Below are 143147 nucleotides of genomic sequence, written 5' to 3'. Positions count from 1 at the left end.
CCTAAAGGAGGAGTAAATGAGTGTTTAGGCCATTAGTGCTACAAGGCAAAGACAGGCTCAGCATTACAGCACGGAAAGAGTTACATCATTGAAGAAGAATCCTCCTGCTGTGGTTTGCTAAGCAGGCATGGTTCTTTCTTTAAGCTGTTTTTCTGTTGCTTCTGTTGGCTGTGTAAATGGAAGAGGCGAGGAATAGTTTAGTAATCGGGTCCCTTCGTAAAACATCAGGAACATTTTTCATTGCCATTATAAATGTAGTTACGGTTCTAGCCCCTATCAAATCAAAGTCAGAGTACATTAATGTAACCAGTCACTTGTGTTTGTCCTCTACTTCCCCTCTCATGGCAGGAACAACAGAACGCGTTTGTCTTATTCAGGGTACAGTCGAAGCCCTCAATGGAGTCCACAACTTCATCGCAGAAAAAGTCCGTGAGATGCCCCAGAGTGCCCAGAAACCTGAACCAGTCAGCATACTGCAGCCACAGACCACTGTCAACCCTGACCGTGTCAAACAGGTGAGATACTGTACAACTGATAGATTGTAAGGGCGTGTGGTCACTATGTGGTAGGAACAGTTCATTTCCAGGACATCTTGTTTATTAGTCGACAGTCCTACTTGTTCTCTGGACCATGACCCAGAGACTGGTAGGGTCAGGAAAATGTGAGGGTGTGTGGTTATTTTTACCTCTTTCGTAGCTAGACAGAGTAGCAGCTGCAGCCTAAACCCATGGGATTACCAAATTGCTAAATGGGGACTGGTACAGTACTCTGACTCAGTGAGAGATATCCCTCTATCTATTGAACATTTATGCTAATAAATCTGTCTTTGATTTCCTTTTGCTGCTACTTCAACCTTTTTATTTTTCTACAGGCAAAATTGATCGTGCCCAATAGCACAGCTGGACTGATCATTGGCAAGGGTGGAGCGACAGTAAAAGCAGTGATGGAGCAGTCAGGGGCATGGGTACAGCTCTCCCAAAAGCCAGAGGGCATCAACTTGCAGGAGCGAGTAGTAACCATCAGTGGAGAGCCTGAACAGAACCGCAAGGCTGTGGAAATCATAGTGCAGAAAATCCAGGAGGACCCTCAGAGCAGCAGCTGCCTCAACATCAGTTATTCCAACGTCTCGGGGCCAGTGGCCAACTCCAATCCTACCGGGTCCCCCTACGCTAATACGGCTGAGGTGCTGCCTAATGCAGCTGCAGCAGCTGCCACTGCCTCCAGCCTTCTGGGTCAGGCCGGCTTGACAGGAATGGGAGCCTTTCCTGCTGGCATGTCCAGTTTTTCTGGCAATGATCTACTGGCTATCACCTCAGCCCTCAACACACTGGCCAGCTATGGCTACAACACTAACACCCTTGGCCTGGGCCTCAATCCTGCAGCTGCTTCTGGAGTCCTTGCTGCAGTAGCAGCTAGTGCTAACCCAGCAGCGGCTGCTGCAGCCAACCTGCTGGCCTCCTATGCTAGCGATGCCTCCAGCAGTGCGGGCCACCCTGCTACAGGCCTCGGTGGGTTCTCCCTGGGTTCTCTAGCAGCTGCTACGGGGGCTTCCAATGGTTATCTAAATGCTTCATCCCCACTGATGGCCTCCTCCCTATTGGCAACAGAGAAGCTGGCTGATGGGGCCAAAGACGTGGTTGAGATTGCTGTTCCTGAGAATCTGGTTGGGGCCATTTTGGGGAAAGGAGGGAAAACGCTGGTAGAGTACCAGGAGCTAACAGGAGCCCGCATCCAGATCTCCAAAAAGGGGGAGTTCATTCCTGGTACTCGGAACCGTAAAGTTACCATAACAGGGTCGCCAGCCGCTACGCAAGCAGCACAGTATCTGATCAGCCAGCGGATCACTTACGAGCAGGGCGTGCGCGCTACCAACCCACAAAAGGTGGGCTAAAAGGAAAAAGAAGAGGAAAGAAGGAAAGGATGAAGACAGAGATAGAAGGGAATTGAAAGGGGCATGATGAATAGAAAAAAGAAACGTCCAAATATCTGTTTAATATTTCAGTATCAAATGAGAGAATAACAAAGGAGGAGGTGGGGGAGACAACCAAGATAAGTGTGTGTGATATGTGAATGTGTTTTTAGGACTAATGTCCTGACGTTTTTTAAAAGTTTGTGTTGAGTCCTTTTGACGATGGTGATCAGAGTAAGCTGAACTGGTCCACTGCCAAGCTGCAGATTCAAGGGTGAGGCCACAGGGTTTCACCCTCCTCCAAAACCTCATAGCTCTTTTAGTTTCCTATTTTGTGTTTGATTTTATTAGTTTTAATTGCAGTTGCAAACCTCAGCTCCCGGTGAGTTGAGCATGTTCAGATGAAGTTTCAGCCAGCCATAGAGCTATTTTACAAACCTCTTGGTTTGTATACAATGCAGAAAGCATTGTTAACAGGGGATTGGTTTTTATGACAAGCACCTGAGGTCATCTCATATTATGGGGAAGCAATCTGAGTATAATTTCTTTAAACAAATCATATCTATTTTGACATATGTTAAATTCTGGCTCATATCATAATTGAAGTTTCTAAATTTGGGTAGTTTTTATTTTCATCCATTATTTATTGACATGTTCTCATTCAAACACAAATAGATTATTTAAACCTGTGAATGCAGGTTGATCTGAATGTAAAAACAATATTAGCCTATTGCTATTTTTTATTTACAGGGATCAAATATTGTGTTGCAGTGAAAGAAATGTATAATTCAAACCCAGTCTGAACTTCACTATTGCTGTCTGCAAGTATAGTTCAGGGGTTAAATAATCAATGTGAGAGGATAGAGGAGACACACAGGAATGTATAAAAATATTTTACATGAACACACATAGATGATGCTCCCACAAACGCACAAACACTGAAACATGTTTGCACATTCAGTCACAGTTACAAACAGAAATATGTTTTTGTTTAACCCTTTCTTGGTGCTATAGGTTTAGGTTTATATCTTTACCATGAAATCAGAATCTCTCTGGCGACTAATCTCTTTATTTGATTTAAAAATGCTGATGTGTCCAGCCATTAGTAGCCCAATGGATCTGACCCAACCTTTCACAGTGAAAAAGGATTGATTTCAGCATTTCATGATGAAAAGTAATTTAGTCTTAATATGTCCATCTTCATTCCCAGTGCAATTTCTTTTTTTCCAAAAAATGGCCATAAAATAGATTTTTAACTGACAATATTTTTGCCTTAGTCATACATTTGTAACTTTCAAGGATTTAATTTAAGCTCAGACTACCTTGAAGCAGTGTCTAACCAGTTCAGTTCACAAAGAGAATAAAGCACTACAAAAGCATTTTGATGAGAAAAGCAGTATGAACCATTATCTGTGAACAAAGAAACTTTTGCCTTTATATTAAGGGTACCAAATAGTCAAGAGACATACACTAATGAAAGGGCGGTAAACTGACACTTGAAAAAAAGGTTTGGACTCACTTTTCTGTGATCCATCCTTTCCAATTTGCATCAAGTCAAAAAAAATATCTGCAGTTCATTCAGGCAGCCTGTTATTGTTCCCAAAACACGTTAACGCTCACTAACTTTGGGTGAAGCACGTAATAAAACATAACAAAATGTTTTGGCATTATTGTCTTTTATGGGCAATTGTTTGTCTAATGCAGGGAGGCTAATTGTCTAGAAGCACTCGAAGATTATCTTGGCTTCCTTCTGTGCTGCTATCCATGGTGTTCATCCTGAGTACACTGGGTCTCTAAAGACTGCACTGTGAGACATTAAGAACACAATGTAAAGTGAGTCTGTCCCTGCTTGGGATGTGAGTATATTTTAATGTGCACATCTATGTCTCATACACAAGACCTACCAATACTGACAGAAGGGATAATTCTACAAGAGCATTTATACTCCAGCGTCTTTGATGTTTCTGTTTACTAGTACCAATGCACTGCACTTAAATTAGTGGACATTTTCTAATCAGCAAATCACAAATTATTCTCACTGCATTATACTATGTTGTATTCTCCAGTCCTATTATGTCTACTTCCCCACACTGAAGACATCTTTCAGTTGTTCCCATCAACCCAAGCTCTATGATCAGCTTCCTGAATACACGGCTGTGAGGGTTGGTGCTGTGTAGCATCCAAGAAAATCAGAAACCACCATCCTTTGGAAAACTTAGCAGATATCCTTTTCTCTTTACATTTTCATAATTCCTGTTTGAAGGTTAAAACAATTATTTGTGTCTGAACATCATGCATGGCAATTGTAACACTGAGTCTTTCTTCCTAAGTTAAATCTTTCTTTTCACTACGTGTCTGGAAGGCGTCACAGTCATCCATAACTATAATCTGGCCACTAGCAAAGTCATAGCATAAGAACCTTTTACTGCCCAAGATTTTAGCATATAATAAGATACAAGCACAAAACAAGGGGATGTTTTATCAATGCAACTGGACTGCTTGCCTGTGGAGAGCTCTCCTTCAAAGCTCTCTGATCAATAACATTGTGCCAAATACTAGTTCTCTCTGCCCCTCATTAACTTTCCTCTTTCTCTCAACATTTTATTGCCCTGCATGTTACTGCTTCTCACCATTCTGAAAATCCCTCCTGTGTCCTAATCCCTGTCTGTGCTTCTTCCTACACTGTGCTCTCCCCCTCTTTCTCCTTTCTCCTGTCTTGTCTTCTCATGGGTGGTGTATTGGGTGTGCTGGTGATGGGAGTCATGCACTATAGGTCAAAAGGGTATGAAAATGTTTTCATAGGCTGTAGTGTTCGCAAGGGTAAAAATGCGCAGAAAACACCTGCCACCAAAACTGTGACACCCACAAGACCAACCAGCAACGTTAGCTTAAAGTATCAAACTCCCTCTATAAGAAAAACAAGTAGGATTTAGAAGGGTTTAGACCTTTAACTGTGGTCTTAAAGGGAAGAGAAAGTGTTGTTTTTACTGAAAGAAGGCAAGTCTTGGTTGAATTAATATTATTATGTTGGCTGAATAAACTGAGCTCAAATTCCAGCCTCTAAACAAAGCATAGTAAGGACAGAATGCATAAGATAGTGACAACAAGGTGGGAACCTGTTTGTGACCTCAAGCCGAAACAATGACATCCTTTATGCATATCCTCTTATCTGAAAATGACTAGAATTCATTTCTGTGGAATACAATATGTCATGTCATATGATCTATATGTACTTTATTGTAGCTATTCTAGTTTGTAGTCCAAATGCAGTCCAGCGTTGTCGATAAAATGTGAACTATGTTATATTTGTGTGGATGATGAGAGTGCCAACTAAGCCTGATTAAGATTAGCTTCGCGATTTGTTTGTGCATTATGATGACTCATCATCGACCGGTGGTGTCCATATTTCTGTCATTGATGATTTAGTTTGACAGTAAGAAAATGTAAAGAATATTGGAAGCAATATAGTAGCATGTTGTCCTGTTTTGTGTTTTATGTCTGTTGTATGAACCTTTGAAATTACTAAGATTTTGAATGAATAGGTTTACATGTACTTTTTGTAAGTTATGAAAATGCTGCTATTTGATAAGTAAACTATACAAAATATTTTAGTTGAAAAGATGTCTGGTCTGTTGATTAGAGACATGCTCTAAAAAGCTGGAGCATAAAACGAGGTGTATAGAATACTATACAGTATTGGTAAGATAGTAAAAGTAATAATAGACTCCATAGTATACAACCTGTGCCAAACTAGACCTCCGCAGCTTCTGAAATTGTAGATGTGCGATCAAATGTTAGATATCAATAACTTGTTTAGAAGTGCTGATCAAGTGCCAATCAAACACTGTCTTTTAAGTTAAGAAAAGATAATCAAATACATTAGTTAAGAAAACAAAGGACAAAGAACTTTTGTGCATTGTTTTATCCCATAGGTACATAGAGTAAGAGTTAAAGATTGTGATTTTTATGGATCCATGTTGTTTTACACTCCATGCATCCCTTGTGTGTTTGTTTGACCTGTGGCTTACGTACTGCTGTTTTCTCACAAATGTCTCTATAGGCCAGCATGGACTAAGCATAACATGTTATAAGCATTCATGACATAGCCATTAACAATCAAAAATGTGTTTGTGGAGTTAGGTGTTATCTTTTTGCACGTCTTCTATTGCATGGTATCAAAATAAATTATGGAGGAAAAAAATTACAAAAATTTGCGAGGTGTCTCGCAGCATTCAAAGACATAACACTGCATGCAGTCAAATGTAAAGCACTTAAGTTTACTCGCCTCATGTTAAAAAAAAAGTTGTTTTTTTGTTGTGAGTTGGGAGGGAGCTCCATTATTGTCATGTTGGCCCCAAAAAAAGACACACACACACACACACACACACACACACACACACACACACACACATATACGTCATAGATTAAATTCAAGTTCATCTCTCGAGACATCATCAGACACAATATATTCATTTTTAGGTACAGTGAGGAGTATTAAAAATGTGAAACAAGCAAACGTGAAAATGTTATTCAGTGCATTGGCTCCTTGTGTTTTAGTTGTTTTCCTAGGATTTCAGGCACGCATTCTTTACAGGTTGAACCTCATATAACCTGTCCCATAATATTTTTTAATTTTTTTATGTCACAGCTTGAAAGCCCAGATCTAATCTATGAATGTACCCATTTACTCTTTTTTTTATATTTTTGTCGAATGTTATCAGTCTTTAATGTAAATTCAGGGCAGGAATGTCAAATACATGTAGAGTTAATATCTATGTCAATAACAGAGTTCAGCTATAGTCAGGTAGGCCTCACATGGCCATAGTCATGAACCAGATATGTTTTAACACAACCGATTCGCTGTCAACATTATCTTGTTTGTTTGGTGTTGCATAAATGCACTTTACTGATCAGTGGGTCATACTGGGTGTGAAAGGAAGCAAACCATGTTGGCTTTCAACAGTTGATCTTGTTTTATTGTTTTTATTGCCATTCTTTGCTGTTGTTCTGGTGTTACTTTATTTTATTTATTACCTGGTCCTGTTGGGTCTCATGAATGATGGAAAGGGCTGGAGTCTCAGATGAAATAGAAAAGTAGCACCTGTTTTCCCACTCAAAGGCTTTTCCTTCACATTCCCTTCAGCAGAGATTTGTGCTTTGTTTTTAACAAACATATGGAACCAGGTGGGATTTGTACACTTTTTGTCCTTTTTCCAGCCTCTTTTGCTTTACCTTACAAATTAAACAAATGCTTTTATTTCTCTGGAAAACTGGGATTTGGACACTGGGGTGAAGGTACTGAGGGATTCAAGCTTGAGGTCTGGCTGATTAAACAGTCAGATCGGACAGACATAATCGGCACCAGCAAAATGAAGATTGCCTCTGCCACCTCAACATTATGAAAATCTCAGAGGAAGCATATTAGACTTTGAAAGGCCTAGTTACATGAATGATGTTTCCCGTCACATTGTTTTATGTTACAAACCCCTGTTGCTGCATTTACTGCTTCACATTTGAATACCAAACAAACTACGGTATCATTCCAAAAGTTGCCATGTTTGTTTTTAGTTTCACTCCAAATGTATTGTGGAAAATGTATTGTGGACATTCATCTGCCCCAATGGAGCCCTTTCACAGAAAAGCTAGGACTGGTTTTAATTGCAACAAACTGGCTAAGGCTGCTTGCTCCTCTCTTAACACCTCTTCTACCTGAGTCTCACTCTCTCAGCCTACACAATATCACGATTTGTGTTTCATTGCACTCAGCATTTGCTACTGTGTCCACCCTTTAAACAGATCAGGGTTTTTCTGAGCCCTTTCATCTGAGAAAATACAGAATTCTTACCAGACATGAGGCCATTTTTGTTTTTTGACCCTCTGAACCTCTCATGAACTTATTTAACCTTCTCCATCCCCAAGAACTCATGTGTGTGTTGGATTTTACACCACTTTTACTGTTAAACTCTGTGAGACTGTTCTTTTGTTTTGTGTTTATCTGGACAATTCTGCAGGGTTGAACGCTTGCTTAAGTGATAACTGGAGAAAGCATGCCAGTACCTTGCAAACATTTTCATGTCATTGTGAATTTTCTTTTGGGGTTTGGTTTTACTTTGTTTAACCTCTGTTCTTTCCATTTCAGAAAAAATGGACTGACAGCATAAGATCATGTATTCCAACCTAGACAAAGTGATGTTTTGTTGATTGGGTATATTTCTCTTTGATATTAATGACAGTGATTCTGTCTTTCATTCGTGACAAGGAGAATCTGTGAAAGTTCACAGGGCTTTCTAGGACAGCATTTATATGTCTTTTAAAATAAAAAAGTCATCTGAATATGTTCAGAAATGAGAGGAAATGCCTTCATGTGCCATTTTAGAAAAAGTGTGAAAGCTTTTTATGGCAAATACTTGTCAGCAAGAGTGCCAAATAGTTCCATACTGAGCCAAAAGGCAGCCAGCCTACATAGTTAAATGTTAGCTCACAGGAACAGTTACATCCCATTTCCACTCCCCTTGAAAAACATCACCCTAATTGTACAACATTTGAACTCATATACCATTATTGTTATGCTGCCAGTCTGTTTTCTGCTTTTGTCAGAGAAACATCTCAGAAGCAGTATATTTTCTAAATGATACACTGTTGGTAAAAAGACAACAGCTACTATGGTGAGGGAATGAGAGGATTTTAAAAGTGTCATTGTTTTTATTAGTTAATTTGAACATTATTCATTAATAAATTTAACAGTAATGACTATTTAATGTAACTGTAGTACTGTGTTTGTAAAAGAAATTCAGTGAGTTGTGTTTTATGACTCGTGGACTACCAGTGAAGTCAGCATTTCAGTGTTAATAATTGAATTGTTTTTTAAAGATTATTTTTGCGACAGCAACAAAGAGTCATTATAAATGTTCATTTTAACATCACTTGTCTTCTGTTTCTTTTATTCCTCACCTTGTACTTCTTCTCTCTTACTTGAATTAAAGGTCAAGCATTATAAAATAAAATTGATAAAAGATTAAATTTAAGATAAAACTGCAATACACGTTCTACAAATAGATTGATGTCTGGAGTGCTGAATCTGAGCACATATTATATTCCAACAATTGCTATGTTTACATGGACACAATGCTCAGATAGTGAGGAATCGAGTTGAGATCCAACAATTATGTGTGAAAAGCAGCATAAACGTCACACCTGGTTTACATGGATTTATTTGGTAGCTGGGTTTGTTTAGTAAGGGCACAGTATAAGACAATGGATGCTGTATTCAGTACCTCATTATGTAGCTCTTAAAAAAAAGCTTGTTTTGTTGCTTTAGAGTGGCGGTGACTTTAGTTAGTGCCCATTTGCACACATGGGCATTTTGTTTAATTTAATTACGCATCAAAGGGATAGCTCAAATGTTTGTCTTCTCTGTGATCACAGTTTTAATATACAGTAGATGGTTTACAATAGAACTGAAAGATTACAGGGTTTTACAGGATGAGGCCAAGCCACTATTTTTGGGCTCCTATGCCCAGTACACCCACACAGGTGCTTTCAGTTAGTTTGGCTAATTAAAGGACTGGAGCTGTGCTAGGCATTACCTGGCTAAGTTAATAAGGCCTGGAAAGGAGTTGTTCCAACAAAGCTAACTGGAGTGTGTCTACACATATGCACATGCTGAAAGGAGGTTTAATCAGGCAACACCATGGGAGGACTGATATTCAAGTTACTTTGAATTCAGCAGTGCTTTGCTCTGAAAGCCAACATTAGCAAGGTGGCATACTGACAATGTGTACTGCATTTCCCATTCATCTCGTCTTAGGGTGTTTAGTAGAGCAAATATTTGCTCATTGGTACAGCTCAGATTGATCTAACTCATTACTTTTATGTATATATTTGGTCATAAACCAACACACAATAACACAATGAAATGAAATTTTGACAAGATTATAGTTATAGATGAAATATTGAGGAGGGCATGCAAAAACCAGTTTTCAAACTATCCCATGTAGTTATTTAAAACCACAAATGTCAGCATCATGACTCATAGAATTATAAGATCTATTCTCTGAGAGCCATGAACATCTGTACAATGTGCCAACCCATTCAGCATTCTGTAAGTTAAGATACTTTAATAAGTGAAAACTTTGCCTTGCTGGTAACCCTGGTGGAAAATTTAGTGGACAATCAAAGTTAGCACTCTTTTTCTGGGGATTCGATTCGATTCGATTCGATTCGTATAGCGCCAAATCACATTACAAATCATCTCAAGGCACTTTACAAAAACAAACCAAAAAAAATACCCCAACAAATCCCTTATGAGCAAGTACTTGGCGACAGTGGAGAGGAAAAACTCCCTTTAACGGAAGAAAAAACCTCCAGCAGAGCCAGGCTCAGTTTGGGCGGCCATTTGCCTTGACCGGTTGGGATGAGTGGATAGAGCAGAGAGAAAAGAACAACAACAATAAACAACAAATAGACACTGCAGGTTGGTGGGACCAGTAACTGCACATCAGCGATATACAGCTCCAGGACCAGGGACACCTGCAGAAGGTACAGAGAGATAACAGAGAGAGAGGGAGAGAGCACAAACTAGGGGATAGAGATATCTGTACAAACTCTCATGGTAGCTCATTGCCATCCACACTGCAATGCCAGACCATTAGATCATTATAGCACACTCTCAAACTCACCACTGAAGCTCTGCATGGTAATGACAGGGTTAAATTTCCTTGTGGTAGGGTGTTGCACTGCACTGTTCAAATCACAGCAACTCTGGGACTGATTATAGTTTTACTGTTTATCCATCCATCCATCCATTTTCTATACCCGCTTATTCTTATGTTTATACTCTCTTTTGGGTGGAAGGCAGTGGTACACACTGGAGAGGTCACCAGTCCATCACAGGGCCACATAGAGACACACAAAGACAAACAACCACACACTCACACTCACACTCACTCCTATGGGCAATTTAGAGTCACCAATCAACCTAACATGCACGTTTTTGGACTGTGGGAGGAAACCGGAGCACCTGGAGTAAACCCATGCAAGCACAGGGAGAACATGCAAACTCTACACAGAAAGGCCAGGTTGCGAACCTAGGATCTTCTTGCTGTGAAGCACAGACCTTGCCATTTCTGGCTACAATTCAAAGTTCTGCAACATGTCAGACTGTTATGACTTTTATGTAATAACATCCATGAGCCATCCAGCAGTCATTCCTTCTACACTATCTGACCTTGTTCTTCGCCCAGCAAATACATTCCTAATCTTCTGAGCTCAGCTACACATGGAAGGAAGGTGACATCACATATACCTGGCTCTAGCTATACTTAGATCGTGTCCACTGTAGTTTTTCTGGGAATTGGTGGTGTAACAACCTGAGATGCAGTTTATATTTTGCAATTGAAACAATAACAATGATGCTTTATAGGTTTATGTTTACATTTTTTACTCTTAGCAAGTCCCAATGTGACCTACTTAGACAAAAAAGATGAAAAAATAAAGGTATTCAATATTTTGAACATTCAAAGAAGAATATTATTTCTCACTGTGTTGCAGTGGGAGTGCTCTTGGACAATAGCCTGTTGACCAAAATTGCATATTAGTCATTCATGTCTGGTATCCACATCTGTTGGGAGTTACTATATTTTCACTTCTTTCTCTAAATTCTCTGGAGATTAAAATGTATTTCTTATTTGATATAGATACCTTTGGAAAGTCATTGAAGTCTTACCTGCATTTTTATGGATTTCAGTGAAAGAGACCGAACAACTGACAGGCCTGACTTGTGGAAAAGAAATGACTAACATGCAAATAGTCCCTGACAATTAGGCATATAGTGACTTTACTATGTCACTGGAAATAACCACCCTGAGCTCACATTTTGGAGAATTAAATGTTGTCAGTTTGAATTTCTGATTGTTTCTGTAGAATCATGTATAGTTTGATAGAATTTCCCCATGGGGGATGAATAAAGTATCTATCTATCTATCTAATTTATCCCTCCTAATGCCATAATAACAAATTAGAATGCTTAAAATCTGTCGTGTAGTTTAGTATTCCTATAAAAAAAGCAGCATTGTCAGTCCTACTTTTCTTAATATTATCTTTTAGTATCTGTCTTAATCATACTGTCCAACCTTTGCTTTGTCAAGGCCTTTAGATGAAAAAGCACCTTACTAACATTGTAATGGCAAGAAAATGATGTTACAATGTCCACTGTGCAGCAAAGAAAGGGTTGATAATCATGACTGAACATTTTCTGCACATCTCATTGACATCCACATGTCTCATTTTTACTTTGAATTGTGGTGTAAAAATATGCTACGGTATACATTTAAGGCACATTTGATTTCTGCTGTGAGATAAGGTGGCAATGGGCTTGAATGATAAAATTGTGTTGTCAAGGTAACAGGTTGCTCTGAAGACTGCAAATATGTCATACTGGGGATGTGCCTATAAAATATTTCAGCCTGCAGCATATGTAATGCCAAACTACAGAAATGCTGCATTCAAAGTTGAACAGATAATTACAAATATAATATGGATTGCATTTGGAATTCAGACATATTTAATAGCCGGCCTGTCTTCATTATTTTCATATTGAAATTACTCACTGCAAATGTCATTTGCAAAACCAAATCATTGTTGTCAGAAACCTCGAGGTGGCACAGCAATTTCTTTCAAATGATGAATGGGGAAAAAAGGTGGGGACTGCTAGAGAATAGAGATATACTGAGACATGGCTCCTGATGTAACCATGGATACCTCTATTTCATGGATGCAGTAATTTTTAGCTGGAGTGGGATCTGAAGGATAGATATCAGTGAACATTCTGCAGTGCACCTCATATATTCTCACGTCACATCTTAAATATCTGGTTACAGATATACTGAAACATGTGCATTCATAAGTCTCAGCTAATGTCATATTTTTCATATTCAGTATATGTCGTGATAATAAGAAGACACTTCTAAGTGTAATGCACTGCACAGTGCACTGTAGAACACATATTTGTGGTTTGTTTTTAGGAATCCAGGCAGGTACGGTATCCGTCATCATACTAATTTATAATTTAGCAACCTAATAAACTGTAGTTATGAATTTTAACCTCAAGTCTGAGGGTTTGCAGATTATATGCCATCAAATGAAAAACTTTCAATCTGACAAATTGAGGTTAGGAAACAAAATCAAAGCCATAACCACAATCCCTATAGCTACAGTACAGCTATAGTCATATATAGCTGTACTGTAGCTGTAGCTGTCCTGAGAAATGCTTACATTTCATTTTTGATTCCACATAAGGTTTTGAATCAATGTCTATAGACATGTTGTCATTGGATTTTTGTGTGTGTTGAGTGGTGCAGTACAAAGTCTTATCAGTTGCAGAGAGAACAAGCGAAGTGTTTGCAGTGTCAAGGCAACCACCATAGTGCTGGCCACAGGGGATTAAGAGGAGATGTAGCTATGATAAAAAGAAAGCAGCACTAACAGAAACTCAGCCAGTTTCCTGAAGTGAAAAAACAAGAGTGGATTGTGAAAGTGTCAGAATATAAGAACACTTGCCTGAATAACTACATTTTTCCACAATAAAAATTTATAGGTCTGAATAAAATGTAGCAATGCGGAGGTTAATATCAGTGATTAAACACAATGTCATCAGCCAGGAAAATGTGTTTATATTTTGATAATTATAGACAGATTTTTTTATGTCTGTTACGTCAAATGCTCTTTACTTCCACCTGCTGGTTTTAATCAGCAAGGTCTTCATGTCCAAACACCATCAGCTCCTTCAGGTTCAGTCCCATGTTGAGGCAATTAAACCTGGCAGGGTGCTGTGCTGTTTCTGACACTGCTGACCTGTGCAGCACTATGGCAGGAAAGGCACAAGAGTAGAACTGAATTTTGATCTTCATGATCAAATAATTGCTGTTCAACCATTTTCATAGTCAGAAATTTCAATAATATATTCCATAAGCGGAGAGAATACAACTTAGTAGAATAAATAAACTGTGGAGGCATTTGGCTTCTTTTTAAATATATTTAGGAGATAGAGAGTAGAATGATAACAGATTTGATAAGACAGGGAGATGGGAAACAACAAGCAAGGGTTGGACTTGAAATAGCAGTATTTATAGTCAGGGGTCAACTGCACAGATGAACTACAGTATTTGATATTCATTAACATTCATACTTAAGGCTTAGAAGAAGATCAGAGAATGGGATTTTGTCAAAATAAATGAAAACACAATTTTCTCTCCCTTCTCGTTAAGCTGTGTTTAATCATTAAACCTGGTATGCTCTCATTTTTAAACATGCCCCAGGTCAGAGGGATTGTTAAAAGTTTTTATGTGTACCAGGTACCACTGTGAAACCGTTCAACTGCCATGCATAATATTATTAACTATTAAAACTATTAACATGTCTATAGACATTGATTCAAAACCATATGCCATTTTTTTTAAATGGCAGCAAGTCCGATCAGCTCCTATGTTTTGTTTTTTTTTTTTCTTACACTGTACTGGCTCAAGTAGAGTAGTGTAGACTAGAGAGAACTGTTGGCCCTGTCGAAGATTGGACACGGAGTAACTCACCCAATCCCGACTATGCTGAGGAGACACTTTCGTGGCTGTAGAGCCGGGGCTAAGCTAAAGGCTAAGAGGAACAACACAAGGTGGAGATACAAGCCTGTCCTCTGTGCTCATGGGGAATGTTAACTCACTGCATAACAAGTGTGATGAGTCGGAGGTGCTTGTGAGGAACCAGTGGCTGTACAGGGTGTACAGTTTGATATGTTTTTCTGAGTCCTGGTTGAACGACAACATACAGGACTCATATATGGATGTACCTGGCTTCACAGCTATATGAGCGGACAGAGACCCACGGACGTGCGGAAGGACGAAAGGTGGGGGAGTTATCCTACTTTTCAATCAGAAATAGGTTAACCCCCGAAATGTGACTGTGAAAGAGAGGGTCTGCTGTCCGGACATTGAACTGGTCTCAGTTGGTTTCCGCCCATACTATGTGCCAAGGGAATTTACGTACGTAATCGCCATTGTTGTTTACTCTCTACCGAAGGCGGCGCCTGCAAAGACGTGTGACGTCATACATGATGCCGTTGCTAGGATACAGACCCAGCACCCTGGTGCATTCATTGCAATTACAGGGGATTTCAATCATGCCTCTCTATCCTCCTGCCTGACTGACTTTGTACAGTATGTGGACTGTCCAACACTTGGAGAAAAGACATTAGATCTGTTCTATGCTAACGTCAAAGAAGCCTAAAGGGCTGTACCTCTTCCACCACTGAGTAGATCTGATCACAACATGGTCTATCTTCAGCTCACATATAGACCTTGTGTGCAGAAGCTTCCTGTTACCACCATATCTTTCAACAAATGGTCACTAGAGACAAGGGATTCATTGAGAGAGTTTTGAGTGCACAAACTGGGATGTACTGATGGAGAGGCAGGAACTGGAGAATGACTTGGACAGGAGAGTCAACATCATCACTGACTACATTAATTTCTGTGGAGACACTGTACTCCCAGTTAGTACAGTACGGTGCTATCCTAACAATAAACTATGGATCACCAGTGACATTAAAGACCTCCTGAACCAGAAGACCTCCACCCCCACCTCTGCAGCTCCTTACTGTACCTTATCCTCTATGACTGCTACCTCCATTTCCACCTGTATGGCTGCTCCCTCTTCCTCCACCATCCCTCAGTTACAATCTGAACAGCTGCTTAAGTCTCTAACAGTGGAAGAGGTTGGAGACTTCGGCCAGAGAAGGCAGCTGGACCAGCTGGAGTATGTCGAAGGCTTCTGAAGGATTGTGCAAGGACAACTAACTGTTCCTCTTCAGAGGCTCTTTAATATGAGTCTTCAGCTGGAAAAAGTCCCGGTGCTATGGAAGACTTCTTTTCTAATACCAGTGCCCAAAACAGGGTGGCCGGTGGAGCTAAATGACTATACACCGGTGGCTTTGACATCCCATATCATGAAGACCTTGGAGCGGCTCCTTGTCCGTCACATGAGGCTGCAGGTTAAGGAGAATCTTGATCCCCTTTGTTTTTCAGAAACACATGGGAGTGGAAGATGCAGTGCTTTAAATGCTGCACCGGGCATATGCCTTTCTGGATATGCCTGGTTCATATGTGAGGATTATATTCTTTGACTTCTCCAGTGCTTTCAATACTATACGGCTTCCAATACTGAGAGACAAGCTTCTATGTATGGGGGTGGCCCCCTCCCTGACGTCATGGATTATGGACTATTTGACAGACCACAATATGTCAGGCTGGGGAGATGTGTTTCTGGGACACTGGAATGCAGCACTGGGGCTCCACATGGGACTGTTCTTGCTCCTTTTCTCAGACTCAGAGTCTTGCCACCGTTGTGGCATGTGTGCGTGGTGGACAGGTGGACGGGTGGACGGGAGGGGGAGTACAGGGACGTAGTGGAGGCCTTCACTAACTGGAGCAAAAAAAAAAACAATCTTTTCCTGAACACCACCAAGACTAAGGGGCTGGTAGTGGATTTTAAGAGATCAAAAGCCATGCCAGTCAATCTGCATTGATGGACAGGAGATAGAGACTGTACAGACCTTCAAGCACCTGGGAGTGGTACTGGACAAAAAACTGGAGTGGTCTGCCAATGTGAATGCAGTGTACAGAAAAGGGCAGAGCTGCCGCTTCTTCTTCTTCTGCAGTGACATGCTGTGCATGTTCTACCACACTGTCATGGAAAGTACACTGTTCTATGCTGCTGTCTGTTGGGGGAGTGGCATTATGGACAGAGACTGTAGGCGCCTGGACAAACTGGTGAAAAAGGCCAGTTCTGTGCTAGGCAGGGGGCTGGACCCTCTCAGAACTGGGGTGGAGCAGCAGATGTGGAGATGTGGAGCAGCTGCTCGGTATATTGAACAATAATAAACACCACCTCTATGATATACTGACTAAACAGAGTAGCAGCTGCAGTGGGAGGCTCATGTCACTGCGCTGCAGAACTGAGGGGTTGAGGAGATCCTTTGTCCCCACAGCCATTAGACTGTTTAATAGTAATTGTTGACATGTTAGTTATGCTATTTATGTTATATGTTATTATCTGTTAATTATATTTAAAATGTAATATTTTATAGTGAAATTTCTATGTAAAATTTAATATAAGAGCTGCAGGGCAATCTGAATTTCCCCCATGAGGGATGAATAAAGTATCTATCTATCTATCTATCTATCTATCTATCTATCTATCTATCTATCTATCTATCTATCTATCTATATTAATATACGTCTCAAAAAAATCGAAGTAGAAAAGTAAAATTCAATGATTTATGGTAAGGAAATATGGCAGGAAAGCTCCAGTGGAACCTCAACAATCACATGCAGCAAACTTGAGCCCTCCTGATTATTTGAAGAAGCTCCAGGAGACTCTCCTTCTTACAGCAGATCAATGTTATTGTCCTGTGGTAGCACTCCATATTGGTTGGTGGAATTTAACCCTTAATCGTTGACCCCTTTTGAAGATGGTTGCTAGTTGGAACACACTGGGCAGGCTCATAAAGTGAACTTTAATAATATTATTCAAGCATGATAACATTGCAGTCCTACAGATTTGCCCTCTTGTTTGTTTATTGGATGTCTGTTGAGTTAGCAGGGTACAGCTGTATACTAGACAGTAAGAATTTCATTCAATATACAACCAGAAATGTAGATACTTACTTTAGGCTTAGGTATGCAACAAACAAGGAATGACTTTTTCTCTGATATAAGTATCTCAAAACTGTTTTAACCTTTAAAATCATGAGGTTGTGCTTTTTCAAACTATGTATACCTTTCCATGTAGACTACTGTATGATGACAAAATATACACTGGTCATATGAATGTCACATATGACGATACGTCAGGAGACACTGATTAAATCTTTACTGATTTGCAAGGCAGTAGAGTGATGTATTTGTAGTCTCAACTTTAAGTTATTTTTTGATTTGTGCCATAAGATATCCTCATTTGTATATACGCATGGAAGTCAAAGTTGAAATTAAGTTGTCTAGGTGAAACTAAAAACAGATATCATCATAGCTGGATGATAAGTGTGATATTATGGTGTAGGCGTACATATCTTCTACAACCACTCTTCTGTGAGTTGATTAAACATAAAACAAGTCAAATGTTGCATGTTTTAGTACACAATGAAATGTTCTGTCAGGATTTAGAGCACATCATATTACAGAAACAGGACGCAAAACAGTCACCAACAATCCCGGAACACAGAGACTGCAATATGTGACTGGGAGCAAAGTAACAGCTTTAAAGTGGTTCCAATTTTATTTATCGGACAGATTTCATGTTCATGATGAACCTTCCACACACAAAAGTTATGGAGTTCCACAAAATTCTGTGCTAGGACCAATTCTCTTCACCTTATACATGCTTTCTTTAGGCAATGTTATTAGGAAGCACGGCATTAATTAGTATTACTATGCAGCTTACACTCAGGTGTATCTATTTATGAAACCTGATGACACAAACCAGATAACCAGACTTCATGCAGGTCTAAAGGACATGAAGGACTGGATGACCCCGAAATTATTGTATGTCCAGTAACTTGGGGTCACTCAGGCTGTCAACTGTAAGAGGGTGACTATTGACTATTGCCATGACTTTGTAAAACAAGGTGCGCAATGAAGCATCATTCAGCCTGCCTGATGAAAGGGCAATGATAGCACTAAGAACACTCCGTACAGTTTTTATTTGCAGCTCCCATACACCCCCTGCATGACTGGAATGGGGTGCATTCAAAACAAAGTCACACTGTTTATCTGCAAGAGAGGTAGTGAGCCTTTCTGGATTGAGTTCCGGCAGTGCTGAGTTCAGTTTGTTCTTTGCGCCTACGAAATTGATATCTTGGTTGCAAAAAGCAGACTGGGAGGCAGAGCCTTTAGTTAACAAGCTCCTCTCCTGTGGAACCAGGTCCCAGCCTGGGTTCAGGAGGCAGACACTCTCTGTACTTTTAAGACTAGACTTAAAACCTTCCTCTTTGACAAAGCATATAGTTAGGGCTGGCTTCAGGCAACCCTGAACCATTCCTTAGTTATGCTGCTATAGGCCTAGACTGCCCGAGGACCATCGGTGCACTGAGCTCCCTTACCCTATGTACCCTGGGGCTGTATATCGCTGATGTGCAGTTACTGGTCCCACCAACCTGCAGTGTCTATTTGTTGTTTATTGTTGCTGTTCTTTTCTCTCTGCTCTATCCACTCACCCCAACGGGTCGAGGCAGATGGCCGCCCAAACTGAGCCCAGTTCTGCTGGAGGTTTTTTCTTCCGTTAAAGGGAGTTTTTCCTCTCCACTGTCGCCAAGTGCTTGCTCATAAGGGTATTGTTGGGTTTTTAGTTTTAGTTTTTTTAAAGTGCCTTGAGATGATTTGTATTGTGATTTGGCGCTATACAAATAAAACTGAATGGAAGTGAATTGAATTGAATCTTATTTTCCGTACTGTACCTCGAATTGCAATAAAACATCTTAAACTGTTAGTAAAGCATCTGTGGACATATCTTCTAACATTTCTATATGAATAGCACTTGAACACAGGCATGTTAGAAGCAGACGGTGCCTTTTGTGGTGTTTTCTTCCTTCTTTAGTCACAAAAGGGCCAAAGCAGTACATACTGCAATACATAAATGTGGAGAAGACTCTACATGTTCTGAGGGAAGATCAGTCATCCTCTGGCCTTCAGCAGATCTTCTCAGTCTTCTACAAGTTACACAGTTACACACTCTATTCCAGGTACCCAATAGCCACACAATCTGATTTCATTAATTGTGAAACCTTTACCTTGATGCTTTACACTTTTATGACAGTGTGCAATTATCAGCTTTGTTGCATGATGCTCTTTAGAAAGGATCAGTGGATGCTTAATGATGTATATGTGTATGATGAGTGACCTAATCTACTTCCCACCTTGATCATACCATCCTTGCATGTAAAGGCATCCAAGTGATGACGTTTACTGTGACTTGGAAGTTGTTTTCCTTGACTCGACACATCAATCTCTTTCTGATACGTTTGCCTTTGTACTCCTTTTAGAATCAAACATTTAGCATCCTCTTATTCACTTGCTGAAGCCGGTACATTAGTTTTATCCTTCTTAATCCATTTCCGAAGGCATGCAATGGCTTTGATAGTTTTAGACCAAGCTGAGAACTGAGAACAAGATCTACAAGATTATTGGCTACAAAAGTGTAAAAATGGTGGCCATCATTATTTATGTAAGCCAAAACCACCTTTGAGTCGGTCCAAAAGAATTCTGACTGATACCACAGCTGTCGTCAACTCTAATCTCAGTATTGTAATAATCTTTGAAGTAGAGTAGTGCAATGAATGCCATCATTCTCATTTATCATTCTCAGATAAGGACACTGAGACTGCGCGGCTCCGCACCTTCGAACAAAAGCCAGCTAGCCTAGCCCCGTTAGCTGGTGTGGAGCCACCGAGCTCAGGGTGTGTTAGCGGTCCAAGGGCAGCTCCGGAGCAGCCCGGAAAATTAGCCTGGGCGACGGTCCGACGGAAACGTAACATTACTCCTAAGCAGAAGCCCACGGCTCATCACCTGCCTGTTCATGTTTCTAATAGATTTTCCCCGCTCAGCGACACACCCGCTGAGAAACCGACTCTGATAATTGGCGATTCCATAGTCAGGAACGTGAAGCTAGAGACACCAGCGACCATAGTCAAATGTTTCCTGGGGCCAGAGCGGGCGACATCGAGTCAAATCTGAAGCTGCTGGCTAAGGCTAATCGGAAATATGGGAAAATTGTTATTCACGTCGGCAGCAATGACACCCGATTACGCCAATCGGAGGTCACTAAAATTAATGTTGAGTCGGTGTGTAACTTTGCTAAATTAATGTCGGACTCCGTAGTTTTCTCTGGACCCCTCCCCAATCTGACCAGCGATGACATGTTTAGCCGCATGTCGTCGTTCCGTCGCTGGCTGTCTAGGTGGTGTCCAGCAAACGATGTGGGCTTCATAGACAATTGGGCCACTTTCTGGGGAAAACCCGGTCTGATAGCGAGAGACGGCATCCATCCCACTTTGAATGGTGCAGCTCTCATCTCTAGGAATTTGGCCGAGTTTCTTAGCCGACCTAAATCCAGGGTGGGGACCGGGATGCAGAGACTCAGTCTAAAACGCTTCTCTGCAGTTTCCTTAGAGCCGCCGCCCCCTTCAAACCACATAGAGACTGTGTCTGCCCCTCGAACATATAAATCAAACAAATCAGAAGTTAACAGAAGAGGAGTTATTCATAAAAACTTAATATAAATTAAGACCACTCCTCTTATTGAACAGAAAAACAGACCTGTCAAATGTGGATTATTAAATATTAGGTCCCTTTCTTCTAAATCTCTGTTAGTAAATGATTTGATAACTGATCACCAAATTGACCTACTTTATCTTACTGAAACCTGGTTACAGCAGGATGAATATGTCAGTCTGAATGAATCAACCCCCCTCAGTCATAAAAATTATCATGTTCCTCGAAGCACAGGTCGAGGTGGAGGAGTAGCTGCAATCTTCCAGTCAAACTTATTATTAAACTTTCATCCTCAGAACAGTTATAACTCATTTGAGAGCCTCACTCTTAGTCTCTCACATACAAACTGGAAAACACAAAAACCAGTTCTACTTGTCATTTTGTACCGTCCACCTGTTCCTTACTCAGAGTTTTTAACTGAATTCCCTGACTTCCTGTCTGATTTAGTGCTTAGATCAGATAAAGTCATTATAGTGGGAGATTTTAACATTCATGTAGATGTTGAAAATAACAGCCTCAGCATTGCATTTAATTCTATATTAGATTCAATTGGTTTCATTCAAAACGTTAATAAACCCACCCACTGTTTTAATCACACCCTTGATCTTGTTCTGACCTATGGCATCGAAATTGAACATCTAATAATTTTCCCCCCAAATCCTGTTTTGTCAGATCATTCTTTAATAACTTTCGAATTTAAAATGATGGATCATGCAGCGTCTGGAAGAAAATTCCACTACAGCAGATGTTTATCCGACAACGCTGTTAATAAATTTAAGAAAATGATTCCATCTTTATTTGCATCTATGCCAAGTATAAACATAATGGAGGGCAGCTGCCTTAATCCTACTCCCTACCAAATTGATCATGTTGTTGACAGCGCTGTAACCTCACTGCGTGAAACGCTTGATTCTGTAGCCCCTCTGAAAAAGAAGTTAGTGATTCAGAGAAGACTAGCCCCATGGTATAATTTACATGTTCGTACCTTAAAGCAGGCATCACGAAGGCTGGAAAGGAAGTGGCGTTCCACAAACTTAGAGGAAATTTTTCTAGCCTGGAAAAACAGTCTACTAACATATAAAAAAGCTCTCCGTAAAGCCAGAACTGCATACTATTCATCACTAATAGAGGAAAATAAGAACAATCCCAGGTTTCTTTTCAGCACTGTAGCCAGGCTGACAAAAAGTCACAGCTCCGTTGAGCCCAGTGTTCCCTTAGCTCTCAGCAGTGATGAATTTATGAGTTTCTTTACAAATAAAATCACAACTATTAGAGATAAAATTCAGCAGATGCTTCCTATACCTGCAATAAATGAATCTTTTACTACAGTAGCTCTTGAATCATCTGTAGGACCTCAGTTATGTTTAGACTGCTTCTCTCCTATAGATCTCTCTGAATTTACATCAGTAGTTGCTTCATCGAAATCATCAACGTGTCTCTTGGACCCCATCCCGACTAGACTGCTTAAAGGCACCCTGCCATTAATGAACTCATCTTTATTGGACTTGGTAAATTTATCTCTAGTATCAGGCTACGTACCACAGGCCTTTAAGACTGCAGTAATCAAACCTTTACTCAAAAAGCCTAGTCTTGATCCAGGTGTCCTGGCTAATTATAGACCAATATCCAACCTGCCATTTATTTCTAAAATCCTAGAAAAAGCTGTTGCTAAGCAGCTATCAGACCACTTACACAGGAATGAACTATTTGAAGATTTCCAATCAGGATTTAGAGCACATCATAGTACAGAAACAGCACTGTTGAAAGTTACCAACGATCTTCTCTTAGCCTCAGATAATGGACTTGTTTCGATACTTGTCCTCCTAGACCTTAGTGCAGCATTCGACACCATTGACCACAACATTTTATTACAGAGACTGGAGCATGTGATTGGTATCAGAGGAACAGCGTTAAAGTGGTTCCAATCCTATTTAATGATGCAGAAAAACTAGTCCATGCGTTTGTTTCCTCAAGGCTAGATTACTGTAACTCATTACTATCTGGATGTCCTAATATCTTAATAAAAAGCCTCCAATTAATCCAGAATGCCGCAGCCAGAGTCCTGACAGGAACTAGCAAGAGAGATCATATTTCTCCTATATTGGCTTCTCTTCATTGGCTCCCTGTAAAATATAGAATAGAATTTAAAATCCTTCTTCTCACATACAAATCCCTTCATAATCAAGCTCCTTCATACCTTAAAGACCTCATAGTACCATATTATCCCAATAGACCACTTCGCTCTCAGAGTGCAGGCCTACTTGTGGTTCCCAGAGTTCTCAAAAGCAGAATGGGAGGCAGAGCCTTTAGCTATCAAGCTCCTCTCCTGTGGAACCAGCTCTCAGCCTGGTTTCAGGAGGCAGACACTCTCTGTACTTTTAAGGCTAGACTTAAAACCTTCCTCTTTGACAAAGCATATAGTTAGGGCTGGCTTCAGGCAACCCTGAACCATCCCTTAGTTAGTTATGCTGCTATAGGCCTAGACTGCCCGAGGACCATCGGTGCACTGAGCTCCCCTACCCTAACCCCCCCCCCCCCCTCTTCTCTCCCACCTCATGTATATTCCACCATTGAATGTTACTAACCTTGTGCTCTCTCTCTCCCCTAGTTTGTGCTCTCTCCCTCCCCCTCTCTCTCTCTCTCTCTGTACCTTCTGCAGGTGTCCCTGGTCCTGGAGCTGTTTATCGCTGATGTGCAGTTACTGGCCCCACCAACTTGCAGTGTCTATTTGTTGTTTATTGTTGCTGTTCTTTTCTCTCTGCTCTATCCACTCACCCCAACCGGTCGAGGCAGATGGCCGCCCAAACTGAGCCCGGTTCTGCTGGAGGGTTTTTTTCTTCCGTTAAAGGGAGTTTTTTCCTCTCCACTGTCGCCAAGTGCTTGCTCATAAGGGAATTGTTGGGTTTTTAGTTTTAGTTTTTGTAAAGTGCCTTGAGATGATTTGTATTGTGATTTGGCGCTATACAAATAAAATTGAATTGAATTGAATTGAACTATCAAAAAAGTTACGTTAATGTCCCTTCGACACAAAAATGGGCATAGGTGCACCAAAGGGTTAAAGCAGTCACTCGGTATGTTCCAATGGATACCCACAGCTCTCTCAAGTAGCATTTCAATGAAGGTGAGATCTTTTGATTCAAAGTTTACAGCACGTTCTGATGCTGGGATAGTCTGGAAAACAATATTGTCATTTGATACGAACTTATGAAGTCGAAGACCACTCTTTGCACACAGCTCCCGTGCTTCTTCTGTCAACTGGATGGCCTTTTCTATCTATCATCGACATAAAAATCTCTAGTGATGATGATGAGGAGTGCTCATTGGCTAAACATTTTAGTCCATAGTTTGCGCACCCGGGCGAAGATACTGCACCGAACAGATGCACTTTCATTCGGTAATCTTGAAGCACTGAATTTGTGTCACCATCTTTCCACCATAAAAAGTGCAGATAATCATGATCCTTTTCTTGGATGTGGAACATTTTCTCAGTGTCACAAGTTACTGCTGTAGGATGCCTTCTGAACCTTACAAGGAACCCTGTGAGATTGTTTATCATGGTCTGGTCCTGTTAGTAAATGTTCATTGAGATTTGTACCTTTAAATTTTACTGAGCAATCAATAACAACTCGTAGCTTATCTGTCTTCTTTGGGTGGTAGATGCCATAATGTGGTACGTACCACTTTTCACCACTGGTTGTATCATCATTCACTGCTCACCTCTGTCAATGATGTCATTCATGTAAGTAATGTAGTCTGCCTTGCATTTCTCAATTTTACAGAACTTCTTGCAGTCTGACTACTGCAAGTTCTCTGTTGTCAGGCAAGTATGATCCCTGCTTAAATAGAAGAGGCATTTCATAATGTCATTGAGCATTATTCCTTATTCCTTCTTTGAGTTTGTCTAGGAACATGATATCCTCCTGTGAGACTGTCTTGTCATCTAATGTGACAGCCTTAAAGTTTGACTCGAGTATACGAACTGTTTCCACAGGTGTCAAAGCTGGTATCTCCTTGTAGCTATTCTGTGACAAAGACTAAATCCTATTGATTCATTGATACTTGGTGTGGAGCAGCCCACAGTACTCCACCCCAAGTCTGTTAGAATAGCATATGATTCCTCATCCTTATCTAGTATTGGGGGTAGTCGTGGCCTAATTGATAGGGAGTCAGACTTGTAAACTGAAAATTTGAGTCTCAGGTCCAGCAGGAATTGTTGGTGGCACAGAGTGAATAGCCAGCGCCCTGTCCACCTTCAATACCATGACTGAGGTGAGACCCTTGAGCAAGGCACCAAACCCCCAAACTGCTCCCACTTCTCCGGGTGTGTGTTCACTGCTGTGTGTGCACTTTGGGTTGTAATGGAATTTCCCCATTTGTGGGATTAATAAGGGTATCTTAATCTTAATCACTTGCCTAGGAGCTAGCACTCTGTTAGTTAGTAAACCTACTTCACAACTAAGAAGTGGTGTCATTTTGTCTGTGATTAGTGTCAGATGTCAGATGACTCCAGTTCTCTGCTGTACCCTGCGTTGGTATGTGATCACGATTGACAGGGATACACTCTTTGTGTAAACTGGAGGGAGACTGATATGTACTGATGAATTGTAACCTCTTACACAAAGATCAGATACTCTTTTACTCTTAATGATCACATTATCTCCTATCATGGTGGTTAGTTTGAGTTTCACTGGGTGACTGGCCACTTGCAGTGCATTTCTAATTTCTTTATTGATGAAAGAAGTGTCACTCTGCGTGTCTAGCAAACCATACACAAGCTGTTCATTGGATGGATTTTTAATTGATGACACCTACACAGGTATGATCATAGATGTAATGACTGACCTTCGCTCGTGATATTGAGTGACATGGCATTAGTAGTTTCACTTTCAAGTGCATGCACATTGCTTGCCATGGGCAGTGATTGTTCTCTGGTTCCATCCTTGTCATAACCATAATCATGAAGATCACGTGTCGACCCCAACAATCCTTAGCGCAGTGACCTGGTTTTAAACACCCGTAACAGAGTTTATCTTTGACATAGGCCCTTCTGTCCTTCAAAGACTTTTCCATGAATTTTCGGGCAGTTATGAAATTGTCATGTTGACACAACATGCACTGTGCTTTTAACTGTCCTTTATCTGTTGTTGATCTGTCTTTGTTTACACTTTGTCTTGAGGACAATTGCTTTGTTTCTTTTAGTTTCCTTTGAGATTCTTCTCTCTGGAGGTGACTCACGAGAATGAAGCGCATGTAAAGACGTGGTAGGACTACACATGATTTCTGCCTCTGTTGACATGAGATTATCATGAAAACTTGGAAACTCTTTTCCATCCATGAGGGCTGTTGTGACCTGGCGGTTCCATCTAGAAGCTCCCCAGTTGGGGAGTTTCTGTACCAGTTTTTGGCTTTGGTCGTTTAATATTTCCAGACCTTTAACATAAGGTATTGCTTGTGCACAGGCATTTAAGAAATCTGAAAATGTTCTCAGACCTTCTGCATCTTTGGACTGTATCTTAGGCCATGTAGACAGCTTTTCCTGAAACACTCTTTGAATGACAAAGGGCTGGCTGTATCTTTGGTTAAGCTTGTCCCAAGTGTCTTTGTAGGCTTCTTTATCATTTCGATAAAAGGTACCCTCTAGGTATTTATGTGCAGAGCCACTCACATACTTTTTTAAATAACAGAGTTTATCTGCTACTGGGATGCCCTTTTTATTTATTAATGACATAAATGATGCTTTCCAGTCTACAAACTAAATAGGGTTTCCATTGAACACTGTAGGCTAATGCAACCACAAGGGGGCACAATCCAGTGTCTTCATGTGCCAGTCCGGGTAAATGCAGAGGGTTGTGTCAGGGATCCGATGTAAAATTTAAGCCAGATCAAACATGCGAATCACAAATATGAGTTCCATACCAGTAGAATCGCAGCCCGGGTTAACAACGACCAATACCGGTGCTGTTGACCTACAGGGTGCCAAAAGGAAAAGAAGTTGAACACTGTAGGCTCAGTGGGTATGGGTAACCTGTTTACTCTGGCAACCTCCATTTCCTTTTCTCCCTGCAGCTATTCTAGTTCAAACCTTTGAGTTTCTAGCTCTCTTCTGAGTTGCTCTTCTAAGGTTCTTATTTTTTCCTTTTGTTGCCTTTTCCGTTTGCATCATCTTGTATTCAGCCTCTTTTTCAGCAACATCTGCAGGTTTACTTGCTGTACAAGAAGATCCGATATGGCTGCTGACACTCATTTTTGAAGCAGTAGAACTATATATAGAGCGAACATAACTGTGTGCTAAAAGTTCACATACTTTCTCTTTCTGCATCAAACTCATCATCTAAAGTTGTCATGATGTCATAATCAATTTTAACGATATCATTGGTCATACCTTCACATGCAACAATTTTATGTCTTAACTCAGCAGCAGGTGTAACATTCCCTTATGTCACTGAAGAGTTTCAGAATACAGTTCTTTTTGTCCTCAAGAGAGTCAGCAATTTCAGCTAGCTGCTTATTGGTAATGTCTGCATCTAACTTCCATTGCTCATAAAAAGTTGTTAACCTTTTTTCTTTCTTACAGCATTCATCTTTCTGATAAGGTAGCATTTTCTCCATAGGCATATGTGGATATTCTGAACATTGAGGGAGTTCTGTCTTGTACATGACACTAAAGTTCAGAAATATTTTTATCTTTACTTTTAACTACTCCTTCTACAGTATATCCTTTTCCTTTTCACCTTTTGCTTCAATCTGGAGCAGGCTTTCATATTCTTCTGTATCCATTGCAATCCATTTCGCATCATCACGTTGAAGCCGTCAGTCAGCACGTGCAGCGAGGATCTGAACCAGCAAAGGTTAGTTAGGTTAGATTTTGCTGTAGTAAGTGTAGTCTTTCCTTAAAAAATAGTCTTCCCCTAAAATTCAAGTTTAAAAAGCTAGAAAAAGGGATGGACTCATCTTGAAAAGACCCCAAATGCTTTTTCAGGTGTCCTTCATCTTCAGCACTAAAACAGTTGGCATTTATTTACAGGCTTCTAAAACACTAAAACCCCCATACCATGCATTCTTTAGCCCAACACATTTAAGTGATCCTTTGACCACCTGTTCCATGCTGTGTACAACAGCCACATTCCCCCCTTTTGACACACAGTGTCAACACATTGTGTCACTGTGGGTTTCCTGGGGCCCAATCCTTCACAATCAACTGTATTTCAGCAATATTTCATAATTCAGTTACAGCATATATGTCCATATCCTTCACAGGTGTAATACTGTACATCTATGTTAAGTTGTCCTCTTTGAAGCTGATTCTGCGAAAATCCTTGATTCCTATTATGTCTTCTTGTGCTGTTCTATCGAGATTTCAGGCCCCTTCTGTGAGGTTGTGTAGTTCCCTGCTGGTAGTACATCAATACAGGGTCTCCATCGTGGCGGTGAATTGTTGTGATCCCACTGTTGCCGTGGTTGACCATGTTGTGAGTCTGATGTTTGTCCACTGGAGTTTGAAGAAGCTGAGACACGCAGCTTCTACTTTCTTGCCCTACATTTCTGTTTGACCTTATTTTCCTCAACATCCTTTCGAACTTTACCATCTATCCTGCAGCAGATTTTTTTCTTTTACTTATGCCTCCCTCTCCCACTTTTTGTAAAAAGTGCCAATTTATTTTTTCCTTCTTTGCTTTCCTTTTATTTTTCACTTCTTCTTCTCTTTCTTGTAAGAATATTCTATAACCACACATTTACCGCATTTACCTGCCATTATTTTAACAGGGCCTGTGAGAGAGTCAGATAAGACTTCTAATTTCCCTGGTTTATTCCTCATGTTTCTAAACTCACTGGGGCTGGTGCTTCAACTTTCACTGGGCTTATAACATACACACAGTTCTCACTGATCTTTCCATCGCATGGTCAGATCTTATCACACAAACACTAACTTTGGATAACTTTCTTCCGCCAGGTAGTTTGTATGACACTTTCATTCTGAGCAACAAACCCCCTATTGTATACACGTAACCACAAAGCTTATGAAATTATTGCTTCATTCATATGTCCAATGTATTATGTGAGACACATTCTAACTTACTTCTAAAGCACAATATTAATTTTCATGTTTTCCTCATATGGGTCATTTCCTGATAAACCATATGGCTTTCCAAAGGAAGCCTTACGTTTGTAATTCTCAGCCAGTGGTGTTTCTTTTTTTCCTTTTCTTTTTTGTTTTTTGCTTTTTAGGTTTATTTTTTCATCATCTGGTGTCTGTCCCTCACAGACTCAATGGTCTCTCTACTATGAAGGGATTACAAAACTCATGTGACTACCTTATCTCTCAAGGTTAACATACCTAGAGTTTTCTTAATCAACACTTAACAGAAACATACCAAAGAAATGATTGTAGTCCCACTGTACTCACTCATCATATCAATGGAGCATCCACCGTTCTTCACCCATTTCCTGACCTCAGGCGGGATCCAAGCCCCCGTTTGTCAGAGTGGAACTTTTCCTTAATTTCTAAATGTACCACCCTCGGTCTAAAACAGTGGCATGTCCATCCCATCCTCATCGCCAAATTGTCGTGGAAATTACTTTAAGTTGTGAGAATTTCTAATTCTCAAGAACAAAACACGTGTGATGAATCATCTCAAATTAATTCATGTACATGGAGAGAAGACTTCAATAGAGTTTTCTCTATCTTCTTCCCCTAAAATTCAAGTTTATATACTGTAGCTAAAACAGTTGGCAGTTATTTACAGGCATCTAAAACACTAAAACACTAAAAGCCCCATACTATGCATTTTCTGGCCCAACACATTTAAGTGACCCTTTGGTCCTCCTCTCTCATCCACTCTCCTTTCCTTTCCTTTCCTTTCCTCCCCTCTCCCCTCCCCTCCTCTGCTGTATATTGCTGATGTGCAGTTACTGGCCCCAGGTTTTTTCTTCCGTTAAAGGGTGTGTTTCCTCTCCACTGTCAGCAAGTGCCTCTAATAAGAGATTTGTTGGGTTTTTATTTAAAGTGGCCTAAGGGTAAGTAAACACGGTGACTGTGACTCCATACCAAAAGGTGGCAATCTTTTCAGAAGTTCACACACCATGAAAAATAAATTAATAAACGGATAAATGAAAAAAACAGCGTCAATGGGGCACATACATCTTGACACTCCTACAGAAAGACAATTAAATGGTTTTTATTGCCAATAAAAAAATGACTGTGTATTTTCTGAAATTCAGTGTTTATGCGCTTTAGAAGACACTCCTTGAAGTGGTGGCAGTGCAACTAGACAGCAGGCCATGTAAACAGTGTAATTTAAGTGGCGTAGTGTTAATTCATCAGACCAGTAACCCGTTTTACTGACAGCCGAGGCGACGTCCTGTCACTTCCTGCTTCCGTCCGTAGGGTGTGTTCCTGCCTGCTGAAAGTCGTCTCAGCTCGGTCGAGGTTCCTACCACCAACTCTTGCAAGCCTTGGTACCCACGGTAATTATAGAATAAAGTTTTAGATGAGTTATCTTTGGACTCCGTGTATAACGTAGTCGCGGTTACTCTGAGTTTGGGTAGAAAGCATCGACCTGCTGTTAGCTAAACGCTAACGTAGGCTCAGCTAGCCCAGCGATCTAACGTTACCGCTAAAGTTAGATGTTTTCTGTGCTCCTGCCGGGTCTGCCAGGGCTTAGACCGAAGCTACTGCACGTCCCGACGATGTAGTGGTATAAAGCAGGCACAAATGAATAGCACGGTGAGTTAACTTGACGTGCTGTTGTAGCGTGATGTTTACACCGTGACGTTAGTTGGCGTTAGTTAAAGTAAGTTAGCTGCCGTAACTCCACCTTACTTCATGTACCCATTCTTAACTGAGATGTTGAAATAAAACATTTTGTTTACTAATCGGCGGTTCAAGTCTGCTGCTGTAGACATTCACGGTAATCTGGGTGCGGCGTTGGCGTTTTCCAGGAAATATTTCAACAGCGTTAACCCAACGTTAGCCAAGTTAGTGGGTGCGCCGCCAATAACTCCGCTGCATGACTAATCAAAATGCAAGTGTGATGTTGGTTGACCCAAAATAAGCCAACTGTCTAAGTCTTTCAGCTGGTTGTTGCATTTTGCATCCACAGTTCGTCGAAGATGTTTTCTGCCAGACAGATTATCGGCGGTTTAATTAATGTTATAAGGTAAGAATCTACACAATTCACCTATTCAAGCCAAATAAGTCGTTTGTTAAGTTGGGCTAACTTTCCTCTTGATTGTTTTCATAGTAACATTGACCCAGCCCAGTTTGTGCCTTCTAATCCTGTGAGTGACACAAAATTCATTAGCAGTCATATCTTTCCATCACTGTAAGTTTACCTGTGGCTGATCACAGAATTTGTAATGTTTGCTGTCCTGCAGCCTCCACCACGTAGGCCACTTGCATACGCAGAGCAGCATGAGAGTGATGAGGAGAAACAGTTTCGCAAAGTCTTCCAGCAGCTTGCTGGAGATGTGAGTACTATGCCTGCCTGTACTGCCAATTTTTTTGTTTTCTGCAGTATCCATACTGTTTTACTGTTCTAAGACATGATGTACATTACCATACAGATGTGGGGCTGTACATCTTTCTGCAAACTTTTAAATCTTTACACTCTTGACTGTTTGTCCTACAGGACATGGAAGTGAGTCCATCTGAGTTGATGAACATCCTAAATAGAATCATCACAAAGCGTAAGATTTGTTTGTAATTATCATAATTGATGTCTCTTAAGGTTTCTACATTATTTGTGTATGTATGTGAAGAGAGATACAACAATGCAAATGACTGTTTTATATTTCAGATGGAGACCTGAAGACAGATGGCTTCTCCATTGAGTCTTGTAGGAGCATGGTGGCAGTCATGGATGTATCCTCTTTGTTATTAGTAGGCATTTTTGTTGCATAATGCAGGTGACAGAATGAAGCTGACAGTGACAGTACAGAACAAATACACCACCAGCTGGCAATACCAGACACCAGACTGAATCACACTCACAGCTCAGTAAAAATGTGGACATAAAATGTCATTTCTTGAAAAGGGCCCTGATCACAGAGCTTCAGTCAGACTCAAATTTTCAGACCGTGCAACAGTTGGTTCTAGTAGGGTTCTAGTTTAGTTAGTGATCAATAGTAATTGCATACTTAGCTAGAAAATTGTGTAAAAGTAAGTAAGTGGAAGTTACATGCTCATTGTCATTTGTAGTGTAAATGAACAAGTCAGACAAAAGTTGACATTACAATCCCTGCCCGAGTGTTGCTCCACCTAACTGGGTGTAGGAATGTAAAAAATACACCTTGGGCAAATACAGAAGTAATGCAGCTATTTGTCTAAGTTGGAGTTAAAGAAGGTTGTTGTGTTTTGTCCTTAATGCTATTTCAGAGTGACAGCACTGGAAAACTTGGCTTTCATGAGTTCAAATACCTCTGGGACAACATAAAGAAATGGCAGGCAAGTGCTGTTGTAGTTGCTTCACTCATGTTTCTGAATTGCACAGCTACATTCCTGTGGTTTGTGTTAAGTACCTGCTGTAACGGTGAGCACAGAAGAAAATGCTGTGTAAAGCATCAACAGTATTATGGACCCAGAACAGTGACAGTTAAACGTTTGCACTGAAGAATAAAATCAGAACCGTAAAATAAAGTATTGGCATTGAAGGATTTGTACTACAAAACACTTTGGCATTGAAAAAAGAATACTGAAAAAAAAAAAAAAAACCCCAATCATCTCAGTTTTTGTTGATAGATGTTAATGCCAAAGTTTTTTTTTTTTTCTTTGACAATATTCTGATTCTGAATCTTCTGATCAGTGATGTTCGTCTATTAGGTACTTGTTGAATTAAACCTATAAATATTTCTCAAATAGATATACTTAGGTGTAATTTCACTTTCAATCTAAATGCTTAAAAAATCTTGTATTATTTAGGCCGTGTATAAGAACTATGATGCAGATCACTCTGGTGTCATTGATGCAAGTGAGCTGCCCGATGCTTTCAGAGCTGCAGGTGAGTTCCCCCATTGCTGTGTAAATATTTGCACTAGATGCCAGAATGATTTCAAAGGGGTTATTGTGTTTATTGTTTAACATGTATCATGCATCAATAACCTTAGTCTTTATCAAAGTGATAACGGGCTACATGGAGAATGTATATGCATTGCATAAATACATAGTCAAGCTTTACATAAATAAATGCACTTGGTTAAATGTTTGGCTTTTGAAGCTGGCTGTGTAATGGCACATAGCCTGATTACATCGCCAGTGTTTTATTCGTGACTCAGTAAAAACTACAGCAGAAACAACTCTGTCACAGGCAATTGTTGCATATTATTACCTCAGTACAGACTGTCCTGTTTGTGATCTACATCCAGGAGCTGCAACAGAAGAATGCACGCTAAACTACTACTTCCTTTAGCTGCAGTTAGGCTTATTTACAATTTTCTGAAAAGGGCAAGTTTTACAAAGATATACAGTGCCAGTCAAAAGTTTGGAGACACTTTCTCATTCAATTCCATGGTAAAGTGTGTCCAAACTTTTGACTAGTAGTCTACCTTCGTACTACCGCAGACACACAAGCAGTATGTTTAATAACTGTATGATGGTTTGACTGACAAAATCAGCTCTATGTGTGGGGAAAAACTGGGCCAGTCATGTTTAACAGACTTTGTGTGCTCCCATGGACCATAATCACTTTCTGGCACAACACCGGCATGAAGAAACGCTTGTTTGCCTATTACACTCTGGTCTTCAAATTGTTGATAAAGGAGTAGAAAGATTTAGTGTACCTTTAAATCAGCTCTGTCCCACTGACACAGTAACAGCAGCAGCAACACACTGCCACTTGGAATTGCTTGTTTTTATTAATGATCATCCTGCTGTGACCAAGAAATGTTTTCCACCTCTACCTCCCCTAGGAGTTTCTCCGTCTCAGCGCATGAGGAATTTAGTTTGTTTTTTTTTTTCTTATCTGATGTTCTGACTCATTGTAGCGACAGAACAGCTTCATGCCTGACTCATGAATATGCGTATTAGTATTCATGAAGTGCATGCATATGGTTTTATAATTCTGAATGTTTGACGTACACCAATTTTGGTTTATATTCATGTGCTAAGGATTCTATGCAGTTTTATAAATAAGACCCCAGAAACCTACATTATTCTATCAAATATGAAATTTACAAGATTAGGACATGCCAAACCTATGATTATGACCTATGATTAACATTAGGTAAATATAAACTCCTTGATAAGTGTTTCAACACATAGAGCCTTTATGTTAAATGCTGTTCAACTCTAAAATGACATTGGTTTTATCTGTTCAGGCTTCCCCCTCAGTGACCAGATATTCAAGATGATAATTCGCAGATACTGCGATGAAAATGGGAACATGGATTTTGACAACTACATTGGGTGCCTTGTGAGACTGGATGCCATGTGCCGTAAGTTTAAAATATCACTTTAATAGATTGTGTTTATTAGCTGACCAGCATTATCTGTGTGATGATAATGCGTAACTTGAAATCTAATCTGTTAAACTGTGTAAGTATAGTAGGCTTATCATCTGTTCTGATGTAGGTGCCTTCAATACCCTGGACAAGGATAAAAATGGGACTATCAAAGTCAATATTAAGGAGGTAGAGTGATCTCTGATGTTTTATTATTAGTGGCTTTTGGATGGAATTTACATTTCTTTAAAAGCACGCATTCAGATGCATTGATTAACCCTAACATTAGTGACAATTTAATCTCTTTTCACCAGCTTTTTTCTTCTCTTTTCAGTGGCTTCAGTTGACCATGTATTCTTGAGTCCAGGTGGCATCTCTCCTGCTTGTCACACAGAACCACTTTGTTTGTCTCGACAGTACAATTTTTTTACCATCTATCCCAACAACCTCCTATGTTATTCAGCAAATCCATTGTGTATGCAGGTTTATTTAGAATATTAGTGCAATGCAGTGAGTTCCCTAGATTTGATACTGTGCTACCAACCAAGAAAAGCATAAACCTGCATTCACAGTGGTACTCAGCTGAGGATCAAAAATGAATGCTACTGAACACATTGGACAATTATGTAGCAGCATTAACCATGTGTGTAAACATGATAGTATGTTGAGAAGGTGTCATTTGGTCAGCTTATTTGTCTTTGTCTGCTTTCACAAAACGCCTGTTTGCCACCTTAGTGCCAGTCTTATTTTCTAACATTCACACTTTCAGAGAAGTTATTGTCACCTGTTGACAAGACTAGGAAAACCTACTTAGGTCAGTCCTTTTCAGAACTGTGTGGGTGTGTATAAACTACATGTCTCTGCAGTTGGAGTGAGACAATATAGTGTATGCCTTTGGCATATTAGTACATGGAATTTAGTAAACTGGCAAATTCTTAGAAAAGCCCCACCTAACTTCAGGTTAAGTCAAGCACTCCATGAGTCAAGGACTCCTGCCATATGAAAGAATGTGCAGGGTTTTAGGAGTGTGTTAATTTATAGTATATTTTCAGTAAATAGGCTTAAGCACACTCTCAGGCCATGGCTGAGAAGACCTCTGCATGGGTTGATGTCAGGTGGAGATTTTGCATTGTAAGATTTACGTGAGGTCACTAAATCTCATGTACACATAAGAACTGTAAGTTGTCCCACCTTAGTTGCAGTTGCAACAGTAGTGTTGAAGAAATTGCCAGTCTGTACACAACCATGCAGCCTTGAGAGGAGGCACATCTTTGCAGAGACTTTCAGATGGTCAGGAGTAAGTCAGCTTTGTAAAACTTTATATACATGTCACACTTTACTATTAGACCACAGTCACCTTCAGTGTCTGTGAAGTCAGACCAAAGGCCACAATTATCTTTTATCATTAAAATTACATGCAGGAAAGCTAAATATTTTATTTAAAGTTAGGAAGGTGTATGAATTACGGGACTTGCATCATAGTCAATCATAAGCTCAAAAACAAACTCCATAATTCTACGTCAGAGCTATGCTGTTATTCTGTGTGCGTATCTACAGCCCACTAGGTCTAAACAATGACTGTATAATAAAACCCCATTAATGAGCTACCATTAATGACCATTAGTTAATGTATACTGTATGTTCAGTGTATCCAGCGATATATCTTTGTAGTAGAAATATACATTAACAGCACAACAGGCAGTATGATTGGGCAGGCTGATATTTTGCAATGTTAACGCTAATGTTGCAACTTGGCTGTAGTGTACTGTCTCAGCTTTTTGATCAGTCATTACTGGGCACCTATTCAAAATGCCTGCACCAGACAGTGCCAGCATAATGTTTGAATTGATAACTAATGCATGCAGCAAGATTCATTCTGAAGTGTTTTTAACCATTTAAGTTTAGTTATTACCATGAGGTTGACAGCCACCGTTATTATACTGTTTCAGAAAATACTTGGTAAAATAAATACCTGTGCCATATTTGGAAATAAAGGGTATCTTATCTATGCGAGTCTTGTTGATGCACTGGTGAGTTTTGTGATGGGCTCCTCTATTTTGTAATGAATTCTCAACTTCAAATATTTTTTCTTAATGCTGTGATGCTTCAGAGCTCCTAAATCATAATCTTCCTTAACTTTAAAGGGAAACATATTCATTTAAATAGAAATCCTTCACAGGCTATGAATTGATGGGTTTTACAGTGATACTAGTTGACCAAAATATATTTGGCGTCATATCTGTCGAAGAAAGCTAGTGTTGTGAATGTCTGACCCCGAGACAACAGTGCCCTCTCCTGACCCAAAAGTTGGCCCACTTAAACAAAAAAAGTACACACATGTATGTGTGTGTATGTGTATGTATGTGTGTGTATGTATATGTGTATGTATGTATGTATGTGTATATATATATATATATATATAAAAATAAGAATGTGTGTGATAGCTCATTTAATTTCCTCCGTAGTTGGGTCAGCGAGCACATAATACCGGACGTTAGTGTAGCCCTTCAAAATAAAACCACATAATGTTACAACGTGACATGTCTGAAGTAAAACTAGACATAAGTAATTGTTTTAGGTGACAGTGTAAAGTCGTAGAGTGATCACTGTCATACTAATATTGTGTTCGTCAATGTTTTATCTAACTACCGGTTTTAGTTAGCCAACGGTACGTAGGTATCGTTGACTGTTCACCGGATATTTTTGGTGTAGCCTTAGCGTCATACTGGCTAGCTTGACAAATAGCTATCTGGGCGATAAGGAAGTTTATCATCTCGCTTTTGGACCAAATCCCAAATTTTCTTTTCTCTAGGGGGTATGTTTGTCATCTCATTATCTATTTTTGGCATTAACGTAAGAGTTGTGAAGTGAGGGTACCTGAACTAAGTGCTTTAGTAGCTATTTCTGACTGTAACGTAGCATTAGCTAACGTCATGCTGCAAAGAAAGCTAACCTAACGTTAGTGTGTGCTATTGTGTAACATTAAAGCTAGCTAACTAGGGGTATGTAGCACTGTATAAAATACACACTAAGAAATGGTTAAAAAGGACAATCAGTGCAGTGGAGGTAAAAGTATCGTCTGACTGGAACAAGAGAAGGCACTAGACATAATCTAGCTAGCTAACCTGATTATTTCATGTGTAAAGTGACTACAGCATCGTCCATTGTTCATTCACTCTTTCAGTCCTAGACTTTTATTGTCACACTAAACGTGCATTGTTTCTCTGCCTGGTTGTGAGAACGTCGAGATCTATGGGCATAAGCACGTTACGGAAAAAAAATATATTTTTATTATCTGTTTAGTTTATTTAAAAATTAGCCCTACACAAATGGTCATTGCTAAGATGTTACATCATTAACGCTTGCTAAGTTTCAAAGATCACATGCAGAGTTTGGAATAAAAAACAAGCCCATACCATACATTAGTGACTAATGAGCAAATTCACACGCATTTTAACTTTGTTGCTCAGGTTTTTGAGCAGCTGACAGGCAGCTGGGGACGCAGAGCACGGCAGAGATTACAAAGCAGCTGGATTCCTGCTGATACTACCAGTGGAGGATGTCTTCACCAATATACTATAACCAAGACAGTGTTACACGCTTCAAGAAAAGAAAGGCTCGTTTCTCTTTCAGTGAAGTTCACATACTGTTGGATGAAGTGAGGAAGCATCGTATGGTGGTTGTGGGTATGTGTCTTCAACTAAATCCTTTCAGAAAAGAAGAGGTGGTGCATTACGGCGTTGTGTCTGGGTTCCCAGAAGGTGAATGAGTGATTACAGTGGAACAAAACAGTTTGGGCATACAGAGTATACAAACCCCATTTTGAATAATAAAAAGGTAAATGTTAAAATGTGACAAGGACACTGATACAAGGTGATTTTGTTTTTTCCCCTAAGGCAAATTCAATCGCGGTGTGCCAACTGACGTGAAGAAGCGCACATGGGCAGAGATTACTGCACGTGTCAATGAGATTGGGGAGTGCCAACGCGAAGTCATTGAAGTAATCAAGAAATGGTCTGATCTAAAGTGTGACACCAAGCGGAAAGTGGCTGCCATGCGGTCAGGGACTGTCCCTAACAGGGGTCTCAACTCACGTCTTTCCCGAGACCTTAATCAGACAGAGAAAATAGTGCTCCAAATTCTGGAAATGGATGAAGAAGACCAGTGCACTGGTGACTTTGGCCCACTCGGAGATGATGACGATGTGCCAGAGGAAGAAGAAGAAATGGAAGAGGAGGATATGATAGGAATGCAGGGTTCTCCAAACGGCGGGTTAGACATGACATCTATGCCCCCTGCAACCTCTTACACCATGGGTGGACTTACACAATCAGGTAGCAAAGAGGTTCAGTTTCCACCTAACTATTGTGGTGAGTAGTAGTAGTAATATGAATAGTTCACCAGGCTCACTTTCATCTGAACATCAGATGAACACTTTGCATCAATATGAGTCTGAGCATCACTAAAGTTGATATTCCTATAGGGCACTTTACAACTACATTATGTCATCCTTCTTTGTGGATGTGGGTGATCCGTATTTGAGCATTAAATAAACTGTTAATAGTGAAATTAACGTATTATTTAGGAGAAATTGGTTCTGGTTGTTTTTATTTTACATGCTTTAAACATTGCAGGGGATTCATCACAACCTGCTTTTGATGTGCAGTATGAAGTACCCCCTACAGAAGGTGAATTGTCAAGTGTGTCAGTGAAAAAAGACCTTGAATTTTTGTATTAATAAAACACTAATAACCTTTTTTCTTTGACTCAAGATACCGAAGCTACTTTTGGAGACTCAGATGATGACCAAAGAGATGACGCACTTTCTTCTGCTCAGACATCAAAACCAATGGACGATCATCAAGGAAACAATGGCATCCAGAAACAAGGACGACATCAGACATCCTCTGGAACATCAATGTCGACAGCTACGCTTCCGATGTCAGGTCAGCCCTCCCAGAACACGAGGGACAGCCTGCTACATAATGCGTCTCTAAGCCTTCAAGAGCAGCATGCCACCAACATCCTGCTGGAGACAGTTTCACGCTCGCTAGAGCTATTGTCTGAGTCTGTGCAGCAGCTGGCAGAGACTCAGCAGGAGTTTGTACGTGAATCGCTGCAACTCCAACGGGAGACAGTGCAGGTCCTCAGAGACTTCACAGGTGGAGCCATTGCACTCATGCATGACAAACTGAATGGACGTCCAGCATTATAGCAGCACAGCATCAGACAGTTGTTAAATTGTGTCACTGACATGATACAGGGCCTTCAGGCACAGGAGCTTTATAGTTCCTTTGGACTGTACTGCTGGTTGCTGTACTTTTAATAGTACCCCTCAGATTTTCCTTGGTTGTTTATTGAAAAACTGTTTGTAGAAACATTGATAAAATTGCTTTCTGTGTGGCACAAGAAAATGGATTGAAAAAATAACCAATGTTAGCCATATAGAAAGAAAATGTGGAGGGTGTCTTATTTGCTACTGAAACACCATATTGAAAGCCTTTACATTCTTTAATGTTGACATGCAAAGAGTCTTCGAAATGTCAGTCAAATTTGTTCATGTTTCCATGTATAAGTTGTAGCTTCCATTGTCTGGAATTGATCAAATGTACTGTAATGTTGAGTGAATTTCTGTACCTGACCATTATATGGTCCATATGAGCTAAACAAGATGTATTAGATACTTTGGAAATGCCTGTAACAGAATTATTTGTGATTGTTTTCCATTACAAACATGCACACTTGAAGGTTTTTAACATGGAATAAAGTCCTCATGTATTTAAACAAAGGATAGGTCATTTTCCTCGAAAGTGCTGTAGTGGATATAATTCAGTAATGTGTTGTAATAATTCAGATACTGAGTTATTAGAAAGTGTAAATCCATCTGGATTAGGGAGCTGGAATTTCCCATCTGGGGTTTTATTGTTATTGTTATTATTTTTTTAAATAAAGTTTATCCTGACATCTTTAGATTGGTCCTACTACAAATGCCGTTGATTAAAAATAAGTTAAATAAATATATAAATAATATTTGACTGAAGAATTGCACATACCAGTAATTAAATTTGAAAATATGACCTGTTTCACAAACATTCTTCAAATACACATAGGAGAATCCTTAAGTGGAAAAAAATGACACATAAACTGTAAATTATAAAGCTGATGGCATTCTGTTTTTTTCTTATAGTCAATGCAATCCATCTGAAGACCAAAGCTGGCGGTAGACAAAAATATTATTTATGGAGCTTGATATACATTCTTCTGTACTGTACAGCTCCACTATTGTCCTAAAGCCATTAAAATCACATCACTCTTAAGTTGTTATTCCTTTCTAACGATGAACATGGTAATTGTACTTTTATTTTAAACATATGCGCAGTTTTATTCCGTTTGAGTGACATTTTCCAAAAATTACAATGCCCAACTTATTTAGGAAATTATTAAGCCTTTATAAACTATACATATAGCACCCTTTTGTAATATTTGTATCTTAAGTAGGAATGAATGATTCAGGGCTTAGAGCCACAAGAAAGACGGGGAAGTCGAAGTTGAAAGGCAACACACTAACTTTCATCTTTTTATGAGATGTGTTCACAGTAACATTGACAGACTGGCAATCTGTCCAGGGTGCACCCTACCTCTCACCCAGTGTCAGTTGGGAACAGCTCCATCCCCTGGTGACTGAAAGGATAAGTGGTAGATGATGGATGGATGATGCTGACAGTAAGAAAACTCAGAAAGGCAATGGATTTGTATTTTAAGTATAGTCATTTATGAAGTTAGGTTATGCAGTGTTGCAGTATGTTTGATCATCTTTTATTTTTACACATAATAGCAGTTGTTAGGTGAGCCAGCGGTCTATGAGGCAGTAAATACGTCACTGCCAGTCTTGCAGGGTCATGGAATTTGCAATAGGGGGCTCACTGCACAATCTTTCTGAGAGCCTGACAGTCTGTCAAACTGTACTGACAGGCAGCTTATTCACAAGACAAAGCACTTCTCAGTGTGTTGTAAGACATCTCTACAAAGTCTTGTGCAGTGATAGAACATACAATCAAAACATGTCCTTTTGCAGTGGCATTGTAAGTTACTTTTATGGAATTCCCAGTTAATAGTATTCAGTAGTTCAATCACTTTCTTACACTATTACTATTACTAAACTACTCTAGTCTATAAGTGGCATGATTCATAGGTTTACCATCATTTCATTTAACAATATGCAGACACAACCAAACAGGACTACTGACAAACACAACCCTGCAAAAAGAAAAGACTGTTGTTGAACTTCTTCAAAAAGGAAGGTAAATAGTGAAACTGAAGAGAAACTGAGATGAGTTTTCATTATGCATAAGACAGAAAATTAATTTTGTAACTTTTAGCAATGACAGAGAAGTTTTTGTTTATAGGGATGGCATAGAGAGGGGCCCACAATTATTTTCAGCTATTTGTTGAAGAAACAGTTTATCTCCTATTATACATCATTTTTTTTCTATCTATATTGGCATCCTTAGTCCACCAGACACTCCTTGGACCCTTATAAAACAATCTCTAACCATAAATGTGCAACTAAGGATGTTAGGACTTTAGGATGCTGGCTACAACTCTGTTGAGCTTCATTCTTAATCATATACTGAAGTGAGCGCACACAGAAACAGACATACGTGCACGCGCACACACACACACACACACACACACACACACACACACACACACACACACACACACACACACACACACACACACACACACACAAACTCCACTGTTCCCCTCTCATTCTCATTTGGTTAAACAGCTGCCGGGGCTAGTCCAGTGTGCCACAGTGGGGAGAAAAGGAGGGCGGGATGCAGCAGGAGTTCAATAGCCTGCTGGGCTTCATCCATAGCTGGAAGGCAGAGGGCAGCATCAGTGTCTGGCTGGGGGATGGGGGTCCTAAAAAGGCAGCTGTATTCACATTGTGGCCTGGTCTTTTACCTTCAGCCCTTTACAGAGCCCTTAAACTTAAAGACTTAAGCCTTTCTGATAGGGCATTAATCACTTTTAGTGCCTATAAAATTGTATTCTGCTTAAACTCCCCCTGTCGCTTTAGAATAAAATACGTTTTTACCTGTTATACATGTGAAAACAGTTCCTGATTCAATCATTAAATTCCTTTATAGGCTGCATTTCTCTGTACTGTTCTGCTGTATATAAGGTATGGGTGAATCAATGCAACATTAGCAATAGCAAAAATAAATTCTAACTCAAGTAATATTCAGTATATTAAAAACAAATGGGCTAAAAACAAATGATATACTTGGCTATATGTACTTGACTAGATGGTGTTACAGATAATAAAACCACTTGACTGACAATATGTTTATGTATATTCTTCATTTTTCTCCAAAACCATAATCTATATAAAATGTTTGAGTTGCACATTAGTTGACATCTGGCAATTGAGCCATGGATTTTGAGAGGCACAATAAAAAGGGAAAAAATCTATCCATTGATCTATTCTTCTGCAAGTCCATATATGTTTCCTCCCCCATTCTACTGACCCCTTTGCCCTTTTTTTTTCGTTATGTGTAACCCCCACCTGTTCTCATTCCCTTGTTCTTCCCAGATCCCTCTTTTATCTCCCATCTGCCACTGAGACTGCAGGAGTCTGGGCTGGGCAGGAAAGGTAGGATTGACGGAGGGCAGATGTGTCTTTCAGCTTGGATGGAATTAAATAATTATCATGCCTGTTTTTATACTCCATCAGAAAAAAGTAATTATATATCTGGTGCAAAGCCATTCAGTTTTGTTTTATTTACCTGATTGTATCTGTTTTGGGGAGGATTTGTAATGGCATCTGTGACTCACAGAGGCAGATTTGTTTGTTCCATCTGCTCCAGCAGATCCCTGTGACCCTGGTTAGGAATAAGTGGGTATAGATGATGGATGGATGGATAATAAGCCAAGAAACTATAACAAAATAATGATAGGTCCATTATCTGAAGCTAAGAGAAGTTTGTTGGTGACTTTTAACAGTGCTGTTTCTGTACTATGATGTGCTCTAAATCCTGATTGAAAATCTTCAAATAGTTCATTCCTGTGTAAGTGGTCTGATAGCTGCTTAGGTAGGTTGGATATTGGTCTATAATAAGCCAAGACTCCTGGATCAAGACTATGTTTTTTGAGTAAGGGTTTGATTACTGCAGTCTTAAAAGCCTGTGGTACAATTTAACTAGTCTAACAGAGATGAGCCAATTAATGGCAGGGTGTTTTTAAGCAGTCTAGTCAGGATGGGGTCTAAGAGACAGGTTGATGGTTTAATGATAACACTATAAAAATGTGTGGAGGAGAGGAGAGAAGAGAAGAGAGGAGAGAAGAGAGGAGCATAGAGAAAAGGAGGTGAGAGGAGAGGAACTGAGAGGAGGTGAGTGAAGAGGGGAGTGGAGAGGAGCTTGGTGCATGATGGGAAGTCCTCAGGCAGTGTAGGCCTGGAGCAGCATAACTAAAAGAAGGTCCTGGTCCAATGAGGAGACTTCCGAGTGTGGCGAAAAGCTGTAGTTAGACTGCCTATTCACATAAGAGAAACAAATATAATGTAACAAATGTCCCCCTTAAGGGACATTAAGGAGAAGCACAGCAGTTGTCTGTAAATCAGTTGTCCTGCCAGTCTGAGGAAGGGCCTAAGAAAGTGTATTGCTAAAGTAAGTCCTTTATGGCCTAAAATATTTCAAACCACTGATTTCATGACCTGCAACCAAGGACAGCACAGAAAAGTCATAAGACACAGTATTTCTGTGCCTTATTGTCAGCCAGTGATTTGCCCAATAATGTACTCCTTTGACTCAGCCCATAAATTTGCTCATTTGGGGAGGTTGCAGGGCTGTGTGCAGTTTTTGGTACCAAGCAGTGCTTCAGCATGCAGCATCTTAATGAGACCAACCAATCAACCAAGTGGCATGCATACATTTGAGGTTACATATACACACTCACATCATAAAGACATCACAGCCCACCAGACACCCATTCTACACCTCCCATTGTCCTACAGTCAGACAGCAGGCTGGGACTGCAGAAGTGGCCATAACAGACCAACTTCTCCCCTGAGGGCCCACAGGAGTCAGATTTACAGCAGCTCCCCCTCTCCTTCTTCAAGCGTCCTTGGGGAAAAGGATCTCCAAGCTGCTGTGGGCTCTAGATGAGGCAGATGCCAACCACTCCAACTAATAGGAGGTCTGGGGGGATGACATGACTCCTCTTTGGTTACCATGCCCCATGGCATGCTCATGTCACACTCCTGCAAGTAATACAAATGACAACAGTTGAGGGGATGCACTGTCCATCTGCTCTCCTGACACAAAGGCACACATCCCCCTCAGTGGAGAGGTGCAGTCAGTACTAACGTTGCAGCAGATATATAGATGCACTGCATACATTTAAAATAAAAGGTTTCTCTCCCAAAGGAAGTAAAAATCACTTCAAACAGGAGGAAGTATGATGCATTCTACACCAAACTCATGATCAAGTACATTTTAGAGCTGAGAAGGGTGATCTTAAAAAAATTCTCAGATAACAAATACAACAAAATTAAAACGGTCTTCTCATTATGTGTTTGACTGCACACAGTAAATACAAGCCATTTTGCCATTAATAAGTACATTTTCTGCTCGTAAAATCGATCACATAGCCACATAACAGAGTAATAGTGAAACTTACACCTGTCATTCTTGCATGTTCTTCAACTTAGATTACTTGTAAAAACCTATTGAAATATAAACATGTCTTTTTTTTGTTAAACATTTCCTGGAAGTCTTTGCCACTGGTCTGTACCTGAGGCGTGACAGAAACATTTGCTGATGAAAAACTGCAAAACACTCCAGCCTCAGTTTTTCTTACTTTACATGAGACTGTTTCCTCCTCCTTGTCCTTATTGTCCTACAAGGAAGCGTGCCAGGATATACAGAGGCCACTTCAGGCACGCGTCCTTTTTCTCATTATAATAGCAATTGGTCCCCAGCCCCCACCCATCTACCACTAGCCTCCACATAACGCAGCACACATGCGTTTACAGTCTGAGATTCACAAACTGCTCTACTTTTTACACGGAAAAAACATTTCATGCCGTTACCATCTTAACATTATTTACTTTATGTTGATTTGTGTTCATATGTTGTTTCTTCTGCTGGAGTCATCTTCATGCACAGTCAGAGTCTGACAGTGATTATATGTTAAGCTAACACGCCCATGTAAGGGACCACCACTGGGATGTAGAAGTGGTTAAAGTCGCCTCGATGCGACGATCAACACGTCACTACAGTCAGTGAATGATTCATGTATTTAAGCGCTCTAAAAGCCTCATGTACCATCCACTTTGGAGCTGCTTATTGTTCTATTAACCCTGGACATGAAGGCTTACATCAGCCGTGATAGTTAGAGCTGCTGAACTGCGTAATTAAAAGTTCAGTTGTGTTTACCCTCGACCATATCCCTGCAAGCGACAGGTGCAGGAATCAATAAGGGCTTAGTGGTTGCGTGTGTGCGAGCTTTGGGGAAACAATAGCCGGGTTTGGAGCCCCACACGGTCAACCATGTGCCGTTGATTACCATACAGCTGTTCGCATGAGGTCTAGACAAAGGCAACATGATAGTTCAAACTTTGTCCCCCCTCCCACCAAAGTGAAATGTAGTGATCTGTTGATTCCGAAAAACGGTGTTAAAGTTAATCTAGTAGTGCGAGTTTGATTAAATGCAGTTGCGGCATGCTCATGTCCCATAAACTCCAACTCCAACTATTGAAAATCTTCAGTTACACATCACTAAAACCTGTATATAGCTAAACCTTTCTTAAATTGCTGTTTTTTGATATAAATGGATTTCTGTGACTATTTCTGACTACGACTTCAACTACCAATATAATTTTACACTGATATGGCTAATTTAGATTCATACAACAATGCTAATCATATCTGCCCCGTCACAGCTTCTTATGTAGATTCCTATTAAGAACTTTGTCCAGATGTAATGTGGGCTGTCTAAATCCTCAGGCAAGACTTGGTGCCCCGCTGTTCCCCTGGGGTCTTTTTCGGCTCCACCTCTTTGCCGTATGACGCGCTGCATGTAAGTATAAAATCCTCTGCGTCTTTACGCACCATAATCCAAATAAGTGGAGTCCACGTACAAGGACGTAAAAGGATTAAAGAGACACCGAAAGGATCACGTAATCCAGGGGGATGAAATGTTTGGAGAGTTGTTCCTTTACATCGCGTAGACAGTAACACTGTGAGCATCTTTTGGAATTATTATTGCACACGTTGAATGCGGACATCCATTTGAGGCTGAAACTGAAACTCAGAAAAAATGGCCCCTCTACACCTGAGATACCTCATGACTTTGGCCTTAGTGCAAACAGTAGGTTGCCGTCTGTTTGTGTTTAAATAACATGATCAAACTGTCGTGCAGTACGTCTAACAACTTTTCTTCACTTCAGGTACTGTCCTCCGGTGTGTTTGAGTTGAAGATTCATTCATTCCACACAGCCCAACGCATCTGCAGACGACACAGGGACTGTCATATATTTTTTAGAATTTGCCTAAAACACCCAGAGGATGTGATCTCTGCAGAGCCGCCTTGCACCTTTGGCACCGGACACACCAACGTCATTAGGGCTGATCACACCTCGATCTCCAGCAGCGCTCCCATCAGGGTGCCCTTCCACTTCAAGTGGCCGGTAAATGGAAAAACAACACAGAAACAATAAGAAAAGAGTTGTTAGAAGTGGTATAGGAGCGAACTACTGATTAAGAACTCCATAGTCACGTTTATCATGCCATGTTATAGTTTATCTACCATTTTTTTAATAATGTCCTTTTTCCCGTTGTAGGGAACATTTTCTTTGATCATTGAAGCCTGGAACGCCGAATCTCCAACCGAATACACAGGTAAACTCCTTCCTGCGGTCCTCTAATCGAATAATTTGATTAAATTAAATAAACTTTCTACCTGACATACAGATTTTAAAATCGCCCCTTCTCTTCGCAGACAACCAGAACAACCTTGTGAGCCGTCTGGCGACCAGGAGGAGACTTGCCATCGGAGAGGATTGGTCCCAGGACGTACACTTTGGCGAGCAGAGCGAGTTGCGGTACTCCTACCACATCTTCTGCGACGAGTACTATTTTGGAGACGGCTGCGCTGACTATTGCCGGCCGAGGGACGACACGCTGGGCCACTACTCCTGCGACGAGGAGGGCAACCGCATCTGCCTAGAGGGCTGGAAGGGAAACTACTGCTCTGAGCGTGAGTGTATATCAGCATTTACCGACATATTATAATTTACAGTGTAGTCTCTGAGCTGTTCAGGAAGCAAGTGAAAGTTTAGCTCCTTAAGAAAAAAATAAAACATTGGACTCATCTACTCATACAGTATCATATAAGTACACTAATACAGTGATGGTACTAGTAGTGTATTTACAGTAGAATTTCATGCTAATATTTCATATTATTTTGTGATCTTAAAAAAACAAAGCCAGACAGTGTTTTAAATGAGTATGAAACAAAATAACTACAAAGGATAATAACAGTAAAAATAAATGTTGTCCTGAGAACTAAGATGGCCAAGTCCCAACAACTAAACATATGTATTGCTACTTGAAGTGTAATCACAAAACAACAGAAACATCTGGGGACTGCAAGATGAAAAATATGCATCCTAAACCTTCCAATTTTCCATGAGCTGAAAAACCTTCAGGGCACAGTTAAAACTTGTTACCTTGCTGCTGGAGTGTTTATTTTATCTGAGTGATGTCCTGTTGTGTTCTGTTTTGCTCTTTTGTGAGACAGTCTATGGTGTCTGCCGTTTGTCCTCTGTTAGAGCTGTGGCCCCTCAGACACACATTCATTTTTCAACGTGATCTGGGTGTGTTTGTGTACTATGGCTGTGTTTGTGTACTATGGCTCTGTGTACTTGTATTTCTATCTTTGTGAGTACAATTTTGAGCATATTTCTATCAAAGTGAGGACAATTTGACAAAGTAAGGACATTTTTCCAGTCCTCACTTTTTCAGGTTTTAGTGTTTGGGTTAGAATTAGGGTTAGGCATTTAGCTGTGATTGTTAGGCTATGGTAAGGGTTTGGGTAATGCAATATGTCTATGACTGTCCTCACAAAGGTCAAAATACACTTATATGTGTGTGTGATAAGGAGGAGATAAAAAAGCATTTTTCTCCAGCAGTGTGCCTACCAGCTGCTTGGCTTAATACTTAACCAATAATGAAGTCTGGAACAGGGCTGGGGTCAGACGGGGGCCCTGTACATGTGTGTGTGTGAGATGTTGGAGAAGGCATGTCCATTGTAATCACACACCCTCCCCTCCCTCTATTTTCCAGCCATCTGCTCAGCGGACTGCAGTGAGAAGCATGGCTATTGTGAAGCCCCAGGGGGCTGTACATGTCGCATGGGCTGGCAGGGCCCCTCCTGTAACGAATGCGTCCGCTACCCAGGCTGCCTTCATGGAACGTGCAGTCAGCCGTGGCAGTGTAACTGTCAGGAGGGTTGGGGTGGCCTCTTCTGTGACCAGGATCTGAACTACTGCACGAACCACAAGCCCTGTGCCAATGGAGCGACCTGCACCAACACGGGCCAAGGCAGCTATACCTGCACCTGCCGGCCCGGCTTTGGAGGCACCAACTGTGAGCTTGAAACCAATGAGTGTGACAGCAACCCCTGCAAGAACGGAGGCAGCTGCAATGTGAGTACACAGTGGGGTAAGGTGCACCAATAGCAAAATAGTTGGTTTACAGGAAGAAGACCTGTAAACTAAGATAAGAAAGATTAGATAAATGTTATTATTCCCTTTCAGAAGTACATGAAGAGACAGACACATTTTCTGCATTAACATGTCTATGTTACATACAAATTAAGAAATAAATGAAAATGCTTAAAACTGTGCACCTCAACATAAATCAATCAGTTATATCTATTATACATTTGCATATTACGTTCACCATCCCTGTCAAACTTTACACTTTTAAACTGTTCCTACATATTTTCTCATAATGTGAAGGGTTTTCTTCCACCTTCTACAGGACCTGGAGAATGACTACTCATGCACCTGCCCACAGGGGTTCTATGGTAAGAACTGTGAGATTATTGCCATGACATGTGCAGATGGTCCCTGCTTCAATGGTGGCACCTGTGTGGGGACAATGACAGGAGGCTACACCTGCCGCTGCCCTGCAAGTTACACGGGCTCTAACTGTGAGAAGAAGCTGGACCGCTGCAGCAACAGGCCGTGTCTGAATGGTGAGTGGGCACAAGAGAGCCCCCTTCTGGCCACAGCTTATGGGTGAAGGGCAAATAAGGAATTTTTTTTGGCCACATATTAAACTGTTTTTGTGAATATGTTTTATTAACTATACCCAACACCACAGAGATGGTGTTAAATGTAATCCCATTAACAAGCATTCTTCATGTGGTTGTGCCCGATCACTTGAACGCTGAACTGAGTATTTCTCTCCTCTCCAGGTGGTGAGTGTCTGGACCTTGGCCAGACCATCTTGTGTCGCTGCCAGCCCGGCTTCACAGGTGCCAACTGTCAGATCAACATTGATGACTGTGCCTCAAACCCCTGTCAAAATGCAGGAACCTGCCAAGATGGTGTAAATGACTACACCTGCTCTTGCACCCTGGGATACACTGGCAAGAACTGCACTGTGCGCTCAGACGCCTGTGGCATTCGGCCCTGCCAGAACGGCGGAACTTGCTTCACCCATTTCACTGGGCCAGTATGCCAGTGCCCTAAGGGCTTTATGGGTCCAAGTTGTGAGTTCACACTCCAGCCCAGTTTCAAACCTGCTCTGCGCCAAACCTCTCAGGCCTCCTCCACCACCCTCACCATCTCGTGCATTCTGTCTGTGCTAGTGTTGGCTCTGATGGCTGTCATTATCTTTCTAAGGAGGAGGAGAAGAGGACTGCAGGGGAGGAAGCAGCTGAGTGACACTGCAATTTATAATGACTTGGAGGCGGTCAACAACCTGGGTGGAGGTGAGAGAGAAGCCTTTCTTGGTCCTAATGGCCTATTCAAGATCAGCAACAGCACAGCTCACCTCAGCCACTCTCTGTGCCCGGACGGCAGATCTGGGTACAGGCACAATCCTGTGGAGAGCAGCCTGGCAAGAGGTGAGCATCAGGACTTTATGTGGAGGGACGAGGCCAGCCTGGGCTCTGGAGCAGGACTGAGATGAGATTGGAGGAAAACATGGACCTTTAAACAGGGAAAGAAGCATATTAGCACTTGTTGCTCGTCTCTTTTCATTCACAGTGAGGGGATAAGCAAATACATGAGTTGAAAACAAGTACGCTCATACTGAAGATAAAATACTGTTAAATGTGTAAGGATAAGAAACATATACAGACAAATGAACTTCTCTGATAAAGATATATTATTGAAAAATGTACTGGGCAAAGCTCTTCCATGTTTAAGACCCAAAGAAACAAATAAAATGATCAGTGTTTCACAGGACCTACATCACAAACCAAATACAGGAAGTCACAACACTCCGACAAGCTTTGGAAAACGTGCCCAAAAATATGTTGTGTTGGGTTATTGTCTTTAATATGTTCCTTTGTTTCTTTTTTTATCATTATTTTAAATGCACACTTTTTGTTTTGTTTTGGTGTACTCAATCTTCCTTTGGTCATTACTTCCTTATTGTGCGTACCATCATTTTTATTCTTTATATTATTTATTTATTTGAAAACTTATGTTTATAGCTCTACTTAGATTCTCACAGATGTAGAGATTATTTATATGATGCTGAATGAAGACCGATGCTTGATGTTTTATGGGCTGTACTTGCTGTGTGTGAAATATCCCAAATATATTCAATGCAGGGATATAAGCACAATGTGCTTTTTCACACCAAGTCAGCCATTAATATAATATATATGTATATGTATAATGTATGTATAATATATATATATATGTTTTATAAACTGCTGATCACATTGCTCTTCTAGGTGCCATTTTAATTTCATGCCAAAGTTTGTGTTATGTTCCATGTTTTCTTTCATATTTAATTTCAACATGTTGTGGTTGTGATGCGGAATAAAAGATTGGCTTTGAAGTGATTCTGAATGTGTGTCTCTGTTCCACAGGGTTCAAGCCTGTGCCTTTAGTCATAGACTCAAACTGTGCTTTGTCAACACACAGTAAAACTGTAAAGTTTCTCCCTGAAACTCAAAGATATTCAATTTACATAACACAGAAAAGCAGGAACATCTTCACACTGAGAAGAAAGAACCACTGAATTGTTGCCAACTTCGACTTTATCAATGAGCAATTATATTATGTAAGATGCTGTAATTATGATGTGTTGTCTGTAGCGTCTAAGGGTACAAATGTGGACCTCAACTGTAATTGTGGTACTGATTCTAGCTGCTACAGAAATCTCTGTACTATAAAAGACATAAGCACACTCTAAATACAAACATAGCCTGAAACTTAAATAATAATTTCAATTTTTGATAGCTAGCATTTAAAGAATATTTTTTATAAGTCACATATAGTTATGAGAGCTCTGTCCAAAGTTATGACAACTGTTTTTCAATAAGGTGATATTAGGAAACCTTCTGATGACCTGGATTTAACATCTGGAAGGAGATTTGTTCATCCATGAACTGAGGTGTCCTACAGTATTTACCCTCTGAGCATGTGCTGATGTTCTGTAACAGAGCAATCAGCTGACACATCTGTTTAATCAGTACCATTTCCTGCCCTGACCTCTACAAACCGCAAAATTTGGAGAATTTCTAGCCTGTAATTCAAAACTAAACCTGTGCGGCCCACGCCAACGATTTTTGAGTGTGTGCAAGGTTTAAAGTAGAGTATTGAAGAGCTCTGTTAAGGTTTAGAGATAAGGCAGAAATGAGGATGTTGTCTAGGAACTGCTGATATGTAGTCAAGCCTGTAGTATCAAGCTGTTGTCAGATAAGAATGACATAGCTATGTAAAAAACGCGCTTTATGCCTTATCAAAACATTTGACTTAGACTGCTCCTTATTGGACTAAAGATCTGAACAGAGACAGATGCGCCGTCGCCTCCTCCCTCGCTGCTGCGTCCTCCTGTGAGGGAAGAGCAGAAATACCAGCCCAGAGCAGGAATGGCAGCCGAGCGGACTGCAGCCGCGCTGGAGGAAAACCATGAAGTTCAATCATCAGATTTGGGCTCGTTTGACAATGACGGATTTAGTATCCCGAAGAGACAGGTTCGGGTTACCGTGAAGTACAACAGGAAGGAGCTGAAGCGGCGTCTGGACGTGGAGAAGTGGATCGACGAGAGCCTGGACCGGCTCTACTCGGGTCAGGTGGGTGAGACAGGGCAAGGAAACTGCTTTGGATGGACTGCATTTTTATCTACTCAGAAATGTATGTAGATGTTTTTAAAGTGTAAATGATAAAGAAGAAAATTTTAAAAGCACAGTCAGATGGCATTGGCAGTCTTGAACCACAGCTGCTGATCTATGGAGGGGAGAGGAGAGGGGGGCAGCTGGGCTCTCCTTACAAGGACAAACCTCCTGCAGATGTGAGGGCCAAAGCTACTCCCTACTCTGAGATCTGTATCTTTCTGTGGGGTTTATGCCTTACATGGGCAGGGGGAACTGAGAGAGGGATGAATGATGGGAAAAGGAAGCTGAGAAGGTTATGCTGGTGGATGGAAAGCACTGTTGAATGTCCCTGGAGGAGGTAAACACTGTGATCTGGCTACTCAGGCAGCTCAAAGGAGATTGGGATCTCTCAGGAGGAGACATGGGGAAATGAGTGTATATTTGGACATAAAGTTCAGGAAAGCCAAGTATGTTAACCATAACAGAATTTAAATGACCACAGTGGTGAGCCAGCTCTGTGATGTATAAGGACAAACATGACCCAGCTTTAATAACCAGATTGTTTCCAAAGCCATGTATTCATGTGAAGCCCAGAACATTTGATGTTCAGCAAATGGTTCTTTTGAAACTTAGAGTAGGATTTCTTTGGTTTCACAGATCATTTTGTAGCAATGTCCAGCCCGCATTACTTTTGTCGTTGAGAAGGACCTACAGACAATTGACAATTAAGAAAAAAACTTCCACCTTGAAACCTCAGTATGGAAATAATAATACTAAATGAGTATGGAAATTTTGTCAGTCACAGTAACCAGACCTCAACTCAGCTGAATATGGAACATCAGTCTTTTGGAAGAATAATGGTCATTTCTCCAGAGGATTTCAGATGCAATGCCAAGGAGCAGTGAAGCTCTTCTAGCAGCACATGGTGACCTAACACCTTACCAAGACACTTCTTTTTGTTTTTTTTGCTTTAATTTGTCACTCATCTGTATCTGTGTGTGTGTTAGTGTACTGTGATGAAGCTGGTGGCGTGTTCCTGTTTGTGCCAAGAACCCTACCTAATTTTACAGACAGAGCAGTGGTGTGGATGAGTGGGAGGTTCAGTTCCTGCTGGTACAAGGACTGCTTGTTCAAACACAGCAGGACACTGTTAACAGTATTAACAGTGAACATTGTTACTGTTCAGCCCCCAGAGCATAAACAAATGCTACAAAGGACTTTACATGCAATGTCTTTGGTCTGAATGCAGTTTCTTTAAAACTGAAAATATTCTTTTGCAGATGTTGGTAAATGTGTGAGGATGTACAGTACTTTACTTCTTCTGAACTAGTTCCACAGCCCGGTCATGTTGTATATGGGTCACACACAGAATATCTCCTTGTGCTATATATCTGTGCTAAGATTGCATGAAAATACCTGTGATGTGGGACTGAGTGCTTAGCTTCTTAATTGATTTCAATTGAATTCTGCCACATATATCCAATAATACTTCCCAACACGTCAAAACAGTTTCTGGTGTGTTTAAAGCAGATCAGGAATATTTGAATATTTGCTTGAACCATTCCATTACATATGCTGAAATATTCCTCAAAAAGTGTATGGTGCATAAAGCAAAATGTTCACTTTCATCTCTTGATATAAAAATAACCATGTCAGTAAGTGTGATATCCTGTAAGCCTCAGTGCTGCTTTGGAACTAATGGGACTAAGCGGCGAAACCTGTTTAGGAAATCTGGGAAAGCCAAAGGAGGAATTGTTGAGGAAGAGCAAGGTTCAAAAGGTTGAACCCCGTGATATGTGTGTGTTGAAAGTGTATCTGTCTTGTATGGTAAGTGTATGTTTTTATCATGTGTTAATATCAGGAGGGTGACATGCCTGAAGAGGTAAACATTGATGAACTGATTGACCTGTCTAATGATGAGGAGAGAGTCCAAAAGTTACAGGTAAACATGACCCTTATCGTCACTTTCTTCAAACTGTATCACTGTTCAATGTTCATGTTTGAAATAGTTCATATTATTATATAGTACTTATTTCTGTGCAACAGTAGTAGAAGTAGAGATTGTATGTAAAATAAAGTGTATCGTAGAATACTAAAATGTGATATATATAATTGTTTGGCTGATTTGTTACAGTGTTGTTCCCTCTTTTGAACAGGAGCTTCTTCGAAAGTGCTGTAGCAACACAGAGGTATGTTTTAATTTGGAAATTATATGCCCATCCTAGATTACTAAAAATGACACACTGTACATGCAAATGTGTGTTTTGGCTAAATTGAAGCTGCAGCATTAGACGCCTCATCCCACAGTTATTCTAAATGCCTCAACAATGGCTTTTGGTGCATTCTTTTCTTTTTCCTTTCATTTAACCCTCAGACAATAACTCTTTATGGACTGAAGCATCAGCCTCGTTGTGGTATGGTCAAACATGCAAACATAGGCAAAAGAGCAGGGAGGGTCAATGTAACTGCTGTTTGTCTTACTCACACATCCAGCCTCTGTGTATGCTCTAGCTTTACTTGTTCCAGCTAGCCCCATCCATACTCACCTGCTTCTCCATCCACCCATCCATCATCTATACCCTCTTATTCCTAACCAGGATCACAGAGATCTGCTGGAGCCTATCCCAGCTCTCTTTGGGTGAAAGGCAGGGGTACACGCTGGACAGGTCACCAGTCCACCTCCTTCTCATCTTGTGTATTCATCCAACAGTATAAAAGCCAGTACTCTTAGACTCCCCAGCCCTCTCATCTATTACTGGCAAGCTAGTTATCCTGCCTATCTTTTGTTCACCTGCTCTGAACTCTGATTCTTCTTATTTCTGCCTGGTTTACCTGGATATGAGCCTGCTCCCTGTCTGTTTGTGTGCCATTACCCACTGGCTTACTTGTTTCTGTTTCTGATTACAGCAAACAAAGCCTCTTTCAGTGTTTATATGAGGAAGTGATCATTGTTTTAAGACAGACTAAGAAAGAAATATACCACATCTGGGTTTGTACTTAAATAGTTAAAATAGCCTCGGTAGGACCAGATGCAGCCAGGACTGAGATCCACTTTACTACGGCTGAATAATGTCTATAAAAGGCAAACAAAAGCAAATGAATTTGGGGCAAAACAAGTACCTTTGGTCAGTTTTAAGTAAAGACTGGAACTGGTCATTTTGCACACCTCTAATTTTACAGTTTCCATACCACATCTGGTTAGTTTGGTAACGGCTAGTGTGGTAACGGCTAGTGTGGTAACGGCTAGGGTGGCAACGGCTCTTCTGTCTTTGTCCCACCATGTCTGTTTACTTTGAATTCAATTCAATTCAATTCAATTCAATTCAATTCAATTCAATTTAATTTTATTTGTATAGCGCCAAATCACAATACAAATCATCTCAAGGCACTTTACAAAAACTAAAACTAAAAACCCAACAATTCCCTTATGAGCAAGCACTTGGCGACAGTGGAGAGGAAAAAACTCCCTTTAACGGAAGAAAAAAAAACCTCCAGCAGAACCGGGCTCAGTTTGGGCGGCCATCTGCCTCGACCGGTTGGGGTAAGTGGATAGAGCAGAGAGAAAAGAACAGCAACAATAAACAACAAATAGACACTGCAGGTTGGTGGGACCAGTAACTGCACACCAGCGATATACAGCTCCAGGATAGGGTAGGGGAGCTCAGTGCACCGATGGTCCTTGGGCAGTCTAGGCCTATAGCAGCATAACTAAGGGATGGTTCAGGGTTACCTGAAGCCAGCCCTAACTATATGCTTTGTCAAAGAGGAAGGTTTTAAGTCTAGCCTTAAAAGTACAGAGAGTGTCTGCCTCCTGAACCCAGGCTGGGAGCTGGTTCCACAGGAGAGGAGCTTGATAACTAAAGGCTCTGCCTCCCATTCTGCTTTTGGAAACTCTGGGAACCACAAGTAGACCTGCACTCTGAGAGCGAAGTGGTCTATTGGGATAATATGGTACTATGAGGTCTTTAAGGTATGAAGGAGCTTGATTATGAAGGGATTTGTATGTGAGAAGAAGGATTTTAAATTCTATTCTATATTTTACAGGGAGCCAATGAAGAGAAGCCAATATAGGAGAAATATGATCTCTCTTGCTAGTTCCTGTCAGGACTCTGGCTGCATTCTGGATTAATTGGAGGCTTTTTATGGAGATATTGGGACATCCAGATAGTAATGAGTTACAGTAATCTAGCCTTGAGGTAACAAATGCATGGACTAGTTTTTCTGCATCATTTTGAGACAGGATGTTCCTAATTTTGGAAATGTTTCGCAGGTGAAAGAATGCAGTTCTAGAGATTTGTTTTATCTGTAAGTTAAAGGACATGTCCTGGTCAAAAATAACTCCAAGGTTTTTTACAGTAGTGCTGGAGGCCAGTGTTATGCCATCTAGAGTAGCTATAATTTGAGAAAAGTTATTTCTGAGATTTTTTGGCCCAAATATAATGACTTCTGTTTTCTCTGAGTTTAAAAGTAAAAAGTTACTGGTCATCCAGGCCTTTATGTCAGTTAGACAGGCTTGAAGTCTGGTTAACTGGTTAGTGTTAACAGGTTTAATAGATAGATATAACTGAGTGGCATCTGCATAGCAGTGGGTGCAACAGGGTGAACAGAATCGGTCCTAGCACAGAGCCTTGTGGAACTCAATAACTAACTTTTGTTCGTGCGGAAGGTTCATCATGGACATGAACAAACTGGAATCTGTCCGATAAATAGGATTGGAACCATTTTAACGCTGTTCCTCTGGTTTGATTACTGCAGTCTTAAAGGCCTGTGGTACGTAGCCTGATACTAGAGATAAATTTACCAAGTCTAATAAAGATGAGTTCATTAATGGCAGGGTGTCTTTAAGCAGTCTAGTCGGGATGGGGTCTAAGAGACACGTTGATGATTTCGATGATTTACTGATGTAAATTCAGAGAGATCTATGGGAGAGAAGCAGTCTAAACATAACTGAGGTCCTACAGATGATTCAAGAGCTACTGTAGTAGGAGATTCATTTATTGCAGGTATAGGAAGCATCTGCTGAATTTTATCTCTAATAGTTGTGATTTTATTTGGAAAGAAACTCATAAATTCATCACTGCTGAGAGCTAAGAGAACACTGGGCTCAACAGAGCTGTGACTTTTTGTCAGCCTGGCTACAGTGCTGAAAAGAAACCTGGGATTGTTCTTTTTTTCCTCTATTAGTGATGAATAGTATGCAGTTCTGGCTTTACGGAGAGCTTTTTTATATGTTAGTAGACTGTTTTTCCAGGCTAGAAAAATTTCCTGTAAGTTTGTGGAACGCCACTTCCTTTCCAACCTTTGTGATGCCTGCTTTAAGGTACGAATATGTAAATTATACCATGGGGCTAGTGTTCTCTGATTCACTAACTTCTTTTTCAGAGGGGCCACAGAATCAAGCGTTTCACGCAGTGAGGTTACAGCACTGTCAACAATATGATCCATTTGGTAGGGAGTGGGATTGAGGCAGCTGCCCTCCACTATGTTTATACTTGGCATAGATGTAAATAAAGATGGAATCATTTTCTTAAATTTATTAACAGCGTTGTCGGATAAACATCTGCTGTAGTGGAATTTTCTTCCAAACGCTGCATGATCCATCATTTTAAATTCAAAAGTTATTAAAGAATGATCTGACAAAACAGGATTTGGGGGGAAAACTATTAGATGTTCAATTTCGATGCCATAGGTCAGAACAAGATCAAGGGTGTGATTGAAACAGTGGGTGGGTTTATTAACATTTTGAATGAAACCAATTGAATCTAATATAGAATTAAGTGCAATGCTGAGGCTGTTATTTTCAACATCTACATGAATGTTAAAATCTCCCACTATAATGACTTCATCTGATCTAAGCACTAAATCAGACAGGAAGTCTGGGAATGCAGTTAAAAACTCTGAGTAAGGGACAGGTGGACGGTACACAATGACAAGTAGAACTGGTTTTTGTGTTTTCCAGTTTGGATGCCAGAGACTAAGAGTGAGGCTCTCAAATGAGTTATAACTGTTCCGAGGATGAAAGTTTAATAATACGTTTGAGTGGAAGATTGCAGCTACTCCTCCACCTCGACCTGTGCTTCGAGGAACATGATAATTTTTATGACTGAGGGGGGTTGATTCATTCAGACTGACATATTCATCCTGCTGTAACCAGGTTTCAGTAAGATAAAGTAGGTCAATTTGGTGATCAGTTACCAAATCATTTACTAACAGAGATTTAGATGAAAGAGACCTGATATTTAATAATCCACATTTGACAGTTCTGTTTTTCTGTTCAATAAGAGGAGTGGTCTTAATTTTTATTAAGTTTATATGAATAACTCCTCTTCTGTTAACTTCTGATTTATTTGATTTATATGTTCGAGGGGCAGACACAATCTCTATGTGGTTTGAGGGGGGCGGTGGCTCTAAGGAAACTGCAGAGAGGCGTTTTGGACTGAGTCTCTGCATCCCGGTCCCCACCCTGGATTGCCAGGCTTTAGGTCGGCTAATAAACTGGTCTCATTACATTATAAAATAGGCCATTATATAAAGTAGGCAACAAAATGTGATAAGAAAGAAAGATTGTTGTCCAGTATATGAATTCGCACCACAATGGTGAATTAGTTTTTTTAGCAAACTTAGAATGCAGATGTATTTACTTGGGATTGATGGGGTGCAGAGGGATGAGACCAAAGAAAAGGCGAAAGGCAATGGCAAATTTATTTGTATATCACCATTCATACACTAGGCAATTCAAAGGCTTTACGTGGCATATAATTACATTAAAAGCATGGAAAGGAGCATTTAAAAATAAAGACATTTAAAATAAAATGCAATAAAATAAAATAAATTAAAATAAAATAAAGTAAAGTAAATAAAAATAAGATGTAAAAGCACATTAAGAAAATAGGCAGCAGTAAACAACAGTGTTTTCAGTCCTGATTTAAATGAGCTGACAGTTTGAACAGACCTCAGGTGTTCAGGAAGTTTGTTCTACAAGTGAGGAGCATAGTAACTGAATGCTGCTTCATTTTGTTTGGTTCTGGTTCTGGGAACACATAGTAGACCTGTCCCAGATGACCTGAGGGGTCTGGAAACCTCATAGGGAAATAATACATTTTGAATATATTTTGGTCCACAAACATTTAGTGCTTTATAAACTAGCAATAAGATTTTAAAATCTATCCTTTGACTAATGGGAAGCCAGTGTAGTGATCTGAGAACTGGTGTGATATGGTCCAGTTTCCTGGTGTTTGTAAGGACTCATGCAGCAGCATTCTGGATTAGCTGCAGCTGCCTGATTGACTTTTTGCTAAGACCTGTAAACAAGCCATTGCAATAATCTAACCTACTGAAGATAAATGCATGAACAAGTTTTAAAAGACAGAAAACCTTTTATTCTAGCAATGTTTTTCAGGTGGTAATAGGAAGACTTAGTGATGGCTTTTATGTGGTTGTTAAAATTCAGGTCTGAGTCAATGATTACACCAAGGTTTCTGGCTTTCAATGACATGGAGTCAAGGTGAGCAATGACCTTTGACCTTTCATTGTTGGGGCCAAAAACAATCACTTCTGTCTTGTCTGTATTGAGCTGGAGAAAATTCTGGCTCAACCATTCTTTGATTTGATTAATACACTCACATAATGAAATTAGAGGATTATAATCATGAGATGATACTTATATAAAAAGTTGGGTGTCATCTGCATAGGTATGGTAGTCAATGTTGTAGTATTCCATAATCTGAGCAAGGGGCAGCATGTAGATATTGAATAAGAGAGGTCCAAGAATAGACCCTTGAGGAACCCCACATTTAATTTTTGTTCGCTCAGACTTGTAATTACCAAGTGAGACAAAATAGTCTCTATCTTGTAAGTAAGATTTTAACCAATTTAACACCAGTAACCAGTGCCAGTAACTCCCACCCACGTTTCTAGTCTATGAAGCAGCACATCATGATCAACTATGTCAAATGCAGCACTGAGATCCAGTAGTACTAAAACAGAGGTTTTGGATTCATCATTATTCAAATCATTTAAAATTTTAATAAGTGCAGTCTCAGTGCTGTAGTGTGTGCTGTTTTGTTGAAAAACCACTTTTTCAATTATTTTTCCCCAAAATGGAAGATTTGATATTGGCCTATAGTCACTTACTGCTGAAGAATCTAGATTAGGCTTTTTAAGAAGAGGTTTTATAACAGCAGTTTTTAAGGCCTGGGGAAACTGCCCTGATTGAAGAGAACTATTTACATTTATCTGCAATACATCTGGAGCTAAGTTCTTAAAAACATTTTTTTAAAATTTTGTTGGTAAAATATCAAGGCAGCATTATGTAGATTTTAATTGTAGAAGCATTTCTGCCAGAGCTCTGTGATGAAGATCAAAATGTTGTAGATTCACTGGAGAACAAGGAGGCACAGGTGATATTGTGTTCCTTGAACTTCAGCTAGATATGGTTTGTCTTATCTTTGATATTTTATCTGTGAAAAAAGATGCAAAATCATTGCATGACTTTTTGGACAGCAGTTCAGAAGGAACAGATGCTGCTGGGTTTGTGAGTCTGTCTACAATAGAAAACAATGTGCGGGCATTATTACTGTTCCTCTGTTACCTCTGAGAAAAATGATTGCCTTGCATTTTCTGAATTTTTGGTTATAGTTGTGAAGACTCCCTTTGTACAAGTCAAAATGAACCTGGAGTTTGTTTTTTCACCACTTGCGTTCTGCCTGTCTGCATATTCTTTTCTGAATTTTAACCACTGTGGCATTTGTCCAAGGTGATTTTTTCTTGCTGACTACACCTTGGTCTTAATTGGGGCAATGGAATCAATAACAGTCATAACTTTGGAACTGAAACTGCTTACAAGATCATCAACAGTTGCTGATGGCATGGTTGGTGATGGTGCAAAAGCCTGAATGAATAATGCACAGCGCTTACCATTAATATTCCGCTTTTTGACTACTTCTGTTTGACCTTTGTTCAAAACAGCAGGGGTGGTTGTTTTAAAAAAAACACAGCAGTGATCAGAAAGAGCAACATTGGTCACCACCACCTCAGAAATATTAAGACCTTTAGAGATTATTAGATCCAGTGTGTGTCCCTTGATGTGTTGGATCTGTTACATGCTGAGAAAGCCCAAAGTTGTCCAGAGTTCTTTTGCACAGATTATCAACATGAATGTTAAAGTCACCCAATAAAACAATGTGTAACCTAGGTTTCAAATGCACAAATCAAATGGATGGATCATTGTGTGATTTTAGGTGCATGCTAAGAAAGGGTTAATGTTTTGGCTCTGTGGTCGGACATTGAGCTGGCCAATCAGCAAGCTAGCTAGCGTAATTGCCATCTAGCAGTTCCGCATTTCATTGTCCATGTTTTTCCGGTTTTCACTGTGCGGACACAGCATGTGCGCCGCTCAGTAAATCGCAAAGACCATCTGTTGCCATCCGACTGGAAAGAAATGGTGCACAGAGCCGAATGTCTGATAAACTGATGTGGAAACTGTGAAACTACTCAGTGGTCAGGTTTTTTCCCCGGGTACAGGAAACCCCAGAGGGATTTGAACTCATCTATGCCGATGAGTTCCATCTGAAGAACACCCACCTTCGGAGATTTGTCCCTTGGAGGGAGGATATTCCGGCACGTTTGACTTGAAGAGTTCCTAGTGGATACTAGGTGGCGAGCCAGTTTTGGATTACAGAGAGAGGATTTCTACGTAAAGGGCTTCCTGAATCCCCTCAATCACGGATTGTGTGGTAGGATCACTGTCGCTGACACAGACTTCAAGGGCCCCAACGGTTGACTATTGACTCTGGGAGAGTTTTATTTTATTTTTCAAGTGCACATTTTATTATTCAATTTATTTTCATTACTCTGTTTAAAGACTGTTTTGTGTCATTTACAAATTGTTATTAATACAATTGGTTCAATATAATTCATTCATTGTGTTGTTCCTTATTGACATTCAACCACTGGCTCATGAGAATCTGGCATCTTCTGGTGCTGGTCCAAATTTGATATTATTGAGATTTCCTAACTGTGCTCATATTACCAGGTCTTAAGTGAGGTTACAGTAATTGGCGAGCCAGCCAGGAGCCAGTTAATTTGAGTGTCAGTATTGAAATCATATCAAACATGGATTTCATACAGAAGTCTGGTGTCAAAATCCCTAATGCTGTTATTATTAGTGGGATAACTCAGATAGCTGAACAGGAGGAAGAAGTTCTTGACTTTCTTAAGAAGTACGGCTCAATTGGAAGGAGCCTTCTTGTTGATGATACCTTGTCAGAGTTCTACCAAAACCTGATTGTTGAGTATTCATATGGTACAGCCATTGATGATTTACTCCCGATTTTACCATATACATACACAGTGAAAGGAGATCCCCGTACTAGTTATACCATCAAAACACTAAGCAGTGTGTATACTACTAAAGTAGGGAGCAACATTACCAGTGGGTTTTTGACTGAGCTTAAGACTCTAGCCAAGCTAAGCGGCAAAGATTATGGGGAGGTGTTAAAAGAGATGATGTCTAAAATCAGTGAAGACATCGAAGCAATGAGCCCTATCACAGAGAGGGTTTCCCCCACCCATGTCGAGACTACCACTATGACACCACACCTTGACGAGCAGCAACTCTCTATCTTGCCTCCAGTCGTCTCGCACAAAGACGACGCTCTCGGTGGCACAGAGTCAATTCTGATTACTCACGGAACCAGAGTCCCTTCCCTTTCAGTAAGTGATGTGAACCCCCCAGAAATACAGAAGGTTGTCGTTGAGCATATCGTGAAGAGAGAAGATGCTGGCCAGCACTTGCAGTCTCCAGTGAGGCTCCGCCCCTTCTCTGGGAAGGTTCCCAGGCCGAATAATGAATCTGATTATGAGGCTTGGCGCTCACATGTTGAGCTGCTCTTAACTGATCCTAGCATGTCACAACTCCAGGTGTCCAGAAGGATTCTTGAGAGTTTGCTTTCACCTGCGGCAGATGTAGTCAGAGGTCTACGGCCTGATTCGCCTCCTGTGGCTTACTTACAGCTGCTGGACTCAGCCTTCGATGCAGTCCAGGATGGTGAGGAACTTTTTGCCCAGTTTATGAACACGCTCCAGGATCCAGGTGAAAGGCCCTCCAGTTACCTTCAGCGGCTGCAGATCGCTTTAAATCGGACTGTAAAACGTGGTGGGGTTGCACCTGGAGAGGCAGACAGGCATCTCCTTAAGCAGTTTTGTAGAGGATGTTGGGATAGTACCCTGCTGTCTACTCTGCAGCTAGATCAAAAGAGAACCAGTCCCCCTACATTCCCAGAGCTCTTGCTGATGTTACGCACGGAGGAAGATCGACAGCAGACAAAAGCCAATCGCATGAAAAAACACATTGGTGCTACTAAGCCACGAGCCCTACTTCAGTCACACAGTGCATGTGCTTGTGCAGAACCAAAAGAGAGACCAGACATCAGTTCCAATGCTGTTGAAGGTCTCATGAAACAGGTGGCTAACCTGCAAACCCAGATAGCCTCCTTTATGACTCAGAAAAAGGGAAATGGGGTTGGTAAGAAAGGAGCGGTTAGGAAACCTCAGGCCAAAATGTCAAATCAAGACAACACAAGTATAGATGTGTTAGTACAGACAAAGCAGAGTCAGGCAGCCAGGCCTAGACCATGGTACTGTTTTAACTGTGGGGAAGATGGTCACATTGCTCCGGCATGCACTGAGGCTGCGAACCCCGCTTTAGTGGCTAGGAAAAAGAAACAGTTAGAGGAGAAGCAGTATGCATGGGAAATGCAAAGCAGCTCCAACTCTCATTTAAACAGATAACAGTTCCTGTTGTGGGACAAACAGGAACTGAAGGAAGCCAACAGCGTCCCTCAGATGTGAGCAACAAAAGTAAAGCAAGTGATATCCTCGAACATTCCAATAAGAGCAATTCGTTCAGATTCCCAAAGGGGTTGGTTGGTACTAAAAGTACAGCTCAAGTTATTATTGACGGTGAGGAAGTTAACTGTCTAATTGATACAGGTTCACAGGTCACAACGGTCCCTCAGTCATTTTATGCACAGCATTTCTTAGGGGAAGAAATTAAGCCACTGCATGATCTCTTAGAGGTAGAGGGGGCAAATGGGCAGTTTGTACCATATTTGGGTTATATTGAAATGACTGTAACTTTTCCAGAAGTGTTTGTAGGAGCACCAATTGATGTACACACACTCGCCTTAGTTGTCCCTGATCTCAGAGCCACTACACAGCCCCTTGTACTGATAGGTACCAATGCCCTTGATGTATTGTATGACATTTATTCTGAAACAGGCATGACACACACTCAGCCCATTTCACATGGCTACAAAGCAGTTCTTAAAATTCTCGGGCTTAGGAAAAAGCAGATTGGTGCTAGCTATTGTGGCACTGTGAGGCTGCAGGGTGGGAGTCCTCAGGTTATTCCAGCAGGCAAAACTGTAGTGGTTGAAGGGGTGACTACAGCAAGTGGGTTTCAGCATGAGAGGTCAGTTGTTGTTGAGCAACCATCTTCAGTCTCTCTACCAGGTGGTTTGTTAGTAAGAACCGGCTTGGTCAACCTTCCAAAGCAGCGACCCTACAGGTTGCCTGTTGCAATTCATAATGAGTCTGGCCATGATATCACCATTCCTGCAAAGTGCACAGTAGCGGAAATTAGTGCTTACCAGAGCATCTTGTCAAAACAACACACGGTGGCAGAGTCACATGAGACATCCCCGACTCTTTCAGAAACTGAGTCGCCTCAAACCCCCAGCTTAAACTTCAATTTTGGAGAGTCCCCGATTCCCCCTGAATGGAAAGAGCGCATCACTCACCAGCTCAACAACATGTCTGGCGTGTTTGCACAGCATGATCTGGATTTTGGCCGAACTGACAAAGTAACACACCATATAAAACTCTCTGACAAAACTCCTTTTAAACAGCGGGCTCGATCGATACACCCCCAGGACATTGAGGCTGTTCGGAAGCACATACAGGAGCTTCTTGACGCAGGAGTTATCAGGGAGTCGGAATCACCATTTTCGTCACCAATTGTCGTGGTCAAGAAAAAGAATGGTCAGGTTCGCTTGTGCATTGATTACAGGCGCTTAAATCTCCAGACCATAAAAGATGCATATGCCCTTCCGAAGTTGGAGGATACATTCTCGGCACTCAATGGCTCCCAATGGTTTTCCGTCCTTGACTTGAAATCGGGATATTACCAAATTGAGGTTGAGGAGGCAGACAAGCCGAAGACTGCTTTTGTATGCCCTCTTGGCTTCTGGGAGTTCAACCGAATGCCTCAAGGGGTGACTAATGCCCCTGGCACTTTCCAGCGATTAATGGAAAAATGCATGGGGGACATGCATCTGAAGGAAGTGTTAGTTTTCCTTGATGACTTGATTGTGTTTTCAAAGACCCTGGAGGAACATGAGGCAAGGTTGATGAAGGTGCTTACTCGCCTTAAAGAATTTGGGTTGAAACTATCTCCAGAAAAGTGCACATTTTTTCAGATTTCAGTCCGTTACCTTGGTCACGTGGTCTCCAGGGATGGCGTAGAGACTGATCCGGAGAAGGTAGCTGCACTTAAATCGTGGCCAGTCCCCCAGAACTTACGAGAACTGAGATCTTTTCTTGGGTTCGCTGGGTACTATAGGAGGTTTGTTAAAGGTTACTCCAGCATTGTTAAACCTCTCCACAACCTTACATCTGGCTATCCGCCTTCTCGGAGGAAGGTCGGACTGAAGCAAAGAGCAGATCAGTACCGGAGTCCGAAGGAGTCCTTTGGGCCTCGATGGACACCGAGTTGCCAGCAGGCTTTTGAGCAGGTTATTGAGAGACTCACCTCTGCCCCCGTCTTGGGTTTTGCTGATCCCCAGAAGCCCTACATGCTTCACACCGATGCCAGTACCATCGGGCTCGGTGCTGTCTTGTATCAGGAGCAGGAGGGCCAGTCTCGGGTTATTGCATATGCAAGCAGAGGGTTATCTTCTAGTGAGAGTCGCTACCCTGCACACAAACTGGAATTTCTGGCATTAAAGTGGGCAGTAACGGAAAAGTTCAGTGATTATCTGTATGGTAACCACTTCACCGTCGTTACTGACAGTAACCCACTGACTTATATACTGACTTCTGCCAAGCTTGATGCAACGAGCTACAGATGGCTGGCAGCGCTGTCCACGTTCTCTTTCAAACTCCTTTATAGGCCTGGAAAGCAAAATGGTGATGCTGATGGGTTGTCCCGCAGACCTCAGGAGAGGCTGGTTGATGACCCCAAATCTCTAAAAGAGAAAGAACGCATACTCAAGTTCACTAGAGATCATTTTTCTGACCCAGAGTTCATAAATGCAGTAGATCAGGCAGTTGTGCAAGCGGTATGCGAGAGGCAGCTTCTCTATAGCAGCAGCCTCGACAGCCAAAGCAGTACTGATAACATTGCTCTGGTTGAGTGCCTTGCTGTCTCAGCTGATGCTGTGCCCGACAGCTATGCGCAAGAATATCAGCATGGGGGATTTCCAGTTATCCCCCACTTGACTGAAGCAGAGTTGGCAGATAAGCAGAGAGTTGACCCATGTTTAAGACATGTCATTTCTCAGCTTGAGCATGGTGACAAACCACCCCCCACCTTGAGGAATGAGCTCCCTGAGCTTCCACTCCTCTTGAGAGAGCTAAACCGACTGGAGCTTCTGAATGACATCTTGTACAGGCGACGCCAAGTAGGGCCGGAGGTAACTTTCCAGCTTGTACTCCCAGTTGAGCTTCGTGACATAGTTTTGACCAGCCTGCATGACCATATGGGCCATATGGGAATTGGCCGTACAATGGATCTCGTAAGAACCAGATTTTATTGGCCAAAGATGGCTTTGGATATTGAAAGGAAGGTGAGGACTTGTGGTAGGTGCGTACGGAGGAAGGCACCACCCGAGAGGGCATCGCCTCTTGTCAACATCAAGACCACAAGACCGCTCGAACTCCTCTGCATGGACTTTCTCAGCCTTGAACCTGACAGAAGTGGGACCAAAGACATCCTTGTGATCACAGATCACTTTACAAAATTTGCAGTGGCCATTCCGACGGCCAATCAGAAAGCCCGCACAGTTGCGAAGTGCCTGTGGGAGAATTTTATGGTGCACTATGGTATACCAGAAAGGCTCCATAGTGACCAAGGGCCAGATTTTGAGTCCCGCATGATAAAGGAGCTTTGTCAGATGGCTGGTATACAGAAAGGGAGGACGACACCGTACCACCCTAGGGGAAACCCCGTTGAGCGATTTAATCGCACCTTATTAGACATGCTAGGCACCCTTCACGACCAAGAGAAATCTCATTGGCGTGATTTTGTAAAGCCCCTGGTACACGCCTACAATTGTTCTAAGAATGACACGACAGGTTTTACACCATACGAATTGATGTTTGGTCGTCAACCCCGGTTACCAGTTGATCTGGTGTTTGGATTGCCAGTGAAAATGGGCCGGCACACGTCTCATTCTGATTATGTACAAAGCCTCAAATCACGTCTTGAACAAAGCTATAAGATAGCTATAGACAATGCTAACAAAACAGCGCACAAGAACAAGGCGAGGTTTGACAGGTGCGTAACTGCCTCAGACTTGGAAGCTGGAGATAGAGTACTGGTGAGGGATGTCCGCATTCGGGGAAAACATAAGATCTCAGACAGATGGGAGTCAAATGTTTATGTAGTGGTGAGCAGAGCAGGTAAACTTCCGGTGTATACCATCAAACCTGAAAGCAAAGATGGCCCTCTAAGGACGCTGCATAGAGACTTGTTACTTCCATGCGGATATTTGCCGAAAAATGAAAATAATGAGCCCGTCAGGAAACCTGCGAGGAGGCCAGCGACCTGTGCGAATCCTGCCGTGGATACCGGTGATTTCTCAGAGGATGAGGATGATGAAGTTATACCAGCGTACTGGTTTAGGCAACCCCCAGGTGCTCAGGTCTCCCAAACCTATGAGAGTGTGGAACAGGTTGATCCAGCGGCATCTGGTGCACACCAGCTGCAACATGCCACACCTCTGGATGTGTGTCCTGTGACGAGTCCTGTAAATACCCAAACTCTTGACTGTATTCCCAAAATCACCAACTCATTGGAGGGGCCTGCTTGTCACCAGATTGACAATGAGCGGTTGTTAAATGAAAGAGTCATACCCACCGAACGAAGCAGTACAGCAGACATCAGATATACAAGGGAAGGATGTAACTTGCCTGACACTGTTCACCCTGTGGAAGGAGGGAACTTGTCTGACGAAATTAATGATATTCAAAATGACCATTACACTCCATCTTCAGACTTGGTGGAGAGTGGTGAGGAAATAAGTGACCACGGAATTGATGAACCCGAGAAGGGTAAAGAGATTGAAACAGAGACAGCAGCAAGGGCAGAGACAGAGAGACCAACAGATGCAGGCCCCTTGGTCAGGAGGTCAGAAAGGATACGACAGCCGCCAAGAAGACTTGATTATCCTGAACTTGGAACTCCAATTGTCTCAGCAGTAAAGTCATTCCTGTACAGGTTGACCACTGCTCTGCTTGAAGCTGCAAATGAGGATGACAGCTCTCATCTTCATGTTCCGCCCCCTCCGATAGTAACGTCTCAACCATTATCATGTACAGGGACGCACATGAGTTCAAGGGGGGAGGATGTAACCTAGGTTTCAAATGCACAAATCAAATGGATGGATCATTGTGTGATTTTAGGTGCATGTTAAGAAAGGGTTAATGTTTTGGCTCTGTGGTCGGACATTGAGCTGGCCAATCAGCAAGCTAGCTAGCGTAATTGCCATCTAGCAGTTCCGCATTTCATTGTCCATGTTTTTCCGGTTTTCACTGTGCGGACACAGCATGTGCGCCGCTCAGTAAATCGCAAAGACCATCTGTTGCCATCCGACTGGAAAGAAATGGTGCACAGAGCCGAATGTCTGATAAACTGATGTGGAAACTGTGAAACTACTCAGTGGTCAGGTTTTTTCCCCGGGTACAGGAAACCCCAGAGGGATTTGAACTCATCTATGCCGATGAGTTCCATCTGAAGAACACCCACCTTCGGAGATTTGTCCCTTGGAGGGAGGATATTCCGGCACGTTTGACTTGAAGAGTTCCTAGTGGATACTAGGTGGCGAGCCAGTTTTGGATTACAGAGAGAGGATTTCTACGTAAAGGGCTTCCTGAATCCCCTCAATCACGGATTGTGTGGTAGGATCACTGTCGCTGACACAGACTTCAAGGGCCCCAACGGTTGACTATTGACTCTGGGAGAGTTTTATTTTATTTTTCAAGTGCACATTTTATTATTCAATTTATTTTCATTACTCTGTTTAAAGACTGTTTTGTGTCATTTACAAATTGTTATTAATACAATTGGTTCAATATAATTCATTCATTGTGTTGTTCCTTATTGACATTCAACCACTGGCTCATGAGAATCTGGCATCTTCTGGTGCTGGTCCAAATTTGATATTATTGAGATTTCCTAACTGTGCTCATATTACCAGGTCTTAAGTGAGGTTACAAATGCAATCAAAATCAATGCATACAATAGATAGTAATTTAGCAAACTCGTCAAAAAAATGTGCATTGTACTTTGGGGGTCTATAAATAGTTACAAATGTTGCTCAACAGGTGGATTTAGTATGAAGAGCAACATATTCAAAGGAGTCAAACAAAAGAAGCATCGTTAGCCACAACAGCTAAAAGAATGAGTTAAAGGATATGTATTTATTGCCAGTAAGTTCCATAATGAGCAGCAACCAGTACTTTCAGCAACAGGATGCATATTTGGTCTCTTCGTGCCATTTATTGACAATAAAAAAAATATGTATTGTCACCCAGTCTCTCTGGAGAGATCTCTACATATACTGTCTTCTAAATATCAAGTTCAACATGCATATTTGATAAGCTCTTGTGAATCATGAACTGCATTAAACTGCGTCAACACAAGCTAATAACAGACTAACAGCTGACAATTATTCACTAATAATGGTGATTAACAACTGTAAATATTGTAAATAGCACAGCACTCACTCAGAAGCTCTTCTACTCTCTGGACTTCACTATTTTTATTACTATTCTATTGCTCCCACCTGTACTTAATTAATCTTCTCACTTATGCACATATTGTGCGTACTATTGTGACAGGCACACTGAGCGGCCACTGTACTGGAGTCAAAGTCCTTGTGTGTCCAACATATTTGGCAATAAATCCGATTCTGATTCTGACTGGTTATACTGACAAATTCAATTCAATTTCATTTCAATTCAATTTATTTGTATAGCGCCAAATCACAATACAAATCACCTCAAGGCACTTTACAAAAACAAAAAACCCAACAAATCCCTTATGAACAAGCACTTGGCGACAGTGGAGAGGAAAAACTCCCTTTAACAGAAGAAAAAACCTCCAGCAGAAACAGGCTCAGTTTGGGCGGCCATCTGCCTCGACCGGTTGACGTATTTAGAATGACTGGGGGATGAAGCATCTAATGCTGCAGCTTCCAAATGTGAACCTTTTTTTGAAACACTTACCACGTACAACTCTGTTTTATTTCTGCCCCATGTTGTATCCACTGTGGGTGGCAGAAAATTTGAACTCCTCTGCTCCTCCTCAGACCTTCATCACAGAGCTGTTGGGAAAGCTGGAGGGAGTTCACAAGCAGGATGAGCTGCAGAGTGAAGGCATCGAGCATCCAGTCATCTGTCACAGCCCATACCGCCACGAGCCCTACCACTTTAACCACCCACATCACCACCCACATCACCACAACGTCCACCACAGACAAGGCCAAAACCAGACACTCTGACAGCTCCCAGCACACTAACAAACATGCTAATGAGACAAAAACACTCAACACAAAAATAAAAAAAAACACTACTTTACAAGTTTGGAAGGATTAGTGTGGCATTGGGGGAATTGTGCTTATTTACCTTCTTGCCAAGGGTTAGATGAAAAGATTGTTACTGCTCTCATATTTGTTCCTTAATGGTACCCTGTGGAGTCTTTGACCATTATAAGCACTATGAAGCAATATTAGCAATATAATTGACCAATTCTGTGTTCTTCTGAGATGCACAAGGATGCACATACATGGGCATGTGGGTAACAAGAAATTTTTATATCTTGCTTTTAGCCGAGAAATAGTCCAGCACCTAAACCTAAGGTTTTTACACTTTTTTGTAAGGATTAATAAAAAGAATAACACAATCAATCATCAAATAGGATGATTTATATAACTGATACTACTCTCATAGCATTAGGGTAAATTTATTTGCATCATCAAAAAATTGCAGCTCTCACTTTTACTCAACTGGAAACATACTCTAATGGACACACAGTTGGATGCAACAATATTTGGAAGTAACTGATAAAGTATTTGATGAAATAGATGAAAAGGATCAACAAAACAGAATATACACCTGTCATTCATCACAGGCTAATACTGCAAGGGTGGATTTTACACTGAAAACATCACTGTCTAAGTTAGGGCAGGGACACACCAAGCTGATGGCAAAAAACTAGCTGTGCCACTGAGCATCACTTTCGTCTTGAGCAAAAAGTGGCCAAAAAGTCAGTCACTACTCAGACTACAGCTGACGGCCAACTAGGTGGCCATAGTCTGTATTTGTCATTTTAAAAAGTGGAAGTGGAATATCTATACTACTAATACACACGCTTTAAACAAAGCAGCGTCCGCTGACCATTTTGTAGCTGCTTTTAATCAAGAGCATGTCAGATAAGAAGTTGCAAATGGCACCATTGTTGTCAGCCCTTGGTCTTTTGGATGTGGAAGAAGAAAAGGAGAAGTGAAAAATGAGAAGTTGCCTTAAATGAAGGAAATCATGAATCGTCCACTGATCTGCTAAGCTGAACAGCCGATCACAGCAGTCTCTCACAGATGATGCTTATGGAACCAGAACAGTAATAGTTACACATTGGCACTGAAAAATAGTACCCAGCCCTGCCCCTCACAGCCCTCCCCACCTCGCCAGAACTTCTTCTTCTTCTCCTCCTTTCGGCTGCTCCCTTCAGGGGTGGCCACAGCGAATCATCTGCCTCCATTTTACCCTATCCTCTGTATCCTCCTCACCCACACCAACTATCCTCACGTCCTCTTTCACTACATCCAAGAATCTCCTCTTTGGTCTTCCTCTAGGCCTCCTTCCTGGCAGCGCTAACCTCAGCATCCTTTTACCAATGTATTCACTGTCCCTCCTCTGAACATGTCCAAACCATCTCAATCTGGCTTCCCTGGCTTTTTCTCCAAAACATCTAACATGAGCTGTCCCTCTGATGTACTCATTCCTGATCCTATCCATCCTCATCACTCCCAAAGAGAACCTCAACATCTTCAGCTCTGCTACCTCCAGCTCTGCCTCCTGTCTTTTTCTCAGTGCCACTGTCTCTAAACCAGACAACATTGCTGGTCTCACCACTGTCTTGTACACCTTTCCTTTCATTCTTGCTGACACTCTTTTGTCACACATCACACCTGACACTTTCCTCCATCCGTTCCAACCTGCTTGCACACGTCTCTTCACCTTTGCCACACTCTCCGTTGCTCTCGACTGTTGACCCTAGGTACTTAAAATCCTCCACCTTCTTCACCTCTACTCCCTGTAACCTCACCGTTCTACTTGAGTACCTCTCATTTACACACATGTACTCTGTTTTACTGCGGCTCAGCTTCATTCCTCTCCTTTCCAGAGCAAACCTCCACCTCTCTAGATTTTCCTCCACCTGCTCTCTGCTCTCACTACAGATGACAATGTCATCTGCAAACATCATGGTCCATGGAGATTCCTGTCTAACCTCATCTGTCCATCAGCACAGCAAACACGAAGGGACTCAGAGCCGATCCTTGGTGCAGTCCCACTTCCACCTTGAACTCCTCTGTCACCCCTACAGCACACTTCACCACTGTCTTACAGCTCTCATACATGTCCTGCACCACTTGAACATACTTCTGCGACTCCAGACTTCTTCATACAAAACCACAGCTCCTCTCTCTGCACCCTGTCATACGCTTTTTCAAATCTACAAAGACACAATGCAGCTCCTTCTGGCTTTCTCTGTACTTCTCCATCAGCATTCTCAAAGCAAATATTGCATCTGTGGTACTCTTTCTTGGCATGAAGCCATACTGCTGCTCACAAATGCTCACTTCTGACCTCAGCCTGGCCTCCACTACTCTTTCCCATAACTTCATAACTTCATCACCTTTATTCCTCTGTAGTTTCCACAACTTTGCATGTCTCCCTTGTTCTTAAAAATGGGCACCAGTACACTTCTCCTCCATTCCAGGCATCCTCTCACTCTCCAAGATCTTGTTAAGTAGCCCAGTCAAAAACTCTACTGCCACCCTCCTAAACACTTTCATACCTCCACAGGTATGTCATCAGGACCAACTGCCTTTCCAGTCGTCATCCTGTTCATTGCCTTCCTCACTTCATCCTTACTGATCTTTGCAACTTCCTGCTCCACAACAGTCACCTCTTCTAGTACTCTACTCATTCATCAACTCTTCAATATATTCCTTCCATCTTTCCATCACACTTGTGGCACCTGTCAACACATTTCCGTCCCTGTTCTTGATCACCCTAACCTGCTACACATCCTTCCCATCTCTGTCTCTCTGCCTCGCCAACCTGTACAACTACATCTCTCCCTTCTTAGTGTCCAACCTATCATACAAATCCTCATATGCCCTTTGTTTGGCCTTTGCCACCTCTACCTTCACCTTACGCTGCATCTCCCTGTCTGTTCTCTTCTGTCCTCTCAGTGTCCCACTTCTTCTTAGCTAACCTTTTCCTCTTAACACACTCCTTAACTTCTTCATTCCACCACCAAGTCTCCATATCTGCTTTCCTCTTTCCAGATGACACACCAAGTACCCTCCTATCTGTCTCCCTGATCACTTTGGCTGTAGCTGTCAAGTCATCTGGAAGAACCTCCTGACCTGACCTCCCCTGTTTCAGCTCCTCCCTGAAAGCCACACAACACACTTCCTTTTTCAACTTTCACCACATGGTCCTCTGCTCTGCCCTTGTCCTCTTCATCTTCCTCACCACCAGAGTCATCCTGCACACCACTATCCTATGCTGTCTGGCTACACTCTGCCCAGCCACTACTTTGCAGTCACTGATCTCTTTCAGGTTGAAACGTCTGCACAAGATGTAATCAACCTGTGTGCTCCTGCCTCCACTCTTATATGTCACCTGTCACATGCTCCTCCCTTTTCTGGAAAAATGTGTTCACTACAGCCATTTCCATCCTTTTTGAGAAATCTACCACCCTGTGTCCTTCTGCATTCCTGCCCTGCATACCAAACTTACCCATCACTTCCTCGTCACCTCTGTTTCCCTCACCAACATGTCCGTTGAAATCTGCCCCAATCACCACTCTCTCACAACTAGAGATACCCAGAATCACCTCATCCATCTCCCTCCAAAATTTCTCCTTCTCTTCTAACTCACATCCTACCTGTGGGGCATAACCACTGACAACATTCAACATCACACCTTCAACTTCCAGCTTCAGACTCATCACCCTATCTGACACTCTCTTCATCGTTGTTAACCCGATCCAGTATGGAAGTCGTATTTGTGATTTGCATGTTTGATTTGGCTGAAATTTTACGTCGGATGCCCTTCCTGACACAACCCTCTGCATTTACCCAGACTTGGGACCGGCACATGAAGACACTGGATTGTGCCCCCCTGTGGTTACATTCCCCTCCATGCCAGAACAGTGACAATAAAGTGAAGAAAAAAGTCTGTGGCATTGAAAAACAGACACTGACTGAAAAGAGAAGAACTTATATCAACAAAAATGGTGAAGACTGTAATTATTTTCAGTATTGATACTTTTCTCAATGCTAATGTTTTATTTTTCTGTTCTGATTTTTTCTGCAGTGCCAAGTGTTATTTTTCATAGTCAAAGTTGAACTGTTACTGTTCTGGCTCCATAGAAATCACCCAGAAGTGGCTGACAGTGGACAAGTGCCAACAGACAATGGCAACAGACGTTCACTGACAGCTTGGTGTGTCAGGTGTTTTAAATGTTGAACTGAAGCATCGCAAAGGTTCAATATGTTCCACCTTCCACTGAACGCATGAAGTGTATGGCTGCACTGCTCTTTAGATAACACTGTTACAATAGATTCACATACAGTATATGATTTATCTAACATCTGTTAAAATATAATTATTTATTATCACGATTACAGGAAATAGAGACTGATCTAACACAGGAGGATGCTGGAAACAATCCTTTTACGTTGCTTACAAACTAGCTTTACACTGATATTCATACCTTTTGTTTTGACAAACACATCAGTACATTCACCAAATCATTATTCTGCAGAGTCATCAGTCTTAAGCAGGAATTGCTAATAAAACAATTTCTTTCACTGTGGATGCATTGTTTTTTTTATTAACCTTTGACCTTTGGTTTTTTTAAGGGTAGGAACAACTAAAAATACCTGAGTTATCTCAGTAGTTTGACAGGGAATATACAAGAATTTATTATGCGCACCTGTACAAGCTTATGTGAGCCAATATCATAGCTCTACCATAATGTCTTTGTATGTTGTCACTCTTGTTTGTGATGTGTAAAACTTATTCAGAAGTGTTTGTCTTGCATCTTAATACAAACTCAGTAGTATTATAGTAGTATTATAGTTTTGCTTCTGTTCAGGGCATAGCAAAAAACACAAATCAATATATGCAGACACAACATATAAACATAAAAATGTTTATATGTGTAAGAAATAAAGCTATTACAGAAAACTAAATACACCTGCTTGACTCTGATCAGCACTTATGTAATTTAAATAATTACAAAGTGAATGTAAATTAAAACCTCTTCAGCACTCTGACACAATCTTAGATTGAAACAATGAAAGTCAAAACATTCAGAAATGCTTATGTTTTATACACGCTCTGTAGTGTAAAATTTTGGATTGGATTGTGCAGGTGGATCTTACAAACAGGCAACTCTATGTATGTATGTACTACATATGAGTGGTGTTAGTAGTTTTTAAATTATAAGAAGCCATGAACTGTTATTTGCAGTTTCTTATGTTAGATTTTATGTATGCAGCTGCCCTGTTCCTAGGTTTGTACTGTACTTCTGTGTAGTGTTCACGTTCACTGTTGTCACACACAAAGTAACTTTTACTAGGTTTGTATGCCTGTGTGCTCCCTGTGTATAACTTAGTGCATGCACCATAAACAAACTAATGTTTTAGTTCTTTGCAGTTCATCCACTATGTGTATGTTAAAATAAATATTTAGTCCCCCCTCCCATCCTCCTACAGCCCAATCAAAACACGTGAAAGCTGCAGTGTTTGGTAATTTAAACTGGGACCAATCACACATGTAGTAAAATGCAGGTTAAAAGCGTTGGCTCAACACTCCAGTGGTGAAAGGTAGTACTACTACTTCATACTTTGACTCCACTTGTCATGAGTCATGGTACTTCTTGTTTTGAGCTTGCACCTGCCAGTGTGTTGTCACAATCTGTTCCCTGTCAGAATGTTAAGCTGTGTTTCATACTGTGCTCCCCTGTGGTGGTTATGATTAGGATAAGGTTAGATAGATAGATAGATAGATAGATAGATAGATAGATAGATAGATAGATAGATAGATAGATAGATAGATAGATAGATAGATAGATACTTTATTCAGTGAGGTTAGGATCAGGTTAGGGTAATAAGGGGAAAACACATCACGCTTGGGGGAACAGACTTCAACACAACATCTGCATCTGCTCTCTAAGACCATAAGACCTCACAAGACCTCCTGTTTTCCATCTTTCCATCCCAGTCACATTTAGCTTTGATTGTTAACTATCAGCCTCTGGAATAGCCTCGGATCACTGTTAGCCTTCAAGGCCGACCTCCAGAACCTCCTTTTCCATCTGTCCGTCTCTGGGGTCGGCCTCCTGAGACTCTATTTTGGGATCTGTATGTATATGTAATTTGTGTTTTGTCTTTACAAGTCACCCAGAAGTATGTAAAGTGCTTGAAATGATTGGCTCAACCCTTATAGTACATGCTACAACATTAAAGTGATAAATATGTAATATTAATTCATGTGAAAAGTCCATCCATCCATCCATCCATCCATCCATCCATCCATCCATCTTCTTCCGCTTATCCGGGGCCAGGTCGCGGGGGCAGTAGCCGAATCAGGGATACCCAGACTTCCTTCTCCCTGGACACTTCTTCCAGCTCTTCCGGGGGAACAACGAGGCGTTCCCAGGCCACCCGGGAGACATAGTCCCTCCAGCATGTCCTGGGTCTTCCCCGGGGGCCTCCTCTCCTCTTTCAGAATGTGACTTTTCACATATTAATTCATGTGAAAAGTCACATTCTGAAAATCACGTACTCTTCCTTTTGGTACTTTTATGCTGATACTCTTGTATTCAGGTGGAATTTAGATTACAGCACTTTTTTCACTCTGGTATTGCTGCTCCACTACTGGAACATACTGATGAAGATGACACTGGGCTTCAGTTTGGGCTCCATGATATTCAGGGCTGCCGCTGAAGATGAATGGATGACTTTACAGAAGCCCAGTGATTGAATGAGACACCCACACATGACAACAGAGATTGGTGGTCTTGCCTGAACAGTCATGTTTACTGGACAGGGACACCACCTCTTGTCCTAACCAGATTGGACACTGTGTGGCAGGAGGGAGCCACACTGAGTAGGCCTGGGAGCATAAGGGAAATGTCTGGCCAACAGTAAATTTTAGACCCTAAGACTTGAGAGTAGGCAGAGGTAACAGGTTGGGGTTAGGGCAAGGTTGAGGTCAGGTTAAGCATCCTAAGACATGATTGGTGAGGCTTAGGGTAAAAGGCTGTGTTGAGACAAAGGTAAGAGGAAATGCATATGTATAAGGAAACCAACTTCACTTCCTCCAGAATCTGCTCCCAGATCTTGGGATTTAACTCTAACTTTTGTCTTGCCTTGTTGACAAGTTGTTTTGCTTTGTTATTTTTTTTAAGTTGTACTGTACAGCTCTGAGGCACATGCACACTACTCTCATATATACTTCAACAGTTTTACCTTACTGCTTTGCTCTTGATGGGACTTTTGAGGCCTGTCATGGCTATAGTGACCTTGAAACTCTGTATTTGAGACACACAATATTGCAGCACCATAGTGTTGATTTTCATTTTAGTTCAGATCTGACCACCTAAAGCCTTCCAATGAGGAAAAATGCACTGCTGATGGTGTATAAATGGATTTAGACTCAAGGCCACTCACATTGAATCATTCTCATTATCTGCTTCTAACAGAAACTAGTGCACACAGAAACACACATGTAAGCAAACAGTGTGTTGAGCTGTTAACAACATAAAAATCTGCAAAGGAATGCTATGTGCAACTCCATCTTCCTTTACTGTACAGCTAATGCAATTAGTGTAATTAGAAGAGTCCCTAGGGAGCGGGTGTGAGGGACGGTGAGACGGTGGGTGGATGGAGGGTCGACAGTGTAGGAGGTGGAGAGGGGACGGGACGGGACGGGCCTTTCCTCAGGAAAACATATCACCTTCCACCACAATAGAGTCTGTCAGGAAACCACAGGCAGCCACATTGCTCTCTTGAGTCACAGAGTACTTTCAGACATGCTCTTACATTGATCAGTCATACACACACATGCACACACTCTGCAGCCAGCATACTCCAGGATGACATTATACTAAAACATTGCAAGGCAATCTCATCAGGTAAGTCTCATTTTCTGAACTGACAGTCACTGTTTGGAGTGATGACTTTCATTTGGTTTGCTGAAGAGGAACTGTTTCTGTTCTGTCTGTTAACCTGATTAATGATCATAAAATGGTGCTTCTCCGTACAAGTTACTGTATTTTGTCTATTTCAGGAACAGCAGCATATTCAATGCTTGAAAACCATGTTTAGCCATAGATAAATTTAAAATGACAAATGTATAATACAAAGTAAACTGAAAATTGAAAGCATGTAAATATAGTATATGGTTTCTTTATCCATATATCATACTATATATAAGGTGACCTCACAGTAACATTTCATAAATTCTTCATAAATTTCAACACAAATATTAGATTTTTTGATACCACATAACAGTCTAACCTGTCTATTCTATCTGTTTATACATAAACATACTGCAGTTTTTCTATATACTGACTAAATGACTTAAAAATGTTAATTGTTCGGATGATCTTAAGTCAGCTTGTGAACAAAAAAAACAAAGTAAAAAACAAAACAAAAACCGGAAGGTGTGTATACAGTGGTGAGAGACAAACACCTTGGATAATGAAAATGGACTGTTGAAAATGGCTTAAATTCAGTATAATGAAGGAGACAAATAAATATTCTCAATTTTTAGATAAGACACTCAAGATATTTAAACCTCAATAAATACACAGAGCACACTAACTAATCTGTTATGTGTTTGATCAGACTACAGAAATAATTTTACTTAGGCTTATTTTTTATCAATATTGTGCGTGGAAATAAAGCCAAAGATACTCTGAGCACTGGCATAGGGATTTTCCCAACATTCAACTTTTAGTAATGTTAGTATCAAAAAGCAGCATTAAAGGATAGGCCCACACTTTCCAAATCTTTCTTAAAATAACACTCAGATGCTTAAAAGTTTTTAAGTGCTGTAATTGTTCCTTTCCATACTGACTCCCTTTTTGATAAGTTTGCCATGTAAGGGTGAGGTGACAAACTCCACAGCAAAAATTGGCAAACAAATTGGCTATTATCCAAGGTTACCGTTTGTTAGTATAAAATTCTTTCTTTGTGTTTTCACAGACAGTGTTTCTTTGCTGACCAAAGGTAGGATGATTGTGATACCAAGATGGAATTTTGTAATGAAGCTGTCATTTGGAAAATACCCACTTAATTTCTCTAATTTTGCAAAAGCTTTCTCATAGCTTCACCTGAACTAGTAGCTAGTATTTTCTACACTGCAGTACGCCCCCTCCACCTCTTGTACTGAAATCAAGGGAACGCCTTGCAATCAATATGGACTGGAGAAACAGTTACAGCAAACAGAACAGTTTCAATGAACATATGGGCAAATAAGCGATTCTGCCATGCAACAAGCATGGCAGACTTGAGAACAGAGGACGAGCTCCTGTGGCGTAGATGAAATTGAATCAGCTCTCAACTGATGTTACACAGAAGAATGTAAACCCAATGTAATCAATCAATGTAACATCAGAGTCAAACTCAGAGTTGTTAACAACATAATGTCATTTCAGTGTGGCTCAGTGCAAGAACATTAGGCTATACTGAAACCCACAGGAGGGAAAAAATGTCTACTTAGATGCACAACTAAATAATCTGTCTGGAAGGACTGTGTAAACTGTGTAAAAATACTTAAAAGCAGAAATTTGTTTAGAATCCTGACATACTCACTTCTAAGGCTGTGCTGGGTAAGAGAAAATATATACTTAAAATATTAGAGCATGTTGATCCAGGATGTCCAGGTTGTGTTGTAATTAAGAGGGATAAAAAACTGAATCAGAAAAGTCCCCTCACAGTGGGTCTTACAGCCAATTTTATATTGAAATTTAACAGGTATTTATTAATTTTCTGTGTTATTTTCTGGTATTGTCATAGTAGATTTATATGTGTTGTGTTTTACACCAGTGTGAAATATAGTGCAAGAAAGTGTTTGAGTAAATATTAATAAATAATTTATTCTAAAATGGATTTGATAGTCATATGGTAACTGGCCTTTTGATAACACTTTTCTTAAAGTTTCTAACAAAATCTTACACAGATTCCTGTTTTTTTAGTTCTATTTTAACCTGAACTGCAACCATGCCCATTCTGAAGAAGCTCCCAGGAAGGTCCAAGAGCTGCCATGAGTTCCCAAGAGTGAATGGTGAACTAATCCTGCCCCGCCTGGACTTGGATCTGAGGGACTTGAATGATCTCAATGATCTGAAGGAGCTAAATGACCTGAAGGATCTGAACAAGAACCTGAACCCTTTTGAAGACGTCGACCTGGACGAGGATGAGAGGAATGGAGGCGACATGGGCCTCATCATGAGGGAGGTGAGGGGAAACCTCCACCTCAGGTCCTCCCGTGATGGAGAAGAGGAAGAAAATGAGGTGAATGCAGAGAGGCATGGGGCAGGGAACCCTAAAGGGAAACCTCTCAGAGGGACCCTGGAGAGGATCTGTGGAGTGACTCCCCTCAAAACCCTAGGAAAACTGGGAAAGGGTCTCCGCATATCAGGACGCAGTGTATGGGGGAGCAACTCTCCTTCTCCCCATTATAACCCTGGAGATTCAAACACACTCCCCCCAGAGAGGGAGAAAAAGAAAGGACTACGCAGAAGCTCAGAGGGAATTATGACTCTACTCCGGTAAGGGGGGATGGAGAGGAGGAAGAGTCCAAATCTGTTCAAATCATATTTTAGATGAAAAAAAAAAAACAATTTTTGATACACATGGTAAAGGTGCTTCGGTATATACAGTGTGTAGTGAATAAACCCAGAGAACTCCATGATGAAAATCAAAAAGGGCAAAACAGAAAAGACTTTTTCTAGCCAAAAGGTCCAGGAGAAATCCTTTTAGAAGGCTCTGCAATGATCCACCAAACTATGCAATGAAGGAAGATAAAAATGATAGCTGCAAACTGCAAGTATGTAGAAAATAAACAGCAACATCCTATTACTTTATTATAACAGTAATGCTACTTTCACAAAAGACTGTTGCATACAAATCAGAGTCAATTTGAGTCTAAGAGACAAATTAATCCCTGAGTCCCAGAGGAGAGGCTGAAAAATAGAAAATCCCTTTTTAGTTTTGGTGTTCAGTAATAGAATAACATAGTGTGTGTGTATGTATCTGTGTGAGGTATTTTTTCTAAGGAATTATGTAATGTGCTACAACAACCTCTTGATCTACGGAACCTCTTTTGTTTTCACTGACATGTTGTGTACTTGCTGTGCTTATTGAATGGGATTGTTCAGAACACAGGCAGTTTAGCAGATGTGTGAATATCTGGCATTCCAACTATAGCTGCTACTGGGCAGCACAACACAAGTTTTCTAAATGTGTTTCCTATGTTTCCAAATCATGCAGTCACTGTCTTTTTATTTTAAATCAAAATATGCAGCAGTTTTTCATTCAGTGTTGCCACTGCACATGTTGTGCAGCTTTACAGGTCGACGTAAGGAGGAGCGCAGAGAAAGCCTGCCCTGTGGGGACCTGAGTGCAGACAGCGAGGCAGAGGCTTCCAGGCGGTCCTCCTTCCTCAGGATGGTCAGTCTGGGCAAGCTGAAGAGAGAATCCATGTCTGACAAGGCCTCCCAAGAGACGGAGGAGGAAACCGTGGAGGAGGAACCTGTTGTTAAAACCAGAGAGCCTCTCTCAGGTAATATTTGAGGAAACATCAAGTGCAAAAACATCTAGAGCCAAATCACAGACATGTGCTTGTGTATCAAGTGCCCTTGTAGAATCAGTATTTTTTGAGTAGTCTTCCCTGCATTGGAGAACTTTGGTCTTCCTGGTCAGGCTTCACCAGTGCTTCCTTTCAGTCCTAGACAATTCTCAGATGAGGCTGAGGGGTCTCCAGATCCATGAGTCACTGGGTTCAATCACCAACAGACTGTGAAATCAGGAAATGACTGCACTTCCTCCTACCACAGGTTTCTCTAGATTTAACCAAGTAACTGCTCCAGAGGGAACCTCACTAAGAATGGAAGAGTGTGCAGAATAAGCAACAAATAACCCAATTTGTCAGTCAGGCACATGCACAGCTACTGAATAACTGTAAAAACAGCTATACACTTTGCCAGTTGGTTGGCCAGTCATCTACTTTGTGAGTAAGCATAGCTTTCTTTTTTACTTCTTGTTCACCCAGTACTAGAGATCCTTCAGTTGGTCAACCACAGAGATCTTCTCTTGGCTGACACACACATTCAGGAGTTGGAACGAGAGTGTGAGCTACTGTCTCTCCTGCCGACCACATCTACTCCCACCCTTACTCCAAGCACGCCGTCCAGCATGATCCCCTTGTCATCCACCTCCATAGATGACTCCCTTAGCTCCAATGCAACACTGGACTCGAGCCGACGAAAAGCCAAGGATGTGGAGCTCTTGTATGAGGCACTGCAGAAGGAGATGTGGGACGTAGTGCGTGAGTCCCTTCGCCAGCCCAGTGCTGGTCCCAACCTTGGGCTAGTGGTGCTGGTGATTCAACAGGAGGAACATGCAGATGCTGCCTGGGCCCTGAGAGAGGAAACCAAGTCAGAGCGAGACGGCCTCCAGATGCAGCTCAGTCAGCGGCCCCGGCGGCTGAAGATGAAGTGGAGGCAGGCTGTGGCAGAGGCCGCAGACTGGAGTCTGCCACAACAGGTGGACACGCAGGCAGGCCAGCTGGCCTCATATCTGGAGCGCCTGAGGAGCCGCATGGTGGATGACCTAGATGCAGCAAGAAGGAATGCTATATCCATTTACCCAGAGGAGTTTGCTGCGTTCCAGGTGTATGTAGAAAGTTACCATCGAGCTGTGGCCAAACGTCTTCGGTCCATTACTAGTAACCCGCTGCAAATTTCAGATGTCTACTCTCTGCTGGACTGGTTCTACAACATCTACAACAGGTAGGGTACCTTAGACAATGAATCTGGGTGCTTATTGCAAAAATGACATATCAAACCTCTGTTACAAACCTGAAAGTTGCGTCAGTAATGATTCATCGCTTTCCACCAGGGATGTCCTAGGAACCATTGGCACAACCACACCTATCAACTATGCCCCACTGGAACCCATTTTGCTTCAAGACACAGTGGACAGGCTGGAACAAGACTGCATCAGTATTGTCAGGGTAAGTAATTGTATTTTTCCATGTTAGTCCCATAGGAAATCCAGATAGCAGACACTTTTCATGTGTGCTGTTATTTTCAGGATAAAGTGACAACAGAGCTGATTCAGGTTCTGGATGAAGAGGAGAGACGATGGGCCCAGGCTCTGCACATAGAGGAGTATCAGTCTCACCTAGCACGCTCTGTCATACAGGTACTTTGTCACACATTATTTTTGCTGTGAAAATAAACCTTATTTAAATAAACTGACTTTTATTATTATTTTTATTCTATTTTATTATTATTATTTTAATGATTTCCCAAAGATAACGTTTTATTACTGTCTTTCACATTTCCAGAGACTAAAGGTGGATTTGGACAGATCCACATCTGTCAACCATTTTCTAGGGGCAAGAGTGGCTCGCTGCAGTCTCATTGGATTGGCAGACTTTCTCTACAAGTGAGTTATGCTAATTGAAAGGAATAAAGTCAGGAAAACGTTGATGATTTATAACGAAACATGATGAAGGTTGCAAATCAAATTAAAATTGCATGGTTTGCCATTGACTGAACTGCGAACAATACACTTCAGAAAGTACAGAGTAGTACTGGTGTTGGAATGGTGGTGTTTTTTTAATGCCGTTGTTTATAGTAGGCTACTATAAACTTTGTCTTGAAGATAGGGAAGAGTCTTGCTGTTACCAGATTTTTTTTTTAGAACAGGACAAGACTGTATATAACTTCAGTAGGTTCTCATAAAGTTCTCATAAAGTCTCAATGTGTTCAGTTTCCAGAGGAAGGTGGAAATGTTTCATGAGACTCAGGCAGAATTTGGAGACCGGGGTGATGGATATGTTTCGAGGACCATAGCTCTGGTCAACTGCTGCCCTCCTCTCAGGTACACAGGCAAAAAGTGAACATTATTCAAGTGAACTGAACTGTTATTTTGCCCTTTTTTGGAGACAAGTCATTGCAGTAATTTGCTGAAAGTGCAATGTCATATCTCTGTATGTCCTCTAGAGCCTTTGTGGAGCGCTGCAGGCAGTGTGACCCACAGGGCAGCGAGGAGTCAGCACAGAGAGCCAACTCTTCCCTGGACAGGATCATCAGCCAGTCAGTCAGGATGCTTACTGACAGACTGTTCGAGCGCATCAGGGTGAGTAAGGTAGTAGCAAGTCTAATGTTGATCCTTGAAGCATATTTTCCTTTTACAGGTCTCTCTTCAGGGTCATGCTGAAGAGCTTCCTTTACCCAAAACATTTTTTCCTGTTGTCATAGTTCAAAGTAGCAAAACCATTGTCAATCAGGTTTTCACAGTATTGCTTATTATGGAAAATACTGCTTATCACCACAGTGTACATGAAGTTGTAAGATGCAAATGTTCAAGAGAGCACTAATTACGTGGAGTGCTGCTATTTTAGATATTTGCTTAGTCCTACTGATCTATAACAGGATTTTATTGTTGTAGTTTGAAATGACTTTACGTTAGCCAATTTCATCTGAAAATGTAATCGTATTTTATAAGGCAGTCATATGTTTTCTACTTAACAGTTTAGTGGAGCAGAAAAGTAAACAATCAAACAAATGAAATACTCAAGTAAGGTCACATCAAAACTAGACTAAAGTGCAGTACTTTATGCTAAATAGCACTCGATCTGCTGTTCCAGCCTTTCTTTGACAAACTGATAAAGAGAAAATGGCTGAACAACACAGAGGCCTTTGAGGCCATTGAAGCCAGCATTAAACAACACTTCAAGAAGTTCAGACGGATGGACTCTCCTCCATATCAGGTAACAGTGATCAGTTGAATGGGGTGTTTGACATGTTAAATTAAACTACACAGTATTTGCTTGATGTACCATCAGTGATTGATGTCATGAATGGCCAATAGACGCTGGTGGGCGAGGTGCACCGGCGGGTCCTTGTGGAGTATGTCCGAGCCATCATGCGGGGACGGGTGATTTGCACATCCTCTAAGATGAGGAAGAGGATGGCTTTCCGCCTCCAAGATGAGGCCAAACATCTGAAAGGACTCTTTAAAGATCTGGTGAGTCTGGTGTTCACCACGGTGATATCTTTATTTAATTGAAGCAGGTATTGTCAGTAAGAAGTTCTGTACAACTCCCATGATAATGTTGTCTGGCAAATGGCCTCAAGAAGGACAATGAAATCCATGACATCCAAGACAGAACCTATGCTTATTTTCCAGGGGATGCCAAGCAGTATAAATGATCCCAAAATACTCATAGTTCAATACACTGAGGGCTGGTGACGAGAACACAGGGCCTGGTGGCTGTGAAGGGAGCCCGACCCTCAAACTTCCTAGTTCAGGAATAACTTACTTGACAGTGTTGATACAAGAGCAAGTTCTGAAAAATGGTCGCCGTCAGTGAGATGGAGATGGATGGACCAGGCTTACGTTAGCACTTGCCATAGGGGGGAAGAGAGTGTAAAAGACCCAGGCCTGACGGAGTGGCATTTGCCCTCTTTCTGTGTGCAAGTTCAAACAAATGTCCATCACCTTAGCTGACAACAGGAAGCTGCTCTGTTCAGAAGGAACTTCCTGTTCCTGTCAGCTGGCCTGCTTTGATGTGGCTCTGCGGTGACCTTGATGGCCTTTTTTTTTTAAAGAGGAATGAGTTGAAGTGTCTTTGGCAAGTGGGAACTTGAGCTAGGGGGGAGTATGGGTCATTTTTAATGACTATTTTTAGTGAATGCCAAGCCAAAGTATACTACTTTCTTTTCCCTGAGTGTTTGAAGGAAAAACAGAACCTAGAAAAACAGAGGTGGAGTTTTGTTTTTCACTTCACTTAAATGTTTGGCCTTTGGCCTTTAGCTGTACTAATCTGAGCTGTGTTTCCTCTGAAGATCTGATTGTTCACTCGGCTGCTGGTCATGCATCATCTTAAAAGCACATGTTTAAATGCTATCTTTATAAACACATTTAAGAAATAACGTGAAGGAAACTTAGTATTTAGGTTGATTAGCGGCAGATGTAATAATCAGTTCACAGTTTTTGTGGTAACAAATGTTTCTAGTTGTATGATAATGAAATTGCTGCTACACTCCTTACTGTATCTTCTCTTATTTCAGGAATCAAACTCATCCTGGTTGGACAGCATCATCTGCCACCTGGCTGACATCATTCTCCTGGAGGACACTCCCTCCATCCAGATGGAGGTTGCTGTCCTGGTGAAAGAGTTTCCAGATATACGGTGAGGGTTTTAAACAATTAACATTGTATAAAAACAGATTATTTGTCCAGTACCCCCAAAGGTTCTTTTCTGCTTACTGCTACAAATTCAGAGTGCTGTTTTTGGCACTTAGCCTAAGCAGGAAAAATGTAAGACTATGTATGCTTTTTTCTTTTTTGGCACAATGGATCAAAACAAGGAAAAGGCGCGTGAAAACACATCTACATTAACTTTGCTATTTTTGGAGAAGAGCGTGGGTCTGTTTTGAGAATGAATGAGGCTGAGAGCCCTCAAGGGGAGACCCAGCCAGGCTGTTTGTGCACAGATTAAAACTCAGGTGACGGTTGGCATCCTATGACTGCATGTGACGCATAACTCTCTGCGGAGCAGACAGGAAACTGCTGCCGAGTACTTCCTGTTCTTTTCACCCTGCAGGAGACAGCCTGGTGCCACAGTTAGAATCAAAGGGGGAGAGGTGTGGAAGTCGACTGCAAAAATATAGTAGATTGGAGCTTAAGTCATGCTAAGTGAATGATTGACTCACCCCTTTTGTTTACTGCATGGCATACCCTACTGGTATTTTTGGACATCAATGGCTGCTGGCCTTCCTTGAGTTTTTTGGGTGTTTCATTTAGCAGCAGCAGAGTCCATTCATGCACACACGACCTACGTAAATATGTTGTATGTAGATGTAGAAAGTTGTTAGTAAATGCTTTAGTAAGGATTAATATGGCTACACCCTAGATAGCTCTTCTGAAATGTGCCATTTTTAGAAAGTGATGTCAAATCTGGTGTTATTTCCCAGAAACTCCTACTGTGAGTCAGAGACGTGTGACTGTTAGCCAAAATCATGACAGTCTGTGATGACACCAAACATCTAATTTCCATTACTACCTATGTACCCCCCTGCCCTTCATCCTCCTCTTCATATCCTTCCTCTCCACAGGAAGAAGCATGTCTCCACCCTGCTGAACATACGAGGAATGATGCGCCAGGCAGAACGCCAGGAGATCCTCAACATTGTTAAAGACTTTGAATGCAGCAGTGCCCTAATGTGCCGAGATCATGCTGTATTTTCTGACATCCCCATCACCTCTGAGGTGCACTGTATCAGCCTAGGTCTCCTCCGTCTTGCCATGACTGTCTCCAACTGGTTGTCAGAGCACCGTCCAAGGCGAGACCACAGGACAAGTTCCAGAAATGTGTCACCTCAACCTGCTGAGAATATGGAAGATGCAAATAAACTTCACAGGGAAGACTAGCTGTTAGTATTTGAATGAAGTCACAGACATGCTGTGAGCATACTGATGAGATGTATATGCACCTTGATCAAAAACCTCAGGTACTACTCGTACTGTACACACTCACTGACATTTCTCCATTCCAGCATATGCATTTTTAATGGAAATGTGAAACAGACGGAGTACCATATTAGCCAATCATGATTTATAGCTGTTTTGTTTTAATATACACAAATACAGAAGTAAACTAGTGGTATAAAATATCTCCAAAATGTAACTTTTTCATGCTTCTTTAGCTTTTCATTCCTCCACATCATTACTGAAACATCTGCTAGCAGGTGCAATGAAATATGATCTAAGATGTTTGCTGTTTAACATATATTTACCTAACCATATATACCCATTCTCTGGTATATAGTGGAGCTGTATGTAAGGACATAGTGTATGGAAATGGAAATGTGTTGAACTCTCACTGTGAATGAAATGGATCTGTTGCTGGAAACATAATAAATGCCCATTGAGTGGGTATATGAGACAGATTCAGCAGGCCTGTCATTGTGGGTGTAAATACCCTATTGTGTATATCTGAAGCATAGTTATGTCAGGTATTGTTTATTGATGTATTGTATTGTCATATTGTGCCCACTTCAGACTCAAACATTATGTTCTGTCAGACACTGAGTCCAGAGGTATGTTAAACAAATCTGTGCAATGCTAACGAGCAGTTTGACAGGCACAGGCCTGGGGGTCTGACAGAGAACCAATGTTGCTAGTACAGATTTACACACACATATACATTATGCCTGTGCTGTTTATCATTAGGATATGGCAGCTTTGCTTAATAAATTGAGATCTTGAAATATGGGGCTCCGTCATGGCTACTTCATAAAGCCTTGTTTCTTGTACAAGAAGGGTCATACACTCTGAGGCCAACAACGGGACGTTTTTTGAGGTGCCAACGGATGCTTTTATTGGAGGCAGGTTTATGTTACATGCTAGGAGGGAATTTCCCCTCTGCTGCAGACTGAAGGTAATAGCAGGGAAAGGAGCTTTTTCATGTCTGAACTGCTTGTGCCCTTCTCAAAACAAAGTCAGGCAGGATCAGGAGGGGTCATGCTGCACACAGACCTTTCTGACTATATGGCTCAATCTGAATGGCCATGTGGTTTCACTGAAATATCAGTTCATTAGCTTTATTGTCAGCGTGCGGGAATTTACAGGTGAAGGTTGAATTGACACATATTTGAATATCATTCAGGAGACAGGGCATCATCATGAAAGTAGTGAGGCCAAGGAGGAAAGCTTGTGTCTCTTCACAGAATGTGATGGACCTCAGGTAATCATAGTGATCCAACAAGTTTATATTTTAGATTTGATTAATGTTCTTTCATCTATATCATCTATAGTATCTGAAACTCAGATAGAAACTGGTTGAAAAAGGTTTGTGTCCTTGCCTTTTGCATTTGGACTACTGTAGTGTATCATCCAGTGACAGAAGCAAAAAACAATCAAAGAATAGAAGATATGTTTTAAAACTAAATCATTTCTAATTCTGTAATTATTACAATGGCATCTACCTGTTCTTGCTCACCTAAAAATCCAGAATTTATATATATATATATATATATATATATATATATATATATATATATATATATATATACAAATATTGATCATTTCAAAACTATAATTGCTGCTAATTGCTCTCATAGAGTGAGTCCATATATGTGCAGTGCAGGCTACACATTTCTATCCTACTGGTTTCCATATACTGCGCCACAGCTGGGCTCCAAGCCAGTTGTGACATCATATATTATGCACAGCATGTACATGAGCACAGAGAAAATTTCCCCGATCAGCAGGTGAATGTGAAAGCAACCATGTAACAATGAAAACATTTGTGAGTAAATTTAATGCCTTTAAATATTTAGCATTTACCTCCTGCCTGTATGTTTTATGATTAGGGCTTCCCTCCATTGTTAATGGTAATGAGTACAGTATTCCACAATATACCATGTGTATGAACGACACACTCCATACTTGCAAGTAATTAAGGCTATGTGATGAGAACTGCAAAGAAGGAAGCAATAATAGATGAACACAAATAAATGTACAGATGTAAAATACAACTGGATTTATCTTAGGTGATACACCAACTTTACAAGCATGGCAATATATATGTAAATATATTTTAGAAAAGGTTTTCGGGAAATAGGGGTTTTATCTTCTAGGAATGTGTCACAGCATGTAACACAAAATTAAAATAGACTTAGGAAGATATAGGTACAAGATGTGTTTGATTTATGGCTAAAAATGGCCAGTGCACAACAAGGGATAAAAATAAAAATGGTTTTAAACATCCTTCAGTATTTCTTCAAGCTGTTTACCTGTTACCAACAATAGATCTAGAAATCTTGACCTGGGATTGCACCTTGCTCTTGTTTTTATTTTTAATAAGTTCCACGAATTTGTGGGACAGGACAGGAAGAACATTAAGTGTAGTTGGCATCAACTAAATGTTAAGTTTGGCAATGCAGCTTCTGAGTCATATGTATATCTAAGAGGTTTATCAGACATCCTCTCATATAGCAGGATGCCAGACGGCTGTTTTTCAGGTATCCCAGGCAGGGATTAGCATCTCTAGCTGAGGAGGGCAGATAGAAATGAGGGCCAAAGTCTTGGAGGTTTCCCTCGATCGAGCTACTGAAGGTGGAACAGTCCAAAGTATCACAATGCAATCCCTGGGAAGCACTCCCCTGCTTCCTCCCATTAACACAGCTCTGCAATGGAAAATCCATCTGGCTGTATTCACTGTTTGTTTTCGGAAGCAAGCCGTGCCCTGTCTTTGTTCACACTGTCATGCACTTTTCATGGTTCCACTCTTTTCTGATTGTTTACTTCTCATGCAGTGCTCTATACATCTAAAAGTGTTCAATTAAGAGATTGTGTCATGGCTAAGAGGGGCACTTCTTTCAGCTCAGTTCTGAGCACTAGGGCTTGTTTAGTCTAGACAAGGCCACTCCAGTAAATTTATTTCCTATTACACCATGTCTATAATTCTTTGTTCATAACTAGGAGTAGAGTGTTGAAACCAGCTCTCTGAAATAATGGGCTGATATTGATCTCTTACTTATTGCCAAATATCATGTTAGTCAGTAAACATTTTTAAAATGAAGGTGGGGGCATTAGGGTCATTATCATAAAGCGTGGACACCTTAGTTGATGCTTCTTGCAGTGGATGTGCATGTTTCAAGTATCGACAAGAACTTTTAAGTTATGCCAACAATTGTAGACTGAGTTCTAACAAAGAGAACGCTGAAGTACCTTGCTTTGCTCTGCTAATTTTGACTGGCCAACAGCATATGTCAATAATTAATTTACTGTTTTTCAGCAGAAACCACTTAAAGCTCAGGTATCAAATCATCCTTGAATGCACCAGCAGGTGTCTTTCCAAAATGGTTCCTGCTCTGTACTCTCATTTATAAATTTATGTTCAACCTACAAATATAGCAAGTTAACAGCTACTAGTTTTAAGCAAGTTCAAATATTTTCATGTTGCAGTGATGCACCATTGCACATGTTTGTGTACTGAAAAAATGGACACCGGCTGCTTGAAATATAAGAAATTATTCTAGAAACCTTGCTATACTGAAATAATTAGCACTGAAATGTTAGCTATGTAATTTCTCGTTAATGGGCAACAGTAAAGAGCATACAAATGGACAATTTTCTTCTTTGATGGAATAATTTGACATTTTTTGAAATTTGCTTGTTTGCTTGGAGAGAGTTTGATCAGAAGAAACCACACTCTTGACAGACTGCTACATCTACATGTAAAGTCAGGAGGGGGTCAGCTTAGTTTAGCAAGACTGGAAACAGTCAGCCTGGCTGAGTTTAAGTTCAATTCAGTTCAATTCAATTTTTAACACCAAATCACAATACAATCATCTCAGGACACTTTACATAGAAAACCAACAAATCCCTTATGAGCAGCACTTGCTGACAGTGGAGAGGAAAAACTATGGTTGGGGTGAGTGGATAGAGGAGAGAGAAAAGAACAACAATAGAGAGGAGAGGAGAGGAGAGGAGAGGAGAGGAGAGGAGAGGAGAGGAGAGGAGAGGAGAGGAGAGGAGAGGAGAGGAGAGGAGAGGAGAGGAGAGGAGAGGGGAGGTGCTCATTGCAGGTAACAAAACCATCCAACAGGTAACAAAACCATCCAACCAGTACCCCCTAAACTTGCAAATAACATACAACTTTGCTCACTTTGTTTGTATACAAAGAAACATGTCCATCCATCCATCCATCATCTATACCCCCTTATTCCTAACCAGGGTCACAGGGATCTGCTGGAGCCTATCCCAGCTCTCTTTCGGGTGGAAGGCAGGGGTACACCCTGGACAGGTCACCAGTCCATCACAGGGCCACAAATAGACACACAACCTCACACACTCACACTCACTCCTATGGGCAATTTAGAGTCACCAGTCAACCTGACATACATGTTTTTGGACTGTGGGAGGAAACCAGAGTACCTGGAGAAAACCCATGCAAGCACAGGGAGAACATGCAAACTCCACATAGAAAGGCCAGGTTAAAGAAACATGTATAAAATGAAAAGTTGTGGTTGATAATATCCTGATGTGTAATGCATTCATATAAAGTTTGGTAGCTTCTCCATCCAATATCATTTTGGTATTATGATTTTAAAATTACAGCCTTGTTTAATGTCTGAATACTGCTTTACCACAGCAGTACAGATCAGTGCTGACCACACTATTATCATTCACTTTACCATAGAGATACTACACATATATGGTTACTGGCACAGATGCATGTACAGTACCAGCAGACTCTTGGCTTATTTACTTTGCCTGGGTTTTGGTAGAGGTGTGGTCCTGACAGCCAACACATTTCATAACTACTTATAAACTCCCTGTTCTACATGACCCATCAGGGCAGGACTGAATAGAGAGGAACCTTCTGTCCTGTCCCACGTCCAGTTTACACTGTCTGTCAGGATGGCTGCCCACTTGAACCAAAACAATAGTGCACTTCATCACTCCAAGTGGGATATCCTGATTTATGTTATCTGCAGTATCCACTCAGTGCATCTTTATTTAGCGATGAAGAGGCACATGGCTATGCTGGCCAGTGCCCACTCAACTCTAGGTCAGACTGAGCAGACACGCCAACCTGTTTGTTTCATTATCAGCATTCACATTATATCATCATTCTCAGACCTTGGCTACAGGCAGAGCGGAGGAAGTTCACCTTTGTTCAAAGCAATGACTGCAATCTAAAATTAACTTTGACAATATCTTAAACCATTTGCCTTTCTTAAAATGTACCAACAAATCTTATATGCATCAGGCTTTATTCCTGTAAATGTTGACGCATTTTATTTGAGCTAAAAGTTATGGGTGGATGAGCTGAGTTAAATATTTTGCTCAGGTCTGTGCTGGCTTGATGCCACTAACACTGTAAACATCCCAACCTGTGGAGTTATTTGTTTTCCTTTGTTTAAACTATTTTGACATCTATATAATTGTGAGAAAAAACAGGGGGAGACTTTGTTGGTCCTGAATGCCTGTATTTATGCAAGCACATCCCCTGGCCTCTCAGACCTGGCCTCATTACAGCAGGATGCTCAGCATCAGTGGCAATCAAACAATGATACAGCGGTTCATAAGAAGATGGAAAACCTTCCAGTTTTGGCTCAGAGAAAACTATCAGTTTGCTTTATTAACCATACTAGAGGCATGGCCGTAGGCTTGATGTACAGATTAGAATATAATTTGCCATACAGTTTTGTCCAGGCATTTATGGTTGTCAGAAAATGAAATCAGTCTTTTTTTGTAGTATAGATTGCTAGCAAATGTTGTCCCAGGATGAACGCTGGTGTTGCTTGACTGGTTTTATGACCAAATCACTGCAAAATCATATTCCCATCAGCCTCAGCTGTATCACACTGTAGAAATACTCTGTTAAAAGCATTATTGGGCTTTTTCAAACCAAACAAACATTTTCAGATTTCTTAAAACCTTTGAAGGAAGTTCCTCTTTTACGCAGGAACCACAGGAACTAAGAACTAAAATAGTTCTTAAAACTCTGTTTTGGGGCTACTTTTTCAGCTCCTACTTTGGGGTCGGTATTTTTAAAGTTTGACTGTAATAAAAGTGACATACATTTGACGTTGATTCGGATCAGGTATGTTCAGCCAATCAGAAGGTGGGGGATACCATTTCACTTTGTCTTCCCTCACTTCCACCCTCATCTGAGATGGTATCTTCCAGATTCTAATGGAGTAAACACACCTGATCCACGTAATCAGCAGTGGGTAAGCCAGTGACAGGACCAGGATTGGGCACCCTGCTCTAGACAATGAATCATATTTTGTGTTAAAGGTGATGGCCACTGTACCCTCCCTCACACCTGAAATGGGCATGGGGTGTGAGGGGTGCTGAGAAGGCTGCATTCTGCATTCTCACACAAAATCTCTCATGAATCTGAATCTCTCACATTTTACACACCCCACCTTTAACGGTGAGACTGGTAAAGGTGGGGCAGCATCATAATACATAACTTTAAGTGCATTATATAACTTTTAATCCTTTAAAAATGCAAAGTAAGCAGTAACTACATACTTAAATGAATGTGGTGGATTAAAAAGTAGCATGGAAATGGTTTTTCTCAGGTCAAGCACAAGTGCCTCAGAATTGTACTTGAGTAAATGTACTTGGTTGTGCTTCACTTCTAACTAATGAGCATGGTAAACATTACACCTGCTTAGCTCAGAGTATTGGTATTGCCACCATAGGCATGTCAGCATGCAGATGTTGGATGTTACTTCAGGATACAACAGCTCTTATATTAACTTCACAAAAACAAGAGGTTAAAAATAGATGAAAGCAAAAAAAAGAAGAGAGAGTGGGGATGACACTAACTGTGCTGTCAGATCTTTTCATGGAAAAGAGGGTGGTTGAACGGACATCCTTAAAGGCTGTGTATTTGTGAAGGAAATGCACAGCCTATCCTAAGGCCTCACCTTTACTCTCTGGAATGAATTTCTGTAGTTGTAACTATCAACACAAACATGGTCAGAGCAGCTCCCAAAGAAAAAGGGGAGGAGCTGATGTTTTGATATATTTGACTAGTGAAAAGTTAAAGAATAAAAAGAATGATGAATTTCAGTCACTTGTCTCTGCTTACATGACAATATTCTCCTGATGATAACTTTGTGTTTGTGTACAGCTCCAGTATTCATGAAGAGGCCTGCCCTCACTTAATCATGGCTTCCCTTACCTGCCAGTAAGTTGTCTGTTCTTACTGTTAACAACAAATTTATTGTCTCAGGCCATTTGCAATAACGGAAACTACTTTGCATGGCAAGGAATAAGCCTGAAACAAAACAATGGTTCCTCTTGTGAAATATGGCAACAGGGTCTCACCTTTGGCTCCTTGTTGCGTTCTCCCCCAGCTTATTTACGTAAGCAGGTTGTGTTCTGTACCCCACCAGGAAGAGGTGTTGCAGGAAGCCCAAATTTGTGGTAGGATTTAAAGTAAACTCACAACATTAGCCCCCAAAATGAGTTTATGTAATCGCACAGGGAGGTGAAAGAAAGGATAAACATCAGTGTGACCTGTGTACCAGAATCCACAGGGAGCCAGCATTTCACTTCAGTGGATTTGATTGTAGGTCGTGTTGTTTTCACATTGCTGAAAGGTTATGTTGACCTGCAGCGCAATCTGTCCATTGTGTTAAATTTCAGCTACAGCAATTATCATTAAGCTGCATTTTGGACAAATATTAAAATTCAACAACAGCTACTGACATGATAAACAATAATGTAAAAAGGGAAGAAAAACAGTAAAAGGTTAAATAAATACAGGAGAATATGCTCAGCAGACTAAAAGCTGTATTACAGTTAATAAAAACAACCTCTTCTAAATGTATAAGCCCTGCAGGGGGTTCCTGTAGAAATCTTTCACTTTTACTCCTGCTCACGAATGTATGACGAAAAGATGTTTCTCCTGCTCCAAGACTTGACTTGACTTAATCCCAGAGGTGAAAGAAGGAATCAAGACATTAACCTGAATGTTGTAAACACACTGGTTCAAGAAAATCTACGGAAGTGTTATCAAAAAATTACCTATAGCATTAACTAAGTAAATGAGCAGTGTTTTATACCAGTAGCTGGTTTAAACTATGGTCATGGATAGTCTCAAATTTTCTCCTTTTCTCACTGCTCCAGTTTCTGTTTTGTACATTTCATTTTTCAGTTTTTCATCCCTATTTGTATGTAAGTATATTTTTTGTTAAATTTGCATAGTATTCCAGAAAACCTTAAAACTATAAGACTTAACAAAATTTTAAAATTACCATTTGCTCTTTACATCACTGACAATGTGATGACTATTTTTAAAGAACCAATAGTTTGACATTTTTTCACTGAGCATATAGGTGATTGATCAGGTTCACCTGAATGTTGCTTTTACACTTTACATTTGCTTCTACTGCAATGATTTTTTTTGTCGTTCATCTTCAGCTCACTGAGAAAAGAAAATAATTATCACCTGACTGTAGGAACATCATCTTGCTTTTGAAGTGAGTTCAAATGTTTTAGAAGAACCACCAACCAAAATGTGTTGTGAAAAGCATCACGAGTTCTCAGCAGCTTCTCTTGTCCCCTCATGAACCTCCATCCATCTTTCATCAGCAGAGAGCTAAAGCTTGAGCCTGATGACTCCACATCCTCTTTGCCCTCCTGCTGACGCACGGCAAACTTGCCCTCTCACAACTGACAATTGGTCCAACTGACCTTCGATATCTGAACCTACTCATCAGCACAAATGTATGAGCACCCCAGGCTTTCTCCTGTGTTTTACAGCAGGCCATGAGCACTGAGTGGCACTAAGGGGCAGAGAGGCACCTGCCGCACTGAAACAAACTCAGCAGGCTCAGTGATGAAACCTAGAAGTTAGCAGACCTATAGCATAGTATTGTACCCAGATATGTATGTAGGTATTATTCCTTAAATATGTGATATACAATTTTTAGAAAGAAGATAAAGTTGGATGCATGTAAATCTTAAACCCAGAAAGCATGATTGCGGGTTATTTTAAAGGATATAATGAAGCATAGTATGGATTAATGATGTAATACATTATGATCCAGATATGTATATTTTTATGGGTATTGCTATGGTTTTATTTTCATCAATTCAGACAACTTAAGGTCAGTGCTAACATTGGTTACACATTGCCTCCCCCTGGTGGCTTCTGTGGCAGGTTACATGATGTAAACAAATGACAGAGTAAAGCAACATTAACATAATAGCACTGTATCAATTCAAGGTCCTTTTACGTAAATCCAAAAAATGAGTTGCAGTGCCAAGAGCAGAATAAAACAAAAATAAAATAAAGTGAATTAATTTCTCAAAACATTAATCAAATAAAATAGAATCCAAACAACAAGAGTAGATGAGAAACAACATTAGGACAGCCCAATAAAACACAGTATGTTCCTCATCATCTTCTGCAACAGAGTGTACTTGTGTTTGTCATTCTTCAATCTGATGGTTTCCTTCTTGTACTGCATGAAAACAGTTGGACTTGGGGCCTCAGAAGGTTGGCATGTAACCTGTCTTTTGGACAGATTTCAGTCCAGCTCCAGACAAGTTCACTGATGCTGCCAAAATAGGGGTATGAAATGACATTTGTCTCAAGGTACAGCATCAGTTCTGCTGCTGCTTGATGTCACTGCAGCCTTTGATACTGTGGACCATGAAATCCTTTTTGACAGAATGGAATGGTGGGTGGAATTATCAGGTACTGTCTTCAGTTGATTCAGATCATATGTCCAGGGAAGGGGCCGATGTTGTTTCCATTGGTGATCATAAGTCTGAGAGCCAGGATTTGCATCTCAGGCTGTTATTAAACAGTACATGCTCCCTCTAGACAATATCATACATGACCATAATGTTGCTTTTCACAAGACTCAGATATCTTAGCTCTTTGATCAAGTGACTATGATCCCTTACACTTACGCTGTTAATGTGCAGAGTGAGTTAATACTTGAATGCAAATAAATTTCCTTTCATTAAATAGACAAAACAGAAATCACTTCATTTGATTTCAGACAAAAATTCCAGTAACACTTTTGGTGTCTTTAGTGACTCAGATTTTAGTTTCAGCGGCCACATTAAGGCCATATCTTTATTAGTATTTTATCATCTTAGAGGTCTCATGCCAAGACAAACTTTAGAAAAACGTATTCATGTCTTCATCTTCAACAGGATGAAATATACATTTTCAAAAACAGTTAGACAACTTCAGTTGATTCAGAATGCTGCTGCCAGAGTTTTAACAAGGACCATCACTCCTCTTCTTAAATCTTTACCCTGCCTACCAGTTACCCGTAGAACAGATTTTGAAGTGGGTGGCATGGTGACAGTGGTTAGCACTGTGTCCTCACAGCAAAAAGGTTCACAGTTCAAACTTGAGCCTATTGAAGTTTTTCTATATGGAGTTTGCAAGTTCTTCCCATCTCTGTGTTGGCTTTCTCAGGGTGCTCTGGCTTCCTCCCACAGTCTAACCACATGCAGGCTAGCTTAAATTAGTGACTCTAACTTGCCCATAGGTGTGAATGTGAATGTGAGTGTTTGTCTCTGTGTGTCAGCCATGTAAGAGACTGATGATCTGTCCAGTGTGTACCCTTCCTCTCACCTGGGGTCAGCAGAAAAGTGGCTCTAACCCTGATAGTTTACAGAGTAGTCAGCTAGTAGAACCAAATAGGGTGAAGCTGTTTTTAGCTACTGTGCTGCACACAGCTGGAACCAGCTTCCTCATGGCTTTAAATGTGCCCTGACTATAACCATATCAAAACCAAAACCTCTGCTGCTCTCTAGCTTTGACTGATCTTGTTTGTTTCTTTGCCCTCAGAGCAACTCATTATATTCAGCATAATGTTATTGTATATATCTGTTTTTCTTATTTTATATATATTAGCCATATTTTTCCCTCCTTCCTTGAAGTATATTTTTCTAACAGTATTCACCATAACAAATTCCTGGTACATGTAAACGTACTTGGCAATAATCATGTTTCTGTTTCTGATTCTGATTTGGACTTACAAATTATTGCTGCACTATTGCTTAATGCACTGGACTAGTTTGTACAGTGTGTCTTCAAAGTCACATGAATGTTACTCTAAGGCTTACTTAATTTACTCACTGAACAGCAAAGGTTATTTGAACAAATCAAAGTTTTAGATAGTTCTTTTTGTTTCTTAATGGTGATGTCTTCGGTCCTGATTTTTGACAACAGATTTTAGCAGAACCACATATGTTTGCTTCTCAGAATTTTCCTGTGTCACATTTTGATGCAAATGATAATCAAACTAGCAAACAAATTCCCAGTGCTCTCTCAAATTCTGAGTTTGCAATATTTGGGAGCAATGCTGTTAATTCATGCTTTTAAAAACCATTTCCTGATTATTAGTTACCAGTTCATTTGTCATGTGTGCATAATTTTTCTGTGCCATTCCTACAGACGTAGCTGTTGTTGTGATACCACTGGTTGTATGAGGTCATTGTGGCTATTGTTGCAAAGCAATGAACAGTTCTACTTCATGAAATTATTGGATTGGGTGTTTGGAATCAATATTATAACGAACCTTGACTTTTGGTCCACCATTCTGGGATAGATTGAGATATGTCATCGATTTAAGGCATGTTTCATCATGAGACAACAGACTGCTGTACAGAGACATGTAAAATGCCCTCTGATCCTACACTTCTAGGATCAGGTCAATTTGTCTTTTCTAGTACTGCAAAACTCACCTCCATCTGATAACTGTTAGCGTGCTAAAAGGATGATAAACATAAGTTAAGATGATAAACATGAGTATGTTAGCATTGTCACTATAAAATTACTGTTGGTAAACTGTGCTCAAGCAATGCTGCTAGATATGCAGGGTTACACAAACCAGCTGGATCTAGGCTACAACAGAAAACATGTTGGACTACAGCTTATGCTGCCTCGTAAATTAAACGAAGCATGGAGAAGGGCATGGAGGGATCTGCATGGTGGGACTAGTCTACCATTATAAAGACCACAGTATAACCACTAAATTGTCAGTGGTAATGAGAGACCAGGGTTTCTTTTGAATGTCAGGGAGTGTAAAGGTGTAGGTGATAAAGATAGACCAATTCTGGGCTTCAGCTTCCACAGAAAGCCTCAACCAAGAATCACCAGTCAGGTATGTGGAGCCCAGATTAGAAGTTGGCAGCAGTTTAGAGGTTAGAGAGAGGGGCCTGCCATGGAAGAATTATCAGGCAAACACAGATCCAGTTAAGGGAAACAGTTTTATGGTTCGATAAAGCAGTGGAAACCAGGTCTAACTGAGCTATTGATGAAACTGATCAATGTGACTGCCAGAGGACTTTTGTTACCAACATGAGAAGACTGAAGAAAAAAACTGGTTTCAAAATACACAGTTGCCAATTCCGAAAAGTATGGATGTTCTAAAATAATAAAAACCAAGATGCAGTCTACAGACATGGGGATTTAAATTTAAAAAGTAAACATATAAGAATATGCTGCTTCTCTCCCATAGATCTCTGAATTTACATCAGTAGTTGCTTCATCGAAATCATCAATGTGTCTCTTAGACCCCATCCTGACCAGACTGCTTAAAGACACCCTTCCATTAATTAACTCATGTTTATTAGACTTAGAGTAAATTTATCCCTAGTATCAGGCTATGTACCACAGGCCTTTAAGACTGCAGTAATCAAACCCTTACTCAAAAAGCCTAGTCTTGATCCAGGAGTCTTGGCTAATTATAGACCAATATCCAACCTACCATTTATTTCTAAAATCCTAGAAAAAGCTGTTGCTAAGCAGCTATCAGACCACTTACACAGGAATGAGCTATTTCAAGATTTTCAATCAGGATTTAGAGCACATAGTACAGGAACAGCACTGTTAAAAGTCACCAGTGATCTTCTCTTAGCCTCAGATAATAGACTTGTTTCTATACTTGTCCTCCTAGACCTTAGTGCTGCATTCAATTACTGTAACTTATTCCTATCTGGATGTCCCAGTATCTCCATAAAAAGCCTCCAGTTAATCCAGAGTGCTGCAGCCAGAGACCTGACAGGAACTAGCAAGAGAGATCATGTTTCTCCTATTAGCTTCTCTTCATTGGCTTCCTGTAAAATCCAGAATAGAATTTAAAATCCTTCTTCTCACATACAAATCCCTTCATGATCAAGCTCCTTCATACCTTAAAGACCTCATAGTACCATATTATCCCAATAGACCACTTTGCTCTCAGAGTGCAGGGCTACTTGTGGTTCCCAGAGTTTCCAAAAGTAGAATGGGAGGCAGAGCCTTTAGCTATCAAGCTCCTCTCCTGTGGAACCAGCTCCCAAGTCTGGGTTCAGGAGGCAGACACTCTGTACTTTTAAGGCTAGATTCTTTGACAAAGCTTATAGTTAGGGCTGGCTTCAGGCAACCCTGAACCATCCCTTAGTTATGCTGCTATAGGCCTAGACTCCCCGAGGACCATCGGTGCACTGAGCTCCCCTACCCTAACCCCCCCTCTTCCCTTCCCTTCCCCTCTCTTCCTGTCCTCCCACCTCATGTATATTCCACCATTGAATGTCACTAACCTTGTGCTCTCTCTCTCCCCTAGTTTGTGCTCTCCCCCTCTCTCTCTGTTCTCTCTCTCTGTACCTTCTGCAGGTGTCCCCGGTCCTGGAGCTGTATATCGCTGATGTGCAGTTACTGCTTGCTCATAAGGGATTTGTTGGCTTTTTAGTTTTTTGTAAAGTGCCTTGAGATGATTTGTATTGTGATTTGTAAAATAAAACTGAATTGAATTGAATTGAAGAAACAAACTGAACTGGGAGACTGACTGTAGTATCTTAAACCCCAGTGCTAGAGACAGACCTATGGAAATGCCCAGACATGCCCACGTGCTGTAAGAGCTGGTGAGAAGACAAGCTGTTAATCACAGTGTCTCAGCATAGACATCCTCATGTCCTAAATCCACATACAGTTTGATGTACCATCATAAAGCCAATGACAACCACCTACCAACACATGCGACTGGTGTGTTTCTTTTCTCTCCGCCAAAGCCCAGGCTGCCCATTTCAAGTGCTCTGAGCTGAACTGCATGGACAGAGTGAAACCAGCAATATCCATGGAAATATTTTCCAGGATTTGAAGAAGAGAGGATTAGAGCTGTGTACAGGCTCTAAAAAGGATAATCAAATGGTTGTGGGTGTGCATGCAGTTTTCAGTGTGCTGAGAAGAGGATGGTTAGCATATAAAGCCAAATGTAGAAAGTGAGACTGAGTCAATGATTTTTGCCCTAAACTGATGAAGTTCTAATAATTTGCCCCAGACCTCATCCTAAATTCAAGGCATTTTCTCCAGTCATTCAGCCAGGTTTACAGGATGTTACTGCATTTTACTACACAACTTCATACATTTAATGAATGATACTTTGGACTTGGCCCACGCAGCCGACTTCTCTCCCTGTGCAGATCACTGCCACCACCCAGCAGCCAGGCCATGTAAAATCAGACAACACTGAAATGAATCAGAGAGTTGGAGTCTGAAGAGTTGCAGTTCAGCCATCTATGGAGAGTTCATGCTAAGATACACACAAATCTAAGCTGCTAAAACCAGCAGTGTGTTGTGTTGTGTTGTGCTGCATTGTGTTGTGTTGTGTTGTGATGTGTTGTGTTGTGATGTGTTCTGTTGTGCTGTGTTGTTCTCTGCTGTGTTGTGTTGTGTTGTGCTGTGCTGTGTTGTGTTGTGTTGTGCTGTGTTGTGTTGTGCTGTGTTGTTCTGTGCTGTGTTGTGTTTTTCTGCGCTATGTTGTGTTCTGTTGTGCTGTGTTGTGTTGTAATGTGTTGTGCTGTGTTGTGTTGTGCTGTGCAGTGTTGTGTTGTTCTTTTTGTTGTGTTGTTGTGATGTGTTGTGATGTGTTCTGTTGTGCTGTGTTGTTGTTCTGTGCTGTGTTGTGTTGTGTTGTTCTGTGTTGTGCTGTGTTGTGTTATTCTGTGTTGTGTTGTGTTGTGTTGTGTTGTGTTGTGTTGTGTTGTGTTGTGTTGTGTTGTGTTGGACCTGTCAGTATCTCTGATGTGGTGCATCTGAAGTGCGCCATGTGAAACATGATTAGATGTGAAGTCCAAATTTTTGGTTTCCAAAATAAAAGTCATGGCTTGGCGAACAGGGCGTTGCTCGGCTCATCCAGTACCTGTTGTCCTGACACTGCACAGTGACGAGATGCTGATCTAATTACATGGACCCTTAAAGGTTCAGTACTCACATGCAATATTTAATGTTTTTTCTTCCCCCTATAAATGACACTTTACAATGTGCTTTTAAAACAAGCAATGAAAGGATATTAGAATTCAGGTTCACTTTTGTGTCAGCTATAGTCTAGTATCGGTTATTTTAACATCACTGTTGCTAATAAATAAATATATAGGTCTCAGCGATATTCAGCGATACCAACAACAACAATAATAAAGTAATTATATTATAACAATAATTATTATTATTATATTAGGAAAATAATTTTACACTGCATTTTTCACATACATCCATGTACGCCCTTTATTTCCAAACCAGAGAGCGGAACTGCTGTCCCTGGTTGATCTTCCTCACTTGACGGCGGTGCGCATCTCACCGACCGGGAATACAGATTTCTGAGCATTTCGGCCTTTGCCCGCTGCACCGTAAACTGTGTCTTCCTGCGTCCTGCTGCAAAGGGGAGCGGGTTGCATTGGCGCCGCGGTGTTAAAGTGAACGATTATATCGGTCAGTAGCCTATTATGACCAGCAGGGATGACACACATCCAGAAGGAGCCGTGTTTGTTTTGTTAGGCGAAATGAGGCAGGGGGTGGAGAGTCGCCACAGAGACGCTGGGCTCCGGCCAAACATCACCGCATTTTAGCGCTTATTCGATGCTTGGGATTTGCATTGCATTGCATTTGCTGCATCCTTGCTCGCCGAATTTTTTGCAGAGTGCATTGTGGAAATGCAGCTTGTCTGAGGACACCCCCTTCCAGACATCCATTGCTGCCGTGATAGGCAGAGGTCTCCTCTCGACCATGGCTCGGCTGGTTGGGGAAGAGGCAGATTGATTCGGGTCGCATCTGCGGTTGTTATTCTGTCTGTGGAGCCTGTAAATATCATCTCACCGTACAACATATCGTGATTCTCACTCAGGGAAAGGGGAGAAAGAAAACATGTCTTCTCGATCTGCATTACCGTCTGGAAACGACAGGAGTACTGGAGACCATGTAAGTGCAGTTGCAGCCTATAGCCTGCGTTTGTGTACATGCAAAAAATAAATCGTGCATCGCTAAACGATGTGGCCTTTGACGTTCACTGGGTTTATTCACGGTGCAGACTGGGGTCATAGTGCAGTTCTTCCTCGTTAGGTGAAAGGACTCCAGGGGCGATATTGGATGGATATTTTAGCAGAACAGGCTCCTCCAAAATGGGCTAACCTTGAGTGTCTGCGCAGGGAAATAGCTGATGGTGGGCAAACAGCCCGGATGAGTCCATCCGCATACGATAACACTGGCGGATATGCGCAGAAAGCCTGAACACCAGCCGTCACTTCAGATTTTAAGACTGTGAAGAGATAGTGATGTTACATGCAGGCTACTCCTTGCTGCTGTTGTTGCTGCCTCTGCATGTGTGTGTACGTGCATGTGCATATATTCTCCAGAAATTGAATGGGTGGGAGGAGAGCACAGAAGGCCAAGATAAATGCATAGAGAATATCTGGCTTGTTCTCACGGAGCGAGGGGATTACTGCGTAAAATGATGTGCAGTCCATTGCTGCGTAGCCTAAAAAGCGCCCAACCCCAGAACCAGCGGGTGTCAGACAGCGCCACACATTCAGTACAGTGGAAAACAGTAGCGTCCTGCAGGAAAGAAAGAAGCTAAAGGGATCTATCTGTCTATCTATCTATGTATCTGTCTATCTGTTTATCTATCTATCTATGTATCTCTTTGTCTATCTAAGTATCTATCTATCTATCTATCTATCTATCTGTCTATCTATCTATGTATCTGTCTATCTGTTTATCTATCTATGTATCTCTTTGTCTATCTATCTATCTATCTATCTATCTATCTATCTATCCTAAAATGCTGACATGACTGATTGATTTATGTTTCATTATGTCATTTTTGTGCCTTAAACATTTATGGCAAGATTCCCCACCATCTGTTTGTCAGCAGAGTGACAAATCAGGACTGAGGGATGGTTGAGCCGGTAGATATGTGAATGTGTGCAACTTGATCTGCATGATTGTGTGTGAGTTTACGAGGTCTAAGATTGATTATGAATGCAGATCTGTTTCTTCAATTAGGCCTGATCTGGATCTGCTGTCATCTCTTTATAATTAAACATTGATGACAAGGTGACAAGTGGGGCACTGACTTGACGGGTGTCATACAGTAGATGGATTAATGTACTCCACTGCATGCTGTGAAAACCTTTGGTATTGTTGGCTGGGACTTAGTAGTGTGTAGACTGTGGAGACACGGTCCAAATTGGCTCTAGGTGGGGTATGAGAACAGGAATGGAAGCATGGGAAGGAGGGAGTGTCTGAAGGAGGGGCTTAAGGCTGTGTGCGTGTGTTTTTGTGCGTGTGTGTGTGTGTGTGTGTGTGTGTGCGTGCGTGCGTGCGTGTGTGTGCGTGCGTGTGTATGTGTGCGTGAGTGCAAGCGCAAAACTCAGAGCAAGATGACATGCTGGGGGGATGGAACTGTAATGCCTCAGGGTCTGGGACTGGCCAAGGACCACTGTGCTGGCATCTGCTCCTTTTTTACTCTTTCTTTCTGCATCCCTTTCTCTTAGTTCCCAAATCCTTTATTCTCCTTCTGCCCCTTTTGAGCCTTTCTCTGTTTCCTGGTATTGCCTTTTGTCATAACACCACCCCGTACCCGCACCCTCTGTCTTTCCTCCTCTGTGTTTTGCGTTGGTTTGTCACATAACAAGATGAAACTTCATACTGTCATATATCAAGCTTTGTCTGTGTAAATGGACAGGGTTGTCCTCCCTTTCTCATCTGCTCTACTTCCTGGTTGGAAATGATCTGTGACTCAAGCTTTGGACTCTGTCATCACTGCACAACAATGGAGGATGTCTTCAGTGAAATGCAGTGAAATTATTACTTTTACAGTCTGCCATGCTGCATGAAGACATCCGCCAGCAGTCAAGTAGCAGACCTCTAAAGAAGCTGCTGAACCTAAAATGGAAACATTATGTTCACATGTTCATGAGCTGGACAACAGCTGTTAACCCAGAAATGAAGGACATGTTACTCAGCCCAGCAGTCTACATTTTGTTTATGAAGTAAACATCTGCTGGTATCATTTTGGTGCTGTAGCAGTTATGTCACTTTGTCACCTCATCATATAAAAAGGTGACCTGCTTATCGTAGCCATGTTTACCTGTGTAGTTTATGTCAGAGATGTACACTCACCTGTCAAACCAATGACTGCTCAGTGACTTCCACAAATGCAGCAGATACTGAGTGTGAGCAATAACCCACCGTGACAGGGAGTTACCCGGACCTGTGCTGTGAACATCTGCTCTGTTTAACTCCCTTCTCCTCATTTTCTTCCAGCATGTGTCACTGGGGGCCAGCCGCTCAGACAAGGCCACCAGCCAGTCCAGCCGCTCTCTGGGTGCCCGGTGCAGGAACTCAATTGCCTCATGCTCCGACGAGCAGCCGCACATAGGCAACTACCGTCTGCTCAAGACTATTGGCAAGGGAAACTTTGCCAAGGTCAAGCTGGCCCGCCACATCCTGACAGGCAGGGAGGTGAGACATGGGGCACCTGTGGTCTAGGGTGGAAGGAGGGAATATAGATGGATGGATAGATGATGGATGAGTGAATTAGTCATGTTTGTATCATGTAGTAGTTTGTATAGTGAGGATTTTAAAGAAATAATCTTGTCTTTGTAATTGACCTCATAAATGCATTTTTCCGATGTAAAATTGATGTCTTCAGTCATTTCAAGGTAACATTATGCTAACTTAACTTACAGTGGGTACGGAAAGTATTCAGACCCCTTCAAATTTTTCACTCTTTGTGTCATTGCAGCCATTTGCCAAAATCAAAAAAGTTCATTTTATTTCTCATTAATGTACACTCAGCACCCCATCTTGACAGAAAAAAACAGAAATGTAGAATTTTTTGCAAATTTATTAAAAAAGAAAAACTGAAATATCACATGGTCATAAGTATTCAGACCCTGTGCTCAGTATTGAGTAGAAGCACCCTTTTGAGCTAGTACAGCCATGAGTCATCTTGGGAATGATGCAACAAGTTTTTCACACCTGGATTTGGGGATCCTCTGCCATTCTTCCTTGCAGATCCTCTCCAGTTCTGTCAGGTTGGATGGTGAACGTTGGTGGACAGCCATTTTCAGGTCTCTCCAGAGATGCTCAATTGGGTTTAGGTCAGGGCTCTGGCTGGGCCAGTCAAGAACGGTCACAGAGTTGTTCCGAAGCCACTCCTTTGTTATTTTAGCTGTGTGCTTAGGGTCATTGTCCTGTTGAAAGGTGAACCTTCGGCCCAGTCTGAGGTCCTGAGCACTCTGGAAGAGGTTTTCTTCCAGGATATCTCTGTACTTGGCCGCATTCATCTTTCCTTCAATTGCAACCAGTCGTCCTGTCCCTGCAGCTGAAAAACACCCCCACAACATGATGCTCCCACCACCATGTTTCACTGTAGGGATTGTATTGGGCAGGTGATTAGCAGTGCCTGGTTTTCTCCACACATACTGCTTAGAATTAACGCCAAAAAGTTCAATCTTGGTCTCATCAGACCAGAGAATCTTATTTCTCATAGTCTGGGAGTCCTTCATGTGTTTTTTGGCAAACTCTGTGAGGGCTTTCATGTGTCTTGCACTGAGGAGAGGCTTCCGTCGGGCCCCTCTGCCATACAGCCCCGACTGGTGGAGGGCTGCAGTGATAGTTGACATTGTGGAACTTTCTCCCATCTCCCTACTGCATCTCAGGAGCTCAGCCACAGTGATCTTTGGGTTCTTCTTTACCTCTCACCAAGGCTCTTCTCCCACGATTGCTCAGTTTGGCTGGACAGCCAGGTCTAGGAAGAGTTCTGGTCATCCCAAACTTTTTCCATTTGAGGATTATGGAGGCCACTGTGCTCTTAGGAACCTTGAGTGCTGCAGAAATTCTTTTGTAACCTTGGCCAGATCTGTGCCTTGCCACAATTCTGTCTCTGAGCTCCTTGGGCAGTTCCTTCAACCTCATGATTCTCATTTGCTCTGACATGCACTGTGAGCTGTAAGGTCTTATATAGACAGGTATGTGCCTTTCCTAATCAAGTCCAATCAGTTTAATTAAACACAGCTGGACTCCAGTGAAGGAGCAGAACCATCTCAAGGAGGATCAGAAGAAATGGACAGCATGTGAGTTAAATATGAGTGTCACTGCAAAGGGTCTGAATACTTATGACCATGTGATATTTCAGTTTTTCTTTGTTAATAAATTTGCAAAAATTTCTACATTTCTGTTTTTTTCTGTCAAGATGGGGTGCTGAGTGTACATTAATGAGAAATAAAATGAACTTTTTTGATTTTGGCAAATGGCTGCAATGACACAAAGAGTGAAAAATTTGAAGGGGTCTGAATACTTTCCGTACCCACTGTATATTCTATCAAGTCAGTAGCATCTTAAAGGAACTGAGAAAATGTATTTCAATCCATTGTTCAAGGATAGGATAGATAGGATTTAAACACCAAATACTAAATGACAGCATAAATTGGTATCACTTTCTAATGAGGTGCACTTTATAAAACGTTTATAAGTAACTGCATGATTAATGTTTAGTAAGCCATTTAATAAAGCTTTGTATAGCTTTTCTAAACAATTATTCAACAATTTCCAGAAAGCTGGTAAAAAATATCTTTGACGGATTGGACCATATGACCACTTACCTTTGTCTTAATGCATTAAACCAAATCATTACTGCATTATCACCAAATAGAACAGATAACTCCTGGGCAAAGAGATCTTTCATAACCTGTCAACCCTGAAAATGTTATTGTAAATGGCTTATATCAGCTCTATGAAGCATTAGTAAAGCCTTAGAAAATGCTTTATAGATAGTAAGTTTGTCAAAAAATGATTAGTTTCTAAACCTTTCATAAAAAGTGACTTGATTGAAAGGATATTATTTGGATGCTATTAGTATTTGTGTTTTGAGTCAGGACTGGTATTCTCTAAAATAGGGTAGATAATAGCATTGATTCATTTTAGGATTTTAGGCCAGGTCTTTATGATGCTTAAAACACTTTGAAACCAGTGTTTCACCAGAGTTAACCCAGTGCCTGAGTTAGCTGTGCCAGTGCCAGTCAGCAGGGATTAAAACCAGTCAAACTGTCTTTACTGTGGCCTCAGTCCAAATTCACCTGCTTTAGTAAATAATCTAATACCATCCATGGGATTATTTTTGATGGGATTATTTTTGTTTATGTTGTTGGCTGATTGATTTTTGGGTACAGATAAGTGACATCAGTAGGAAAGGCTTCTGAGCATCATGTAAGGAGGTGGTTATGAGTGAAGGCAAATTATAATGGTGGTGTGTTTCTGCTTCCTCATCAAATACTTCCTTCATGTCTCTTCCAGGTTGCAATAAAAATCATTGACAAAGCTCAGTTGAATCCAACCAGCCTGCAAAAGGTGAGTTTTCCTTTTTGTGCTTATATATTGTTTACTGAAGAATGTGGGCATCCTGTTCAGGCTCAGAATGATACACACTGCACATAAACAGCAGCAAAGAATCAAATATGTGGTTACACTGATGTAATTTATCAAAAATGTAGATATGCTGTTGGTGGCTTGGTTAGTGTTCAGGTTTATCCTAAGCTGTTTCCTCATCAGAATGGGCACAAATGAGAGAGCAGCTAATAGAGTGAGGGCTCATGGGATGTGATGAGGCTTGGCAGGTGTTAGGGACTGGATGGGAGCGAGAGGAGACCTCTGCTCCAGAGATCGCCTCTCATCTCTCTCTGAGCTAATTGCTGCTCTGAGAGCAGGGGTGGCTTATCTCGGAAACCGCGGTCATTCAACTCAACCTGTCCCTTTTTTTTTTTAAATTTGTGTTCTTAATTTTTCTTCCACAAGCACAGGTTTCTGTGGATAACAATAAAAACATGTTGCTTTTGTAGCTGTTTTGACAAAGATTAGTTGTGTGGCTCTTTCACTGTAAGATGTGTCTTTTGAAATGCTTAGGTGTGTGTCACAAGGAGGGCATTTTATTTCCTGCTGATCAGCATTGTGAGTATTGAGCCAGAGTGGTGGACACTCAGTGTTTGTGGTGCATGAAGGTCATGGACAGATAGAACAGTGGACACTTCAGTCTTACCACTTATTAAGGGCAACTTCAGCGTGACACAGATACACATTTGACTCAGATACAGCAGCTGGAGTCACAAACATCTGGAGCAGGAGGTCTGGACAGGAAGACATCCAGAAACAGCATGGCTGACATGATGGCCGTTAGATTAGGGTTGATCACATGCTCAGATATCGCCATCTTATCTCCTAATGATATTGCTGCCTCATGCAGCTGGATTGCACACAGTCAGGTTAAGAACTATACTCAGGTGAAGGAAAAAAGCTTACACAGACAAAGAACACAGACAGCATCAATTCGGTAGTAATATTGTTTATATATACACGTGGGTCAGAGTTTCTCCCTCATTTAGCCATACTTGTAGCTCACTCTCTGTGACTATTTCTACCTCCCTTGGCCTGCCTTAGCTCCTCTGCCTGTGGGGCAAGAAGTGAACAGACCACAAGGATCAAGTCAGGATTGAAATAGTTGTGCTTTATATGAGTGTAGTGTATGTGTGACTTTTGTTTGACTGGCAGATGTCTGTATATCCTGCAGTAAAAGTACAAGGTACAGAGAGAACAGAGAGAGAGGGAGAGAGCACAAACTAAGGGAGAGAGAGAGCACAAGGTTAGTGACATTCAGTGGTGGAATATACATGAGGTGGGAGGACAGGAAGAGAGGGGAGGGGATGGGGGGGGGGGGGGGGGGGGGGGGGGGGTTAGGGTAGGGGAGCTCAGTGCACCGATGGTCCTCGGGCAGTCTAGGCCTATAGCAGCATAACTAAGGGATGGTTCAGGGTTGCCTGAAGCCAGCCCTAACTATATGCTTTGTCAAAGAATCTAGCCTTAAAAGTACAGAGTGTCTGCCTCCTGAACCCAGACTTGGGAGCTGGTTCCACAGGAGAGGAGCTTGATAACTAAAGGCTCTGTCTGCTTTTGGAAACTCTGGGAACCACAAGTAGACCTGCACTCTGAGAGCAAAGTGGTCTATTGGGATAATATGGTACTATGAGGTCTTTAAGGTATGAAGGAGCTTGATTATGAAGGGATTTGTATGTGAGAAGAAGGATTTTAAATTCTATTCTATATTTTACAGGGAGCCAATGAAGAGATGCCAATATAGGAGAAATATGATCTCACTTGCTAGTTCCTGTCAGGACTCTGGCTGCGGCATTCTGGAATAATTGGAGGCTTTTTATGGAGATATTGGGACATCCAGATAGTAATGAGTTACAGTAATCTAGCCTTGAGGTAGCAAATGCATGGACTAGTTTTTCTGCATCATTTTGAGACAGGATGTTCCTAATTTTGGAAATGTTGCGCAGGTGAAAGAATGCAGTTCTAGAGATTTGTTTTATGTGTGAGTTAAAGGACATGTCCTGGTCAAAATTAACTCCAAGGTTTTTCACAGTAGTGCTTGAGGCCTGGGTTATGCCATCTAGAGTAGCTATAATTTTAGAAAAGTTATTTCTGAGATTTTTTGGCCCAAATATAATGACTTCTGTTTTCTCTGAGTTTAAAAGTAAAACGTTACTGGTCATCCAGGCCTTTATGTCAGTTAGACAGGCTTGAAGTCTGGTTAACTGGTTAGTGTTAACAGGTTTAATAGATATAACTGAGTGTCATCTGCATAACAGTGGTAATTAATAGAGTGCTTCCTAATGAAATATCCTAAAGGAAGCATGTACAGGGTGAACTGAATCGGTCCTAGCACAGAGCCTTGTGGAACTCCATAACTAACTTTTGGGGAAAATGACTACAGGTAATTTAGAAGGACCTCTACTATGGTTTAATGTTTCACTTTACTACCATTGCAAAAATGTCAAAGAAGATTCAAAGCATTTATTGTGATATGCACAGTAAGGAAAGCATGTTTCCCTGTACAATGAAATTCGTTCTTTGCTGTCCACACTGAATGCCAAATAAAAGGCATAAGGCAGAAAGATTTGATTTACAGAAAACAATCATTTTTATAGTATATAGTTTTTTCATTTGAGTTCCTTTTTTGATACATACCTTTTCCAGAGTCTCTGCAGTTTTCATGCAGTGATAACCATGACCCTGACTGCAAATTCTCTTTGCTTTCTTTTTCCCATGGTCCTTTTGAACGCTGGCATCCTGAAATGCTGATACTTTGACTCATTACAGTTCCCGTGCTTATATCATGACAGAAAATGGATTTTCTTTATTTTACCAGGCTAGAATATTAGATGTTTTAAACTCTAATCCCAACCTCTATACTAGCCAATCTTCCTGCCTGTTGCTTTTCTTGGCTTGGACTGCCTGCTGTGAGAGACATTCATGCAACATTTTGGACAGGACTGAGGAGAGAGAAAGGTCTGGCCAGTGATTGGAGAGAATACAGTTGGCTGATGATAATAGCAGACTTCTTTACATACCCGAGGGCTAGAAAAAAATCCCTAATACTGAAGACATGAAAGAGCTCATATTAGCATAATCTGGACAATGATGTATGTAGAGGGGAGAAGGAAAGAGGGAGATGTATTGTACAGGGGTGGGTAGAAGACGGCAAGCAAGAAGTGAAGTGAAATCACAAAATCAAACCTCAGTATCTGTGAAGAGGGATTTCTTTTAACAGGAACTGGCAAGTGGCACTTGAGGGTATCTGAAAACAAATATGTGTCAGTTAGAAATTACTTACAGTTAGTCGCACTTTAATGATAGATCTTTAATAATACATCTTTTTCTTCTTCCAAGCTAAAACTCACATACAAATTATTTTGGCCAGCTAGATTTTTAAAGACATGAACGTTATTGTCACAGTGCATGTGTCAACCTGACAACCTTATTGTAGGTTTGCTATTTATTCACATTAATGGTGACTAGGGTTGAACTTGTTGGGAGCTTGTTTATTATTTTGACTGATTGGACTGCTCAGACCTGCCAGTGGCAAGCAGGGAATTAAAGGGATGACTTGGATAATGAGAAGCTTCAGCACTACGTATCCCAAGATTCCCTCTAGTACAGCTGGAAAAGAAGGGACAGAGCCCAGTCTTAATACCTGGGTCGCTATAGCAACAGTGACGTTGGAGCTCTGCTAGAGGAGAAGACTGCTAGAGGAGCTGAACGAAGGAGGAGGGAATGGAGGGAGTCACATCAGTAAATAGCAGAGGGGGAAGGATTGAGAAAAGAGGATAGAAAAGCTTATCGCACCATCTTTTCTTTTCAGCTGGAGTTGACAGTGGTGAGGCGAGTCACTGGTTTTCAACTATGGCCATTTACTGTGCTGTTATATACATAAAACCAGGGGAGCTGGCTTAAATTTAATCTGCTGCTCTGCTCTGACAAAGTATAAAAATATATCCCCAGAGTAGACATATCACATGCAGTGAGAAGTACTCAGACTAGAAGTTGATCTGTTTTTGGCTGCAGATTCTTCACATTTCTGTGTGGGCCATTTATTACTATTTGTAATGGTGAGAAGGTTTGTTCATTATTGTCACCCTTTTAAATTCTCATTTTGGGCGAATCTCGACAAAAGTGATGTTATTTTTAGGACATAACCATAATTTTCTCTGTACATACTGGTCCAGCTCCTGGGTGTTAGGGGCTCTTAATTTGATTTCAGCAAACAATTTGTAGATTAATGTGCAATGTAAGCATTACTATATGATAAATAACTGCCTTCATCTGTGGAGTGATGCATTCAAAGAATGTTTGTGGTTTATATAAGATAAGATAAACTTTATTAATCCCCGAAGGAAAATTCAGGAGTTACGTTTGCACTCCTGTAGGACTGGTGGACTCACAAGGGACAGTTTTAAAAAAATCAAGTCATCGATTATTTTTATTCCGCTCGTTCTTCTTGCCTACATTAACCACAATGCAATGTGAACACCAGCATTCGGTCAGAGATTTGGGTGTTATGCTAGTAGCAGCTGATGTTACCTTGAGTCTTCTTTTGCAGCTTGCTTTGACAATATAACATTTCACATATGCAGCCATTTAGAATTTAATATATTAAGGATATTGTAAAATTATGCAAATGTTCTATTATATTCAATCTTTCTTTTCAACTCCAAAAGTGTAACGCCACAGTGAAGAGTTGCATAGATGTCAAATTCTGCTCTGCATTTGAAATGTTGTTGCTTAAACCACGTGATTTTGCAATTAGAAAAACATTCACATAAACTTAAGAGTCAACATTGGTGATCTAAATGAAATTAAAATCAGATTAATTTATTTCTGTAAAATTTACTGTCCAGAGTAATCTCTGAGTGAAATTATTATGAGGGATTTTGATTCAATTCTTTTGTTTCTGAGGAAGAACAGTAATTATTCAGTAATTCAATGTGAATTAAAATTTCCTAAAAACAAGAATTTTAATTAATATGAATTATTACAATTTTTGTGACAGTGAAAAGAAAATATTTTCATGTCATCATCATGACATTAAAATTCAGTTTCTTTTTCCCAGCTCTTCCGGGAGGTACGAATAATGAAAGGCTTAAATCACCCGAACATAGGTAAGGCACATGCATACTTCTCAATGGACTGTTTGTATGTGAGCATGTGAGTTTGCTACTATGTATGACCAGAAGAAAGTGTGATCTTGAAGTAAACATTAGAGGATTTATTGACAAAAATCCAGCAAGTGACGTTTCAGGTCTCATATAGAGGTCACAAAATGCGATTGGTCTGAAGCTGAAAGGTCATATGGATCAAAACTCCACAGCATTGACAGGTGGTTCCTCACTTTTGAGGCAGACATGCAGGATTTGTTGATACATATGTATTTGATTTTAATCATATTCTGTTTTGTACTATAGTGCAGCTGTTCGAGGTAATTGAGACGGATAAGACCCTTTACCTAATCATGGAGTACGCTAGTGGAGGTGGGTACATTCGCCATCATGTGGAGCTACACTTTGCTTTTTGCCTGAAAGAACACTTATTGGGGGAACTAATAATTAAAAAGGATATAACCGCTGTTTATTTAAATGCTATATATTTGCCTATGTTGAAATTAATACATAAAATGAAACGCATATACCATATTAAAGGCTCTGACTAAAGGTTAAAAAAATCCATCCACTGTAAAGTCGTCACTTTCCATTTGTCAGAAAATCACATTAAAGTCAACCACATAAGAAATAGTGGAGCACATAGTACCCAGTGATAATAATACTTGTCATTGTTACAGATATATTTCGTACAGATTATCCCATAGCATTCATTAAAGCTTAGAAATGTTGGTCTGTGTTTTCTTTAAACTCTAGACAGAGCTAGGCTGTTTCTAGTCTTTATGCTCAGCTAAACTAACAGTCGGCTGCCTGAGGCTTATATGTATTGAACTAAGATTGAGAATAGCATCAAAGCTTTTACCTAACCTTTGACAGGAATGCAAATAAAATATTTGTTTTGTGTTTGAAGCTTTCCTTTAAGAACTGTACCTTAATTTTCTTTATAACTGGGTAAATTAACAGTAATTTTCCTGCTTGGCCCTTATGGGGTCCCAATCCCAATACTGTAATGCTCTTTTCAATGTATTTTTTAATGTTTAATGTGCTTATTATTATAAAAAATATTGTATCGTGCTTGTTTTCACATTAACAGTTTATTGCAAAACCTCTTTAAATTCAAAGTTTTTATTTCAAAATGTTGTTTTTCCAAGGTTGTTTTTCCAAGGCCAAGAGGGTCAGATAGTTATTTTACTGCGTACCAAAACGTGTGATTTTTTTGGGGGGGTTCTAAGCTATTGAGCCATGGACAGTAAAAATTGCATTGTACAGTAGATGTTTTTTCCTGTTAATCTAATGTGATAGAGAGTATCTTTAAATGCCTGGAGACTCTCATCTACTAGGTGTTGCACAGTGATTCAACCGTAATAGAGTATGGAACTACAACATAAATAACTAAGCAGCCTCTGTGCAGTAATGGTGCTGCTGTTTAAACTGGCTTTTAGCACAATTTCAGGAGAATGTCAGCATGTCTAATGTCTCCTTCTTGCGTACATTAGTCTTTTTTATGTTTCTACCTGTTTCTTGTCACTAATCTCATTTTTCTGTGTGCTGTCCGGGACCATATCATTTACTCACTGTGACCTTGGTGAATATTGCAGACACAGTTTCAAATGTGTTTTTTTTTTTCAGGCCCTCTGTTACTTTAAGTCACAGATAACAAGAAAGGAAGTATAACTGCAAATGCTTCAACTTTCTTTGTTTAGCACTTTTTAAAAACAAAGTAGACCAAAGAGCTGTATAGGATAAAAATATAAAAGCTTAGAATGAAACACCAAAAACCACAAAACAGATACTATCAAAATAAATAGGATAAATAAATAATGTCATCATCTCAGACTGTGTCAAACACCATTGAAAACAGATGAGTTTTAAGAAGACATTTAAAAATAGATATTGACAGATAGGATAAGGAAGTTGCAGTGGCCTATGAAGTCCAAGATGCACTGTACTGTATATTTAAGTGTGTATAGTATGATTTTCACCAACAGTTACCAACAGCTAAATCAATCTAAGATCCAGCAGCTACTTAATCATACTGATACTTGAATATCACTGTACAGAAATATGTCTGAGGGTGGTAGGTCAGAAGAGGTGTGTGCTTATAGAGCTTTTTATTAGGGATAAATGGTGAAACAATTTTGGAGAGAGCTGGGGGGCATATTTTATATTTATGTCATATTTCACATTTATTCCATTATATATTTTCATTATATGTTTTATATTTTGATATTTTAGAAAATAAGCTTCCTGTGGTTAACTTAGTTTAACATAATCAGTGAGCAGGGAAATATCTAGCCTGACTCTGTCCTAAGTTAAGTGGTAAGATGGCTGTTTCTTCCTGCCAAAGTCTAAAGTGTTAATCAGTGAGTTAAAGAGGACTTGCATGTGGATCTTGTTATGATTGGACAGACCCAGGTGAGCTGTTTTAGTCTGTTCACTCTTTATATTATTATAAAAACAGTATGAATTTTGATTTAATGCTTCTGGCCTTACTACCTGACTGATGGGCTTCTGCTGCACTCACCTACAGGTGAAGTGTTTGACTACCTCGTGTCTCATGGAAGAATGAAGGAGGTTGAAGCCAGAGCCAAATTTCGACAGGTACAAGTACACCACCACTTGATGCCCTCATTTGCACCAAACCTCACTTTTAATTGTCAGTGCTTTAGGTTTGTGTGTCTCCTCATGTTCACAGATTGTTTCTGCTGTCCACTACTGCCACACAAAGAACATTGTCCACAGAGATTTGAAGGTGAGAAAGCTCCAAAAATCCCATGGTCTGCTTTAAGAGAGGATGAATTATGACTAGTCTGAGACTAGGACTTTTCTTTCAGTGAGAGATTATATGCAACTGAAAGTTTTGGGACTAATCGTAAAATGTGTCGGTGAAAACGCCCAGGCATTAATCACAGTAAAGAAGCACTGATGAGTGGAGAGACTGGGGAAGGCAGTCAGTGTCTGAATGTTGTTGGATGATGTTAAAATTATAACATTCCCAAACACAAGCAGTGAAATTAACATACAGTCTGAGTCGTGTCCAGTGTCTATATTGTTGGACTGCACATAAATGTCACCCCCTTCCCCATCTGTCTCTCATTCATGTTCTTTTTTTTATCCATCACAACTCCCTTTCTTGTGTTTCTCCCACTTTCACATTCTTTCACTTCCACATCCAACACCCCCCCCCCATGGCTCCTTCTCCCTCCCACCCTCCTCCTGCTTCTCCTCTGCATCAATGTATGCATGACTCAGGCAGAGAACCTTCTGCTGGATGCTGACGCCAACATCAAGATTGCCGACTTCGGCTTCAGCAACGAGTTCACATTGGGCAACAAGCTGGACACATTCTGTGGCTCGCCGCCCTATGCTGCCCCAGAGCTTTTCCAGGGCAAGAAGTATGATGGGCCCGAGGTGGATGTCTGGAGTCTGGGAGTCATCCTCTACACGCTGGTCAGCGGCTCACTGCCCTTTGATGGGCAGAACCTTAAGGCAAGTAGATGGGAGGAGGGACAGTCTGCTCGGGCACAAAGGGCCTCAGGGGTTCATAGTAAGAGTCATGGGTTTACATGTGTTGAATTATAAAAACTAAGGCATACAGTTTGGTTCTCAAAAACCTTACACATAATATCAGGAAAAATCTGTCCTTTTCCCCTGATTGTCTGTAATGTCAGTGCATCTTAGAAGAAAGAGCAGTTGTAATTTTGCAAAAATAGCCTTGGATTCTGTGAAAGACGTTATAATGCGCATTAGATATTCATGTCTGTGTTGCTACTATTCAGTATTTTTTGCGTTCTCATAGGCACTGTAAGACCTCCACACAGTGCATGGTTGAACCTTTAAGTATGATGAATATATGTTGTCATGTAACTGAGGAATCATTCTCTTGAGCGTCATAAAACTCATTATTTTAAATGTGTACTGGTTTTCTGCTCTTAATTATTATTATGGGATAAATTCTGTTTACAGTAATAGTGGATGATAGAAGTTCTGCCTAGCCCCACTGACCCAAAAGTGCACATATTTATGCATATTCTGATTCAGATCCAGGGATGTGTGACATGTAGACATGCCATCCTGGTTGTGAATGTGGTCCTGAGCCCTTCTTTCTCATTTTTTTCCAGGATTTTTTCTGTAAATATCATTAATCTTATTTATGTAGTTGCCTTGTGATGTTTGCTGATATAGTTCATAATTTATGTCATCCATAAATTACAGCTTAAAATAAAAAGTGACTATAAACTGTACTTGAAAAGACATTTGCCAGAAAGAATCTCTAGCCTGATTGATGCTGGATTTTGTGAGGCCAGTCTGGCTATTTGAGAGGATACTGATGGTGCTAATTGATGATAATGATTTTCTTTTTTTCAACAAATAATATAATGAATCATTGTAAGCAAACAGGTTGCACTCACACTGCTGTGTTAACATACAGTATATTAGCATTCATTCGTGGTTTTTCATTTTCTGGAGTGCTTCATGCCACCTGGCAAATATAAAGCCCAATATTCACTGGTTCTTGATCTGCTAGTCTCCACTCTGCTTGCCTGCGAAATATTAGCTATGCCTGTCTGATGTTTGGTGATGAAAATCTAATGTACTATGTCCTTTGTTAATCAAAAAACATTATAGCATATATAATAATATAGCAGCTTTAAAACATTTTGGCCAAGTGAGCACATTTGAAAAATTAACATCACTGTTCTCTGCTGTACAAACTGTAGAATAGTTTATCTTCATAAACATTTTGTATTTTTGCACTGCAATATTTTGTTAATGTTGTTCTCAGGTGTCATATTCACAATGTATACAGTATGTGATAAGAGAGTATCTCACATCTGCCCATTTATCAATCAGTCTCTAAAACAAAGGTACTGGAAGCATTTAGTGGGTCATGCATACAGTGTTCCAATGAGACTTGCTTACTTCCCTCAAAACCTTTGGCTGCCCTAAGTGGGCTTTCAACAAGGCAACATCCACATTAGGCAGAAAAACCAGAGACACAGCTGAGCCTTGAGATCCACATAGGAAAAACCTGGTCATTCCCTATGTAGCAGGTGTTTCAGGGAGGCTTACACAGGTTTTTGGGAAACATCAGATACCAATGCACCTCCATTTAAAAGAGACAGGACACTCATTTGAAGACAGTGATGTATACATTTTGGACAGAGAAGATAGGTGGTTTGAGAGAGGAATCAGAGAAGCTATATATGTACAAGTGGAACAACCCTCCCTTAAAGGGATGGAGGGCTCAGACATAACTTGTCTTCCATCTACCAGGCTGCCCTTTCACCTGTTCCCAGGAAATTAAGGAACACATCCAATGTCTTCCAGGGAGGACACATTCTTGGTGAATCAGAGGGGTCACATGAGTCTACCATTAGATCCTCACCTGAGCTCACTCTTTTGTTCACCTAACAAGCCTATTCAGACCAGGTGTGAAGTGAAACCAACAGGAGTGTGGGTCTAACGAATCTCACCTGATTTACATAGCTCACCTAATGAGCCTATGGGACTAGGGGTGGAGTGAAACCAACCCGAAGGATAAAGTTTCAATTCATATCAATTCAATTCAGTGTGTATAGCGCCAAATCACAATACAAATCATCTCAAGGCACTTTACAAAATCTAAAAACCCAACAAATCCCTTATGAGCAAGCACTTGGCGACAGTGGAGAGGAAAAACTCCCTTTAACGAAAGAAAAACCCTCCAGCAGAACCGAGCTCAGTTTGGGCAGCCATCTGCCTCAACCGGTTTGGGTGAGTGAATAGAGGAGAGAGAAAAGAACAGCAACATTAAACAACAAAGACACTGCAGGTTGGTAGGGCCAGTAACTGCACATCAGCGATATACAGCTCCAGGACCAGGGACACCTGCAGAAGGTACAGAGAGAGAGAGAGGGAGAGGGAGAGAGCACAAGGTTAGTGACATTCAAAGGATTAAGATTGCAGCTACTCCTCCACCTCGACCTGTGCTTTGAGGAACATGACCATTTTTATTACTGAGGGGGGTTGATTCATTCAGACTGACAAATTCATCCTGCTGCAGCCAGGTTTCAGTAAAGCAAAGTCAATTTGGTGATCAGTTATCAAATCATTTACTAACAGAGATTTAGACGAAAGAGACCTGATATTTAATAATCCACATCTGACTGTTCTGTTTTTCTGTTCAATAAGAGGAGTGGTCTTAATTTTTATTATTATTAATAAACTCGGCCATATTTCTAGAGATGAGAGCTGCACCATTCAAAGTGGGATGGATGCTGTCCCTCGCTACCAGACCGGGTTTTCACCAGAAAGTGGCCCAATTGTCTATGAAGCTCACATCATTTGCTGGACACCACCTAGACAGCCAGCGACGGAACGACGACATGCGGCTAAACATGTCATCGCTGGTCAGATTGGGGAGGGGTCCAGAGAAAACCACGGAGTCCGACATTATTTTGGCAAAGTTACACACCGACTCAACATTAATTTTAGTGACCTCCAATTGGCGTAATCGGGTGTCATTGCTGCCGACGTGAATAACAATTTTTCCATATTTACGATTAGCCTTAGCCAGCAGCTTCAGATTTGACTCGATGTCGCCCGCTCTGGCCCCAGGAAACATTTGACTATGGTTGCTGGTGTCTCTAGCTTCACGTTTCTGACTATGGAATCGTCAATTATCAGAGTCGGTTTCTCAGCGGGTGTGTCGCTGAGCGGGGAAAATCTGTTAGAAACGTGAACAGGCAGGTGATGAGCCGTGGGCTTCTGCTTAGGAGTATGTTTCCATCGGACCGTCACCCAGGCTAATTCTCTGGGCTGCTCCGGAGCTGCCCTTGGACCATTAACAGACCCTGAGACTGAGCTCGGTGGCTCCACACCTGCTAACAGGGCTAGGCTAGCTGGCTTTAATTCATAGGTGCGGAGCCGCGCTTCCAAATCAGTGATCCTCGCCTCCAAAGCTAGCACAACCTTACACTTATAACAGGTATCATTATCGCTAAAGGAGGCTGAGGAATAACTAAACATGTGGCACACTGAGCAGGAGAGAAAGAGGGAGAAGCCATGTTAGCTAGCCAGCTAGCTAAGCTAACTGGTAGGCTAACGAGCGCTAAGTCTAGGAATAGCAATAAATACCGGTCAAAATAGAAAGGTACTTGGACTAGTACCGGAATGTGTAGTGGTTAATGAAAGTTTAGTTGGTTTTTAGGTGTGTTAGACAAAAGCTAGTCTGTTGCTAATCTGTAGACGAAGAGCACAACACTCTTGCAATAGGAAGTGGATCCACTTATCCAGAAACACCAGTTTTCCATACCAGCTTTCTCTTAGACTGATGAAGCTACTTGGATGAGTAGGGAAACGTTTTGACCTAAAGATTAGAAATCCAGTTGCCATGACTCAACCTCTAGATAACTTCACCTGGATGACTGATATTGTTCACAGACAGCATATGTACATTGTAACAAATACCTTGCATTCCAAATGTGTTGGATGTTGTAATTGAGACTTCCACATCAGTGGGGAGAATAAGAATTTTCCTTTACTGTGTGCTGTGACTGCTGTCTTACTCAGAAATTTCCAAATTAACAATAAAAGCATAAGAAGTAATGACTCAGTGTTATAGCTCTTCTTGCAGCATCTGTTGCAACAGTTTTGAATTGTTTTGCATCTGGCCCCTGGTTTGTGTTTGGCGTGCTAAGTTTTAAATGTGCTGTATGTGTAACATGCTGCTAATGTGATTAACAGGAGCTAAGAGAGCGCGTGCTGAGGGGGAAGTACCGCGTGCCCTTCTATATGTCCACAGACTGTGAGGGGATCCTTCGTCGATTCCTAGTGCTCAATCCCGCCAAACGCTGCACCCTAGAGGTGAGGAGTACCACACACACACACAGCTCAAATTTATAATTTCTTCTTCTTTTCCTTTCGGCTGCTCCCTTCAGGGGACGCTACAGCGAATCCTCCGCCTCCATTCAACCCTATCCTCTGTATCCTCCTCACCCACACCAACTATCCTCATGTACTCCTTCACTACATCCAAGAACCTCCTCTTTGGTCTTCCTCTAGGCCTCCTTCCTGGCAGCTCTAACCTCAGCATCCGTTTACTAATGTATTCACTGTCCCTTCTCTGAACACATCCAAACCATCTCAATCTGGCTTCCCTGGCCTTTTCTCCAAAACATCTAACATGAGGTGTCCCTCTGATGTACTCATTCCTGATCCTATCCATCCTCATCACTCCCAAAGAGAACCTCAACATCTTCAGCTCTGCTACCTCCAGCTCTGCCTCCTGTCTTTTTCTCAGTGCCACTGTCTCTAAACCAGACAACATTGCTGGTCTCACCACTGTCTTGTACACCTTTCCTTTCATTCTTGCTGACACTCTTTTGTCACACATGACACTTTCCTCCATCCGTTCCAACCTGCTTGCACACGTCTCTTCACTTCTTTTCCACACTCTCCGTTGCTCTCGACTGTTGACCATAGGTACTTAAAATCCTCCACCTTCTTCACCTCTACTCCCTGTAACCTCACTGATCTACTTGAGTCCCTCTCATTTACACACATGTACTCTGTTTTACTGCGGCTCAGCTTCATTCCTCTCCTTTCCAGAGCAAACCTCCACCTCTCTAGATTTTCCTCCACCTGCTCTCTGCTCTCACTACAGATGACAATGTCATCTGCAAACATCATGGTCCATGGAGATTCCTGTCTAACCTCATCTGTCCATCAGCACAGCAAAAAAGAAGGGACTCAGTCGATCCTTGGTGCAGTCCCACCTCCACCTTGACCTCCTCTGTCATACCTTCAGCACACCTCACCACTGTCTTACAGCTCTTATACATGTCCTGCACCACTCGAACATACTTGTCTTGCACTCCAGACTTCCTCATACAAAACCACAGCTCCTCTCTCTGCACCCTGTCATACGCTTTTTCCAAATCTGCAAAGACAATGCAGCTCCCTCTGGCCTTCTCTGTACTTCTCCATCAGCATTCTCAAAGCAAATATTGCATCTGTGGTACTCTTTCTTGGCATGAAACCATACTGCTGCTCACAAATGCTCACTTCTGACCTCAGCCTAGCCTCCACTACTCTTTCCTATAACTTCATTGTGTGACTCATCACCTTTATTCCTCTGTAGTTTCCACAACTTTACATGTCTCCCTTGTTCTTAAAAATGGGCACCAGTACACTTCTCCTCTATTCCTCAGGCATCCTCTCACTGTCCAAGATCTTGTTAAGTACCCCAGACAAATTGCCTTTCCACTCTTCATCCTCTTCAACACCTTCCTCTCTTCATCCCTACTGATCTTTGCTACTTCCTGCCAAATTGCTTCCAAATATAATACAACAGTCACCTCTTCTACTCTGGGCTCTCTAACATTTTCCTCATTCATCAACTCTTCAAAGTATTCCTTTCATCTTTCCATCACACTTGCGGCACCTGTCAACACATTTCCATCCCTGTCCTTGATCACCCTAACCTGCTGCACATGCTTCCCATCTCTGTCTCTCTGCCTCGCCAACCTGTACAACTACATCTCTCCCTTCTTAGTGTCCAACCTATCATACAAATCCTCATATGCCTTTTGTTTGGCCTTTGCCACCTCTACCTTCACCTTATGCTGCATGTCCCTGTCTGTTCTCTTCTGTCCTCTCAGTGTCCCACTTCTTCTTAGCTAACCTTTTCCTCTTAACACACTCCTGAACTTCTTCATTCCACCACCAAGTCTCCATATCTGCTTTCCTCTTTCCAGATGACACACCAAGTACCCTCCTACCTGTCTCCCTGATCACTTTGGCTGTAGCTGTCCAGTCATCTGGAAGAACCTCCTGACCTGACCTCCCCTGTTTCAGCTCCTCCCTGAAAGCCACACAACACTCTTCCTTTTCCAACTTTCACCACATGGTCCTCTGCTCTGCCCTTGTCCTCTTCATCTTCCTCACCACCAGAGTCATCCTGCACACCACCATCCTATGCTGTCTGGCTACACTCTGCCCAGCCACTACTTTGCAGTCACTGATCTCTTTCAGGTTGAAACGTCTGCACAAGATGTAATCAACTTGTGTGCTCCTGCCTCCACTCTTATATGTCACCCTATGTTCCTCCCTTTTCTGGAAAAATGTGTTCACTACAGCCATTTCCATCCTTTTTGAGAAATCTACCACCCTGTGTCCTTCTGCATTCCTGCCCTGCATACCAAACTTACCCATCACTTCCTCGTCACCTCTGTTTCCCTCACCAACATGTCCGTTGAAATCTGCCCCAATCACCACTCTCTCACAACTAGGGATACCCAGAATCACCTCATCCATCTCCCTCCAAAATTTCTCCTTCTCTTCTAACTCACATCCTACCTGTGGGGCATAACCACTGACAACATTCAACATCACACCTTCAACTTCCAGCTTCAGACTCATCACCCTATCTGACACTCTCTTCACCTCCAGAACATTCCTAGCAAACTCCTCCTTCAGGATAACTCCTACTCCATTCCTCTTTCCATCCACACCATGATAAAACAGCTTGAATCCTGCTCCTAATCAATAGGCCTTGCTACCTTTCCACCTGGTCTCCTGAGCACACAAGATAGCCTCCTCTTCTCTCCATCATATGAGCCAAATCTCTAGTTTTCTCTGACAAAGTCCCTACATTCAAAGTCCCTACTCTTAAGTCCCACACTCCTGTCCGTCCTCTTCTCTCTTTGCCTACGAACATGCCTTCCTCCTCTCCTTCTTCAACCAACAGTAGTCCAATTTCCACTGGCATCCTGTAAGTCAACAGCACCAGTGGCGGTCGTTGTTAACACGGGCCGCGACCGATCCAGTATGGAAGTCATATTTATGATTTGCATGTTTGATTTGGCTTAAATTTTACGTCGATTGCCCTTCCTGATACAACCTCTGCATTTACCCGGACTTGGGACCAGCACATGAAGACACTGGATTGTGCCCCCCTTGTGGTTGCATTGCAGCTCAAATTTGTAATTTACCTTGTGAAAGTACAAACACTAATGACAATTTTCTGTATTTCTGTTTTTACAGCAAGTCATGAAGGACAAGTGGATAAATACAGGGTATGAGGGGGATGAACTGAAGCCCCATATAGAACCTGTTGAAGACTACAGTGACCCAGCTCGTATAGGTGAGTCAGCTGCACCACTGCAGCTGCAGCTTGGCTGTCAGCCTGAGGCTGAAAGCATGTACTTAGAGTTCTTTACTGCAAAACAACCAATCAATGTAGCTAGAAATCATTTTATTATACAGTGGGTACGGAAAGTATTCAGACCCCTTTAAATTTTTCACTGTTTGTGTCATTGCAGCCATTTGCCAAAATCAAAAAAGTTCATTTTATTTCTCATTAATGTACACTCAGCACCCCATCTTGACAGAAAAAAACAGAAATGTAGAATTTTTTGCAAATTTATTAACAAAGAAAAACTGAAATATCACATGGTCATAAGTATTCAGACCCTGTGCTCAGTATTGAGTAGAAGCACCCTTTTGAGCTAGTACAGCCATGAGTCTTCTTGGGAATGATGCAACAAGTTTTTCACACCTGGATTTGGGGATCCTCTGCCATTCTTCCTTGCAGATCCTCTCCAGTTCTGTCAGGTTGGATGGTGAACGTTGGTAGTCAGCCATTTTCAGGTCTCTCCAGAGATGCTCAATTGGGTTTAGGTCAGGGCTCTGGCTGGGCCAGTCAAGAACGGTCACAGAGTTGTTCCGAATCCACTCCTTTGTTATTTTAGCTGTGTGCTTAGGGTCATTGTCCTGTTGAAAGGTGAACCTTCGGCCCAGTCTGAGATCCTGAGCACTCTGGAAGAGGTTTTCTTCCAGGATATCTCTGTACTTGCAGCTGAAAAACACCCCCACAACATGATGCTCCCACCACCATGTTTCACTGTAGGGATTGTATTGGGCAGGTGATGAGCAGTACCTGGTTTTCTCCACACATACCGCTTAGAATTAACGCCAAAAAGTTCAATCTTGGTCTCATCAGACCAGAGAATCTTATTTCTCATGGTCTGGGAGTCCTTCATGTGTTTTTTGGCAAACTCTATGCAGGCTTTCATGTGTCTTGCACTGAGGAGAGGCTTCCATCGGGCCACTCTGCCATAAAGCCCCGACTGGTGGAGGGCTGCAGTGATAGTTGACTTTGTGGAACTTTCTCCCATCTCCCTACTGCATCTCTGGAGCTCAGCCACAGTGATCTTTGGGTTCTTGGGTGATCTTTGGGTTCTTATATAGACAGGTGTGTGCCTTTCCTGATCAAGTTCAATCAGTTTAATTAAACACAGCTGGACTCCAGTGAAGGAGCAGAACCATCTCAAGGAGGATCAGAAGAAATGGACAGCATGTGAGTTAAATATGAGTGTCACTGCAAAGGGTCTGAATACTTATGACCATGTGATATTTCAGTTTTTCTTTGTTAATAAATTTGCAAAAATTTCTACATTTCTGTTTTTTTCTGTCAAGATGGGGTGCTGAGTGTACATTAATGAGAAATAAAATGAACTTTTTTGATTTTGGCAAATGGCTGCAATGACACAAAGAGTGAAAAATTTAAAGGGGTCTGAATACTTTCCGTACCCACTGTATATCTTATCCTTGATTTTCTGGGTGTTTGTTTAATATAGAGGTGATGGTTGGCATGGGCTTCACTCCAGAGGAAATCAAGGACTCTTTGCTTCATCAGAAATACAATGAGGTTACCGCCACCTATTTACTGCTGGGCCGCAAAGGCGACGTGAGTTAAACCGATCAATCATGAGGTGTACATGCAAAATAACGTATCAAGAGGGTGGACTATTATTTGGACAATATGGAAAAATATCACACAGTCTTCACAATCTCTATACTGTCTTACACAAGTAATGTTATTTACTAATGATTCTGTGCGCAGGCAGGTGAAACCAAAATGTATCAAGTAGACGAGAACTTCCTTTCTTCTCTTTTGCTGTGTCAGTGTCGCAGAGCTTATACAGATATATTATAAATGATGCCAATGTCAGGAGGACATTGTATTGGGTCACACTTCCTTTTCCACCCAATTTTAGGATGGGAGTGAGGCTCGCACAGCTAGCAGCCTGTCCCTGGCTAGGGTACGACCCAGCCCTATCACCAATGGGACCAACAAACACTCCTCTGCCACTGGCTCCTCTTCTTCTTCCACCTCCTCCTCACATAGCAAGACCCAGCGCAGTGCCTCCACCTACCACAGGCAGCGACGACACAGTGACTTCTGTGAGTGTTTTCTCTAAATTGTAATTCTTAAGGTGTTATACAGGTAGAAACTCCATCAGAACCCTTAAGGTTTGTTATGACGTTGTGAAACCTATAACATTACATTTTGTCTTTAATATAGTTTCAATCCACTGGTAATGTTCATGTCTTTTACTTATACAAGTGAATATATGGAGTTTTGACCAAGATGAGTTTGATGGTTACATGTGATATTAAAAATATTCCAGTACTATTTTAAAATTCATATTGTCTATAAGTTAAGGCTGTAGTTCTACCCTACAAACTGCACTGTTTTTGCAGAATATTTCTTATATGAGTCTCTGTGTGTCTGCTCTGCTGTCATCCAAAACAAAGGCGGGCCTTCCATGCCCGTCATGCACCCCAAACGGAGCCCGACCAGCACAGGCGACCGGGAGCTGCGGGAGGGACGAATGCCTTCACGTAAGGCCAGTTGCAGTGTTATGGGCAGCCACAGCCTCCCTCCCTCCAGCCCTATGGTCAGCAGTGCCAACAACCCCAACAAGTCTGAGATCCCAGAACGGCGCAAAGACATGACTGCCACCACAGTAAGTGACATATTTCTTGCTCATATATGGAGGAGATGGTGACTCTCAAGCGATTTTCTAAAGGCAGACAAAAGAGACCTATGCTTTTGCCAGAGGTGGCAAAAGTACTCACATTCTATACTTGTAAGTAGAAGTACAGATACTTGTGTGAAAAAAGACTCTGGTAAAAGTAGAAGTACTGACTCAACTCCTTTAATCAAGTGAAAGTAAGAAAGTACAGGGTCTGTACTTCAGTAAAAAAGTAAAAAGTAAAAATGTTTTTTTGTCGTCAATGATACACAATACATCTTTTGATAACTACACAAACACAAAAAAGAGGAAATTCTTTTATTAACAACCTGCACAGTGCTGGTACAGGGAACAAAACACATTCACCATGAATCATTCTTGAACAGTTCTTTTAAATACGGCCATGGATGGGGAATGTCTTGCTTTTCCAAATCTGCTGCATCGTTGTCGGACTCTGCAATACTCCCTGGATCTCTTTCTTCCTCCATGTTGTACTGCAAGTTTTCTCTCTATCATAACCTGTACACTCACTCGATTTTCCTCTCTAGTTATTAATGTCTTTTATGTTGTGTCATCATCTGCAGAGGCTGAAAAAGTAACAAGCCTGTTTTGATAATGTAAGAAGTAGAAAGTACAGATATTTGTGTTTAAATGTAGGGAGTAAAAGTAAAAAGCCGTCAGAAAAATAAATACTCCTGAAAAATCTACAGTACAGTAACAAAGTATTTGTACTGCATTACAACAAAGTATTTGTACTTTGTTACTTCCCACCTCTGTCTTTTGCTACAAAGGCCCATAAACTTGGTCCCATGTGGCATGTGGCATGTGCCCATGTGTTGCAGGGACAGGTTTCAGTACCATACGCATACACTGACACTCACTCATATGAGAAGTATAAATGGCATTAGAAAGAAGAAAAACACAGAAAACTAAGCAGGTTAGTTTGGTGGTTCTGTGCCAGAATACGTCCTATACTGCTATACTTCTAGTGCCATTTAGAGTTTTTAGTGTAGTAAACAGATACTGATACAACTATGCATTATTCCTCTTATAGCTAGTAATATTAACATTGCTAGTGTCACTTTTTAAACACTTTGAGACTTAGTCCATGTAAATACTAAATGTGACACTGTAATAATGTGAACTGGATGTCAAAGTGAATATTAACTAATAGCTGCCTGTTGTGCTTATGCTTTTCCTCTGTAGAATAACATCCCTGGGAGCACCATGACACGCCGAAATACATACGTGTGCACAGACCGCTCTGGCACAGACAGACACTCTCTACTGCAGAATGGCAAAGACAACAGGTACCCCTTTGTGTTGGAAGTGTAATATTCATATTTATTAGTGCACGTCTTAGTGCAGTTAGCACATGAAGAATTTAGGTACTAACTTTTTGATCTAGTTGCATTAGCACAAATAAGATGGGCCTATGATAATGCTAAACTGTAAGGGCTAAAATCATGCATTAACTTTGAAAGGTTACTGTAGGTGCATAGCAGTAGCAGTAGGCACTGTCACTTGCTCTGGTATTAGAAGGACGTGTGAAAATCTGAAATAGTCCTTCCCACTACATTCAGTGTCCTGGACGCTGGCTGGCTCAGTTTCTACAGTTTTACTAACATTATACCCTGTATCCATAATATCTGACAGGAGTAGACATATTTCTTTAATTTTGTTAGTTACTAAGCTCTGGAAGCTAAGATAGTTTAAAGACAGTTGTGTCAAAGATACATCTGATTCCATTAAAAATAGCTACAGGCTAAAATCCTGCTTTTTGTATGTGAAACTGATTATTGCACTCCTACAGCAATTTCAGACTCACAATAGACAAAAAACAATGATGCAACAGAATCAGAGATATCATCATTTTTATTCCATACATTCTTCCTTTTCGTCAAAACCTAGTGCCTACATTACCAACAATAGACTGCAGACAGTCAGAATGTTCCTTTTCTGCAGCTCCCTGAGCCACCGCATGCCCACAGCGTCTCCCTCTACAGTCAGTATTGCTGGGGCTGGAGCCGCCTCCTCCTCTTCCTCTTCAGACCGATGCCGCCTGACCCGAGGCTCCACAATTCGTAGTACCTTTCATGGGGGACAGCTGAGGGACCGTGGACCTCCGGTTTACTCCGCCCCACCCACATCACCTACCTTGTCCCACCATGATGCAAGTCCCCTGCCCCATGCCCGAACCAGGGCAACCTCCAACCTCTTCACCAAGCTGACCTCGAAACTCACTCGCAGGTAGATATACTACATGCCATGTATCACATCAGGAGACATGAGTTGTGAACAGAAAGCTGAACAATGGAAGCACACCAATTTTTGACACTGTATAGTTCTTGACCCCTGTGTAGTAGTTTAGTAGACCAAAAGAGTCTAACACACCAAAAAATGCTCCCATTGACAGAGTTTACCTCTTTACTGCCATCACTTTTTCTTTAAACCTGCCAGTCACTGATAAAGTAATAAATGTAGAATAATATATTGTAAAAATACAGAATAACATCTAATGAAATAAATAATATTCACTTTAAATAACTTACACTTTCAGTTTTAAATGAGAGGAGAGTCAAGAGTCAATTCCACTACCATATATGTTTTTTTTAAATATGAATCTGGGACCCGGGGGCCATTAGCTTATCTTAGCATAAAAAGTGGAAGCAGGAAGAATAACAAGTTCCTTGTTTTACTGGGATTATGTGCTAGACTATTTTTTGGCAGAGTTGCTTAACATACAGGTATAATTAAAAGTGGTAACTATGATGAGAATTACCAAGTTAGTTAGTGAGCCTTTTATTTCTGATAGTGCTGCTATGTGCTACATCGCTGATGTGCAGTTACTGGCCCCACCAACCTGCAGTGTCTATTTGTTGTTTGTTATTGCTGTTCTTTTCTCTCTCCTCTGTCCACTCACCCCAACCGATCGAAGCAGATGGCCGCCCAAAGTGAGCCTGGCTCTGCTGGAGGTTTTTTCTTCTGTTAAAAGAAGTTTTTCCTCTCCACTGTCGCCAAGTGCTTGCTCATAAGGGATTTGTTGGGTTTTTAGTTTTTGGAAAGTGTCTTGAGATGATATGTATTGTGATTTGGCACTATACAAATAAATTTAATTGAAATTTAATTTAATGTGTACATTAGAACATTTGACAGATCCAGCTGCTGTTTCCAAACTTTGTGCTACGCTAAGCTGACAGCCTTTTGGGTGTAGTTAAACATATTTTTACTATTCTTTTAATTGAAAATAATAATTACTTAATTATGATTATTATTATTAGAACTGCAATAAGTTTAACTAATAATGTTATGGCTGGAATATAAACATTTACACTTTCACCCTAAATTTAAACATGATCTTAATTTAGAAGGCTTATCTTACATTATTAGTTACTATATTGCTGCCTAACTCTCTGAACACTGCATTTTATTTTACTTCTGGCTCCCATGTGCTACTACAATATATGGTCCAAGGAGCACTAGGGCCATGGTGTTTTCATTCCTTATTTTTTCTAACATCTAATTTTGGCAATTTAACATTGCAAGCTTGTTTTGTTGTGGTGGTGAATGTCAGACATGATATAAGTCCTTTAGTATTGTTGTTGTTTTGTGTCTGTGTAGGTTTCCTCTGGGTACTCTGGCTTCATGCCACAGTCCAAACACATGCAGTGTCAGTTCATTGGTGATAAATTGCCCATAGGTGTGAATGTGAGTGTGAATGTTGGTCTGTCTCTATTTGTCAGCCCTGTGATAGCCTAGTTACATGGCCAAGGTGCAGCTCACCTCTCACCCAATGTTGTCTCGGATTGGCTCAGCCCCCCCTCCACAACCCTGCACAGGATAGTGGATGACTGGATGTTATTAAGTTCAGCCTTTTAGCTTGGGTATGGATCCATGCTTAGGCCTTTTGGTATGCCCTTCTGTGGCCCTGGATTATCCTCTGTTCCCCCCTCCCCTCCCTGTTGTCATAATCACATATGTCTAATCTTATCAAACCTCGGCTTTATCCTTGCCAGTGAGCTCCTGCACTGTGTTCTTTTCCACTACTTACTCTCCTGTTTTTCAAATATATTCTCTACCCCCGACCAACCCCCTGCTCTTACCCTGTGTTTCCTCTTTTTCTCCATCTTTATCTTGTTCTGCTTTCCCCCCCTGTCATGGCATCAGGGTTAACCTTGACCCATCCAAGCGCCAGGGCTCAAATAAATCAGTGTCGGGTTGTACTCTTCCACAAGGATCAAAAACAGTTAGTAAGTTCCCATGTCTTTTGCTTCTTTCTTGTTTACCTGTGCCACCCCATCTGTCTGCCTGGTCACATGGAAATTTGCTCCAGTACACAAATGTTTGCCTGACTTTGTCATATGTCACTTTATCTATAAATTGTTGCTTGTTTGCATGACTTGTTAATCATCTTTATACTGTCAAGGTCTCATACACTTGGTTTCAAGCATGGTTGCAATCAAGGAAGATTCATTTGAGTTATTTTTACATTGTGTTTTTGGATTAGTGTCATTGTCAGTAAAGACTTGCTATAACACATCTTTTATGCTATTATCGTCCTAAATAAACCCATAGAACTGGTGTTTTATATTTCCATGTTGTATTTGTTGACGATAAAACTCAATTAATGTTTATTCCATATGTTGTTGGAACAGTGGATGGCAATATGTAATACCAATTAAGGAAATAATTAAAAGTCAAAATGCCACATTTATATGTGCATGTTTTAAAAGTTGTGCGAAAATGGGAAATTGCATTCCTGTACAGGGAGGACATACTGTTCTGCACATCACATGCTTATTGTTGATGCTTGCTTGGTCTCAGTGTACTCTATAATATCCACTGCTGAATGTCATCTCATCTGAGAGTTGTGGGTTGGTCATAACGCTCACTGTACTGCAGTGGAATCCCTCTTACTTTGTCTGTTTGTCCTCCAGGGTCACAAATGAATCTGAGGGAATCAGGAGATTTGCGGTCACAAGGTCAGTACACATGTTCTACCTGCATTGACAGCATCGAAAAATTAGAGGATAGTTCTTTCTTGCTTTTGATTATGAGAAAGAAAGAAAGTAGCAGCAGTGATTCAATGCCTGAGGATTTTTCTGGTGTTTCTGCTTCCCTCTAGTTGCCATCTACCTGGGTATCAAAAAACGTCCAAGCCCCGGGCCATCGGACGTGGCTGGGATCTGAGAAGTGGTGGACGGCGTGACCCTGTGGAGGTGGTACTGGCTCTGCGGGAGGCAGCGCTTGGATGTGGCTGCCAGGTCCACCATGCCGGCCCCTTTCTGCTCTCCTGCACTCATGGTGTGGCAGGGGGTCGTGTGGCTTTTGAGGCAGAGGTGTGCCATCTTTCCACGAGCAACTCTGACACTTCTAATGGGGTGCGCTACACACGACTCTGGGGGGCGCCGCTAGCTTTTCGGGACATTGCCACCCAAATCTCTAAGGACCTTGAACTTTAATCAGAGGATGTGTTTGCGCATGAGTGTGTGTTTTTGTGTGAGTGAGTGTTGATGTGTGTGTGCAGACAGAGAGGGTTGGTGGAAATAATTGAAGGAAAAAAAAGCTTAGAAGGGGCAGGGGCTGGACCCAAGAAAAAAAGAAACCTCCTTCTGTCTCTTTCATGACTGCCACCTCTGCACACACACAAACACACAGATACACACACAAATGATCTATAAACTCACATAGACTGAAGCACCCCACCACCCATCCACCCAGTCTCCCCACTCAGCTCAGACACCTGAGCTATTGCGCCATGTGGACCTGGATCAGACAGAATCTAGCTGAAAGTTTTTTTTAATGCTACTCTAGCCATAATGACTCTTTGTTTTGTTATTTATTACTCTGTTCATATTTTACCCATTGTCACTTTCACTGTTACAGAAAAACTCGTGTATCAGACATCAATAACAAAACAATCCTTTTTTAAAAATGTCACCTTTACATATATAGTTAATTTTTTTTCTCTTCATCAGTAATTATCTGCTGGCTTTTCCTCACCTTGGGACAATAACAGAGAGCCTTGACAGCTGCATTGCTTATGTCCATGTACACTGAGTGCAGGGTGGACAGGCCTTTAAAACAGCCAATCAGAGTCTGACTCACACACTAGTGAGGCAGTGATGTCTTGAAGAAGTAGTAGTGTTGCCTAATTTTAGTTTCTCTGCATGGATGTGCAAAACTTAAAAATTCTGAACAAATGTGCTGAGAAATAAATTTCTTAGCTAAATTCTCGCCCATGAAAAAAAATGGTGCTGTGACAGCTTTAGATTCTGGTTGCATCCATGTCAAAGTTCATATAATATATAATTTCATGCAATAATTTACATTGAATAGCTTGTATACTGGCTTCAAAAAAGAAATAAATAGAATACATTACATGCAGACATGCTACTCTCTGATTGGTTGGATTCATTGCCTGTCATTGGCTGTGGCAGCAAAATTGTTCAGAGGTTTAAAAGCCTTTGGATTTTCCAACATTGAACCTTGTTTTACCTCTTTACCTTTCTACATCACCATTGTATTGAAGACACAACAGCAGTGACCTGTACCTAAGAAAATATTCCAGTCAAAGCCTTCAAGGTGTTTAAAGCAAGGATGAGCTACAGAAGTTGCCCTTGAAAGTAGTCAGCTATCCCACCACAAAGTAATTTATACACTGTAAATCTGGTGTACTTTCGGTGCAATACACATCCTTTTAATTTTATTCTGTGCCATGTGACCTCAGTTATCATCTTAGTATTTAGATGGAAAATCCCACAAGTGGAACAGCCAGACTATAACTTCACCTTAACACACAGAGAGAAACACACACTTCCAATAATCCACCCTCTTCTTGTTGTGGCACATTATATAACCTGGTCTGTCCATTATTGATGAGTGTGGGCTGTGGGGATAAAGGGAAGTGTTCTGAATATGGAAAAGGCATGATGGGGACAGTATATTCTTGTTTGTCCAGATGCCTTTAAAGTGAACAACCCTCTGCGCCTTCATACAGTACATATTTAATGTAAAAAAAAAAAAAAAAAAGAAATGCAGAAAAAAATACAAAAGCTTTTTATTCTCCCTCCCTGTTTTAGTGAATAACGTACTGTGATATTTACATAGGATACACATATGTTGTTTGGCTGCTAATTTACTGTTAATATGATCTCTGAGTTGTGGCTTTGCTCATGGTGACCTAAAACACCACCCTGCCCTACCCACACTTCCTGTCCCACCCTTCATGAACGCCCCGACTCCATACATTTAACAGTGATACCAACCTCAGCTCTCCACATACCACTACCTTTTATCTATCATCACATTTGGCTTCTCTTAACTCTTTGTTTGAGACCCTGTTCATATACAGGGAAGCACTCACATGCCATCAACCACACTTTCATGTTGTAGAGCCATGTATGGCATCTTCTCAGTCCTGTTTGGTGTGTGCTGTTTCATGGAGCCTGATGGCGGAGGCTGATTTTCACCTGTTCTCCTCCTCAGGGTGGAGAAACAGAAGCAGAAACCAATAAGGACACCAGGAGTGTGCCCTTGTCCTCTCCCTGGACATTTGTCATTGTGGTGTATATTAGCGTTAGGTAATATAGACCGCAATGCACTTTGCTTTGACTTGAATCAGCTCCTTCCAGTGTACCTGTATAGGTAAAACCCAGAACTAGCCACTGGAGGGCGCCAATGTCTTAAATGTGAAACACTTCAATTTGTGGATATTTGCACAGGTACTTTATTTATTTTTTAGAATAATATCATTGAAAAACAGGATTTATATCAGTCAACTTATGGCTGTATATAAAATATATGAATATATTATATATCTTAGAGCTCAAGGTTTATTTATAGCTAGAACAAGGGAAGTAATTGTAGTTTAAAGCAGTTTCTGTCAGTGACAGTGGGGAACAAAACTAACTTGCAATCATGCATGACCTCAGAGTTTGGGATTTAGAATAAAAAATGAAATGTGATGCACATCTGCGATGAGAAGCTTTGTGAAATGCAGACACAGTCAGTTTTTAGACATGAATTGATACAAAGAAAATGGTGCTAGATTTAGTGCCAGGTCCTTGCCACATTCACGAAAACAAACAGGAGGATTTGGTTGAAATACAGTGACTTCACTCACGTTTAGTGGATAGGTTCAGTACATTCAAGAGGGCGTCTGAGTTCTTAGAAGTATGCAGAGATGTCAACAAACTATCACAGCATACAGCGTGTAAGGATACGGGTCAGTTTTACTGTAGGTCCAGCTGGGACGGCTGTATTTAAGTTGAACTTACACTGATCCCAGTAAGTCTTGGACACAGCAAAAGTCCAGGGTTGCATTCAAGCCATAGAAACATTATGTCACTGTCTCCTGATTGCAAAAACAAATCATATTTTCAAAGCATTTCAGTAGGAATGATTGAAGCCAAAAAGCTTAGATTAAAACAACCCACTCTTAGTATAAAAAAAACATTGTTTTTAAGGTGGAATCTACTGTGAAAAAATCTTAAAGAGTTTAGTTGTGTTGAGGAAATGCTTGTATACCTACTCAGAGACAGTGGTGCTACTGCTCTGATTCATATGGTGGATTATACAGTATTATGACCCCAGAGAGCTCAGTATTTAACATACACTGTCATTTAAAACAGATTTTGGAAACAGTTAATGTTATATGCAAAAGAGTTGAAGAACACACACAGTTTGACTTGTATGAGAATTGTACACTGCTGAACTGTATAATTCCTCCCCTCAGAAAAAACTGTAACCTGCGATTGAGCGGTTGTGGTCTTGAAGGAGAACGAGAAGCAGAAGATTATAATAAAATTCAATGATGTTGGCATTTTTATTGTTTCTTCTTGTTTTTATAGTTATGCCACACAATGTAGTAGTAATACCTTTATTATCATCAAAAGATTATACATGTACTTGTGAAGATCTGAATAATAAATGGCCATGATGTTCCTTTATCCCATTACTAATGTTGCAACAAAAAGACCAGAGTATCTTATTAAGTTATTTCATGGGGCACTTTTTATTGAACAGTATTAACAGCTTCAATAATCATTACTTTTTATAACAAAAAGTAGATGATGCCACATCTGCTAGGCAGGCCCAGCTCAGTGGAGGCTGATCCCAAGATGTTACCAACCAACTCAAGGAGAACGTGAAAAAAGGCAAAAAAGGACAGTGAAAAGAAAAATAGCTGGAAGGAGGAAAAAGAAGTGAGCAGAGTCAAGAGTCTCTGTGTTTTCTCTGCACGGCCTCCAGCTGGCTCGATTGCACATGAATGGTCACGAGAAAAGATTATCCCTCTTTACTTCTGGGCGGGAATCATGCTGTCGATGGCCTCTCCCTTCTCCAGCTTCTTCTCCATCTCAATCATCAGCTTTACACCATCAACCACCAGCTGCACCTGCTCCACCTCGGAGGAGCCCAGACGGTCAGCATTGGAGATGTCAAACACACCACCCACAGAAGCAGTGTCCACACCACCTACAGAGGACAATCAGGTACAGATGATACCTCAAAGTGCCGTAGAGTCAGTAGAGATCTTTATGGACCAACCAGGATGATCCACAGGTGTATGAGCTAAAGTGTTTGCACATGCATACCTGTGCCACGCTTCTGGAGACGCAGCCTAGTGAGGATCTCCTCAAACTTGGGGTGTGTGCTCAGCTTGGGCAGCTTGACATGGACACCACCACGCAGGCCAGTACCCAGGTTGGAGGGGCAGGTCAGGACGTAGCCCAGATGCTCATTCCACATGAAGCCGTGGTTGTGCTTCTTGAAGATCTCCTCAATCTTGAAGGTAAAAACAGTCAGCTGAACATCCAACAGCAATCCACACTGCTTTCACTGATTCAAACTATGACTTGTTTTGACTTGTTACCTTCTGCAGGCCAACACAGAAGCGCCTGAAGACCTCCCTCATGTTGCCACCCTTCTGCATGGAGATGACGCGCAGATGATCCTCCTCGTTCACCCAGATCAGGAAGGTCTTGTTGTCATTGTGCCTGAAAGGGGATAGATATAAACGATCATCATGAAACACAATGGTATTACAGAAACATAATAAAATGAGAGTTTTGAAAGATTTTTTTCAAAGCCCACGTGATGACAGTTACTGTTTTTACTTACCAGATACCTCTGGCATCAGGCCAGTCACGGGCCATACCGGCACATGTCAGCAGGGGAGAGACAGGCTTGTCAAACAGGAAGTGATCAGCGATCAGCTGTTCCTGTTCAGCATCGGTCATGGATTTCAAAGGGTAGTACTTTCCCTTGAACTCACCATCCAAGCTGGTCAGAGCTGCAGAGACAGACATACTGATTAGAGACTGCATGATATTCTGCAATAATATATATTTCAAAAGAAATTTTTAAGCTGGGGGACCATTCATAATAATGTTACATACATTCAACGATCAGAGTGTTTCCTTGTTGAGTTCATCAGCGAGTCCATAATCGTATCTTTAAAATTACCCCTTCCATTTCTTGTGAACAGTCAATCGTTTGACTCTAGTCTAGTCTAGTCTAGTCAAGCGCTATTCAGTAGAACTATTAATAGCTTACCCTCAACAGACAGCCTCTCAATAGCTCTGCGCTCGCCACGGCTGTTGTGGGGGGGCAGGGTGAATCCCTTGATGCTGCGGCCAGTACGAACACGGCTGGACAAAACATAGTTAGGGTCCAGGTCGTCTCCACCCTAGTAACAAAATGAGAAATTCTAATTACAAAATGATCAGATGTCTGACACCAAGCATCATCATCATACATGTTCCTTTTTTCTAGTTCAAGGCATGCAAATTGATGAAATCAGCCAATGTACTTTACCAATACAATGTGCTATAACATCTGAAGGTGTTATATCTTTACTTGGTGACTTCTATGTTTCTAAGGTTATTTAGTAAAGACATCTTAGTCCTTCTTGGTCTTTGTTGAAAACTACAGAAGTGTACCTTCAGGTTCTCATAGTTCAAGTCGGTCTTGTGCTTGTCAGTGGCCTTGTATCCACCATGACGATCGGCAATGACAGGGTCGAACAGACCCTTGAAGACCTCATAGGACTCCTCGTCACCAGCTACGCAGCCAACAGTCATGATGAAGGGGTGACCTGAACACAAAGTAAATAGGAAAGCAGGAATGAGAAAATGTTATAGAAGATGATGAAGATACTTAATCTGGTGATTTCAGTCAGATAAAACTAAGGAAGGTTCTTCGGATATATATTGAACATTTCTGTAGACTTTTGTGTCTGAATGATTTTTTGAATAATAGAAAGATCTCTATGTGTAAACTGAAGTGCTTATCTGGACCTCACCAGGGTTGTCTATACCAGTCTGGATGACATCATCCACGGTATAGCCACTGGGTGTCTGCTTGTCCCTAAGCTTGCCATACAATTCTTTGGTCAGGACCTTGGCCATATGGTTGTTGTGCTTGGACAGGTTAGGGTACTCATCATCAACTGTGTAGTTGAGTTTGAAGTTGTTGTGGGTGTTTCCAAAAGGCATGATTGCTTTCTAACACTGCAGAGAGAAAGAAATACAGGATTAGTAAACTTCAGCTTGGCTTTCAGATAATCAGAAATTAGTTCCTACTGACCTGACACTGTCTTGAAGATATTTAGACATACATGATATTTTCCAAGACACTGAATATGTCATTCAATTCTCAACAGCTCAAATGTCCAGTTGAAATAGAGGCGGCATGTTGGCTGGATATTTTTAGCATCAGCACATTTGACTGTATATCCTTCAGCAAAAAGTGGCTTCAGCATGTACAAGTAACATAGTTTTCTTGATACATACAGATACCCATTTTCTCATTTTACATGTTCACACACACACACACACACACTATATGTATATTTTAATATATCTGCTGCTTCTTTGCATCACACAGTACTGCTCACCCATTAGGATCATGCACTTATTGCATCAGTTGAGGTTTTTACTATCCAAATCTTTGACAAGCTGTAGATGCTTCCTTTCAATCCATCCACCAAAATCCAACAAGAGCTATTTACTTCTAATTGGTTTCACCTTGCTTGATAGGTTGAATACATGGGTAATAAAAAGCATACAATAACACACTCCTACATTAAATGAAATGTGATTTGTAGTGAACTACACTGTAACATTTTGGTAAAAAGCTACAAAGCTTTCTAACATTTTTGAGGCAGTAATCACATTACAACAAACAAGTGTTTGGGTGGTTTAAACATCAGAAATACCATTTTAAAAGTGTGACTCATAAATAGCTAAATCAGTTAGAGGCCTTACAGGGTCATAAGAGAGTCTCTCTTACATGTCTCAAATTGTGACGCACCTGTCCACATAAATAACTGACCCACTGAGAGAGTCATTTTCAGAAAGCAAGAATACATGCTAATACAATTTAACAACAGCAACAGCAATGCAGATTTTGCGTACAACAAAAACACAATATTTCTGCCTGCTTTCATTTAACTGAACATGATCTGACAGACTCCAGTGGCCATTATTAACAAGTAAGGCTTGAATGTATCATATGGATTGAAACATTCAAGGATTGTTGTGTAGTTATCCTTTGATTTCATCATAGACTTTGAGTCCAAACGCTTTCATGCAGAAAAAAATTCAACCAAAAAGAGTTATTTTTGCCAATATGAATGTTTGGATAGTTCTCCATATTTGCATATGTTTCCATGTATATGCTCTTTTCTTAAGCTCCACAAAACTAATAATGTCTTTTTTTTTTTTTTTACCTGAACACCAGACAAGAACAGAGGTAACAGTCCCTGGGATCAGATCCTTTTCACCACAGCCAAAATAGGGGTCACCCAACTGGAGAGGCCCCTGCTCTCTGTTTATATAGCTAGCAGATTCTCAGCCATTGGTTTGGCCATTTTAGTGCTTGCTGTGCCCTCATTGGCCAGAGCCTCTGTACTGAACAGTTTATGAAAGGGACGCATTTACGTGTCAGTCATCCAAGCTGGGAACAGCAGCTGTACCCTCAACACCCCTCACCCACCCTTAGCCCATACATAGCGCCATTTGGATTGGTATCTGAGGGGAGGAGGGGTCACAAGGGTGACTGAGGGATAGTTGGTGGGTGAGGGGAACTGAAGCAACTGAAAAATCCTGAGCTTCACTATTGCCAAGCATAGCATGACCATCAGGCATCTTTATGTCAGGTGTGAAGGTTGCAAAGGGTTTGTATTCTT

At 41.1% G+C, this 143147-nt stretch overlaps 8 protein-coding genes across 17 annotated transcripts in view; 7 read left to right on the top strand and 1 right to left on the bottom strand.

Annotated features, from left to right (window-relative positions):
• Window positions 1-8832, top strand: part of nova1 (NOVA alternative splicing regulator 1) — a 25160-nt gene extending 16328 nt beyond the window's left edge. For both annotated transcript variants that reach the window (XM_026329001.1, XM_026329002.1), the window contains exons 3-4: window positions 349-515; window positions 872-8832. In XM_026329001.1, the coding sequence (XP_026184786.1) occupies window positions 349-515; window positions 872-1891 (1187 nt within the window). In that variant the 3' untranslated portion in view covers window positions 1892-8832. The remainder of the gene's footprint in view (window positions 1-348; window positions 516-871) is intronic.
• Window positions 8833-30534: 21702 nt separating this feature from the next.
• Window positions 30535-36663, top strand: capns1a (calpain, small subunit 1 a). Of its 2 annotated transcripts, none has more exons than XM_026328052.1 (11): window positions 30535-30684; window positions 31320-31376; window positions 31461-31497; window positions 31594-31686; window positions 31848-31905; window positions 32016-32080; window positions 32594-32662; window positions 33137-33215; window positions 34531-34647; window positions 34784-34842; window positions 34988-36663. In XM_026328052.1, the coding sequence occupies exons 2-11, from the start codon at window positions 31330-31332 to the stop codon at window positions 35012-35014; spliced, it is 651 nt and encodes a 216-aa protein (XP_026183837.1). In that variant the 5' UTR covers window positions 30535-30684; window positions 31320-31329; the 3' UTR covers window positions 35015-36663. The 2 variants fall into 2 exon arrangements, with proteins under 2 accessions (XP_026183837.1, XP_026183839.1); XM_026328054.2 differs by having other exon boundaries at window positions 30590-30675.
• A 127-nt stretch (window positions 36664-36790) lies between these two features.
• On the top strand, window positions 36791-40623 carry LOC113142784 (nuclear apoptosis-inducing factor 1). Of its 4 annotated transcripts, none has more exons than XM_026328051.1 (5): window positions 36791-37468; window positions 38124-38339; window positions 38550-38987; window positions 39288-39341; window positions 39426-40623. In XM_026328051.1, exons 2-5 carry the CDS (start codon window positions 38213-38215, stop codon window positions 39866-39868), a joined length of 1062 nt encoding a protein of 353 aa, XP_026183836.1. In that variant the 5' UTR covers window positions 36791-37468; window positions 38124-38212; the 3' UTR covers window positions 39869-40623. The 4 variants fall into 4 exon arrangements, with proteins under 4 accessions (XP_026183836.1, XP_026183835.1, XP_026183834.1 ...); XM_026328050.1 differs by having other exon boundaries at window positions 38550-39023; XM_026328049.1 differs by having other exon boundaries at window positions 38124-38414.
• Window positions 40624-46944: 6321 nt separating this feature from the next.
• On the top strand, window positions 46945-51193 carry dlb (deltaB). Its single transcript, XM_026328664.1, has 7 exons — window positions 46945-47034; window positions 47114-47353; window positions 47507-47564; window positions 47665-47922; window positions 49011-49372; window positions 49710-49926; window positions 50149-51193. The coding sequence occupies exons 1-7, from the start codon at window positions 46984-46986 to the stop codon at window positions 50865-50867; spliced, it is 1905 nt and encodes a 634-aa protein (XP_026184449.1). The 5' UTR covers window positions 46945-46983; the 3' UTR covers window positions 50868-51193.
• A 1552-nt stretch (window positions 51194-52745) lies between these two features.
• Window positions 52746-73101, top strand: ppp1r14aa (protein phosphatase 1, regulatory (inhibitor) subunit 14Aa). The gene is made up of 4 exons (XM_026328692.1): window positions 52746-52989; window positions 54872-54952; window positions 55167-55199; window positions 71601-73101. The coding sequence occupies exons 1-4, from the start codon at window positions 52786-52788 to the stop codon at window positions 71790-71792; spliced, it is 510 nt and encodes a 169-aa protein (XP_026184477.1). The 5' UTR covers window positions 52746-52785; the 3' UTR covers window positions 71793-73101.
• A 6474-nt stretch (window positions 73102-79575) lies between these two features.
• On the top strand, window positions 79576-90109 carry exoc3l2a (exocyst complex component 3-like 2a). 2 transcript variants are annotated; one of them, XM_026329006.1, is made up of 14 exons: window positions 79576-79729; window positions 80805-80828; window positions 81797-82372; window positions 83168-83385; window positions 83875-84613; window positions 84723-84837; window positions 84918-85028; window positions 85174-85274; window positions 85602-85712; window positions 85835-85970; window positions 86482-86604; window positions 86706-86861; window positions 87908-88029; window positions 88955-90109. In XM_026329006.1, the coding sequence occupies exons 3-14, from the start codon at window positions 81822-81824 to the stop codon at window positions 89268-89270; spliced, it is 2799 nt and encodes a 932-aa protein (XP_026184791.1). In that variant the 5' UTR covers window positions 79576-79729; window positions 80805-80828; window positions 81797-81821; the 3' UTR covers window positions 89271-90109. The 2 variants fall into 2 exon arrangements, with proteins under 2 accessions (XP_026184791.1, XP_026184792.1); XM_026329007.1 differs by lacking the exon at window positions 80805-80828.
• Window positions 90110-104971: 14862 nt separating this feature from the next.
• Window positions 104972-138773, top strand: mark4a (MAP/microtubule affinity-regulating kinase 4a). Of its 4 annotated transcripts, XM_026327906.1 has the most exons (18): window positions 104972-105576; window positions 107923-108120; window positions 110956-111009; window positions 116105-116153; window positions 116457-116522; window positions 118681-118751; window positions 118846-118902; window positions 119403-119639; window positions 123879-123998; window positions 127179-127278; window positions 128774-128883; window positions 129194-129380; window positions 129735-129946; window positions 131162-131265; window positions 131921-132205; window positions 134123-134205; window positions 134893-134937; window positions 135081-135145. In XM_026327906.1, the coding sequence occupies exons 1-18, from the start codon at window positions 105523-105525 to the stop codon at window positions 135143-135145; spliced, it is 2097 nt and encodes a 698-aa protein (XP_026183691.1). In that variant the 5' UTR covers window positions 104972-105522. The 4 variants fall into 4 exon arrangements, with proteins under 4 accessions (XP_026183691.1, XP_026183689.1, XP_026183688.1 ...); XM_026327904.2 differs by lacking the exon at window positions 134123-134205 and having other exon boundaries at window positions 135081-138773; XM_026327903.2 differs by lacking the exon at window positions 134123-134205 and having other exon boundaries at window positions 129720-129946; window positions 135081-138773.
• Window positions 138774-138947: 174 nt separating this feature from the next.
• ckma (creatine kinase, muscle a) lies at window positions 138948-142846 on the bottom strand. Its single transcript, XM_026327907.1, has 8 exons — window positions 142689-142846; window positions 141261-141468; window positions 140899-141053; window positions 140513-140645; window positions 140078-140249; window positions 139830-139953; window positions 139552-139741; window positions 138948-139432 (listed from the first exon to the last, which is right to left on the bottom strand). The coding sequence occupies exons 2-8, from the start codon at window positions 141451-141453 to the stop codon at window positions 139254-139256; spliced, it is 1146 nt and encodes a 381-aa protein (XP_026183692.1). The 5' UTR covers window positions 141454-141468; window positions 142689-142846; the 3' UTR covers window positions 138948-139253.
• Window positions 142847-143147: the final 301 nt, after the last annotated feature.

This window comes from Mastacembelus armatus, chromosome 14 (assembly GCF_900324485.2).
Source record: "Mastacembelus armatus chromosome 14, fMasArm1.2, whole genome shotgun sequence".
Lineage (NCBI taxonomy): Eukaryota > Metazoa > Chordata > Actinopteri > Synbranchiformes > Mastacembelidae > Mastacembelus > Mastacembelus armatus.
Note: the sequence above shows the minus strand (reverse complement) of the source record. Positions and strands in the feature narration are given on the sequence as shown.

Excerpts from the sequence above, each read along its gene's own strand:
- capns1a (XM_026328052.1), top strand. The coding sequence starts at position 31,330 with ATGTTTTCTGCCAGACAGATTATCGGCGGTTTAATTAATGTTATAAG. Across the intron at positions 33,216-34,530 it reads CGATGCTTTCAGAGCTGCAG|GCTTCCCCCTCAGTGACCAG; the intron begins GTGAGTTCCCCC and ends TTATCTGTTCAG. Across the intron at positions 34,843-34,987 it reads TCAAAGTCAATATTAAGGAG|TGGCTTCAGTTGACCATGTA; the intron begins GTAGAGTGATCT and ends TTCTCTTTTCAG.
- LOC113142784 (XM_026328048.1), top strand. The coding sequence starts at position 38,213 with ATGTCTTCACCAATATACTATAACCAAGACAGTGTTACACGCTTCAAG. Across the intron at positions 38,415-38,549 it reads TGTGTCTGGGTTCCCAGAAG|GCAAATTCAATCGCGGTGTG; the intron begins GTGAATGAGTGA and ends TTTTCCCCTAAG. Across the intron at positions 39,342-39,425 it reads TGAAGTACCCCCTACAGAAG|ATACCGAAGCTACTTTTGGA; the intron begins GTGAATTGTCAA and ends CTTTGACTCAAG.
- dlb (XM_026328664.1), top strand. The coding sequence starts at position 46,984 with ATGGCCCCTCTACACCTGAGATACCTCATGACTTTGGCCTTAGTGCAA. Across the intron at positions 47,035-47,113 it reads CTTTGGCCTTAGTGCAAACA|GTACTGTCCTCCGGTGTGTT; the intron begins GTAGGTTGCCGT and ends TCTTCACTTCAG. Across the intron at positions 47,354-47,506 it reads CCTTCCACTTCAAGTGGCCG|GGAACATTTTCTTTGATCAT; the intron begins GTAAATGGAAAA and ends TTCCCGTTGTAG.
- ppp1r14aa (XM_026328692.1), top strand. The coding sequence starts at position 52,786 with ATGGCAGCCGAGCGGACTGCAGCCGCGCTGGAGGAAAACCATGAAGTT. Across the intron at positions 52,990-54,871 it reads ACCGGCTCTACTCGGGTCAG|GAGGGTGACATGCCTGAAGA; the intron begins GTGGGTGAGACA and ends TGTTAATATCAG. Across the intron at positions 54,953-55,166 it reads AGAGAGTCCAAAAGTTACAG|GAGCTTCTTCGAAAGTGCTG; the intron begins GTAAACATGACC and ends TCTTTTGAACAG.
- exoc3l2a (XM_026329007.1), top strand. The coding sequence starts at position 81,822 with ATGCCCATTCTGAAGAAGCTCCCAGGAAGGTCCAAGAGCTGCCATGAG. Across the intron at positions 86,605-86,705 it reads TGGACTCTCCTCCATATCAG|ACGCTGGTGGGCGAGGTGCA; the intron begins GTAACAGTGATC and ends AATGGCCAATAG. Across the intron at positions 88,030-88,954 it reads AAAGAGTTTCCAGATATACG|GAAGAAGCATGTCTCCACCC; the intron begins GTGAGGGTTTTA and ends TCCTCTCCACAG.
- mark4a (XM_026327903.2), top strand. The coding sequence starts at position 105,523 with ATGTCTTCTCGATCTGCATTACCGTCTGGAAACGACAGGAGTACTGGA. Across the intron at positions 118,903-119,402 it reads TTGTCCACAGAGATTTGAAG|GCAGAGAACCTTCTGCTGGA; the intron begins GTGAGAAAGCTC and ends TGCATGACTCAG. Across the intron at positions 132,206-134,892 it reads ACCTCGAAACTCACTCGCAG|GGTCACAAATGAATCTGAGG; the intron begins GTAGATATACTA and ends TTTGTCCTCCAG.
- ckma (XM_026327907.1), bottom strand. The coding sequence starts at position 141,453 with ATGCCTTTTGGAAACACCCACAACAACTTCAAACTCAACTACACAGTT. Across the intron at positions 141,054-141,260 it reads GACTGGTATAGACAACCCTG|GTCACCCCTTCATCATGACT; the intron begins GTGAGGTCCAGA and ends CTTTGTGTTCAG. Across the intron at positions 140,646-140,898 it reads TGAACTATGAGAACCTGAAG|GGTGGAGACGACCTGGACCC; the intron begins GTACACTTCTGT and ends TTTTGTTACTAG.